The following is a 106750-nucleotide window of genomic DNA, read 5'->3' as shown; positions in this document are numbered from 1 at the left end:
TATATCCCACAGTCCTCACTGTAACTTTCTGATATATCCCTGTTCCTTACTGTGACACCACATCCCTCATTGCGACAATGATATCCTCCAATCCTCTCACTGTGATGCTCTGATCCATTTCACCTCACTATTACACATGGGTATATCACATACTCCTCACTATAACCCTTTGATATACCCTACACCATTTCTCCAACTCAACCTGGTGAAGGTAGGAAACAGGACTACTTGCATGCGAAATAGCATAAGCGGCCTGTGACAAACAGAGCTAAGTGATCCCACAGCAAATGGATCAGATCTGAGCTCTGCAGCCCTGCCACACCCAGTCTTGAATCATGGTGGCAGTTAAAAAACTCATTGGAGAAGGAGGTTCCACAAATATCCCCACCTTCAATATGGAAAAACCCAGCACATCAGTGCAATAGATAAGGCTGAAACATTTGCAACAATCTTTATCCAAAAGTGCCAAGTGGATGATCCATCCCAGCATCCTCCAGTGGTCCCCAGCATTACAGATACCAGTCAACAGTCAATTCAGTTCACTTTGCATGGTATTAAGAAATGGTTGAAGAACACCGGATGCCGCAAAGGATACAAGTCCTGACAACATTCCAGCAATAGTACTTTAGACCCGCACTCTAGAACTTGCTGCTCCCCTAGCCAAGCTGTTCCAGTGCAGTTACAACACTGATATTTACCCAACAACATGGAAAATTGCCCAGGGATGTCCTGTGTACAAAAAGCAGGACAAATCCAAACCCGGCCAGTTACTGTCCCCATCAGTTTCCTCTCAAACATCAGTAAAGTGATGGAAGGTGTCACTAACAGGGCTATCGAGCAGCACCTGCTCGGCAGTAACCTGCTCAGTGACGCCCAGTTTGGGTTCCCCCAGGGCCACTCAGCTCCTGATCTCATTACAGCCTCGGTTCAAACATGGACAAAACAGCTGAATTGCAGAGGGGAACCAAGAGTGACAGTCCTCAACATGCTGGCTGCTTTTGACCGAGTGTGGCATCAAGGAGCTCTAGCAAAACTGGAATCAATGTGTATCGGGGCAAATGTTCTGGTGGTTGGAGTCATACCTGACACATAGGAAGGTGGTTGTGGGAGGTCAGTCATCTCAGCTCCAGGACATCTCTGCAGGAGTCTCTCAGGGTAATGTCCTGGGCCCAAACATTTACACTGCTTCATCAATGACCTTCCCTCCATCATAAGATCACTGATGATTACACGATGTTCAGCACCATTCACAAATCCTCAGAAACTGTAGCAGTCCATGTTCAAATAAAACAAGATGTGGTCGATATCAGGGCTTGGACTAAAATGTGGCAAGTAACATTCACGCCACACAAATGCCTGGCATTGCCCATCACCAATAAGAGACAATCTAACCATGGCTCCTTGACATTCAATGGTGTTACCATCACTGATTCCCCATTATCAACATTCTGAGGGTTACCATTGACCAGACACTCAACCGGACATGCCTTGTAGAGTGGTTACAAGAACTAGTCAGAGGCTAGGAAAACTACAGTGAGTAACTCACCTCCTGACACTATCCACTAGGCAAAAGCCAGGAATGAGATGGAATACTCCCCATTTGCTTAGATTAGGGCTGCTCCAACAGAATACAAGAATGTTTGACAACATCCAGGATAAGGCAGTTTGCATGATGGGCACCATATCCACCACCTTCAATATTCACTCAGTGCACCACTGATGTTCAGCAGCTGCAATATGTACTGTTCACAAGATGCACTACAGAAATTCACCAAAGATCCTGAGACTGTGCCTTCCAAACCCGTAATCACTTCTTTCTAGAAGAAAAGGCAGACTACTATATGCAAGTTCCCCTCCAAGCCACTCACTATTCTGTCTTGGAAATATCACCCTTCCTTTACGATGGCTGGGTCAAGATCCTGGAATTCCCTCCCTAAGGGCATTACAGATCAATGTATAGCATGTGGACTGCAGGCGTTCAAGAATGCAGCTCACTCCCACCTTTTCAAAGGTAATTATGGACAGGCAATGAACGCTGGCCAGCCAGCAATGCCCATGACCCACAGGTAAATAAAAAAACGCTGAGATACCCATAGCCCTCAGTGTACTACTCTCCTATGACCATCACTGTACAATCTGAGATAACCTACACCGCTAATTATACACAAAGATGTACCCCACATCCCTCACAGTCCTGTATGTCCTCTACCACTTTGGTACCGAGGAGTAGCAGGTGTTACTGAGGACTATTCTTCCTCTGTGCTGTTTAGGGCTTGTTTTCAGAGACACTGAAATTTTGTAATTTTCCTATCGCATCCTATTGGCTCCTGAATGCAGAGATTCCTCAGACTGAAGATTGTTGATTTTCAGCCAACCCATTCCCTGGGCTTCAACTGATGTTCATTTTTAAGCATTCCAAAACACAATGTTTAAAGCAACGTCAGCCTGTCTCTTCTCTGTAATTTTGTTTCCCTGTCCTGAACAATTCAGCTTTTATGATTTGGCCACATAGAATCCTGGTTGAATCATTCCTCATTGGCCCTTCTAAACTCAATTTACTTGAAGTTGCTTCAATGTCAAAATGGGAGCAGGAAATAATGAAAATTAACACAAAACAGCATAATAAATTGGAAAAGGAGGAGCATGATCATAAAAAGCAAGAAGATAGGCAGAACAGGAGTTTTAGAGAATATAGACGAGGAATATTAGGCTACGTATCTCTCAAATTAAAAAATGGACCATCATGAGAGACTGAAAGGCCTAATTCTGTAAATGTAAAGTTCTAATTATAGAATAGATTGATAGCGAGTTTTGAGAAGATTTGTAGCTCAGGTTGAGTTTCTGGACGTGAGTTTGCTCGCTGAGCTGGAAGGTTAGTTTTCAGACATTTCGTCACCATTCTAGGTAACATCATCAGTGAGCCTCCGACGAAGCGCTGGTGTTATGTCCCGCTTTCTAACCTAAACAGATAAATAGAAAGCGGGACATAACACCAGCGCTTCGTCAGAGGCTCACTGATGATGTTACCTAGAATGGTGACGAAATGTCTGGGAACAAACCTTCAAGCTCAGTGAACCAGCTTACATCCAGAACAAAATAAAGACCCACTCTCTTGTGGACCGAGAGGAGGGGAGTGCTGTGTTGGAGGTGGAAGGAAGACGTCGGGTTGGCTGTGCACCCTTGCGACCGATGGATCTTAATGCTGGCTTCGGCCTAACGCTGGTTCGGGGGAGCAGCCAACCTGCAACGATGGCTGCAGCAAGTGCTCGTGCCCCAGGTCAGGGGGTCCAGAACACCATCCGTGTTTCCGTGAAGAAGGTGGATGAAGGTGCACCTGTGAACCGCACCTTCTTCGTGAAGAGGGTCCTGTTGGACTGTTGCGAGTTCGCTGATGCAGACATTTACTGCCTGCAGGATTTCCCCGGAGGAGGTTTTTACGATGTAACCTTCAGGAGTGCCAAGCTTTGCGAGCGCTTCCTGGAGGTTTTCAAGGAGAAAGGAGGTGAGGGCCCCCTCTCTGTGTTGACGGCTGTCCCGCTGTTTGTGATGCCAGCGCAGAGGAGCCGTATGGTGACTGTACACATGTACAACCCACATGTGCCAGCAGTTGATGTCCTGATCTTCCTTGGAAGGTACGTGAAGGTGGAAAGGGACCTAACTGACATCATGGACCCCTTTGGCATCTGGACCAGTAAGAGTCAAATCAAGGTGACGCTGAGGATGAGCGCGGACGGGAACATCGTACACCCACCGTCCAGCTTCGCGATCGGCGGGAGCAGGGGCTACTTGACCTATGCAGGGCAACCTAAAGTCTGCCAAGCCTGTGGTAGGTCAGGTCACGTGGCAGCCGACTGCAAAGCCACCATCTGCAGGAACTGCAGGGAGGAGGGGCACCTTGCAAAGGATTGCCCACAAGAGAAAAGCTGCAACCTTTGCGGGGAAGCGGGCCACCTCTATAGGGCATGCCCGCAGCGGGGGACCACCTACTCCCAGGTCGCCGGCAGGGGCAATGCGGGGCCAGCCCCCCGGAGGAGAGGAAGGCACCAGGACCCAGCAAGGACCCCACTAGTGTGCAGGAGGGCCAGGTCATGCAGGAGGGCCCAGCCCCGCAGGATGGGCCCGAGGCCAGCAAAGCGCCCCTGCAGGCTCCGATCCCCCCCGACAACCCGGAGTCGATGAAGGCGGCGACAGGCGACCCAGGGGAGTGGACGATGGTCCGGAAAGCGAGGAGGAAGGCGCGTCGGTGGGCCCCGGAACCGCAACCATCAGGTGGGAAGAGGCAGCTACGGGGGGCTATAAGAGCTCCTCTGACGAGGGAGATTCAGAGGGGGCCTGCCCAAAGCAGAAGCTAAAGATCTCAAGGGAGAAGGAAATCAGCACCCCGCTTCCAGGTGACAGGAGGCGTCCTGAGGCTTCCTCCGACACCCAGTCACGTGCCGCTGGGACCCTGGATGGCCCCCCGGAACTTCCAGGCGGGAAGGAGGAAACAGCGTGTCCCCAGCCTGACCCAGAGCCGGACTCTCCTGCCTCCGTACCCCCGACGGGGGGATGCCACCCGGAAGGCAGCACGGAGAGTTTCCTGAGCCCGGAGAGCGTCCAGCAGTTAGCCCGGGCAATGGGCATGAAGGGACAGATGGAGGGGCTGGACCTTGGACTTGGGGAGGGTACTGCGGTCACTGCCCACAATGGGGGTACGAGTGGCAAGCATTAATGTGCGCAGTGTCAAGTCCACCGCAAGATGTGTGTCCAAGTTGGCCTACCTGACCACCATCAAGGCGGACCTCCTGTTTCTGCAGGAGTGTGGGATACCGCACCTCGGCAGGTACGGGAAATGGACTGCGCCTGGACCTGTGGGCCTTCGATCTGGTCAGGGGGTAACGACTGTCGCTCCTCGGGCCTGGCTATTCTGCTGCGGGGGCGCAACTTCACCATCTCTCAAGTTCAGGAGGTGGTGGGGGGGCGCCTCCTAGTGGCTGACGTCACCTACAGGAACGCTCCCCTGAGGCTGATCAACGTGTACGCCCCAGCGGTACAGAGTGAGCAGTTGGCCGTCCTGCAGCTGCTTCCACCTCTGCTGGCTACGTCCAGGCCGGTCATCCTAGGCGGAGACTTCAACTGCATCATCGATGCAGATGGAAGATCCAGCGTGGGGACAGCAGGTGGGGGGAGTCAACTGGACGTCATGTCCAGATTCCTGCTGGGCACGGTGAAGGACGCCAAGCTGCTCGACGTCTTCAGCACCCCTGCAGATGGAGCGCAGCGGAGATACACCTGGTCGCGGCCAGACGGGTCTATTCGCTCAAGGATAGACTTCCTGTTTGTGTCACGGACGTTCTCGGTCAGGTCCACCGGCGTCGAGCCGGTGTTCTTCTCTGACCACTGCCTCCTGCTGGCCGACTGTCACTTACAGGACGACCAGCCGGCCGGCAAGGGGACGTGGAAGCTCAACACGACTCTGTTGACCCCAGAGGACGTCGAGGAGCTTAAGAGGGAGTACGCCGGTTGGAGAACCGTGAAACCCCTGTTTGAGTCTCCGGGCGACTGGTGGGAGACGGTGAAGGAGAACATAAAGAGATTCTTTGTCCTCAAGGGTGTTCGGAAGGCGAGAGAGAGGCAGGGAAAGCTGTCGCGACTCCAGAAAAGGGTGCAGAACCTGCTCCTTCTGCAGTTGATGGGGGTCGAAGTCACAGAGGACCTCCGCGAGGTGAGGGGCCAGCAAGCCTCGCTCTTCGCCGCGGAGGCCTCCAGGATAATCTTCCGGTCCAGGGTCCGCTCCGTGGAGCAGGACGAGACGTGCTCGCGTTTCTTCTTTCAGAAGGTGCACAATGAGAGCTCTGTGCTTAGCCGGCTGAAGGAGGACGACGGCTCGGTGACGTCGTCTCGGCCCGACATTTTGAGGATCAGCAGATCCTTCTATGCCGGACTGTACGACACGAAGCCCACGGACAGCATGGCCTCCGAGTCGTTCCTGCCGTCTATCACGGAGGTCTTAGACGACGGCACAAGGGAGTGGCTGGACCGGCCGATATCCCTGGACGAGCTGACCAGAGCCCTCAAGTCCTTGGAGATTAATAAGACTCCCTGGAGCGACGGCTTACCGGTCGAGCTGTATTCCGCTCTGTGGGACCTGGTCAGCCAGGACCTGCTGGAGGTGTATGATAGTGCGCTTCGGGCAGGAGAAATGTGCAAGTCCATGAGGAAGGGCATCATCACCCTCATTTACAAGAGGAAGGGGGAGAGGGAAGAAATTAAGAATTGGCGTCCCATTTCACTATTGAACGTGGACTACAAAATCCTGGCCAAGGTCATAGCCAACCGGGTCAGGTCTGTCCTGGAGTCGGTGATTCACCCTGACCAAACCTGTGCTGTGCCGGGCAGAAAGATCGCTGAGAGCCTCGCGCTCATCAGGGATACGATCGCCTACGTACAGGACAGGCGGGTGGACACCTGCCTCGTCAGCCTGGACCAGGAGAAGGCCTTCGACAGGGTCTCGTGCTTACATGAGGGACGTCCTCTCCAAATTGGGGTTCGGGGAGGGCATCCACAATTGGATCCGGCTGCTCTACGCCAACATCGTTAGCGCAGTCTCGATCAACGGGTGGGAATTGGACAGTTTTCCTGTCAGATCTGGAGTCAGGCAGGGCTGCCCGCTCTCTCCTGCCTTGTTTGTGTGCTGTGTGGAGCCCTTTGCCGCATCCATCAGGAAGGACGTGAGCCTGAAGGACGTGACTATCCCAGGCAGCGGAGGCCTTCAGGTCAAAACCTCCCTGTACATGGATGACGTTGCTGTCTTCTGCACCGATCGTCGGTCGGTGAGTAGGCTGTTGGACATCTGCGGCCAGTTTGAACTGGCCTCGGGTGCCAAAGTCAATAGGGGTAAGAGCAAGGTCATGTTCTTTGGGAACTGGGACGACCGCTCCTTCATCCCCTTCACCATCAGGACAGACTACCTGAAGGTGCTGGGTGTTTGGTTCGGTGGAGCTGGGGCATGCACTAAGACTTGGGAGGAGCGTATCACCAAACTGAAGCAGAAGCTGGGCAGGTGGACGCTCCGGTCCCTCTCCATCGAGGGTAAGAACCTGGTTTTCAGGTGCGAGGGGCTTTCGGTACTGTTGTATGTGGCGCAGGCCTGGCCTATTCCCTGGACCTGCGCCGCTGCAGTCACCCGGGCCATCTTCCACTTCATTTGGGGGTCGAGGATGGACCGGGTCCACATGGACACCCTGTACAAAGACCTGGAAAATGGGGGAAAGGGCGTACCGAACGCCACCCTCGCCCTGATGGCTACCTTTGTGTGCGGCTGCATCAAGCTGTGCGTAGATCCTCAGTACGCAAACACCAAGTGTCACTACTTACTGAGGTTCTACCTGTCCCCGGTGTTGTGAAGGAGGGAGAGAACGAGAATGTCTCTATCACCTCCTTCTGGAGTGTGCCTATGCACAGGAGGTCTGGAGGGGGATGCAGTGGTATTTGTTGAGGTTCGTCCTGAGCAGCTCCGTGACGTGGGACTCCGTGCTCTATGGGCTGTTTCTGGGGACGCACACCGAGACCAACATCAACTGCGCCTGGAGGACCATCAATGCGGTGAAAGACGCTCTTTGGTCTGCCCGCAACTTGCTGGTCTGCCAGCTGAAAGAACCGACCCCGACCGAGTGTTGCAGACTGGCGCACTCCAAGGTCCAGGACTACGTGCTGAGGGACGCGCTAAAGTTTGGGGCAGCCGCCGCCAAGGCACGGTGGGGAAAGACCACGGTATGAACCCCTCGTCCAGAATAGGAAAAAGGGCCCTATCTGGTAACTGGGCCCAGCTGGCGCCTTCTCCAATTGGTCAGGGGGCCAACGGGGACTGTGCGGGGTGACGACTGCCGGGGTGGTTTCTTTGTTTTGTTTTTTTTCCTTTAGTTGGTGTACGTACCCCCTGGGTAACCCAGAGCGGCTTGCATGACTGGGTAGGTGTGTAAATATGTTTTATTTTTTGTACATCTTATGAATATATTTTTTAAAATAAAAAAAAAGGTGACGAAACGTCTGAAAACTAACCTTCCAGCTCAGCGAGCAAACTCACATCCAGAATAGATTGATATTTTCACCCCTGGGGTTAATCTACATGAACAACATAGTTTGTATTCTCAGGAGTTGGAAAGGCTAAGAGGTGATTTGATTATAGTTTTAAGGATATTAAAGGGTGCAGACAAAGGAATGATTGAGGAAGATATTTTCTCCAGCTGAGGAGTATAGTGTGCACTGGAAAATTTAAAAATGAGGGACAGGTTTTTCAGGAGTGACATTAAGAAATGTTTCTAAGCACATGGGTTGCTGAGGTTTTGGACCCTTGTCTGCAAATGATGACTAATGCCAAGTCGATGGTTAATGTTAAAATTAGCATTCACAACATTTCGTTACCAAGGATATGGGATGAAGATAGACATATGGACTAGGTTGCATATCAGCCTAATCTTATTAAATGATGGAACTGACTTGAGACCTGAAATTGCCTCCTCCTGCTCCTAAGATGAGTTTGTTGAGGGTAAAATGGTCATCCACCTCTTCACCAGAAAGTGAATCAATTTGGATATTAGATGAAGATTGTTTAAGGCTGGACGATGATTGAAAAACAGGGCATTGCTCTGCTTATATGTGGCAAATAAACTCCTGGGTAAGAAGCTGGGCCTCAAAAATTCCAAAACTCGGCATGAGACCTTTGGGAGAAGGGGGAAAAGTCGACACAATAAATTGATAGCAATCTGAGAAACACAACATGAAGCCAATTGTTATTCACTCAAATACAGCAACTCCCACAAGGAAAACCATATCCAAATGTCTAGGTTCTATTCTAGCTAAATAATATCGTCATTGATTTAGAAGAACTATTTTTCCAAAACAAGAACTTAATATTCTTTCCCTGACTGCAGCAGCTTCATACCAGACATTTCAACATGAAATACATGGGAGACTGGACTCCAGTCATGATATTGGAAACATTTCCCGCTAAGAATAGAAAAAAGCACAGAAAGTGAAGAAACTTTAGCATCTGAAAACACCCATCTTAAAGCCCCATATATATACTCATCATTTTAATCCCCTCACATAGCCTAAGTATACTCATCTCAACACTGACTCTACCCCTGATTTTAAGCACCCAATTGAAATTTCTAGGTAAGTAGATCTAGATCTCTTGACATAATTAGGGATAACTCTGAAACAATGTACTATACACCCAGCTGCTTGCTTACTACCTCTCGCATGTTGCTTGCTGTAACTATGCAGTGGTGTCCCTCAGAGCACTTCATAATTTAAAAAACCGTTTGTTGACAGGATGTGGGGTGTGGCCGGCCTGGCCAGTGCTTATTGCCCATATCCCTATTTACTCAGAAGGAGTTAAGAGTCAATCACATTGCTGTGGCTCTAGAGACACACGTAGGTCAGACCAGGTAAGGACATGGGTAAACCAGATGGGTCCTGAAGAATTAACAATGGCCACCATTTGACTGGTCTTTTGAAAAAAACTTTTCAGGTATTAATGAATTCAAACTTCAGGATCTGCCACAGTGGGGTTCAAACCCATGCCCCCAGAACACTGACTTGGGGGTCTGGATTACTAAACCACTACGCCACCACATCCCATCTATCTAATGAACCTCTACAGGTTACACCACATTTAACATAATAAAATATACCTTTTCTGAGGTGGGGGGTTGGCTGGGCGAGGAGTGCAGCATGATACTGGGAATAGACAAAGGTGAAATGTAAGAAGTGGATTTTAGAATCTGTTTGGATGATGGATAACATCAAGAGGGTAAGAGGTTTAAGGATGGAACTGAACAGTAGGGACCACAAACAGTGTAAAGACATAAGTGACAGGAGATCTGCAAGTGAGGGGAGAGCGAAAGCAGAATAAAGAACTGAACAAAGGTGCTAAGGACATGTGAAGCGAAGCCATGCAGAGAGTTACAGGTGTGAAGTACTATTCCAGTTCATAGGCTGAGAGATGGTTTGATGCACCATGTGACCCACGTCCAGTGCTACTGTATCACATGACCATGTGTCTTGTCTATATGCTCCACTGACACTTTGAGGTTTATAAACTTGTAAGAAAAACAAATTGCTGCAGAAATTCAGCAGGTCTGACAAGTGGAGAGACGGCAGAATCAATGTTTTGAGTCCAGTGACCCGTCTTCAGAAATTTATAAACATGTATATTGTATTTGTTGCTGCATGTTTTCAGGAGGAGAGGCATGGATGTTTGTGATATTGTTTTGAATTTGAGGGGAAGCTCATGAGTTGGACCAGATCCCAGCACGGTTTCGGGAATATCAATTCTCTGGAATCTTTTATTTTCAGTAGGCAGTTTCCTGCACACTAACCCCACCCCCAGCCCTATCCTTCACTTCAGCATGGAATCACCTTAAAAACATCCGGGTTAGCTGCGCTTCTGCCAGGATCACAGGAATTTGCAAAGCTTCCCTAATGCCAGAATATCTGGCTCATTTCAAATGGGTCACATCCCAAGGGGTTGTGGAATTTGGAACCTGGAATGAGATTCCTATTTGAATCTATTTCTCTGCCAAATCAATGCTGCTTGGATTATTAGGCAGAGTTCAACGGGAGCCAGCATTACAAAACTATGTTGTAAATAAACTTCAAACCTTGACTGGCAACAGGAAATGCAAACAACTTCTTTATGTCATCACATCCAGTACATCAAGATATTTGCATCATTGTGAAAGTCTTAAGCTTTAGAAGTTCCAACAAGATGATCACAATGTCAGCTGTGACTCAGGAATCAAACAGCCTTAAGTTAAAAGCTCATGGTGTCAAGTCCCCTTCGAGACGGTCAATGCAGAGGAAGTGGTACACTGTCAGAGGGTCAGTACTGACGGAGCGCCGCATTGTCGGAGGGTCAGTACTGAGGGAGGGCCGCACTGTTGGAGGGTCAGTGTTGAGGGGGCGCCACACTGTTGGAGATCAGTACTGAGGGAGGGCCACACTGTTGGAGGGGCAGTGCTAAAGGAGTGCCGCACTGTCGCAGGGTCAATGCTGAAGGAGTGCCACACTGTCGGAAAGTCAGTGCTGAAAGAGTGCCACACTGCTGGAGGGTCAGTGCTGAGGGAGTGCTGCACTATCAGACCATCAGTAATGAGGGATTGCCACACTGCTGGAGGTTCAGTGCTGAGTGAGTGCCGCACTATCAGACCGTCAGTAATGAGGGATTGCCACACTGCTTGAGGTTCAGTGCTGAGTGAGTGCCGCACTATCAGACCGTCAGTAATGAGGGATTGCCACACTGCTGGAGGTTCAGTGCTGAGTGAGTGCCGCACTATCAGACCGTCAGTAATGAGGGATTGCCACACTGCTGGAGGTTCAGTGCTGAGTGAGTGCCGCACTATCAGACCGTCAGTAATGAGGGATTGCCACACTGCTGGAGGTTCAGTGCTGAGTGAGTGCCGCACTATCAGACCGTCAGTAATGAGGGATTGCCACACTGCTCGAGGTTCAGTGCTGAGTGAGTGCCGCACTATCAGACCGTCAGTAATGAGGGATTGCCACACTGCTCGAGGTTCAGTGCTGAGTGAGTGCCGCACTATCAGACCGTCAGTAATGAGGGATTGCCACACTGCTGGAGGGTCAGTGCTGAGGGAGCGCCACATCGTTGCAGAGTCAGTACTGAAGTAATATCGCATTATTGAAGGTCACAGCATTTGTACTAAGGAATGCACTAGCAAAGTATCAGTCTGAGGGAATGCTACACAGTTGGAGGTTATTGTTCTGCAGGAAATATTGCATCTTTGGAGGGTCTGTATTGAGAAGAACCTTACTGTCGGAGTGTCTGTACTGAGGTAAAGCTGGCACTGTTACAGCATCAATACTGAAAGACAGCTACACTGTTGGACATTAGTCCTGAGCAGCAGTTCAAGAAGACAGCTCATTCTCACCTTCTCAAGGACAACTAGGGACGGGCAAGAACTTCTGGGCCCAGCCAGCGATGCCCACATTCCATGAATGAATAAAAAATAACACTAGACTGTTTGGAAGTCAGTGCTGAGGGTTGGCTGCAATGTCAGACTGCCAGCTATATGTCTCTGATGCTCACTAAAGATCCCAAAGAAATATTCAAAGATTGGTTAATGTTTTAAACTCAGAACCAAACAGTGCTAAAACTGATTATCTAGTCATTTATTTAATTCTTGAATATTATCTGAACCCACACGCTATCAACATTGCAATTCAAATCCTAACCACTCATCACTTAAAGAAGGTATTGTAAATGACCCCCCTCCACCCCTGTTCTTTTGCCAACTACCTAACATTTGGTGCTGATTGACCTTTCAGGCATTGGAAACAGTTTATCTTTATTTTCTCTTTCCAAACCCTTCATAAATTCTAAATGCCTCAATCAAGCCTCCTCTTCACCCTCTTTATTCTAAGAAAAACACTAGAACAGTGATTACATTTAAAAAGGTAACATACACACAACCTGCACACACACAATGACACACCCCACTGTGCACACAAACATACACACTCACAGACACACCTCACTGTCACACACACTAATTCATACGCACTAGGCAACTACACATTCACAAACACAGCTGTCCGCACATATTCACAAACACACCCAACTGCTCACACTCACAGACACAGCTCACAATACTTGGTCAAAATCATTGGATTGAAGGAACACCTTGAAGAAAGAGAATTAGAGAGGGACTTCCAGAGGATAGTGACCAAGCAGCTGAAAACCTGACCAGGAATGGTGGAGCAATGGTTACAATGATAGGAAGGGGCGATATCATTGATGACTTTGAAAACTGAGGATCAGAATCATAAAAACAGACACAGTGCTTTACTGAAAGCTAATGCAGCTCAGCAAGTACAGGAGGTAAGAGGAGTTAACAGGGTTTTGCGAGAGTTAAGAACAGTAGAGTTTTAGATGACCTCAAGTTAACGGAGGGTAGAACAGGAGAGGAGTCTGCAGTGCAATGGAATCCATCACGTCTGGAGATGTCAATGTATGAATGAGGGTTTCAGCAGTAAATGAGCTGAGACAGGGGGAGAGTCAGGTGAACTTGTGGCAATGGTAAAAGACAATCTTAATCAATAATCTCAAAAGCGATAGCCATTGGGGAATGTCTCCTGAGCTCACATCTCATTGTCAGGTATTCTGTAGGGAGGTATGGATGGTTAAGTTGTGACTCAGTGGTCAGCACCCAAAACAGAGGTCTTTGGGTATATAACTATCACTCTTCTGATGAATTAGACTGAGATAGTGTTTGGACAATACCATCTGCACTGAGTATATCATGTTGAGAGTAACCTTACTTCAACTTGTTACTGACAGCTGGGCTCCTCTGTCTGGGGGATTCCCACATGGTTTAGGACAAGATGATCACTCTACACTGAAAGAATAAAATAAACTCTTTGTCCCTTTCTGGATTTAAGCAACAGTGAAGAATTAACTCTGTATTTACCATAATGCAGCTCCTGAAGTGTCCTGTTATATGCAGGGGAACTCACTGAGGCCCATTGCTTCCTGTCCTTAGGACTGTCCTCATTTTGGGCATAATTGTGTTTTCAGGGTAACAGGAGGAACTGGAACTGGCAGTAAAAGAGCCTGGAGGCTGTGAAAGTTAATTTTATGATTAAATTTGTGATATGAACTGAACCTACAATAGAAGGACACTCCTGTTTGGCCATAATTCCTGTTTTGTCAGTCGATTGCGTAATTGCTGTTTGCTCTTAGCTTCATTGCAGATTTCTGGCATCTATGGTTTCTGTTTTATAAGAAGCTGAATATCTAGTCATTTCTTGGTCTGGTGAAAAGAGATTTATTTCAGGGGATTGTATTGATTCTTTGGGGCATCCAGTTCGATTAAAATCCCCTTTAGCTTTGCTAATCTTGGATGAACACAACTCTACCTCCCAGCCCACTGGTCAATTTTGCTTACTTGAAAGGAAAAAGGAGCTTTTGAATTGCACTGATCAGAATTAGGATACAAGAAACAGCCTTGAAAAGAATATTGGGTCCTAGTCCTGATGAGTGCAAAATGAAACACTTCAACTTCTCATCTTCTTTTAGCAATGTTTAAGTTCTCTACTTCCAAGCAATTAATTACATACCTGATTGATAAATCCTTGATAACCTTACCTAACAAAAAATCTGTCCATTTGATTCAAAACCCCAGTTTCCAGAGCTCTTTAGGGAGAGAATTCCTGAATCCGTGACCCTTTGTGTGGAGATGTTTTTCCATATTTCACTGCGAAATCCCTGGCTCTAACTTTAAGATTTTATCTTGTTCTGATTTACCCAAAAAGAGGAAGTATTTTTGTTATGTCTATTGTTTTGAATATTATTATCATTTTAACTATCTTGATTAACGATCTCCCCTCTCCCAACTTCTAAAGTTAAGGGAGTATGAGTCAATCCTTCTACAAACTTTCCACAACTTCCTTTTTCTCATGGAAGAGGCAATAGGCTAGTGATTTAATTGCCAGACTATTAATCCAGAGATCCAGATAATGTTCTGGGGACCTTGGTTTGAATCCCACTATGACAGATGTTGGAATATTAATCCAATTAAAAAATCTGGTCCAATGATGCTCATTAAAACCACCATCAGAAAAACAAACACAGTGGCTCATTAATACCTCTTAGGGAAGGAAATTGCCATCCCTACCTGGTCTGGCCTACATATGACTCCAGACCCACAGCAATGTGGTTGATTCTTAACTACTCTCTGAAAAGATCGAGCAGACTTGTATAAACTACTAGAAAGGAATGAAAGCAGCCTGGCATTGGCAAAGATATCAGAAATGACAACAGCAAATCCTGCCCTGTCACTATTGCCATTCATTCAATGTCACTTGGTCAAAATCTTGGAACTCCCTCCCTATTGGCATCATGGGCCTGAGATAATGGGAACTGCAGGTGCTGGAGAATCCAAGATAATAAAATGTGAGGCTGGATGAACACAGCAGGCCCAGCAGCATCTCAGGAGCACAAAAGCTGACGTTTTGGGTCTAGACCCTTCATCAGAGAGGTCTAGGCCCGAAACGTCAGCTTTTGTGCTCCTGAGATGCTGCTGGGCCTGCTGTGTTCATCCAGCCTCACATTTTATTATCTTGGCATTATGGGCCTACTTGGAGCAAATGCACTGCAGCAGTTCAAGAAAGCAGCTCACCACCACCTTCTCAAGGGCAACTCAGGATAGGCAATAAATCCTGGCCCAACAAGTAATATCTCTGTCCCACAAGTGGAAAAAAAATTCAACCCTCTCAGACTTAGTATTTTTTTGATGTATTTTACTGCCAGGAATTCACTCACTTCTTCAGACTCCATTCTGAAGAAAGCAGACAGTGAGTCAGAACATTACAGACTGCAATGTCCTCACACTCTGACCTGCTTGCCAAGCCCTATAAACATAGGCAGCTATAACACAAACACATCTTCTGGAGCACTGATTCCACGATAAAGGGGTCAACAGTGTTCTGCTACTGATTGTGCCCATCAACCAGCAAAATGCTGTTTCCTGGAATGAACGCTTTTACCATTGCCCCTCAGTTTCCTACAGCTTCCTATTCCAGGAAAAGTGGAAAATGTGTAACAAGAGAATTCCATCCAGTTTTCTTGATGCATATCACTGTCAGATGGGCAAATATTGATGCAGCCCTTTTTAAGAACAAGTTTTAAGCTTGTATCATGTTCATGCTTTGAAAGAAGAGCTAAAAGCTGCTGTAAATGAGTAAACTGCTTTCCCTCTTTGTAGTTACAGCTGTGTTTCCAAAAGCACTGGCCCCATTTCTGCAGTAGGCAATAGTGAAAGCATGTCGACACTCTCAGTAATGTATCCCAGCTGGAATCATTCTTACATCGGAAACCTGTGGACAATTAAAGTTCCTGGGTATGTAAGAAATTAAGTGGAACATCACCACCCATGTGGGGGAAGAATGTTGTGCTACAGTTTCAGATTCACAACAGCAGCTGTACAGAATTCAGACAGGAGGCAGCCTGTGTGCTCAAACCTGGTTTGATAACACGGCAGAACTGAACAGGGCATTTCATGCCATGAAGGATATTTGTTCCTCCCTAACCTGATGTGGGTGTGCCTGAATGTACACAACTGATATCTGGTTTGACTGCTGTATAGTTGTTTTAGTTCATCCTGCATTTGGAGTTACTCAAAACTGATTTAATGTCAAGTTTAAAAAACAGCTTGATGTTAGTTTCAAAAGATGGCCAGCGTGCTATGAAATTTTGAATCAATCTTTGAAGTCTTTGCCTCTGTCATTCAGTGGATAGCACCCTTGCCCCTGACACGGGGAAGTTGTAGGTTCAAGACCCACTACAGACACTTTATAGGCCTAACATTTCAGAGCAGCATTGAGGAAGCACTACAGTGAAATATCAGAAGTGTTACCTTTCAGATGAGATGTTAATTTGAGGCTGCATTTGCCCTCTTTGGTGAATGAAAATGATCCAAAGCAGAATTTTGAGAAGAGCAACGGTCGTACTCATGTCCTGGTCAATATCAATTCCTAATTCAATATCACAAAGTTGGTCAGCTGTTCACATTGCTGATTGTGGAATCTTGCTATGCACCCGAAATTTCCAAATTTCAAACGTATTTCATTGGCTGTGAAAAACTCTGGGATATCCAGAGGTTGTTACAGTAACATTACCGTCGGTGATATGTGTAAAAGATACAGAAGAAAATGAGAAGGGAATGATAAGTTTGTGGGTAATACTAAGATTGGCCAGGTGGTTGAGAATGAGGAAGGAGGTCTTAGGTTACAAAAGGATACAGACAGATTAGTCAGATGGACAGATCAGAGGTGGATGGAATTTAACCTTCAAAAGTGTGAGGTGATGCAGTTTGGAAGAAGTAATAGGCAAGAGAACACTCAATGATTGGAAGGACACTAGGAAGCTCAGAGGTATAGAGCAATCCAGAGATGTAGAGGAAAGGATAGCAAAGATGACTCTCGATAGGAGTGAGACAGACAGGGTAGTTGTCATGGGGGACTTCAACTTTCCAAATATTGACTGGGAACATGACAGTTCGAGCGCTATAGATGGGTCAGTTTTTGTCCAGTGTGTGCAGGAGGGCTTCCTGACAGTATGTAGATAGGCCAACAAGGGGCAAAGCCACATTAGATTTGGTACTGGGTAATGAGCCTCGCCAGGTGTTAGATTTGGAAGTAGGTGAGCACTTTGGTGATAGCGATCACAATTCTGTTATGTTTACTTCAGTGATGGAAAGGGATAGGTGTATACCACTGGGCAAGAGTTATAGCTGGGGGAAAGGCAATTACGATGGGATTAGGCAAGATTTAGGGAGCATAGGATGGGGAAGGAAACTGCAGGGGATGGGCACATTAGAAATGTGGAGCTTATTCAAGGAAAAGCTCCTGTGTGTCCTAGATAAGTATGTACCTGTCAGGCAGGGAGGAAGCTGTAGAGTGCGGGAGCCGTGGTTTACGAAGGAGGTGGAATCTCTGGTCAAGAGGAAGAAAAAGGTTTACGTTAGGATGAGATGTGAAGGCTCAGTTAGGGCGCTCGAGGGCTACAAGGTAGCCAGGAAAGACCGAAAGAGAGAGCTCAGAAGAGCCAGGAGGAGACATGAGAAGTTGTTGGCGGATAGGATCAGGGTAAACCCTAAGGCTTTCTATAGGTATTTAAGGAATAAAAGAATGACAAAAGCAAGATTAGGCCCAATCAAGGATAGTAGTGGTATGTTGTGTGTGGAGTCAGAGGAGATAGGGGAAGCGCTAAATGAATATTTTTCAACAGTATTCACTCTAGAAAACAACAATGTTGTCGAGGAGAATACTGAGATACAGGCTACTAGACTAGGTGGGATTGAGGTTCACAAGGAAGAGGTATTAGAAATCCTTCAGAGGGTGAAGATAGATAAGTCCCCTGGGCCGGATGGGATTTATCCTCGGATCCTCTGGGAAGCCAGGGAGAAGATTGTCAAGCCTTTGGCATTGATCTTTAACTCGTCATTGTCTACAGGAATAGTGCCAGATGACTGGAGGATAGCAAATATGATTCCCCTGTTCAAGAAGGGGAGTAGAGGCAACCCTGGTAATTATAGACCAGTGAGCCTTACCTCAGTTGTTGGTAAAGGGTTGGAAAAGGTTATAAGGGATAGGATTTATAATCATCTAGAAAAGATGAAATTTGATTAGGGAGAGTCAGCACGGTTTTGTGAAGGGAAGGTCGTGCCTCACAAACCTTATTGAGTTCTTTGAGAAGGTGACCAAACAGGTAAATGAGAGTAAACGGGTTGATGTGGTGTATATGGATTTCAGTAAGGCGTTCGATCAGGTTCTCCACAGTAGGCTATTGTACAAAATGTGGAGGAATGGAATTAGAGAACATAGAAGAGTACAGCACAGAACAGGCCCTTCAGCCCACAATGTTGTGCCGACCATTGATCCTCATGTATGCACCCTCAAATTTCTGTGACATGTCCAGTGTTTTGCACTACAAGAGAGGCCATTGACAATAAAACACACATTGCTATAAAACCTAAGCAAGTTTGCCAGCATCTGTGGAGAGACAGGGCAGTTAACATTTCAGGTCCAGTTTCCTACCTTCAGAAAATACACTGTCAGACTTTTTTTTCTGCTCTAGTTCTGCAATAGAACAGTCGCAAGTCAGGAATCTAGAAATTGCGAGACCACCGTCTGTACGGTTTGCAATCATTTAAGTAGTGAGGAACTGTGGTGAGGTGAAGGCGTAGTGGTATTGTCACTAGACTATTAATCCAGAAACTTATTTAATGTCAAATCCCACTATGGCAAATGGTGGAATTTGAATTTAATGAGCAAAGTCTGGAATTAAGAATCTACTGCTGACCACAAATCTATTGTCAATTGGTTTATCTGGTTCACTAATGCCCTCCAGGCAAAGAAATCTGCCATTCTCACCAGTTCTGGCCTACATGTGAGCCCTGACCCACAGCAATGTTGCTGGCTCTCAAGTGCCCTTTGAAATGGCCTAGCAAACCATTCAGTTATACTAGTTGCTATAAAGTCTCAGAGAAGGTGGCTCAGTGGTCAGCACTGCTTTCTCACAGTACAAGGGACCGGAGTTTGATTCCAGCCTCAGGCTACTGTCTGTGTGGGTTTCCTCTGGGTACTCTGATTTCTTTCCACAATCTATACATGTGCAGGTTGGGGGCATTGACCAACTAAATTGCCCATAGTGTCCAGCAATGTGTAAGTTAGCTGCATTAGCCATGGGAAATGCAGGGTTTCAAGGATATGGTAGTATGGTGAATCTAGGTGGGATACTCAGTTGGTATAGATTTGTTGGGCCAAACGGTCTAGTTACACACTGCAGGGATTCTATCTAAATGAAAATGGATGTATAATCTGGTGTTGACCTAGACACTGAAAAAGGTAACAACAGAAACAACTCTGTAGACTCTAAAAAGTCCTCCTTACTAACATCTGGGGGTAGTGCCAAAATTGAGAGAGCTGATTCGCATACTAGTCAATTAACAGCCCGACATAGTCACACTCAGAATATTACCTTACAGACAATATCCCAGATACCAGCACCACTATCGCTGGATGTGTGCTGTCCCACTGGCAGGACAGCGCCAGCACAGGTGGCAGCATAGTGGAATACAGTCAGTAGAAAGTTCCCCTGGGAGTCCTCAATATTGATTCCAGACGCCATGAAGTCTCATTCCTTCAGGTTAAACATGGTCAAGGATACCTTCTGCTGGTTACCATGTCCTCTATCTGCTCATGAATCAGTACACCCCTATGCTGAACAATGCTTGGAGGAAGCACTGAGGATGCAAGGGCGCAAAATGTACTCTGGGTGGGGCATTTCAATGAAGGAAGTGGAATAGCAGAGTTGGGGAGTAGGGGGCAGTGAAGCCATCTATTGAGGGACTGTGGTAGAAGTGATGGACATTCTGGGAGTTGGGGAGGTCAGGGATGAGGGGAGTGGCTAGAAGGCTCTGTCACAGTAGTACTGGCATCTGTATATATAATATAACTGAACTGTGACAGATACACACTCAACTTTTAACACACGTCCTATCGATGGAGCGTCAACTGACTGAGTGGTGGTATTTACATTCACAGCTGTGGGACTTTACACCCAAATTACCAATACCACTGGCAGCAAACAATATTGTAAATTAAATAATATCACCTTTTCGTGCACAGGGATTCATGCCCTCTGCACAAAAGCACCATTGTACCAACGATAATTTATTTTCTTCAAATGATGTCCAATCCAAAAGAAGGCTGATATTGCTCTGCGCTTTAAATCAGCAAGTGTGAAACTGGTGGATGGCACAGTGATTCAATAGTTCCCATTATCAACGGTTAGCACTGTAATTGTGGGGTGATATAGCAGCTTGGATCGGAAATTGGCTTGCTGAAAGAAGACAGAGGATGGTAGTTGATGGGAAATGTTCATCCTGGAGACCAGTTACTAGTGGTGTACCGCAAGGGTCGGTGTTGGGTCCACTGCTGTTTGTCATTTTTATAAATGACCTGGATGAGGGCGTAGAAGGATGCGTTAGTAAGTTTGCAGACGACACTAAGGTCAGTGGAGTTGTGGATAGTGATAAAGGATGCTGTAGGTTGCAGAGAGACATAGATAAGCTGCAGAGCTGGGCTAAGAGGTGGCAAATGGAGTTTAACGCAGACAAGTGTGAGGTGATGCACTTTGGTAGGAATAACCAGAAGGCAAAGTACAGGGCTAATGGTAAGATTCTTAGTAGTGTAGACGAGCAGAGAGATCTCGGTGTCCATGTACACAGATCCTTGAAAGTTGCCACCCGGGTTAACAGGGCTGTTAAGAAGGCATACAGTGATTTAACTTTTATTAATAGAGGGATTGAGTTCCGGAACCAACAGGTTATGGTGAAGCTGTACAAAACTCTGGTGCGGCCACACTTGGAGTATTGCGTACAGTTCTGGTCACCGCATTATAAGAAGGATGTGGAAGCTTTGGAAAGGGTGCAGAGGAGATTTACTGGGATGTTGCCTGGTATGGAGGAATGGTCTTACGAGGAAAGGCTGAGGGACTTGAGGCTGTTTTCATTAGAGAGAAGAAGGTTGAGAGGTGACTTAATTGAAACATATAAAATAATCAGAGGGTTAGACAGGGTGGATAGGGAGAGCCTTTTTCCTAGGATGGTGATGGCGAGCACAAGGGGGCATAGCTTTAAATTGAGGGGTGAAAGATATAGGACAGATGTCAGAGGTAGTTTCTTTACTCAGAGGGTAGTAAGGGAATGGAACGCTTTGCCTGCAACGGTAGTAGATTCGCCAACTTTAGGTACACTTAAGTCGTCATTGGATAAGCATATGGACGTACATGGAATAGTGTAGGTTAGATGGGCTTCAGACCGGTATGACAGGTTGGCACAACATCGACGGCCGAAGGGCCTGTACTGTGCTGTAATGTTCTATGTTCTATGCTTATCCATAGATGTCTGAAGGCACAGGAGAAGTTAATAAGATTGGTAAAGTAGCCAATGGGACATTTGCCTTTATCACTTGAGGCACAGATTATAAGAACGGGGAGGTCAGGTTGAGCTGTACAAACCTTTGGTGAAGCCACAGCTGGAGTACTGAGTCCAGTTCTGGTCACCACATTATAGCAAGGATATGACTGCATTGGAGGGGATGCAAAAGAGATTTACCAGGGTGCTGCCAGGTGTGCAGCAATTTTGCCATGAAGAGAGGCTGGACAAGCTTGGGAGCAGAGAAGGCTGAGAAGGGACTTGATAAAGGTGTATAAGAATACAAGGTACTTGGATAGAGTGGAAGACAAAACAATTGTTCCCCTCAGTTGAAGGGCCATTAACAAGAGGTATAATCTTAACATGAAAAGCAGGAAGTTTAGAACGGATTTGAAAGGAAGTCTTTTCGACCAGAGTGTAATGAAGGTCTGAAATGCACTGCCTGGGAAGGTAGTTAAGCGGGGGAACCTCTTAACCTTTAAAAGCTACATGGGTGAGCACTGAAATATTATTAAATGGGCCAAATATATGGGGTCAGTCGGCTGCTTTGAAATGCAGAGTAACGCCCACAACATGGGTTCATTTCCTGCACTGGTTTAAGTTACCTTGAACAACTTTCCTTGTCAACCTTTTCCCTTGCCTGAGATGTGGTGACCCTCAGGTAAAGCCACCACTAGCCATGTCTCTTTAATGAGGAAGCAGTCCTTTGGGCTGATAGGACAAGACTGACTTTACTTCAGGGGTTTGTTTAGCTTAACTGGCCAGGCCAGCTGGCTTACAATGCAGAGAGATGCCAACAGCATGGGTTTCATTCCGGCACTGGCTAAGGTTATCATTAAGGACCTTCATTTTCAGTACCCCCCTTTACCTGATGTGCAGTGACCCTTAAAACACCACCAGTTCTCTCGCTGTAACGCGAGTGCAACCCTATGATCTGGTAAGACTACAGTGACTTCATAAAGCAAGTGCTGAAAAGTGCAACTGACATTGATTCAGAGTAGCTTTTATTGGTACGGACTTGATGGGCCAAAGGGCCTCTTCTGTGCTAAATGATTCTGTGCAGGTGATGCACAAATCTATTCTTGGATTATTTTATTATCCTCAATCTCTGTTTTCTCTGAAAATGTGCCTGAATTCACCTCCTCTCTAACCCTGTGATTAGTTAGGTGAGCTCAGCTGGTTGTTGGGACTGTGGATTTGGCTTCAATGCCCAGTTGGGGTTCTCCCTCCACTTATTTGTAATCCAGTGAGATCCTTTTTGGAGTATGCCCATTCAAGGAACAAGAAAAAGATCAAGCTCCACTGTGATAACCTTTAATCTCCCTGAGTGAGCTATTTCGCACTGTAGGCATTGTATTGCTGTTCGTCACTTCCTATATAAGATGTGCCTCAAAGCTGGAAAGGAAGATTGAGATAAGCAGGAAAATCAGAGGGATATTGATGGGGGGGGGGGGGCACAAAACAAGGGATTACATTTATCTTGGCATCATTAAAGCTCTATGTTTGTGGGCATCTTGTAAGTACACTTTACCTTTTCTAGGACAAGATTCTTTCTTGCAATTCCCTTTACTGAAAAATCATTGTAAACTTTAAGAACACAGAATTTGAGATCCTCAAGAATAAAGAAGTGAACTTCATAAGTTAGACATTTTGGGCATTGAAAGATTTCAAACAAAAAAAAATCAACTGTCCAATCAAGAACTGATTTGATGTCTGCCTCAGGGAAACTGAACAAGGAAAGGGGAATGAAAAGATTGATTGAGTGTATGGAATGAGGTGAAACTCGTCTTCTGTTGGGGAGGAATCTATTCCATGGTAACAGCTGAATAAGCCTCAGGTTACATTCAGGTTTGACCTCAGTAACACGATCACTGCAAGCACCATCCTGTCTCCCAGCTACGGTCATACCTGCCTGACAACGGCTTAGGAATTGTATATATGATCGCTACACAGAACAAACACAGCTCTCCACCTCAGAATTGTGTTTGTTCATGACTCCTGTCCTTGTTTAGATGGAGGAGTGCTGGTGTTTATTTTTTGCCTGGGTTTGGTCTAGTCATCTGGAAATTGGACTAAAGATCCAGAGGTATGACCTCAAATTCCATCATGGTATCTAGAAAATTTAACTTTAATACTGTAAATAAGTCAGGAATAATGCAGTCATGGTAGTAACAGTGATTATGAAACTACAGGATTGATGTAAAAATCCACCTGATTCATTCATGTCCTTTAGGGAAGGAAATCTGCCATCCTTATCTGTTCTGGCCTATATATGGCTCCAAATCCACAGCAACATGGTTGATTCTTAAGTGCAATTTGAAATGGCCCAGCAAGACGCTCAGCCATGTACTAAAAATAAATACTGGAACTAGTGGGTGTAGTTTCACAACAAAGACTGTAGCAGTGCAAGAGAGTGGATCACACCCCACCTTCTCAATGGCAATTAGTCATAAGTAATAAATACCAGTCTAGCCAGCAACACCTAAATCCCATGAACAGTTAAAGAACTAAGCTGGGAGAGGTCAGCACTGAAATATGAACACTGTTACTGAAACACACATCAGCTCCAAATTTCAACTGGCCCTTGCAACAAACCACAAGTCAACATTATGTGCTCACACATAGTCAAGATTGCCTTCGATCTTTTTGTATTTGGTAAAATCTTCTTTGCATGTATGCATCTACTGTTGACCTTTATGGTCCCAAAAGAGAGAACTGAAAAGGTATTGAGACAAATTAATATTACAGAATCTCTAAAGCCCTCTTTTTTAGGTGTTAATTCTAAACTTTCACTACAGTTCTAATCCCTTCACTGTTTCCAGCTGAACCAGAATGTTCACAATCTTGATGTCCAACTTATTAACTGCAGAGCCCCACAATGTCTTTGTCACCTTCATATTTTATTACCCTAAAGGACCCCTACCAAGAGTTTCCTGTCTTACACTCTATTTGTCAATTCCAGCTCAACCAAAACTCTGTTGCCCAAATCCTATCATATACCAAGTCCTACCCACACATTACTCCTAAATGGCTTCTCTCCAGCAGTTCAAATCTTCAATCCTACCTTCCCCTGGCTCAATTTGTGCTTTGTCTACCCTTTTCACCATTTTTGGCACCTATCCCTTCATCTCTTAAAAACGTACCAGATTAATCCAGCTGTGAGTCACAGACCCAGTTTAATATTTAATACTTTTGTCAAATACCAGTTCTCTTTTTTATTACAACAGTAGCACCATGGGAAACATTTTCCTACACTCCTTACATTGGTGCTGTTGTTTATCTTCTATTAATCCTTCCCCTTCTAAATGTTTCTCATGAGCAGTGAAAGATGCCAGAAAGTGCAATGAAGGGTAGGTTTCGTGCTGGCCATTATGTGTTTGGAGTATTTCTAACATTTCCACAGGGTCATGGATTCACTGTGACATGTCAAACAGGAATTCTCTAAGTGGACAATTGGACCAGCCTCAAGGGAGATGATTCGTGTTGTGATAAGCAGATGCAGTGACTCACTTACAATCACAACAGAGACAGAAAAAGAGAAAGAAAAAGCAATATACTTACATTCATGAACTTGTTTTCAGGACATTATCTAAAAGTCCGATGTCCTACAATACCTAGACAGCTGTTTAGAGAATAGACAAACAAGATCATCACAAGAAGTACAAAACTACTTTCTATTTTCTCATTTTATTTTCTATTCTTGATGTCAAGATGATGTTTAAGGGTTTCAATATTGGGGTGTTATGGAACATCTTCACTCTAATTGCAAATAAATGTTGTTCAAATGTGCTCAATGTTCATCTGCTAATATAGGCTGAAATCTGGGTCGATGTCCTTCATTATCCATTGTAAACACAGTAAAATGGTTTGTGTTTGTTGTTACCTATTGTAAACACAATAATATGGTTTGTGCCATTGTAGTCGGTAATATGGGGTCTGCCATTTCCTGCTGAAGACACATAGTACAGTCAGTTCCTGTTGTTCTTCACTTTTGACGCAGTAATGAGTTTTATGCCTGTTGGCACTAATTGTAGACACAGCCATAGGGTTTGTGCTTTCTGGAACTAATTGTAGACAGTGTAAAGAGGTTTGTGCATGTTAGTACTAACTGTAGAGAAAGTAATGGGTTTTTTTTCTGTTGGTACTAACTGAAGACACAGTAATTGGGGGATTTGTACCTGTTGGTACTAATGGAGAGACAGTAATGGGGTTTGTACCTGTTGGTACTAATGGAGACACAGTAATGGGGTTTGTACCTGTGGATACTAATTGGAGAAACAGTAATGGGGTTTGTACCTGTTGGTACTAATTGGAGACACAGTAATGGGGTTTGTACCTGTTGGTACTAATGGAGACACAGTAATGGGGTTTGTACCTGTTGGTACTAATTGGAGACACAGTAATGGGGTTTGTACCTGTTGGTACTAATGGAGACACAGTAATGGGGTTTTTACTCGTTGGTACTAATGGAGACACAGTAATGGAGTTTGTACCTGTGGATACTAATTGGAGACACAGTAATGGGGTTTGTACCTGTTGGTACTAATTGGAGACACAGTAATGGGGTTTGTACCTGTGGATACTAATTGGAGGTGTCGTATTGGGGTTTTGCCTGTTAGTACTGACTGTAAACATCCTTAGATTCTGGAAAAATCCAACAGGATTAGTGAACTGCCAGTGTAACACCCCTATTCAAAAATGGAAGGAGTGAAAACTGTAGGTAATTTTAGGCCAGTTAACTTAATATCTGTCATTAGGAAAGATTTCTAGTCTATAATGAAGGATGAAATAACAGAGAATATAGCAACCCATAATATAATCAAGCAGAGTCAACATGGATTCATAGTTTCATGACGGGGAAATCATGCCTGACAAATTTATTACAGCTTTTTGAGGAGGCAACAAGCAGGGTAGTTAAAAGTGAACCAGTGGATGCAATACATTTGGAGTTGCAAACAATATTTGCTAAGGTACCACATTTAAAACAGCTAAATATGAGAGTCCACGGCATTGGAGGTATCATGTTAGAATGGACAGAGGACAGGTTAACTAATAGCAGACTGAGAGTTGAGATAAGGGAGCATTTTCAGGATGGCAACCTGTAATTAGTGGAGTGCAAGAGCCAAAATTATTTACACTATATATTAATGACATGGCTGAGGGATGTACTAGAATCAAGTTTGCACATGACCTAAAAATAGGTGGGAAGAAGTGAGGATGATACAAGGAGTCTGGAGAGGGATATAGAAAGGTGAATGAGCAAAAATGTGACAAGGCAACTTGGTGAGATTATGAGATAACGAACTTTAACGGGAAAACAGAGAAGCTGAATATTATTTAAATCAGGAAAGACTGTGGAAAGCTGCAGCACAGACCAATTTGGGAATCCTAGTGCTGGAAGCACAAAATTCCAGCATCTAAATTCAGCAGGTATCAGGGAAGGCAAATGCAATGCTGGCTTTTATTTGAAAGGGAAGGGAATACAAAGAGAGGGGTGGTCTTGCCAAATTATACAATGCACTAGTCAGATCACAACTAAAATTCTGTGAACATTTTTGGAAGAATATACTGGCAATGGATGCAATCCAGAGAAGGTTCACTCAGTTGGTTTAGACATGGAGGGATTTTCTCAGTGAGAAGACACTGAATAGGTTGGACTTGTATTAACTGGGGCTTACAAGAATGAGAGGAGACCTTTTAAAAAACATGCAAGCTTCTTAGTGGGCTTGTCAGGGTAAATGCAAAGAAGTTGTTTCCATTGTGGAGGTCTGTGTGGAGTACTACCCATTAATACAGTCTATACACTAATACAGTCTGTGTCTGTTCATACCCATTGGAGACCTGTGTCTGTTGTTAGACAAGGAGACATACAAATAGGCACCAATTGTTACCTAGTCTCTGAGTTTCTGTCTCAGTTGTATCATGAGGGATGAATCATTGAGTTTTAACGAGTAATGGTGAGTGGGCCTTCTTCTGAAGCTGTGTCCTGTTTCTGGATGATTTGTTTAATTCACTGTCTGACACCACTCCCTTGCATTAGCCGAAGCACTGAGATCCAAAACGTGCACAGTCTCAGTGGACTGAACACCTCGGAGTTGCTGCTTAAGTTGCTGCCTGAATCTCACTGGGTATAATATTTTCACACGCATCTTTGGACTAATAGACTCCTGGGTTAGTTTGGGAGAATGGTAGTGCAACAATGTAGTTCATCCCAGCTACTGCAAAGTGGGTTTACAGCACAAGCTGATGGAGGTAAAGATTTATTCCAAATCCAATCCCAAAGGCTCCAAAAGCCCTCCAAAACTAGGAAGGAGACACTAGGACTGATTCAAATAACATGAACTGTAAAATTAGGAAGTCCAGGTTTTATGATTTGTGATGTCATGCAATGGTATTTACATTACTGTCCAACTCCCATTGGGATCAGCAACAGTTGTAAGACACTGGCACCATCTTTTTAACATTTAGCTGCTGCTAATTGTGTGCTGCTTTGATGTCACCATTTCTTCTTAAATAGGGTATGTGGATATTCTCTGATGAGGACACATTACATCTTAACTAGATACAGTGCCTAGTACCTGTTCAAACAGCAGCTTGCCCCATGTTAAATATCTGTACTAACATTAATCCACCCAGTTATATCATACTCACTAAATACAGGCCCAGTATATGTTCTAATAGCAGCCTGCCCCTCTGAGTCACATTGACTAGTTACAGTGCCCATTATCAGTTCTAAAAATAGCCTCCCCCTCTGGGTCACACTGACTAGTTACAGTGTCTGCTCCCTGTTCTAAAAGTAGTGTGCCCTTCTGGATCATGCTGACTAGATACAGTGCCCAATACCTGTTCTAATAGTAGTCTGCCACTCCATATTACATTGACTATTACAGTACCCTGTACCTGTACTTTATAGCAGCTTGTCCCTTTGAGTCATGCTGACTGGATAAAATGCCCAGCATCAGGGTGGCATGGTAGCTCAGTGGCTAGCACTGCTGTCTCAGTGCCAGGGTCCTGGGTTTGATTCCAGCCTTGGGCAACTGTCTGTGTGGAGTTTGCACATTCTCCCTGTCTCTGTGTGGGTTTCCACTGTTTCTCCCACAGTCCAAAAATATGCAGGCTGGGTGAATTAGCCATGCTAATTTACCCTTAGGGTTCAGAGATGCGTTGGTTAGGTGCATTAGCCATGAGAAATACAGGGTTACACGGATGGGGTAGGAGGATGGGTCTGCGTGGCATACTGTTCAGAGGATCGTGGTGGACTTGTTGGGCCAAAAGGCCTGTTTCCACACTGTATCAGAGATAACGGGAACTGCAGATGCTGGAGAATCCAAGATAATAAAGTGTGGAGCTGGATGAACACAGCAGGCCAAGCAGCATCTCAGGAGCACAAAAGCTGACGGTTCGGGTCTACATCCTTCATCAGACAGCCTCTCTGATGAAAGGTTGAGGCCCGAAACGTCAGCTTTTGTGCTCCTGAGATGCTGCTTGGGCCTGCTGTGTTCATCCAGCTTCACACTTTATTATTTCTGTTTCCACACTGTCGGGATTCTATGCATCTGTACACAACAGTAGCCTACACCTTTGAATCACACCAATGTTGTTCTCAGTCTCTCTGGAACATTCTACTCATATTGATCATGTATGGTTATCGTTATGCATTTTTATATTGAGAATATTAAATATTGCCGATATAGCACTGTTATATAACCAGCCCTGATTATCAGTGTACAATTAAAAAAATGATATACAGCTCTGAATAACATTGTAGTGAAAGAGTTTGACAGAATACAATCTAAAGTGCAGTGTACTCCTTGAACTGTCCAGCACACCAGGAGCTAGGATATTGGCACATCGTAACTATAGGCTAAACCACAATGAGTCAACTTTCTCTGGGTACTTGCACACCTGTTTGGAAGAGTGTAAAGATGTCCTTTGTCTAGCGTAGCCTCTCATTCCTCTGTCTCCATCGCCACTCCTTCTCACACATCCTGCAGTGGCCTCTAATCCTCCCTCATGTTCTCACTTTTTTTTTGTTTTTAGTTCTGTTAATATTTTCCATTTTAAAAGTCCAATTCCTTAATCTCAGCAAAACATACCCAACATTATAGAAAACAAATCTGCCAACCCAATAGTCATGGTATCTAGCTTAGCAAATTTTAACAAATTACTCTGCTACAGTTTACACCCTACCTGTAATACTAAAGATTTGTACTTGAAGATGTCCTGTATGTCCCTGTATAGAAAATGATTAACTATCACAACAGTTCAAATATCTTGTGGCGACATTCTACAACTGCCACAGTCTGAGACTGAGAGCAAATTCTGGTGGTGGTTATCATGTGAAGCCATATCATCCGTCAGGAAATGAATGTAAACCTTGGGAGCTGGAAGAAGTGAACTGCTTCTGAAATAATGCCATTTCCCTCATTTTTCTCAAATCAACCTTGTTGAAGTGTCAAAGATAGAAACATCCACAGTTAAGATGGCGGTTTCTGCTTGAATGTCTTCCAGAAAATCTAAGCCTGGTAGAAGTGGATGTAATTTAGCAGAATCTTGCCACTTGCCCTGCCTTGGTAATGTAATCCAAAACAATGACAGAATACCCAGAAACATACAAAGAAGTTGGTACTGGTGAACAACACACTCTGAACTTGTTCGTAAAGCACAATGTAAACAGCTCCGAATTATCCAGACTTGCAGTGATGATGGAGAGGGACAAGTGAACTTGTAGTACATCAGAAACCAGCTCACAATGAACTGGCTCCCGGTGCTAAAATTCCATCTGAATAATAGACTTATCTGTACTGTGAAGGAATCAGGGAGGAGGTAACGGGACTAGGGGAAAGTCAGAGGGATTGGAGGAGAGTTTGGGGGTATTTGAGAGGATTGGGGAAGGAGTTGAGGTGGGTTGAGAGGACTGGGGGAGATTGGAGGAGGACTTCAAAGATGGGAGGGATCAAGACAATCATGAGCAGCATCAAGGGAGAGTTAAGGAGATCAGAGTTGGTCAAGGGAAATGGGAGAGAGTCGAGGAGACTGAAGGAGAATCATGGAGACAAGGGAAGGCTCGAGGGGCTCAGGGAAATGTCAAGGGGAGTGGGGGGGATTGGGGATAGATTCAACAGAATTGAGGAGAGTGGAGGGGATTGGGGCTGGAGGCAAGGGGATCAAGGAAGCAGTTGACAGGTTTTGGGGAGAGGCAGTGAGATTATGAAAAAGAGTCAAAAGGATTGTGGAAGGAGTCAAAAGAAATGAAACAACTGGGAGGAACTGTCAAGGAATGTGGGGTAGAACTGAGGGGATTGGGTTGGGAGACTTGAGGGAATAGGGAATGAGTTAGCGAAATCAGGAGAAGAATCGAGGTGACTGAGGGAGAGCTGGGGATTCAGGTGAGTTAAAGACATTGGGAAGGAATTGAGGGGATGGGGAGGAGTTGAGGAAATTGGGAAATGAGTCAAGGGGATTGGGGAAAGAGCTGAAAGGGTTGGGGAGGAGTTGCAAAGATGCTGGAGAGTTTAGAGAGGAGTTGTGGAATTGGGGGAACAGTTAAAGAATCGGGGGTGGAGTTGAAGGGAACGGAGGGAATTTGTAAAAGTGTTGACGGATCAGGGTGTAGTCAAGAGATTGGGGAGGAGTTATGGAAGTGTCATGGGGATTGGGGAGAAGTCAGAGGATTGAGGGGACTAGGGAGGAGTTGAAGGGATTGGCTAGAGTTAAGGGAATTTGGAGGAGTTAAATGAACTAGGAACAGTCAAATCTATTGGAGAAGAGTCAGGGATTGGGGAGGAGTTAAAGGGTTTGGGATGGAGTTAAAGAAATTAGGGAGGAGTCAAGGGGTCTGGGGGGGTCATGGGGTCTGGGGAGAAATCAGGAGATCAGGGAGGAGTTGAGGATTGGGCAGAAGTCAACTGAAGTTGGAGAGGATTCAAAAGGATTTAGGGAAAAGTTAGAGAGATTGTCGACAAGTCGAGTGGATCATGGAGGAGCCTCAGTATCTTTGTCCTGTATAATCTCCCAGAGTCTCAGGGAGTAGGGGCATTCTATTACAATGAGTCATACAAATGTAGACTCTGCTCCAGCTGCTGGCTGATTCTCTGATAGAAGACGATTTGCTGCTGGAGATAAGACTGCATCATGCGCTTGAAATCTACGATCCTGCGCTTGTGGAAGTGGTTCATCTCAGCTTGTAGAGCAAATCCTACCACTCGACATCGTCTCTTTATCCCATCCACCTGCTCCTGATCCATCTTTCCTTCATCGCTCATCCTCTGGCTATCTTTCACCTTGGCAAAGGCACCTGTTACCAATACAGAGACACATCTATCAGTCAGAATTTAGCACCCATTTTAAACACTACTAGAATTGTTTGAATTCTTCATTTTGACATTTTACCCAGCATCAAAACCCTAAAGGAAAATTACTGTTTTAAACATATTGCAGGACAGAAACATGTGGGTGTCTGAGCAGGGATAGCACGACAGCACTAATGAAAAATGCTTTTGAAGTGGAAGCTTTATTTGTACCATGTGCTCCTTTTGCTTTCGCTGAAATTGTGATATTTAAGGTTCAGTGATTAGTCCTTTTGCCTCTGAATCTTGCGGTTATAGGTTCAAGTCTCACTTTAGAAACTTGAGATCAAAATCCAGGATTAAAACAAGCCCCAGCCCCTTTCATTGATAGACATAAAAGATCCACTGGAATTATTTTAAGATGATCAGGGGAGTTTGACCTCGATGTCCTGAAGTCAATATCTATTTCTCAACCAACATCCTACCACAATTTGTGACAGGTAAGTTGGCTATACTTTATATATGTTTCTGTTGTTGCAGAATTCTTTGGAACATTTTGAAGTGACCACCAAAGCTTTATGATGACAATTCCTTAAACACCACAATCCATTCTGTATCTCAGGCAAGGAACCATTTCTGGTTGGCTGTTTGACTTTTGTCAACAACTGAGCTGAGCCTTCGCCGGACATTAATGTACATCCACTGCACAGTAACAGAGTAAAAAGCAAGAACAAGTACAGAAAACACTGGAGTAACTCAGCAAGTCTGGAAGGGCGTATGGAGAAAGAAAGAGAGTTAATGTGTGAAGTTTGCTGCAACTTTTCTTTAGGAATTTCTCTTTTAAAGAAGAGTCATACCAGATTCAAAACATTAACTCTGTTTCTCTCTCCACAGATACTGCCAGACCTGCTGAGTTTCTCCAGTGTTCTCTGTGGTTATTTTAGATTTCTAGTATATGTAGGATTTTACCTTTTATAAACAGCAAAAACCTTGGTTAATTTCAGGCCCAGCATCACAAGGTTGAACGTGACCTGATTACTGTAGCCTCTACATGTCTCAACTACACACTGAACTCTGCAGAAGCCTCTTGAATTGGAGTTAAAATCAAAATGAACTGCAAACACAGCATTTCCCATGAGGTTAATCCATTGCTTTGGTAACGTGAAGAGTCTGAACCAGGCTTTTTCAGAAGCCTGATGTGGAGACAGCGTATTAAATACCTGCATCATTTACCAGCTGTGATCCATCATCGTACCAACAAGTCACACAAACAATAAAAACAGTTTCAATGTTTTGAATCGTTTACTGCAGTAATTTTAATTTTTGACTCTAAATTTTTTTGGTGCTTTGTTATACAGTTAGTTACTAGTAAAGGTATTTGCTACACTGGTTAACTGGAGCTGTTTGACTCTATAGTTGAAAAGTTCTTGTTTTGAAGCAGAATGAAATTGAACTAAACTTGCACACTTTATCATTTTCTTTACTCACTCACGGGATGTGGAGTTCGTTGGCTGGGCCACCAATTATTGCCCATCCCTATTTACTTGAGACGGTCAGCTGCCTTCTCAACTGCTGTAGTCCATGTGCTGTAGGTAGGCCCATAATGCTGTTTGGGAGGGAACTCTAGGATTACAATTGTTTAAAGATTTAATAAATGTACCAGTCATGTCTGAAGGCTTATTTTCAATTCTGTTTAACTGATAGTTTAAGGGGCTTGGTTAATGAATCTCAACATTTAAGCATGGTCATTGAGCTCAGAAGAATGGAAGAAAAGATTAGCACTGTACTTTTTCATTAATTTACGGGAGGCAGGCGCTGCACAGAATTTAATGCCAATCCCCGAGTGCCCTTGAGAAGATGGTGGTGAGTTGCCTTTTTGAACAGCTGCACTCCTTACGGTGTAGTTACAGTCGCAGTGCTATTAGGAAGGGTGTTCCAGAATTCTGACCCAGCAACAGTGAAGGAATAGCAATATAGATTCAAGTCAGGATGGCGTGAAAAAGAAAACTTGCAGATGGTGCTGTTTCCACGAATCTGCTGACCTTGTCCTAGGAGGAGATCATGAATTTGGGACGTGCTGTCGAAGGAGGCTCACTGAGTTGCTGCACTGCATCATATAGTGACAATACTGCATATATCTGCATGTCAGTGATGAAGGGAGTGAAATTTGAAGGGGGTGGAGAGAGTGCCAATCAAGAAGGTTGCTTAGTACTGGATGGTGTCAAGCTTCTTGAGTATTGAAGAAGCTGTACTCATGCAGGGTTTCGCATGGCCAGTCCACCTAACTTACACATCCCTTGCCACTATGGGATAATTTAGCTTGGCCAATCCACCGAATAACCTGCACATCCCTGGACAGGGCAGGCAATTTGGCATGACCAATCTACCTAACCTGCATATCTTCGGGATGTGGGAGAAAACCGGAGCACCCGCAGGAAACCCACGCAGACAACAGAAAGAATGTGCAAACTCCATACAGACAGTTGCCTGAGGGTGGAACTGAATCCAGGTGCCTGGCACTAGGGCAGCAGTGCTAACCACTAAGGCACACTGTCATGCGTTAATAGTTATCCAAAGAACACCAGCAAGATTCTGAAACAAACTAACTGACAGAATAGAGATATTAAGAAGTGCCGATGCTGGAGTCAGAGATAACACAGTGTGAAGAAATAGTAGGAACTGCAGATGCTGGAGAATCTGGATAAACACAGCAGGCCAAGCAGCATCGGAGGAGCAGGAAGGTTGACGTTTCAGGCCGAGACCCTTCTTCAGTAATGTGAAGAATTCTGAAGAACGGTCTAGGCCCGAAACGTCAGTTTTCCTGTTCCTCTGTGCTGCCCGGCCTGACAGAATAGAGACTTCTTTATCATGAGACTTCTTTCTACCTACGCTAGACTAAAATTTCTGTCAGCACGATTCCATAATGGCTGAACGAGCTCCGCTTACCTATTGCACTTCCACACGAAACTTAGATCAATGTAACTGTGGAAACATCGCTGGTTAGTATGGCACAGCTAGATTTAGTTTAGAGTTGTAGTTGTGTTTTAGGTTGTCATGCTCAGCGAGGCCTCTGCTTACTGCTTTTTAATCAGGCTCCTATTATCAACATTTTAATAGTTACATTAGATTAGGTTTGTCAGTGATGTTTAACAGTTGCAGTTGGCTAGATCCTTCAGTGATGCTTCTATCAACACACAGATTAGAAAATGATTTGTCCTTGAACCAATCTTAAAACACCACTCCCACAATCAGAATGATTCAGGACTAGGATGTATGTTTTAAGTCCTCCCAAACCTGTTAACCTATGACTGAGAAGTAAGGGAACATAGTCAACATAAAAGTTAATAACTGGAGTCATGTGATTCAGCTTCTGAAACTGGATTCCTGTACACAAACGGCTGAAGGAGCTCATGGGAGTGATTTCAGAAAATGATATCATACCCCAAGCAAACATTTATTTTACAGAGGAATTTAATAGAGGTCACATGCGGACAAAAATTGCAAACAAACCCAAGTTACACCAAATCAAAAATTATATTTAAAACCCTTAGAAAGTTATCGTTAGGGGTTTTGATACAGTAGCTATCAAGAAGTTGTTTCCAGTAGGAGGGGTTTCAGGAACTAGAGGCACATAAATCCAAGGTAATAGACAAAGGAATACACTGGAATTGACAAAGTTATTTTCATGTGGTAAGCTTTGATTAGTTAGAATTTACTGCCTGAAAAGATGATGGCAGCAAATTCCATAGGAACTTTCACAAGGGAGTTTGAATTGAAAACTTTAGAGGACTGTGGGAAATATTTGAACTAATTAGAAGAACTTTTATAGAGTCAGCAAATGCATGATGGGCTGAATACCCTCCAGCTGTGCCATAAGATTGTACAAAACTACAGCACTACAACAGATGTAGACACCAATAACAAGGTGACCTTTCAATCAGGCTGATTCAAGCCAGAGCATTAAGTATAAATGAGGTGACAGTAATAACAGCACGCTTAATACCTGCATTGACTGCAAATTTCAAATACAGCATTGATCCAGAAGCCAACATGGGGCCCTTATTGTCTGCATGTTCACATATATTAGCAGTCACTCAGTTTTAACCACAGCATCTTCAGGAAACCAGTTCACAGAATGTTTGCAGCTTTCTTTCAAATCTGGGAGTGTCTGATCTTTCTATTTTCACCAATACTCCACTATGTGAAAAGAAAACAAAACACATAGAAATAAGAGAGGAATATGAAAACTTAGGTTGGAAAAGAGAGACATTGGGCAACAGGAGAAATGAATGAATGGGTAAGAGACCTGCAATCAAATTTGATGTAAATAATCTTTCCTTCTCCTATGATGTTACCAGGCAAACAGAAACATCAGTATTACTGCAGTGAGAATGAGCACTTCCAAGGAAAAAAGAACAAGGCTAAAGCTTCGAAAAAATGCACTCCTGGACGACAGCCATTCCCTACGAAGCAGCTGAGAGTAAACAGTGAGACCGGAAACTGATAAAAAAAGCTTCTTTCGGCTTCTGGAAAAGGACAGTCTGGTCTTCCAAACATTAAACATGGTAGCTGACTGTAATTACACAACCCTCTCTCTAAGTTGCTACCCTTAATGCAGGGTACCCCTTTTCTATTGCCTCAATTGCCTGAATGAACAGGACTAATGAGTTGTATTAATGAACGTTAGTACTAGAATAACATTTTAATAGTCACGTTAGAACTAAAAATATCCTCAGCCACCCCTTTGATCTCCTGAAATTTCTTCACATTGAGAGAAACATTGGAAGTTATCAGCTGGTCTGAGAGAAACTGCATTAGAATCCAAACTTGGTCACTGCCTCGCTAGATCCCTCATCCCCAGATCTTCCTGTGTCTCTCAAGCCCAGTTCTCCACTTGTTCTTCAACCTCACCCCAACCACCAAGGAACGCAATGGCTGAATTTCTACTGCATCATGTGGGAAGTGCTATATAACTGCAACTGGGTGAAAAAAGTTTAATCTGTTCTTCATTCTGACTGTGAGAGATAATGGGAACTGCAGATGCTGGAGAATCCAAGATAATAAAAATGTGAGGCTGGATGAACACAGCAGGCCAAGCAGCATCTCAGGAGCACAAAAGCTGACGTTTCGGGCCTAGATGAGAGCCTCTGATGAAGTGTCTAGGCCCGAAACGTCAGCTTTTGTGCTCCTGAGATGCTGCTTGGCCTGCTGTGTTCATCCAGCCTCACATTTTATTATCTTCATTCTGACTGCATTCACTTTTCTTCCCTTGGAAATTGAAAGTCATTTGTGAAGATGAAAGATTTACTACTTTGCTGACACATGACACCCAGAGACACAAAAGTAGTGACTCAGTGATATTTCAGGAACAGTAGAACACACACACACACACACACACACACACACACACACACACACACACACACATTATACAATTCCTGATTAGTGTGCAACCAGGCTGCACTATTAATGACACCTTCCATCACTTCACTGGTCATTGACAGTAGAGGGATGAGATGGTAACTGGCCAGTTTAGATTTGACCTGTTTGTGTGTCAGGGCAATTTTGCAAATTGTCAGGTCGATGCCAGTGTTTCAACGGGACTAAAACAGCTTGGGTGGGGGAGCGGCAAGTTTTGCAGCACATGTCTTCAATATTATTGCTGGAATGTTGTCAGGACCCATAGCTTATGTGATATACAGCCTCTAACCATTTCTTGATATCACATGGAGTGAATTAAATCAGCTGAAGCCTGGCATCTGTGATACTGGGGATGTCCGGAGGAGGCAAAATGGATTGTTCTGGCTAAAGATTATTGCGAATGCTTCAGCCTTAGTTTTTGACACGGATGTGCTGGGCTGCCCCATTGTTAAGGTTGGGGATATCTGTGGAGTCTCCTCTTCTATTGACTTGTTTGTTTGTCCATCACCATTTATGACTAGATCTGAAAGGTCTGCAGAGCCTAAATCTGATGATCTATTGGCTGTGGGATCACTTAGCTCTATTTATCACTTGCTGCTTTTGCTGGTTGTCATGCAAGTATTGTGTAGCTTCACTTCATGTTCAGGTATGCCTAATGGTGGTCCTGGCAAGTTCACCTGCACACTTCCTTAGGTTTATCCTGTGGCTTGATCCCATGGTAGAGTGGGGATAAGGTGATGCCAAAGTGTTGCAGATTGTATTGCTGTAAAATTTTACTGGCTCCTGATGACCCACAATGCATCATAGATGCTCAATCTTGAGTTGCTAGGTCTGTTTGAATGTTGTCCCATTTTGTACAGTGAACAACATGATGCAGGATATTCTCAATGTGAAGGTTAGACGTCATCTCCATAAAGACTGTGCGTTGGTCACTTGTACTGATACTGTCATGGACAGTTTTATCTGCAGCTGGCAGACTGTTAAGAATGAGGTCAAGTACGTTTTTCCTTCTTGGTTGTTCCCTCCCCACCTGCCACAGGCCCAGAATAGCAGGAGCATCCTTTAGGATCTAACTAGCTCGATCAGTAGTGCTGCTGCTGAGCATTAAAATCACCCACCCAAAGTACTTTCTGTGCCCTTGCTACCAAGTATTTCTACCAAGTGTTGTTCAATATGAAGGAGCACAGAGTCATCAGCGGAGGGAGGACCATATGTGGTAACCAGGAGGAGATTTTCTTGTCTATGTTTGACTTGATGCCAGGAGACTTCATGGTGTCTGAAGTCAATGTTAAAGACTTCAAGGACCATTCCTTCCCAAAAGTATATCATTATGCTGCCACCTCTGCTGGGCCTGTCCTGTCGATAGGACAGGACATGTAGACCACGCCAAGTAACGAGGGAATATTTCCTTTGCTGCAGGGACATTGGTGAACCAGATGGATTTTTTCAACAACTGGCAATGGTTTCAGATATTCTCAGATCACAAGGAAGTGCTAGGAGTATTCGAGTTCCATTTTAGTTTTCAATTGGGGAAATATTCCCAGGCAGATAAATTGCTTGAAAAATCATATAATGGTTATAGAATTAGAAGGCAGTCATTCAGTCCCTCACATCTTTGCTGAGCCTCAGTAACAGCTGCTCAGTAGTTCCAACAAATCCTCCCCTTTAATCACCTTACGGGCTGGTTGTTTTTCATTTACTGTGTTTCACAATGTGAGTAAAGCAGAGTGTGTATATGCATGTGAACACATGCTGCAACATGCATGAGAGAGAGAAAGCAGGTCGTTCTTCCACAAACCCTCTCAGCTACATGCACACCCCCACACACGCACCCACACCCCCACATGGCCACACATACTGTTACCCACAATCCCACATACATTCACCCATACCCACAGCCCCAAACCCACGCTGCAACCACCACAATCTCACGCATACTCACCCAAACACTCACCCCCCACCCGTACAGGCTCATACCCATACCCACATTCCCAACCCCACAAACCCTCACCCACACCCCACCCCACAAGCTCGGACCAACACCACCAAACCCACAAACCCTCACCCCCAATCTCACTCCCACACTCCCCCATACCCATGCCCCCAGCTCCCAATCCCACACTCTCACCGACATCCCCACCGCCACACACTCTCAATGACACCCCCATATATTGACCCACACCCCAACTGTGCACACTCTCACGCACACACTCACCCCCAACCCCAACCCCTCACTTGCATGCCCACACCGTCATCCACACTCCACACACTAAGCACACCCCCACCCTCACACACACTCAACCACACCTATAGCCCGATGAGCACCCACCCACAACCCCCACCCCAGGCACTCTCAACCACACCCCATTCCACCCCCATGTACTCTATCCCCCACCCCCACACCACTGCCCCCCCCCAAACACATACTCACCCAAACCCACAGACATTAACCTACACTGCACCCGCACAATCTCATGCACTCACCACACCCACAATCCACACACTCATCCACACCCACACTTCCACACACCACCATGCTGTCTTAACCACACCACCATAGTGTCACCAATGCACACCCAACTGCATCCCCACACTCTCACTCACACAACCAGCCCCACACGCTCTCACTCACATCCCCACCCCTTCTCACCCACACCCTCAGCCCCATACAATCACACCCACAACCCACACCCCCAACCACATCTGACACACTTACCCACATGGCAACACATCCTCATCCAAGTTTCTACCATCCCCCATAACCCACACTCTTAACCATTAGCCCCACACTCTGACCCACACCTGGATGTGCATTCACCCAAACATCCACACTCATGCACTCTCACCCTCACCCTACACACTCTCACCCACACCTCTAACCCCACACGCATTTCTCCAGCTGGACTCTCCCTCACTCTCCTTAATCACATAGTCTCAGCCATCCACACATGATCTCACACATCTCACCACCTCTCCCCCACCCACCTATAAGCACATACCCATATGCACACTCACTCCATTACACTCAAAACAAAGCAGGTACACTCTTAGCATTTGCAGACTCTGACACTTCCTGTCTGTACAAACATACACATTCTCTCACACAGACAGAAGCATGTATTTTTACATTTGGCAAAAGCATACGAGCACACCCAGCCTCACTCAGTCAGTAACAGAGATAAGACAATAGCTCACCCTTTGTGATCTGAGACAAGAGAACTAGTAACTGGGTTGAAATTTAAAGCCAATCATGCATGCTTCACTGGTTTAAGAGAAGTAAGACAATCTGTCTCAGGTTCAAGATAACAAAGTGTGGAGCTGGATGAACACAGCAGGCCAAGCAGCATCTCAGGAGCACAAAAGCTGACGTTTCGGGCCTAGACCCTTCATCAGAGAGAGGGATGGGGAGAGGGTTCTGAAATAAATAGGGAGAGAGGGGGAGACGGACCGAAGATGGAGAGAAAAGAAGATAGGTAGAGAGGAGAGTATAGGTGGGAGGTAGGGAGGGGATAGGTCAGTCCAGCGAGGCGGGATGAGGTTAGTAGGTAGGAAATGGAGGTACGGCTTGAGGTGGGACGAGGGGATAGGTGAGAGGAAGAACAGGTTAGGGAGGCGGGGACGAGCTGGGCTGGTTTTGGGATGCAGCGGGGGAAGGGGGAGATTTTGAAGCTTTTGAAGTCCACATTGATACCATTGGGCTGCAGGGTTCCCAAGCGGAATATGAGTTGCTGTTCCTGCAACCTTCGGGTGGCATCATTGTGGCACTGCAGGAGGCCCACGATCGACATGTCATCTAAGGAATGGGAGGGGGAGTTAAAATGGTTTGCGACTGGGAGGTGCAGTTGTTCATTGCGAACCGAGCGGAGGTGTTCTGCAAAGCGGTCCCCAAGCCTCTGCTTGGTTTCTCCGGTGTAGAGGAAGCCACACTGGGTACAACAGATACAGTATACCACATTGGCAGATGTGCAGGTGAACATCTGCTTAATATGGAAAGTCATCTTGGGGCCTGGGATGGAGGTGAGGGAGGAGGTGTGGGGGCAAGTGTAGCACTTCCTGTGGTTGCAGGGGAAGGTGCTGGGTGTGGTGGGGTTGGAGGGGAGTGTGGAATGGAAACCAGCCCAGCTTGTCCCCTCCCCCCACTGCATCCCAAAACCAGCCCAGATCTTCCCCGCCTCCCTAACCTGTCCCCTCCTCCCACCTCAAGCCGCACCTCCATTTCCCACCTACTAACCTCATCCCCCCTCCTTGACCTGTCCGTCCTCCCTGGACTGACCTATCCCCTCCCCACCTATACTCTCCTCTCCACCCATCTTCTTTTCTCTCCATCTTCGGTCCGCCTCCCCCTCTCTCCCTATTTATTTCAGAACCCTCTCCCCATCCCTCTCTCTGATGAAGGGTCTAGGCCCGAAACGTCAGCTTTTGTTCTCCTGAGATGCTGCTTGGCCTGCTGTGTTCATCCAGCTCCACACTTTGTTATATTGGATTCTCCAGCATCTGCAGTTCCCATTATCTCTGTCTCAGGTTCATTTTGATCAGAACTCCTTGTACTGTGCTGCGCTCTCAATGATTCGATCTCCAGTCCAAGGACTCTTGTTCAATTTGTCTCTTCCATTTCCCTACTTCACATCAAATATGGCATGGATGTAGTTTTGAAGACTGGTGTACCAGTGAAAGGACTCACATTCCTGACTCATGCTTCCTTCCTGTTTCTTTATGGAACCTTCTCTATAATTTATCTATCTCTTTGCTTGCAATAATATTATCAATTTTTTAAGTGCTGTTGAAATACTGTGCCCAGTTCTGGTCTCCATTTGATAAAAGACAGTTCACTCTGAAGTTTCAAACAATGTTTTAGATTGATACCAAGACTATAACACTACACCTGTCAGAAAACCTGTCTAATTTGGAGCTATTTTCCATCAGAAAGAGAAGACAGAGGGTGACCTGATCAAAAACCTTAAAGTTATGAAAGGTTTGACTGAGTTTAAACAAAGTGGATGCTTCCACATAGGGAACAGGCCAGAATTAGGGCCACAACCTTTAGTTAATAGAGCCACAACAGCTTGTGAAGGCCATTGTGTCAAGGCTGGCTATCTGTAGAACATTCCAATCAGTTCCATGCACATGATCTGTAGCCCAAGTTCAATTCCCTCAAGTGCCTTTTGAAATAAAAACTGAAAGAACAGAGGATGCTGTAAATCAGAAATAGAATTTGCTGGAAAAGTTCAGCAGATTTGGCAGTATCTGTGGAGAGAAATCAGAGTTAATGTTTCTGGTCCAGTGACCCTTTCTCAGAATCTTCAGAAATGTTACCTGATTTCTCTCCACAGATGTTGCCAGATCTGCTAAGCTTTTTCAGCAATGTCTGTTTTTGTGTTTTTTGAAATGTTTATCTCTACTTCCATCCACCTCATGGACAGCCAGGACATTTGTTGCATAACGAAGTTCTTCCTTCCATCCCCTTGCATTTTTTAAATCCAAAACCTTAGATCGATGTCTCTTAGATTTACAAGATCAGCCAATGTGAACAATTGGGACGCAATAGGGAATTCTGGAGAAACAGAGAATCCTGGGCAGTATAAGCAGGCTACTCACCACTGAGTACACACGGACTCTCCAAAGACCATCCCACCCAAACACACCCCCTTGCCCTATCCCTGCAGTGCTGCATAATAGTGGAAACTGTTATGATCCCAGGTGATTTTGTAGTTGATTAATATGCTTGTTAGTGATGGTAACTTAAACACGTGAGGTTTCTGATGTTCTTTAACAAGGGAACATTAAATTTATTACACAAAAGAAGGCAATTTTACATATGGAAGTATTATATACAGAAGACAGTTAGAAAGATCTTAACACAAATATCAAAACAGAGTTTCAACCTGTTTCCCAATATTATCCCTTACAGAGCCTCAGTGCCAGAGAAATATTATTCAAATCTCAGGTTTTAAAATCTTAACTGGTGCTTTTCAATTTCTTTCTCCTGGACTGTTTAGAGTTATCTTTTGGAATTCCTCTTCTGTGTTTAATGGCATGACCTCACAATTTTGATGGCTTAAACTTCTTTCAGTTCTAAAAACTTGGAGGTTTCAATCTGAGCTGTTCTGGCTTGTCAGCCTTAAAAATTAGAAACCACTTCTACTGTGAATGAAAATGGCCTTCAAGGCGCTTGACTACTTTGGAACTGATGCATTTTGGTCATTGTCCAAGAGACTTTTTGAACTGTTTATAAAACAACCTTCACAGGATTGATTCACAAACCACTGTCGCTATTTTAAAATCCAAAATGTCAAAATATGTCATACAGCTTTCATCACAAAACCACCATTATGTTTTCAGATGAAGTAGCCAAAGAGTAGCATGTAAACTGAAAACAGGATGTGGCTAAGGAATGATCTGTGTCTATACTTCACCCTGTCTGTCTCTGAAGCTGTTGTTAGGTTAACAGGTAGAACACTGGACAGCATCTCGAACTGAGACTCAAATGTTGCACTCCTGGTGCTTCTTTACCAGAATGCCACCACAGAATTAATAAGAAGCTTTGCCAAACCTGCACTCCCCCAGTCCTCCCAAAGTTTTTGGCATACACACAATGCTGCAGAGTTCATCCCTTTTATAGTAATCATAGTAATCACAAAGCATCTGTTCTGCACATCTCTCTCTGATGGGCTACTATCAAAACTGAACTGATCTCATTTTGAGGAAAGATGGGAAGATTTTTGTGATCTTATACACCCATATTCTACCCAGTTCCAAGCACTGCTGAGACTTCAAGGTGTTGGAGATACCTTAGTGAGGTCAGAAGAAAATTTGATTCTAGATACCTCTGGGCAAAATTCCAGTGCACAGCTGTGACAACTGGGCGAGTTTAATGAAGTCCACAAGAGTGCTAAACATGACATGGAGTTACTTAATCAGGTAGGATGGGAAATTTTGATAACTGACAGTGGGTTGAGATGCAGCAATAAATCTGCAGTGTGTCAAGCATTACAATGGCTGGTAATGAAATCATATTTATAATGCATTTGCATGTCACAAACATGCAGTAACATTCATTCATGAGAGTTTTCAAAGAAGTCCTTCAAAGCAAAGTCAGTTGTGCATGAGAATCTTTTGACATCTGTTTAAAAGGGATGTGCAATAGTCATTTATGTATAGTTGTGTAACACCGGTGGTTTTCTTTGTTTAACTCTGGCGCACAAAGGAGGAGAGCAGGGGAACAGATTCTTGCATAGCAGTTCAGGACAAGGGCGAGTCAGTGGTGAGAGCAGTTGTGGAGTAGGGTTGGGGGGCCTGAAGAATTAGAGGGCACTTTTGAGGACAGAGTCTTGTGATTCAGAGCCTCCCTGTTTGACCTGATTCTGCCTATATATACACAACCTTGTCAGCTGACAGCAGGTTTCATTAATGAGAACCTTTCTCAACTGCTAAACCAAATGTATTTTGCTTGCCCACCACTGAAACTTGGAATTATAATTATAAACATGTGAAGGAAAGGTAAGATGACAGAGTGTGAAAGAGATGCACAGTTCTAGTTATGACATTGGGAATTGCCCATTGTTGACAAAATCCAGACCAAAGTATACCTAATCTGTACATTCCACACTGCCCAGTGCATTTTGTTACATTTTCATCTGTGTCAGTGAATAACCAACACTGCTTCTGATGCGGGGCTGGATGAACACAGCAGGCCCAGCAGCATCTCAGGAGCACAAAAGCTGACGTTTCGGGCCTAGACCCTTCATCAGAATCTGATGAAGGGTCTAGGCCCGAAACATCAGCTTTTGTGCTCCCGAGATGTTGCTGGGCCTGCTGTGTTCATCCAGCCTCGCATTTTATTATCTTGGATTCTCCAGCATCTGCAGTTCCCATTATCACTGCTTCTGATGCATAGCTTTCCAGGCAGTGAACTGCAAGAATACCACAAACAGAGGGCTAATCAAAGAGAAAAGAAAGAGCTTGTATTTCTACAGTGTCTTTCATTATCTCAAGCAAAGCTTACAGTTACTTAAATACTTTTTAAAAATAGTCACTGTCATAGTGTAGGAAATACAGCAATTAATTTGCACACCATTAGATTCAACAAACAAAATGGGATGCTGACCAGATCATATGTTTTTTTCAGTGATTTTGATCGAGGGATAAACAGATGTAGATACTAAACACAGCTCCCTGCCATTCTTAAAAATAATGTTGCAGGGTGAATGAGAAAGGAATTGGGGCCTTGGTTTAACATCTCACCCAAGGTACGGCAAGTCAGACAGTGCAGAACTTGAGAAGAAAGAATGTCAGCCTGGACTTGTCTTCAGGTCTCTGTAGTGAACTTTTTCACAGTCATGGAGAAAATGCTACCCAGTGAACAACAGTTAATACCATTTAAAAGGGAAATCTAACATGGTTTCATATACTTTGGTTGAAAATGAAACTGGTTATCTGTCTCTAATCAGCTTGGGCGTTACCCATTGTGATCAACGTCAACAGTTGCTGCCCTCCCTTTTTATTAGTTCTAGTTGAATTGGTGAATAAGTTACCTAGAAATGTCCTGCCTTGCAGAGGATGCCAGTTGCATCAGCAACAACCCCAAGGAGAGCGTGAGAGAGAGAGAGACATGGATGGGGACTTTAACTTCCATCTTTGATGCCATGGGGTCAAAACTGATGTAACCATATTCATACATGAACTATGGGACTGCTGATAATTTGCTGTTTCTTTTTCTGAAAGTAGCTGCTTTTCTGTTCATTTTTAAATCAGACCAATGGGTTACACACAGAAATTGCTGGAAAAGCACAACAGGTCTGGCAGCAAAAAGTAAAGTGGTCACTACTTATCTAGGTCCAAAAATATATTATCCAATCCTAATTTAAACTAACAGTCACACTCAGTTCCTCTTTGTGTACCAGAGATAATGGGAACTGCAGATGCTGGAGATTCCAAGATAATAAAATGTGAGGCTGGATGAACACAGCAGGCCAAGCAGCATCTCAGGAGCACAAAAGCTGACTTTTCGGGCCTAGACCCTTCATCAGAGAGGGGGGTTCATCATCCAGCCTCACATTTTATTATCCTCTTTGTGTACATTGTGTTCATGTTCCAGTCCTCCCCAATTCACTTTGGAAGATGAGGCGCTGCTTCCAGCTCCTGTTGCTGGGGAGGATGGGTGAGTTAGAGAGGACAGAAGGAGCCAATCATAGAGAGTACAATCTGTTCACATTGAAATATATTTTAACCTAATCTGGGAACAGGCAAGATCAAACATAATCCTGGTTTGACAATCCCACCCGAGTCTACTCTATACTGATGTTAGTGGAGATTAATACCGGGTAGTGCGTAAAGATAGAATTGCACCTGATCCCATGGGTCAGGTTACCAATACAGTAACAGCACAGGCTGAATTCAAGTAAACTTGAAAATGCGATTAGATCGTCCTAAGGAGGCCAATCCATTATGCCAATTGGCTTCAGCACCTGGTACAGTTCCCCATCAAAAGATTGTTTGGCCAAGTTGCCAGCAATGAATTTCTTTTGGTTAGGTATGGTACTCCCACACTAATTCCTTTATAGAACCATGAAATATTTATCAAACAGCATATGCACCTTACGGTAACGTCCCTTTGACTGGCCCAGTCACTTTAACATCCCCTTCAATATAGCTACACTTTTAATACTCCTTCAATATGTTCTGGCCCTTGACTCAAAGCCACTCAGGATTGCAAGTTGTGAACAAAACCTCTCAGGCGAGCATTGTTGTCCTTAGATGTCAGTCTTCAGCAGGTTTTATATTGGTTTCAGTCCCTCCAAATTTCATCCTGTGTCTGAAATATAATTTTTCTCTTGGATTGGAAAAACTTGTCCTATAGTCCCACAGGACAGATATGGACCTGCCCCCCAGTTGATAGGTACAAAAACTCACTCGACAGGTACACAATACCACATGACAGATACACAAACCCTCTCAACAGCTATGTAGGCCCATTCGATAGGTACAAGACCCATTTGATGTATGCATTTGAAACTTCCACATTAAAGAATGGAGACAAGTTTGCATTTCTGTAGCACCTTTCATAGACTCATTTGATCCCAAACACTTTACACTCAGTTAAATGCTTTTGAAGTGTAGTCACTACAGTAAAACGGGAAAATTGTCAGTCAGTTTATGCACAGAAGATCTGCTGTGTTCAGCCAGCTCTCCACCTTGCTGTCTCGGATTCTCCAGCATCTGCATCCTATTAACTCTGTTTTAGTTAGTTTTGGTGTAGGGGTAAAATACTGGTGAGAAAGTAGGGAAAACTTTCCTTCTGTTTTCTGAAATTCTGCCATGGAGTCCTTCATGTGCGCTTGAAAGGGCCGACAGGGTGTCAGTTCAAAGTCTCATCTAAATGAGGGTACTTCTGACAATACAGCATTCCCACAGTACGGCAGTGGCATGTCAGCCTGGATTACATGCTACTAAATAGGAGTGAGACTTGAATTCATAAATTTCTGATTCCCTCTCCACTACATAAATGCATCCAGTACTCGATTTCTCCAGATTAGGCCTCACACTACGTTAATATTGTGTTCTTTACCTTCTTTCCTTTCTAAACTATTTACAAAGAGCCCAGTGGTTATGCTTATACTCAAATACAGTATCCCCCCCTTGCATACTGGAGTTGGGGTTCTTTGAGTGTTTGCTGTTCCAAGAGGTCAGTTAACCGAAGAGGGATCAAACCTCAATCCTTATAGTCTCAGCAGCTTAGCCATTTTTTGTCAAGGTCAGATGTGTAATTCAGAGAATTCATAAGATCATCTGTGGCAAACAAACAATCTCTTATGAAGTAGGTCTGTTTATATTAAACAATGCAATCCACTTCTGGTGGGTCCTAGTTTTATATTGTCTCACACTGGGGTCCAGTACTAATGGAGACAGATCTTTACAACACAGGGGTATGGTATTGGAGGGGGCAGGTCTGTCACTGTATTACACTGGGTAGAGTACTGGTGGAGACAAATTTATCACTGTAGAACACAACAGTTCAATTCCAGTAGATATATATCCATTGCTTTATAACATTGGATAAAGTACAACTGGTTACAGGTTCATCATGGTATAACACTAGAATCCAATTCTGGGGATACAGCTTCACTGCTGTATAACACTGGGGGTACATTATGGCTGGGTAGAGGTCTTCAGTGGAATACAGCACTCATCGAGACAGGTCCGCTGCGTTATAACAAGTGGCTTCGCTATCTGGGTCAGCATCTATTGTCCCACTCTAATCGTACCGAAGGTGGTAGTGGTGAGCTGCCTTCTCGAATCACTGAAGACCACTTGCTGTCGGTAAACCCGCGATGTTGTTAGGAGTGGACTTCCAGGATTTTGACTCAGTGACATTGAACAAATATCAACACTGTTTCAAGGCAGAATGATAAGTGACACGGAGAGTAACTTGCAAGAGGTGGTGTTGCATGCGTCTGCTGCCTTTGGCCGTCTAACTCATGGTTGTTGTAGATTTGGAAGGTGCTGCCGAAGGAGCCTTGGTGAATTTCTGCGATGCATCTGGTAGATGACGGACACTACTGACTGTGGAGCATCAGTGGTGTCGGAAATGAATGTTTCTAGATGTAATGCCAATCAAGCAGTCTATTTTGTCCTGGATGGTGCTAAGCTTCTAGAGTGTTTTTGAAGCTGCCCTCATCCAGTCAAGCGAGGAGAATTCCATCACACTCCTGACTTGTGCCTTTGCTGGGGGATGGCTTTGAGGAGTCAGGAGGTGAGCTACTCATTGCAGGACTTCCAGCCTCTAACCCACTCTTGTAGCCAGTCTTTATATATCCGGTTCAGTCCAGTCCAGTTTCTGGTTGATACTGAGGGAATCAATAGTAGTAATGTCTTTGAATATCAAGGAATGTTTGGTTTGATTCTCTCTTGTTGGCAGATTATTTGTCACCTGTGTGGCACTTATGTTACTTGTCACTTTTCAGCCCAAGTCAGGATATACGTCCAAGTCCTGCTGCATCTGGACATGGACTGCTTCAGTATCTGAGAACATACGCGTGGTGACGATCATTGTGCAATCATCAGCGAACTTCCCCATTTCCAACCTTATGTTGGATGGAAAGTCATTGATGAAGCAGCTGAGATGGGTGGTCCAAAGACACAACCCTAACGAAGTCCTGCAGTAAATCTGGAGCTGAGTTGACTGACTTCATCACTCACAACCATCTTCCTTTCTGCTAAGACTCTATGATAATCTCCGTGGAACCAGGGGAGCAGAGCCACATCCAGCCAGACAGAATTGAAGAGATTCTGGAGGTGGATGCTATGTTTATCCTGTCAAAGGGTGCTGACAGCTCAGGTGGAATGGGGACGAACAGCTCTTCTTTGTGATGCTGATGCCATTGTCACTGCTCCATTTTTATCTGTTGAAAGTTTATCATTAAACCATTCTAACCAGTCTGTCCAGAAGTGAAAAGTGGTGATAGGCTCATTGCAAAGATGAGTCTGTGACACATATATGATAGATTATTCTCTGAGCACTCAAAAATGCAAATTCCTCAGAGGCTGAGACAAATATCACTCCCCAACTCAAACACGATACCGCTCGGCTTCTACTGAAACAATTACAGACCGTCATGATACAGAACAACTATTTCTATTGCTTGTGACTTTAGAGCTGTACACACTTAATAACATTCTGCTTTCCCAGGTACAAGTGGGTAGTCATTTACAGGGTGAGGGAATTATGTACATTTCCTGCTAAGCCTTTTCCATTAATTCAAAATCCACGAGAGGAACACCTCAGGACATCCTAAACTATTCACAGCCAGTGATGCACTTTTATAAGCTTTGTCACTGTCGTAGTGACATAGCTGCAAACTTGTGCACAGCAAACCTATCACAAACAGCAATATGAAAATCTCCAGTGTTTTTGTTTTAGTGATGTTGGTTCACATAAAGGAGAATTCCCCTGCTTTTCCCCTTATCCACTGTCTCATCAAGAAAGACAGCACTTCACCAGTGTGGCACTACCTTACTACTGGCTGGCAGCAGATGTCCCAGTGCACTGGAACAGTACCACCAACACACTCTGCATAAGATCCTGCAAATCCACAGGGAAGAAAGATCGACACTAGTCCTCAAACAGGCCAACATCCTCAGCATGAAGGCACTGGCTACCTTTGATCGGCCACACTGAGCTGGGCATGTCGTTCACAAGACCGGCATGAGACTCCCCATCAGATGCTCTACTCCTGAAACAGCAGGCACGCCCTAGGTGGACAGAGGAAGTGCTTCTGCGATAGCCTCAAGACCTCAGTGGCAAAGTGCATCATTGCCACAGACACCAGCAAATCACTGGCTCAAGACCATACAAGGTGGAGGAGAAACATCCAAGAAGTTATCATGCACACAGACTTGCCATCAGGAAAAAAATGGAAGACAGGTGAAAACAGCATGCTGCCACACCAATACTCCACCCACCCCTTCCCATGATCACCACATGCCCCATGTATATCAGAGCTCGTAACTGTCACATCAGTCCATTCAACCATCTACACACTCATCCTGACAGTGAAAGAGAGACATCCTCATCTGCAAAGGACTGCCAATGATGAGGAGTACTTGCTGAAATGCTTGTAGTCTCAGGAGTGGGGCTTGAACTCACAACATTCTGAATCAGAAGCAACATCGACCCACTGAGCCACAGATGAGCCAGTACAATGATGGTATATACCCAGGCTTGGAATGAGATGGTTTTGAACCAGCCATCTAGGCTGCCAAGGAGCATGAGCCCCTAGTCTCAGCTATATTGCCATGCAAAGTTGTGTCAGATCCACCCCTCCCTCAACCAGCTTCAAAATCTCCCCACCCCCGATCTCATCCCAAGACCAGCTCCCCCATTCTCATTGCTGCCTCCTTGACCTATCTGTCTTCTCTCCCACATAACCACTCCTTCCACCTCACTGGCCAATCCCCACCACCACTTCCTACCTATGCTCACCTTTACTAGCTTCATCCTCGCGTCCTTCACCTGTCTGTCTTCTCTCCCACCTATCCACTCCACTATTCACTTCTATCATCGTCTCCCCCACCTCTCTATTTATTTCAGAGCCCCCTTCGCCTCCCCCATTTCTGAAGAAGGGTCCCAAACCGAAGTGTCAGCTTTCCTGCTCTTCTGATGCTGCCTGGCCTGCTGTGTTCCCCCAGCTCCACACCTTGTTATCTCAGACTCCAGCATCGGCAGTTCTTACTTCATATCAGCACTGCCTGCCCGTGTCACTGGAGGACACAGACAAGAAAAAGGGTTAGAAAATACTACAAAATGGGAGAGGCTAAAGCTCAATTTAACACTCAAGACCAAATACTCCAAATTTTTCCAATATCAATTGTTAGAGAGACTTGCTTCCCTTGAAGGTGAAGGCACAAATAAATATAAATATATTATCATTTCAAACTCTGTTGAAATCCTTTTCAATATATTCTACAGTAAATCAAAACCAATTTGGATGTCTCAATGAACTAGCTTCTAAGTCACAGTCTTCATTTTGGCCAATAGATATGGAGTAACAAGTACAATGAACATAGATTGCACACATCTTAATAATCTGTGCATCTACCTGGGGACCACACAGATCCCATGTGATACACGACAACCTCCCACAGCCCAAACCTTGGCTCTGGAGCAGCAAACCCATACAGTTCCTCCTGTAAGTTCAGTCCATTAAGTCCCCTTGTTTAATGTAATGAGCTATGCAGTCCACACATAGTTTGCACAGTTCTCATAGTGTGATACACTTCTCCTTCTGTAACATACCGAGTGGTTTTCAGTGCATACAGATTCTCATGCAACACTGCTTATCTTTATGGCCTATCTGATATAATCCTAGGTTCACTCTGTACAGATATTTTGCTTGTCCACTATCAATAATATCTTTCCCTTGAGCAGGACAAGATCATCACAGATTATTAATACAATGAATGTCCTTGGACATTGAGTTGAACAAATAACAGATATACACCAACAGAGCTAGGAAGATAAAATTGAGGTTTAAAGCAGTTTATTTTCTGTACCTAGCAATTATGAATGGGCACAAACTCATTAATAGTGAGTTGTTATCATACCAAGGAGAACTTCAACATTTCAGAGATCTGCTATAATTGAGAGATGAGCTTACCTTTCTGAACATGAATGATGTCTGGGAAATTGGACAGTAGGCCTTGATACAGAGAAAGTGTGTCCAACATATGGAACAGATCATTCTTGGGCTGTTCTGCAAACAACTCTCCAATGGCTTCATATGTTTTGCCCGTGTTGGAAATGGCCTTGTTCAGAGGCACTGCAAGGTGTGGTTGATCCAATTCAAAAGCCTGACTTATTGAATTAAAAGCATTGCCTAATTTCTGAAATTCCTTCCTGAAGCCTCCAACATGTTTGCGGCAGAGGTCTGTGGCCACATTGGTCAGTTGCAGCACACTGTCATCCATCCTCTTAGAGAAGGTTTTGAACGTGTCCACCCTCTCCTCCACATCCTGAAGATCCTGATGTTCCTGTGGGATTTGGATGGTCAGGAAAGAATTGGCACCAACTAATTCATCTTTCTCCATCCGTCTTTTTCCCTGTTTCCAGGCCCGGTCGTCTGTGCAAGTCAGGAAGTGTTGAAACCCCTCGTACTGGGAAAGCACTGGATGGCTTGTCATGTGGTCCATCCACAGAATCAAACGCCTCTTGCGTTTCTCAATGAAATCATCTTCAAATCGGCCAGTGGCCTGTTTCTCTGGCAGATGTGGCACAGAGATGACAGAGAACTTGTGCAGCAGCCTATTGTGTAGCCAGTCAAAGTGTTTGTAGCGACGATAAACGGGGTTGTTGGTTTGACTAGGTGTCAACTTATAGGAGATGTAACTCTTGATGCCTTTAAACTTGGTTTGCTTCGTGGGTTCCTCAATGGTACAGGTGAAGGGATGAGGGCTCTCACTCCACTGAGGCCCATCAGGGCTCATCACTACACTATAGGTTTCTGAAGTCTTAAAGATAGCAGGCACTTCACCCAGGATGAATGCTTCCCCACCAGATCTAACAAAACTTGAGAAGCGGTTGAAGTTCTTGCCCACAGCACTGCTTTTAGTGCTGAGCCTGCTGGCAGTGCTGTCCTGCCTTTCCACTGATGGTTTTTGCCTGTACATCACATTAGGATACGGGGAGACTGTGTATGGATGGAGATGATTGTGGCCATTGGTGTTACTGGATACACCAGGTTCATCAAACACAGTGGAAGAGTCATCCCAATCATCCCAATCATCATCATCATCTTCCTCATAGCTGCCCTGTTGGTAGGAAGAGGCTGAAATGGGGGAGTAAATTGCAGAGTAATTCCCTGGTGAGTGGTGAGTGAAAGCAGAATTGGAAGTACAGGGTAAGGGTGTACTGGGTTTGAGAATTTCCACATAAGAAGCTGGAAAGAGCCCTTTGTCCCCTCGGCTGTTCTGGCCTTCCAGCCAACCATCCAAAGACTTCTCGTTAAAAACCAGCAGCTGTTCGTTCTCTTGGATGCTGATCTCCTCGGGGTTCTCACTCTGGAAGCTGTAAAGAGCTTTGGCTTTGATGGAAGCCATGGTCCAGGGATGGGGAAGAAGGGGGTGCTGTACCTCCTCGGGGATCCGGCAGCTGGAGGTGGGTGCGGATTATCGTTCCAACTCTCTCTAATGCTCGGCTTTCTCCAGCGGGGAGAAGAAAGGCGGACGGCTGGTTCGCAGCTCCTACCGACTCCTCTGCTCCCGGTACATCGTTCAGCTCGGCAATTTGTTCCTTCCGTCCAAGACCCAGCTACAAACTGTGTCCCGGGATACTGTAACCTTCCCAGCGATGGCCGCGGCCAAACTCCTCTTTGTTGTGATAAGCTCCCGTACTTTGACGCGCAGCAAAACTTTTGCAGCTTGCAAAAGGAAGTTCGCGACTGCCCTCTAGGTATTGGATCTTGCGCACTTCAAGGAAACACATCCCACTGATCCTTCAAAACTGCCGGGATCAAGCCAGGAACTGACTGCTGGGACCAAAAAAAACCCGAAAAAACTGCGCACGCTGTAACTCACAAAAAACCCAGAAATTGCTGGAAAAGCACAGCAGGTCTAGCAGCATCTGTAAAGAAAATATTAAAGTTGACGTTTCGGGTCCAGTGACCCTCCCTCAGAACTGACTGCTGGGGTTTGTTCCAGTCAACACTCCCTCCCTCCGTCCTCAGTAACTAACCAACCAATATAGGGTTTTGGTGGGTTATTTGACCATTTTAGCCGTGGCCAAATCAGAGCACAGGGACAAGAGGGAGCCAGTCAGCTCCTCAAGATTATAAACTATGATCATGGTTGATCTAATATCTGGAGGCTAACAGGGAATAGTGAAAAGAGATTCTGGAATTTGGCGCATTTTATCTTTCCAAATAACCTGCACAGATTTTATGCAAACACAGGTGTACTGGAGAGCACAGCGAGTGTTTGAGACCTTAAAATGAAACAAATAACTGCGGGTGTTGGAAATCTAAAACAAAAATATAAATTGCTGGAGAAACTTAACAAATCTAGCAGCATCTGTAACTACGTTACTCTCTCTACAGATGCTGCCAGGCCTGTAATGTTTCTCTAGCAAGATTTTTTTTCAGATTTCCAACCTCTGCCGATATTTATTTTGTTTTAACGTTTTCAAACAAAAGCAGAAATTGGAGAAACTGCTAAGATGCTTTGGCTTTATTGAAGCGATTTTAGTGCTGTATGAGCAATTACATTACCTCCATCAAATGTGCCTTATGTCATGGAACTGGTGTCCAAGTTTAGACAAAATGTGAGAATAAAACTATTCGCAGTCCCCATTTCCGGGAGAAACAAGACTTTGCGGTGAAACTAAAAACAAGCATCCCTCGCGTGAGCTTTTTACCATGCAGGGCCATCCAATCATTTCCAAGCACATTCCAAATTATTTTCATCACAAAGAATTGACTGCTTCAAACATAGTCTCACTGAAGTTCCACACTGTTAAACTTATACACATTGATGTGCAGCTATCTGAAAAAAAAAGAACTTGTGCAGTGAAAAAGAGAACCTGAAATCCAATTGTATCAGTGATAATGGGAACTGAAATCCAATTGGTTTGGTTTTCAGAAGTGTGATAAATCTGCAAGTTGTCAGTTTATAGCTTTGAACAGGTAATCGTTCTTCATTAATGGTTTTTAACTAATTTACTCATTCTAAAGAAAGCGTAAAGAAAATATTCACTTTTTTAAACAATTAAGTTCATGCAAGGAAACTGAATTGACGGCAAATAACAACTTGGATCAATCAAACTTTACATTACAGAGTGCACCTGGATTAATAGGAATCTGGAAACTTATCATTTTCATCCACTGAACTCTTGAGCTTTCATTAGTAATTAGGAGAATCTGGATGACATAAATGCCTCAAATCATTTGCAAATGGGATCAATATTTTGCCACAGGAAAAATGAAAATAACAAAATTGTGATAGATTAGAGAAAAAGTAATATGAAATGAAACAGGAAAATAGTGTTGATGCTTGAGATTTGAAATAGAAAATGCTAAAAATACACAGCAGGATAAGTATCATGTGCGGAAAGAGAAATAGGTAACATTTTTGGTCAAGATGACCTTTCATCAGAAGTATATCTCCCCACAGATGCTGCCTGACTTGCTGAGTGTTTGCAACATTTTCTGTTTTTAATGAAAACTATATATGGAATAATTCTCACAAATATAAGTGTTATAGAAAGGGAAGGGGTTTTGGGTCAATTGAACTTTCCAAATACTGGATCTTTCACTATTTCATTGTGATTTTGATGGGGGCAAATCTGGAGATCATGCAGAACCTGTTGACCTGCACTTTAGTCTTCAGTACTCAAACTTCATCAAGAATCACAGGCGACAGCAGAACATGCCACTCCAAAGTAGGTGGTGACTTTTTCAAAAAGTAAACAGATGTACTGGACTCTTGATTTCAAATCTCAGGATGCCATAGTAAACAAGATTGCGGATTTCGCAGGGAACTGACAGGATCCTGGTCAAAGCACTTTCCCCTCTCCTTATTCCTTGTGCTATAAATACACCCTCGTAGGAGTTGGACAAAATAATGGGACAAGTCTGTATTTAAACTGCAGGAGCTCAGACTTAACACAGCCTGGCCATGGGCACTAATTACAACTCTTTAATTTCACTCTAAAATGTTAGGACTTATGCTTTTCCAACCCATCCTGTCTCCATTTAATTGGATGCTGGCATTCCCAGTGACTGTTTAAATGCTTTGGAACTGTTTTTCAGATGTGTGGCTGTGGACATTTCTGGCAGAAAATAGTGAACTATATTCTCTCGACCATGAAGGAATCAAAGCCCCATCTACTGGTAGAGTGTGGCAACTCAGCAAAACCAGGAAAGTCAGCAGCGAGAGTTCCAGCGGATAAAGGGAGTGTGAGGCTAATCTCTTTCTGGAAACTGTTGGTGAGTAACAGGTAAGTTTTGTGACATCGATATCAGAGCAGAGAGCATCAGAAGCTTCAATTTAGTATTAAGAATATTTAACATTGTAAGGATTAATTAACATAAAGGAATAAGACACGGCAGGAGATCTCCAAATCACAGTCTGCTCTTCTTGCTCGATGTGGGAAGCCAGGCACACTTTCAGTGCCCGGGAGCTGCATGTGTGCAAGAAGTGTTTCCAGCTGCAGCTCCTGGAAGCCTGAATTTCCGAGTTTGAGCGAAGTCTGGGGACACTGAAGAGCATTTGCAAGACGGAGAGTGTTGTGGATTGCACGTATAGGGAGATGGTCACACTGCAAACTCAGAATCCACAGGCAGGAAGGGTTTGGATAACCAGCAGGCAGAGCAGCAAGGCTAAGCAGTCAATGCGGGAATCTCCTGTGGCTACTCCCCTGCAAAACAAATATACATTTTTGGATACTGTTGAGGGGAATAGCCTCTCGTGGATAACAGCAGCAGCCAAATTCATGGCAGGATGGTTGGCTCTGCTGCAGAGGGAGGTAGAGATAGACAGAAAAATGTTATAGTTATTGGAGATTCATTTGTAAGGGGAATAGAAGGCATTGCTGTGACTGTAAACAAGAGTCTCGGATGGTATGTTGTCTCCCTGGTGCTAAGTTAGGGTCTGGTTATCTCGAGGTAGTTGCAGGACATTCTGGAGGGGGAGGGCGAACAGCCAGTGGTTGTTACACGTTAGTACAAACGACATCAATGAAAAAAGTATGAGGTCCTAAAAGCAGAATACTGAGAACTAGGTAGAAAGTTGAAATGTAGGATCTTAAAGGTAGTTATCTCAGAATTACTACCAGTGCCACAAGCTAGTCAGAGCAGAAACAGTAGGATATATAGGATGAACACGTGGCAGGAAAGATATTGTGAGGGGGAGGGTTTTAGAGGGGGAGGGTTTCAGATTTGTGGTGAACTAGGACTGGTTCTAGTGAGGCTGGAACCTGTACAAACTGGACGGGTTACACTTGGCAGGACCAGGACTGATGTCCTTGGAGGAGATACTTGGTAGAATGGTTAGGGAGGGTTTAATGTGGCGGGGGAATGGGAACCAGAGGAGTAGGGTAGTGAGGCAGCAATTGAGGGAGAGGTAGAAACCAAGGAAAACAAAAAGAACAAGAACAGGGAGGGAAGTACTGCTGAAAAGACCAGGAGAGGTAATCTGAAATGCCTGTATTTCAATGTGAGAAATACAATAGGCAAAGTAGATGAACTTAGAGCTTTGGTTAGTACATGGAATTATGAAGTTATTGCAATTACGACGACTTGGCTGAAAGACAGACAGGACTGGCAGCTGAATGTCCCAGGTTTTAAATGTTTCAGGAGCGATAGAAGGGGAGGTAAAAGGGGTGGGCGAGTTGCGTTACTGGTAAAGGAGTATCTCACAGCTATGCAGTGAGACAATATGGGTAGAACTCAGGAATAGGAAAGGTGAACTCACAATGCTGGGGGCATACTACAGGTCTCCTAGCAGCCAGCAGGAGAAAGAGGAGAGAATACGTTGGCAGATTTTGGAAAGATGTAAGAACAGCAGCGTTGTTGTGGTGGTGATTTTAACTTCCCCTCTGGACTGGACTGGGACTCACTTTGTGCTAGGGACTTGGATTGGGCACAGTTTGTAAGGCCCATTCAGTGGGAATTCTTGACACAATATGTAAACAGTCCAACCAAGGAAAAGGTTATACTGGACTTGGTTTTGGGAAATGAGCTTGGCCGGGTAAGTGAAGTTTCAGCGGGAGAGCATTTTGGGAGTAGTGACCAAAATACAGTGAATTTTAAGATATTCATGGATGGCGATAACAAAACTGTCCTCAGGTGAAGGTGCTAAATTGGGGGAAGACAAACTACAACAATATTAGGCAAGATCTGGAAAATATTTATTGGAGGTGGCTGTTTGAGGGTAAATCTACATCAGACATGTGGGAGTATTTCAAATTGCATTTGATAAGAGTTCAGGAGTGGCATGTTCCTGTGACAATGAAGGATAGGTGTGGGAAATTACATGAACCTGGGATTACCAGGAACGTGATGACCTTCATCAGAAGGAGAAAGGAAGGAAGCATATGTAAGATCCAGGAGGATAGGAATTGATGAAGCCCTTGAAGTATATAAGGAAAGTAGGAAAGAACTTAAACATGGAATTAGAAGTGCTAAAAGGGGTCATGAAAATGAGCAAACAGGATTAAGGGGAATCCACCAAGTTGCTATTAAAAAGAAAGAGGTGTTCTTCCTTTTAATACATCTTAAAAAGTATTAAGGTAGTCAAGTCCTGATGGGATCTATCCCAGATTATTGAGGGAGGTGAGAGAGCAAATTGCCGGAGTAGTGACTAACATCTTTGTATCCTCTTTGACCATAGGTGAGATCCCAGAAGACTGAAGATTAGACAATGTTGTCCACCTGTTTAAGAAGGGTAGCAGGAAAAATCCCGGAAATTCTAGGCCAGCAAGTCTCACGCAGTGGTAGAGGAATTATTGGAAAAGATTTTCAGGGACAAGATCGATATACATTTAGAACCAAATGGATGTATTAGCGATAGACAGCATGGTTTTGTGTAGGGGAGGTCATGCCTCACTAATTTGATCAAGTTTTTTTGAGGAGGTGGTGAAGATGATTGAAGAGGGGAAAGCAATTGTTGTCTACATGATCTTCAATAAAGCGTCTGACCACGCTCAAAAGGTGAAGTCACATGGTATTGGGGTGAGTTGGCAAGACGGATATAGAACTGGCTTAGTCATGGGGGACAAAGCGTAGAAGTGGAAGGATGCTTTTTGGAATGGAGAGCTGTGACTAGTGATGTTCCACAGGGATTAGTGCTGGGACCTCTGCTGTTCGTGTTCTACATAAATGAAATGGAGGAAAACGTTACTGGTCTAATTAGTAATAGATACAAAGACTGGTGGAGTTATGGATATTGAGGAAGATTGTCAGAGGAAACAGCAGGATATGGATCAGCTGGAGGCATGGGCAGAAAAGTGGCAGATAGGGTTTAATTTGGACAAATGTGAGGTGATGCATTTTGGAATATCAAGTACAGGTGGAAATTATACAGTGAATGGCAGAACTTAGGAGTATTGATATGCAGAGGGATCTGGGTGTAAAAGTCCAAGATCGCTAAAGGTGGCAACGTAGGTAGGTAAGGTAGTAAAAAAGGCTTATGGCATGCTTGCCTTCATTGGAGGGTGCATTGAGTATAAGGATAGACAAGTTATGCTGCAGCTTTACAGAACATTTAGGTACATTACAGGTACATTTAAGGCGTCATTGGATAAGCATATGGACGCACATGGAATAGTGTAGGTTAGATGGGCTTGAGATCGATATGACAGGTCGGCACAACATCGAGGGCCGAAGGGCCTGTACTGTGCTGTAATGTTCTATGTTCTATGTAACTTTGGTTAGGCCACACTTGGAATATTACATATAGTTCTGGCCACCACACTACCAGAAGGATGTAAATGCTTTGGACAGGGTGCAGAAAAGGTTGACCAAGATGTTGCCTGGTATATGGGGGATTTTAGTTTTGAAGAAAGGTTGGATAGACTGGGGTCAGAGATAATGGGAACTGCAGATGCTGGAGAATCCAAGATAACAAAGTGTGAAGCTGGATGAACACATCCGATGAAGGGTCTAGGCCCAAAACGTCAGCTTTTGTGCTCCTGAGGTGCTGCTTGGCCTGCTGTGTTCGTCCAGCTCCACACTTTATTATCTTGGATAGACTGGGTTTGTTTTAACTGGAACACAGGAGGTTGAGGGGCAACCTAATTGAAGTTTATAAGATTGTAAATGGCATGGATAGAGTGGAAAGCAAGAGGCTTTCTCCCAGGGTGGAGAGATCAATTACTAGGGGACACAGGTTCAAGGTGCAAGGGGGAGAGTTTAAAAGACAGTGCATGGCAAGTTTTTCACACAAAGGGTGGTGAGTGTTGCCAGTAGAGGTGGTGGAAGCAGACACAATCGCAGCATTCAAGAAGCACCTGGATAGCACATGAATCAGAAGGACGTAGAGGGATACGGATCTGTAAGTGAAGACAGTTTTAGTGTGGAAGGGCAAAATGTGGCAGCACAGGCTTGGAGGGCCGAAGGGCCTGTTCCTGTGCTGTATTATTCTTTGTTCTTCTTTGTTCCTAACCCACGAATTAGTCAAGCCAATGTCAGCAGCATCTATACTTAAACAAGTTGTATTTGTATATACCATTTAATGAAATAAAACATCAATAACTGTTTCACGACAGCATCATAAAAACAATGACACTACGGTGATTCATGAACAGGAAGAGTTAGGGCATAGACAACATTGGGATGTAGAGTTTTAGAGGGTACAAGCAGGACTGAGTTGGAGTCATCTAGTTTGGAGGTAAACTGCAGAGATAACTGTGTTTGTCTCCCTGCACAACTGCTGTTTGATCTCTTGAGTGTTTCCATCAATTTCTATGTTTTCCTTACAAGGATGGAATTGCCATGCCACTATATTCAGTTTCCCTATTTACAAAGCCAAGTATCCCATATGCTTTCTTAACTGTCTTATTACTGGCTCGAAGGTGGGAGACAGGTAGAGAGTTGCTTTCAGACTGGAGGCCTGTGACCAATGGTGTGCCACAATGATAGGCACTGGGTCCACTGCTTTTTGTCATTTACATAAATGATTTGGATGTGAACATAGGAGGTATGGTCAGTTAGTTTGCAGATGACACCAAAATTGAGTGGACAGCGAAGAAGGTTACCTCAGAGTATGACAGACCCAATAGGCTGACGAGTGGCAGATAGAATTTAATTTAGATAAGTATGAGGTGCTGCATTTTGAAAGGTAAAGCACGCAGGGCTTATACACTTAATGGTAAGGTCCTGGGGAGTGTTGCTGAACAAAGAGACCTTGGAGTGCAGGTTCATAGTTCCTTGAAAGTGGAATCCCAGGTAGACAGGATAGCAAGGAAAGCATTTGGTATGTTTGCCTTTATTGGCATTGAGTATAGGACTTGGGAGATCATGTCGCAGCTGTATAGGACACTGGTTAACACACATTTGGAATACTGCATGAGATTCTGGTATCCCTGCTCTCGGATGTTGGGAAACTTAAAAAGGTTCAGAAAAGATTTGCAAGAATGTTGCCAGGGTTGGAGGGTTTGAGCTACTGAGAGAGGCTGAACAGGCTGAGCTATTTTCCCTGGAGCGTCGGAAGCTGAGGGGTGACCTTTTAGTGGTTTATAAAATCATGAAGGGCATGAATAGAAGAAATAAACAAGGTCTTTTCACTGGCGTGAGGGAGTCCAAAACTAGAGGGCATAGGTTTAAGCTGAGAGGGGAAAGATTTACAAAGGACCTAAGTAACAACTTTTTCATGCAGAGGGTGACATGTTTATGGAATGAGCTGCCAGAGAAGGTGGTAGAGGCTGGTTCACTTACAACATATAAAAAGCATCTGGACGGATATATGAATGGGAAGGGTTTAGTGGGAGTACTAAATAAAAACTGAAAGAACATCAGATGCTGTAAGTCAGGAACAAAACCAAAGTTGCTGGAAAAGCTCAGCAGGTCTGGCAGCATCTGTGAAGGCAAAAACAGAGTTAACATTTTGAGTCCGGTGATCCTTCCTCAGAACTGTTTTGTGGGATATGGGCCAAGTGCTGGCAAATGGGACTTCATTTATTTAGGATATCTGGTTGGCATGGCTGAGTTGGATCGAAAGGTCTGTTTCCATGCTGTACATCTCTATTGCTCTATGACTCTAATTTTTCTTGCCACCATTAAGAATTTGAGAGAATGCATCTCCAGGTACCTCTCCTCTTGTATCTCCTCAAAATACTGCAATGTTTACATTACACTGCTTCTCTATGATTTTCCTGCTAAAGTGCACCATCATATACTTAGCCACATTTCATTGCATCTGCCATAATCTATTTCACCAGTCTGTATTCTTCTACCTGTAGTCTTCTATCTTAGTCAAGATTTACTTTGCCACTATGTTGTGTCATCAACAAGCTTCAAAAGGATGCCCTTGTATAATAGTCCAGGTTATTTATGTAAAGCAAGAAAAGCATTGGTGCAAATACCAACCACTGGGAAACTTGACTTTATACTTCTCTCTAGTAAATCAGGCTTCTTTCACTATTTGGTAAAATAACTGGTGCAATTAAGGATCTCAGAATGTGAACCTCTTCCCAAAGCTTATCTCTAGAAGCCATGATCCATGTGCATGGCTCATGTCCATAGTTTCAAACTAGGTACAGACTCCCATTGAATACAAAATCCTGGTTTTCTCTACATCAGAATTGGCAAATAATGGATACACTATAACTGCTCTAGACCAGAAATCCATTGTTTGGGAATCGCTTTGAGTGGACCCAAGTATTTCCTTGGCAGTATTTTGGAAGTGGAAGTGTGGAAGATACAGATTTGTATAAATAAAAACTTACTTCTTATCACTTCATTATAATGTTTCATCACTGTTTATATTTATGGTAAATATTTATATATATACACTGAATCATAAACTTGTGGCTAGGCATTCTAACTCCATTTTATAATCTACAAAATTTGAAATTTCAAGAAATGACTTGCTCCGAGGCATTCAGGATTGGAGGGGTTTCACTTGTAAGCACACTTCTATTATCCTTTCAGGCAGCAAACATTAAAAATGTGTTAGTCGTCTTTCTGTGCTTTCATCCTCTTTCTCCTTCATTAGATAATCTTCCTACACTTGTATTTTCTTACAACAGTTGACCGCACATCACAATACTTTGTAGGCAATTCTGAATGTTCTGAAGGCTTTTCCTCCTTACATAATCCTTAAGATTTAATTACTTTATTCACAAATTCACTAATTCATAAATAATGAACAACAATTAAGTTTTCAAAAGAAAATAAAGTAACTGAGCTAGATTTAGAAAAGTTGTACTTAATTGGAACCTTGTCTTTCCCTAAGGGCAAACATTGTCAAGCATGAGATTTACAAAAAAAAACTAATTCTAAAGATGTAAGGCCACCTTTTGCTGTCTATCTTTATTTGCCCAGACTATATGGCTTGATCGTATAAAGTGGATTGTTAAGAGACAATGCTTTTAGCCTGGAGTCACCAAGAGTTTTTTAAGGATTGCAGATGTCATATCCTCAAGGATATTAGTGAATCTGAAGGATTTTTAAAAAATGACAATCTGATAGCTTCCAGGCCAATTTTAGTGCATTTTCCAGTTTTAAGTCACCAAATAAGAACGTAAGAACAGGGACAGGAGACGGCAATTCAGCCCCTCAAGCCTGCTCTACCATTTCATGTGAGGGTGATCTCATTTCAGCCTCAACTCCACTTTCCTGCCCTCTCCATATAACCCATTACTAATTAAAAATCTATCTCATCCTTAAATTTATACAATGTGCCAACATCCACTGGACTGAGGTAGTGAATTCTATAGATTCAGGACCCTTTGAAAGAAGTAGTTCCTCCTCATCTCTGTTTTAAATTTGCCACCCTTTATCCTAAAACTACGATCTGTCATTCTAGATTTATCCACGAGGAAACATCCTCTCTACACCTTTTCGTCAATTTCTTTTAACATTGTTTGATCTCAATGAGATCTTCTCTCATTCTTCCAAATTGCAGAAAGTATAGACCTAAACTGTGCAATCTCTCCTCATAAAGCAAATCCCTCATCTCTGGAATCAATTGCGTGAATATCCTCTGAACTGGAACTACATCCTTAATCAAGAAAGAGGACTAAATTACATAAATTTAAACTCAAATTGTGATGGGAAAAAAATACAACTCTCTGTATTAGAAGTCCAGTACTTGGAAAACACAGTATCACTATCTCTAACATTTTAAAAACGTGCATTACCTTGGGGATTGTTTGGTTAGTGTAATTGACTATAAGTCAGTGCAAATAGGATTTCTAATGAGGCCACATTATTAAAATCTTTATAAAGTAAGTAAATTTCATGAAAATACGGATGAACGAGGATTAACGACAGTGAGGTTGGCTCAGCGGTTAGCACTGCTACCTGACAGCCCCAGGATGACTGTCTGTGTGGAGTTTGCACATTTTCCCCGTGTCCGTGTGTGGGTTGCTCCCACAGTCTTAAACATGTGCAGGTTAGGTGGATTAGCCATGGAAATTAGGGGGATGGGGTGGACTTGGGCCGAATGGCCTGTTTCCACACTGTGGTATAAAACAGGATTTTTTCGACTGTAAACGTTATTCGATGCGAATAAGGTAGTGAATCCAAATTTTAAAGAAATTCCCAGTTAGGGTCCATTCCCTGGGGCTCTTGCAGATAACAATTTACCTCGGAGGCAATAAAATGTGAGGTTGGATGCTGTGTTCATCCAGCCTCACATTTTATTATCTTGGAATTCTCCAGCATCTGCAGTTCCCGTTATCTCTGATACTATTTTTACCTCGGAGGCAGTTAGTTCGAGAATATTCTGAGGTGTACACACAGCCTATCCCGCCTGATCGTTAACCCCCAATGGGAACAATAAAGCGTTGTTGTTGAGGGGCGTGGAACAATGAAGTGTTGTTGTTGAGGGGCGTGGAACAATAAAGTCCCGCGGTTGAGGGGCGTGGCGGCCAGCCCGCGGGGAACAATAAAGATTTGTTGTGGTTGTCAGGCTCAAGATGGCGGCGGAGTTGCGGCCGCCGCTGATTTTTGATCCCGAATCTGAGGGAGACAGCGCCGAAGGGGAGGATATCTTCACCGGCAGCGTGAGTCTGCCCAGCTGTCGTGACTTCCCACGAGCTGAGGGGAAAGAGGGATAGGGGTCCCGGGCTGCGACCTGTGAACTGAGAGAAACAGAGGAACAAATAGAGAGGAGGTAGAGGGTAGAAGGTAGAAGTGGGCGTGGGAGAGGGTGGATGGAGTGTAAAAGAGAGGTGGCTTTAACGTACAAGGAGGAGGTACGAGGGGGAGTGGGGCAAGAGATGGTGGGGTTAGATGTGGGAAGGACGAGGAGAAAGTGAGGAACTTGGAGGAGTGTGGAAAGTTGGGGAGATAAGTGTTGGGACAGAGGAGGTGGCTTGAAGTGGGTCAACAAACGAGGATTAGAGTGGAATGAATGAAAGAGAGAATAGAGGAGTTCTCTGGTTGTTGGGGATGGTGGGGAACAAGGCCCTTGTTTTTTGGGGGAATTGATGAGTGGAGGGTGTTTGTAGGCTTCCTTGGGTGAGGGATTTTTTTTCTTCTGTGTTATTAGTTTATGGAGGTATGTTTGGAGCTGTGTAGTTGTCAGTATGTTGTGACTCCCACTTTGTAGGAAAGTTTGGTGAAGGTAATATCAAAATTCTGGAACTCATTGTTCCCCAGCATTTAGTATTGCTGCTGCTTCCCAGAGTGAAGAGGAAAATACTGTTGAATAAATATGACATTAAAGGGTGTAATTTGGTCCATGAGGTTTCTGTGTGAAACTAACCAACTGGAGGCATCTTTCTCCTTTTCTATCCTTGTACCCCTGAAAGTTTGTCATGTGTCTATTTGAATTTGTTTTGAAATAATTCATTCTCTGCTTCCAACCCTACACGGTTCTCATAACCCTGTACACTATTGATAATCAGCAATCTATCAATCTCTACTTGAAATAATCTTAAAGGATAGAGAATTCCAAAGATTCACGACTTTCAGTTTTTAGAAATAATTCTTATCCAGGTCTTAACTAGCATTTCTATGTAGCACCTTTTGGTTCTAGACTTTCCAGCTAGGGGAAACATTTTGACTACATCTGCCCTGTCTTGCAGGTTTTAGTTAGATTACCCCTTATGCTTAAACTTGAGAGAAAGCTTGGGTAAACTTATTTACCCAATTTCTGTCCCTATACCTGTTGCACATGCATTGTTGTTAATTCCTTATTGACAGGGACCCCCATGACCCTTTTCACCCACTCATCACTTAAGGAACTAGTTGGCCAGTCAGTTCACTGGCCCAAAGTTTTGCTGTTGATTCCATTCTCACTGAATGAGATGCTTAGCACCCTTCAGAGTGGAATCAGTAGCAAGTGATGCTCTGCTAAAATACTACTCCATGCTGCATGCATGTTTGGTATAATTGCTTACAGCCTTATAGCATACCTGCCTGCTGTACAACTCAAACATTAGCTTGTCTTTTGTCAAGCCCAGATGTGCTTGGGCCAGGTTTGTCCTCTGGTGCAAATCTTTGCTGATATCCAGGTATCTGTGCAGGTGATGACCAGTGCAATGTGACTGTGAAATTTACAAATTTGGACTCGTGCATGAATGGTATGGCAACTCATTGCAAGATCTCACAGAAAACAAAAAGCAAAATATTCACGTTCCGGTCAGGGTACACTTTTGGCCAAATTGTAACTTCCCACCATATTGCTTTTAAATTGGTTACTAAATTACATGCTTAAAGCATTCACAGTGAAGTATGGGTCAGTTTAAAAATACCAAATTATCCACAGCTGTAACAGGAAGATCAAGTTGTTGCTATAGCAGTGCTGTTTTGACCCTGGCTTCTGCCAGTATTCCTCACATCTTAATCTATCTTCATGGCTACCTGGAAGAAGACTTCAAGTATGCTTGTTATGGACTAGACCAGACCCCCTCAATATATATACTAAGGTAGCCTAAGCCCCCTCTTTCTTTAAAGGTAAATGTGAGGTGCTGTGCTCCAGGTGCAATTTGAAATGTAAAATTCTATTTTATTCTGGTCACTCATCAGGTAAAGGATTTTTACAATTAAGTATTAATTAGCCATTTTGCTTTTGTATAATGCTACATCCAAAATAGCCTGTCCTGTAGCTTTGTCTCAATATGCCTTTCTAGAAGACCAGTGCTAAAATAGTTCAGAAAATTATCTTCCACAATTTGTGTTCAGTTGGTTCTTTTTCCTAGTCTATGTGTAGATTGAATTTATCTGACGTAGGTGTGTTGCATGTGCTGCAAGCTTCTCTCATCTTCTAACTTGTATCTCATATTATGCTACCACTGCTATGTGGCCTATCAAACACTCAAAGGTCTATCAAAAAATTGTCAAAGGTCTGCTGACCTTTGTTTTCTACCCAAATTGATTCCCTTACTAATATACAGATCTCACTTTATGCTATCAGTGCAACTCCATGTCCTTCTGTCCTTCCTAAATTTCAAATATCTGGAATATTTAGTGTCCAGTCTTCATTATGCAGCCATATTTCTGTAATGGCAATTATATTGCAACCATTTACCTCATTTTTGCATTTTAGATTTCTATCTTGTCGCAAATGCTACAAGAATTTGAATCTTCATTTGAAGAAAGTGGAGTATATTTAGGTCTTTCAGGTGATTGTGAAGAAAGATTTAAGGTGATTGAGGAATATCTGTGAAACCTGAGACTTAACATTGTCTTTTTCATTGTTCTGGGTTTGAGGCATACTTGGTTCTTGGCTTTTCCCCCCCCCCCCCTCCTGTCGGAGTCTCCCTCAAGCTTTTCTACTTCATCAGCTCGACTCCCTTACCCCTCCAGGTTTTTTCGATCAAATCAAAGATTATTTTGTCTATTGTCAGTCATCAATAGCTGGTGGATTTGCAAAGTTCTGGAATAAATGAACTTTGCATTTTGTTCTAATTTCTGTAATAATCTTCCTTCAGTTTGTTCCAAGGTGAATGCTTTTTTCTTTTAAAAAATGTTTATATCATTCTGAGTTGAGGGTGTGGTTGGCTAGGCCAGCACTTATTGCCTATCCTTAACTGCCCAGTGTGAACCACACTGTGGTTCTGGAACCACTTGTAGGCCAGACCAGGTAAGGATGGCAGTTTTTTCCTTAAAAGACAGTGGTGAATCAGATGGATTTTTCTGACAATGGCTTAATTAGACTCCAAATTCAATAAAAATTTTCAATTAAAATTACTTCATCTGCTATGGTGGGATTTGGAGCCAGGTCTTAGAATGTTACCTGGGTCTCTGAATTAACAGTGCAGCAGTAATATAATTAGGTGTCCCATCCCCTCAACATCTGCTGTTAATCTGCAGGTAACAATCAGGATAAAAATGCATGATAAGCAACTAAATGAATTGATGTTGAGTTTTAAGCTTTTAATGATGACTGCACAAAGGTTCATTGTAAAGACTGCTAGGTCAGAATTCTGAAACTCCCCCTTACCTGTATTGTTGTTGGCCCTATGTTCCAAGGAGAGTTCATCACACCACCTTCAGGACAATTGGGGTGGGCAAAGATGGCTGGCCCAACCAGTGACTCCCACAGCCAGTAACACTTTTTTTCTAAGAATGCTTTGATTCACCTGAAGTTGAAAGGTTTTGTATATTGTTCTAGAAAAAAATGCCATCCTTTTGATGTGACAGCACAAATGAACAATGTCACTATGGTCAATTTCAAAGCATCAAGGTGCCTTGCCAAGTCCCAGTCCCTCAATTCCTGTCTGTTCTAGTCATTCAGGTAGATATTAAAGATCACAAGGCATTACTTCAAAGAGATGAATAAGAAGGGTTTAGAGGGATATGGGCCATTTGCTGGTAAATGGGTCTGAGTCAGATTAGGATGTCTAGTCTGCATGGGCAAGTTGGACCAAAGGGTGTTTCTGTGCTGTATATATCTCTGATTCATTTGTGAACCTTGAGCCAGAAGCCTTCAGCCCCTGTGCCATTTGTTTCCTTTCAAGTTGGTTCTAGCAGCTCCTAGCAGGTAAATGACCAGTGGTGAAACATGCACTTCTTTTGAAACAAGGTCACGGTGAATGTTTCTAATTGTGGGGGAATAAGATGTATGTCAACAACTAACTTGGTGGAGGTGACTTGTGACCTTCCTTCCCTTCTTCCTTGTTCTGATTTCGGGTAGTGGCACTTCTGTTTTGCTGATAATTCATGACATCTTGGTATGAAGTGAGGCAATTTGTTTCAGTTGGGCATCTTTATCTGACTTCAGCAATCGGACCGGTGTTGCATGCTGAGAGCCAATTATTTTGGGACTGGTTTCAAACTACTTGGTGCATCAATTTGAATATGCCAGTCTCCTGTTTTCTTTTAATTTGTTTGTGGATGCTGGGCTAGCATTTATTGCACATTCGTAGTCACCCTTGAAGGTAGTGAGCTGTTCCTTTAATCCACTGCAGCCCATTTACTATGGATTGACCCACAATACTTTGGGTCAAATTCCTTGAATTCCCTCCCTAGCGACACGGGGAATGGTGATATATTTCCAAGTCAGGATTGCAAATGCCTTGATGGGAACTTGTAGGTGGTGTTGTTCCCAAGTATCTGCTGCCATTGCCCTTCTATTGGAAGTGGCCCCTGGTTTGTAATGTGCTGTCTGAGGAGCCTTGGTGAACTTCTGCAGTGCATCTTGTGGATGGTACACACTGCTGCTGAGTGTCAGTAATTGAAGGAAGGGATGTTTGTGGATGTGGCACAAAGCAAGAGGGCTGTTCTTATCCTGGATAGTGTAATGCTGCTTGTGTTATTGGGGCTGCATCCATCCAGGCAAGGGGGGTGTACTGTATCTCACTGCTGGCTTGTGCCTTGTAGATGTGGACAGATTTTTCGGGAGTCGGGAGGTGAGTTACTTGCTGCAGTATTCCTAGCCTCTGACCTGCTGTTGGAGCCACCATTTGTGGTGAGTCCGGTTGAGCTTCTGGTCAGTGGTAACCCCCGGGATGTTGAAAGTGGTTCAGTGATGGTAACACCATTTAATGTCAAGGGACAGTGGTTAGATTATTTCCTATTTGTGATTGTCATTGTCTGTCATTTTGTGTGGCATGAATTTGTAATGTTGATAATAAGGAATCATGAAATTGGGCGGAGCTATCATTGAACATGACTATGTTAATGAATATGGCTGCACCCATGGGTTTTAAATGTTCAGCTCTGGTGGTTCCTCAGAGTTTAGCTATTTGTGAGAGGGAATCAGAACAAGGCTTTCTTGTATTTGCCTTTGACTCCTACCCGAGGTCTTCTGCCTCAATGTTGAGGACTCCAGTATCATTCGCTCCTGACGGTGTACTAATTGAGCTATGAAATGAGCAAAAGTGAGGTGGGGACAGAGTTGGAGAAACCTGTTTTCCTGCAACAAGTAGTTTGCCTTTGCCATGCATTGCTTTTATCCCACACACTCTCTAAGGTTAATCAGCACATTCAGTAGTTAACTTTTATTTTTCCCCAAATGACTGTGTGGTTTTGGTGAATGTGGATAATTGCCATTACCCTACTCCTGAGCAAGTGAATTTATCAGACACTGAGAAGGATGAGATTCTCTCCGATCATAGCCCAGTGTTCTGTACTGACAGTAAACCCCTGTGCTACAGCTGTACTTCATGGTGAATCTGTCCCTGCTTGTATCCATAATGCACATTTCCCATTGTAGGAATTGTATGAATTATGATACATGCATTCTGTTTTGTATCAAACTCTATAGGAGAGCAGATTTCCGAGCTTGGGTGTGTCTAGTAGAGTGGGGGAGGAATTCGACTAGTTGGAGCCTGCTACTGCATGCAGTCATTTTAAGTAGATCTATTTGGAGGTTTTACTTCACAAGACTTGAATAAACTTACTCAAGCCTTGAAGTTTAATCTTGATTGTTGGGATCCCAGTCTTGCTAATGGATAGAGCTGTGCTATGTACTTCATTCTTTAGAAGAGTGATCACTTCGTGTGTTATACTTTAAATGGTTATAAGAACATCTTTGTAACAGGAACCTTGACTTGGTCTTCGTTCAAAGTAAATTAGCAACTGGAAATTGCTGCTGTGCTGAAGGGCTTCAGCACTAAGGCAGGGGGAATTGTACAGTGTTCTATGCTGTACAAATCATGTTAGACAGCCAGATGTTTTTGGTTTTACTTGTACTGGAAGTAAATGAATCATTGTGATATAGAGGAAGCTGTTGAGTGTAATATGCACAGTTGACTACTTTTTAAAAATTCCCTCTTGCTGGAGTTAGTGACAAGGGCAGTAACCACACTCTGCTAAATTACTGAAGTAATCTTAACTTGTGAACAGTTTATTGACAGTGCCCATGTAGACATCCCAGAAGATCAAATCATGTCTTCAATTCTGATTGCACTTCAAATTGTGTCCCACAGGGACTGCAACTAGTTGCAATACATATTAAATAGTTTGGAAGAGGAAAGTGATGTACTCAGTAATTTGGCAAAAGGTTAGCAAATTGAGTATAATGTGGGAGAATTGTGAAATTCTCCATTTTAGAACAGGGAATGAAAGAAGTCTTAAGATGCAGAAAACTGCAACACATAGGGACTTGGAGGTACTTTTCCATGAAACACAAAGCTAACACACAGTTGCAGCAGGTAATCGGGAAGGCTCATGGACCGTGGCCCTTTATTCCAAAAGAGTTATAGTAAAGTACATCAGGAGTTCTGAGCGGCTTTGGGCCCCTTCTTTAAGGTAAGATAACGTTTTTCCACTGGAGGTGGTTCAGAAGGATGATCCCTGGTATGGAGGGATCATCTTATCCCCAATGACTAAACAGGTTGAATGTGCTGATTTATAGATTCTGTTACCAACCTCCAGCTTCAAATTTTTTTATCACTTTCACATTTGGACGCTTATTTTGAGGATGATTTACTCTGGCAGCTCTGTTTGTGAAACAGAATCATCTTTTCTAATGAATTTAGTTAAGCAAATAAAGTGGGCATATGTTTATAGAAATGAGTTCATATGATTTGACTTGAATGACTTTTTAAGTTGAGTCAACTGTTAAATATCAGTAGGGAACTGTTCCATTGCAACTGATGTAAAATTCAAGGGATGGAGGTTAGTATTCTGCAGTTAACTCTGGCAGTATTTGAGTGAAGATATTTTATTCAAGGCTTCTGTTTTTTGAACCAGTTTAGTTGTGCTTTTTATTCTGCCACCTCTGTAGAAGTATACTTGGATTAGAAATGAAGAGAAGCCTAAATGTTTCCTCTAATGAGTGCCTATAACAGGATTACTCTCATTTTTAAGGTGGGTCAGTTGAAGATCCCAGGTAAGGGTTACATTGGTAATTGAGTCATTTGAATGACTGCAACAGTTCAAACTCCTGCAGTGTCATGTCTCGTTCTGGTTGTTGTGCCTTCCCATAACTGTCCCTTACCTGTTTGATCATTTCCCCCCCCCCCCCTTGTCAACCTGTTTGTGTTCTGATAACTTTCTGACCACCACACCCCAAGTTGGGACTTAAACCATGATGTTTTGACCCAATGGTAAGGCCAATACCATTGTGACCATAAGACCCTTTCAAATTATAGAAATCCCAGCGTGTGGAAGCAGGCCATTAATCTCATGGGGTCTACATTGACTCTCTCTAAAGTGCATCCAACCCTAGCCCTGTAACCCTGTGTTTGTCATATCCAATTCACCTCTCCTGCACTTTCCTAGGCACTATAGGTAATTTAGTGTGGCCATTCCACCTAATGTACACATCTTTGGGCTGTGGGAGGAAACTGGCAGAAGCTCATCCAGACATGGGGAGAATGTGAAAACTCACCACAGGCAGTGTCCCAACCTGCAGTTGAACTCCAGTCTTTGACATCTTTTATTTAACTTTTTTAAGCACTGTGCAGTGCGCACACTACTTGTCTTTTACTTCATTCTCACCACTTGTCCTCTTCTCCCTCCCTGCTGTCTAGGCCACCTTTTGGTGGGGGAGAAAAAAGCTTCTGTTTGGATTACAATAGTAAACCTTTCCCAGGAAGTTTGTTTTGCTTTGAACAAGGTAGTTAATTGCTCACCAGGAGCTCCAGGTCCTTATAGTGAGCTAGCTTGTTCTGTGAGAAGTTGAACTTGAGCTGAATTGAGGAATAATGTGGTTTCTCTGTATTTCCTGAGTTGCATAATTCCTTTGAGATGTACAGTAAGGATACTACCAGGTGCCCAGTTACAGATATATGGGCAATTTGTAGGTCTTTACCATCAATTCATGATCCTGCAATTTAAACCTTAACCTTGTGAATAAGTGCTTCTACTAAATTTTTACTTCACAAAATTAAGTGGTTTATTTTGCTTTTATATTCAGTGAGTTTTGCTGTCTTGCTTTTTAGACCAGTCCCTCAGAAATGGATTCCACAAAGATTTCTGGCAATAGCTCCAAGACAAATGGTATACACTCTGACGAAGAGCAAGATATTTTTGCAGGTAATAAGTTTAAACTTTCAGGAATTTATTTATTCTTCCTCATGTAATGGTTTTCTGCTGGCAATACTGCAAGGCATAGCTACAGCATCTTTTCAAGATAAAGTCAGGTTTTATTACGCAGCCATATATCCCCTCTTGTAGCCCCTGTTTTCAGATGTCGGTCCAGTTCAATTTCTAGTCAATGGTTGGTAGATTTGATATTGATAATGCCATTGAGTGTTATGGGACAGTAGTTCTAGCATTTCTTGACAAATAAATCTTTACCCGGCGTGACTGTTACTTGTCATATCTTGCATGTGGACACAGCTGCTTTATTATCTGAACTGTAAACTGGCCAAATGCTGATCTCCAGATGGTGGAGAGAAAACAATTGAAAGTAGTCACCTTTTTAAGATCTTTAAGTTTTTCTAATCTTCAAGGGAGATCTAGCCCTAACCTCTTTTTCTCAACTACCTTTTGAGAATAATGTTTATGCTTTGATAAATCATCTTTGAGCTTGCCGTCCAATGTTTCTTGACAGGTCTGGTAAGAAATGTTAACATGCTGTAATATGTTGCTGAGGGAGCATGGACCTGTTGATGTGACCCACTCGTTATGCCACCATGAGAGAGCTAGCGCATTGGCCTAAGGTTGGGTGGTGGAGAGCAGAGTTGTGCAGTTACGCAGTTGGGATCTATTTTAAAAACTAGCTAGTGACTAGTGAGCCAGTTCGGATAGCATCTGGCTAATGAATTAAAGCACAGGTATAGAGAGCAGTGCATCTGGAGTCACAAGGTGTGCATGTTGTCTAGCTCAGGAAAGATAAATGATCTATGTAGCTGGAGCACATAATTGTATCAAATATTGTCTTATTTGCAGAAGCCACTGTGGAGTTATCTCTGGACAGTCCTCAAAACGACAATCAAACTAAACCATTGACTGCTGGTCTGACAGTAACAGTTCCATCTGGATCTGCTATACAATCCCAGACAAAAATATACCAAGAGGTAAGGATAGTTTTAAGCCTTCAGTGTTATGAGCTCCAGACCTTGGTACATGAAGCAAACCTTTAACTTGCATTTTGAGGAAAAAGTAGCTTTCAAGTTTCGTTCCACTCCAGTCGTGCTTTCTGAAACCTCCCAATATTGTCTATATCTTTTTTGCTCTGCTAGTAAACATTGACTTCACAAAAAGGTGAGTTGCCTAATGAAGAAATCAAATCTGTTGCTTATCAGTACAAGACGTTGCATTTCAATCTCTGGCCTTTGACCCAGTCTCCAGCAGCACTAAGTAAATAGGTGATCACCCTGAATTATCATTCCCTCAATGGCATGAGGTGTTCGTAAACCTATACCAGCCACATGGGCTTGTTTGCTCAAGCTCTTGCATTGCCTTTGCTTATTGCTGGTTTTTACAGTTCTAGTAACGGACTTTGTAGCTAGATAATGCAGTGCTATTTGAGAGATTGCTGCAGCCAGCTGTTATCCTGCATTGGGTGAGAACTAAAACCATTTTAATCATGCACTTCATTACTGTATGTTGAAACCAACAACAATTCATCTATCAATAGTTAATTTGGTACAGGCCAGTATTAAATGGCTTTCTGGTGTGTACAGTTCAACTTTCCATGAGCTAGACATTGCAGTCAGACTGTTTGTTTGTTTTTGTTTCTTTGAGTTTACATTAGAGCTGCTGATGGTGTTCTTTAATTAATCAGACAGTCATCAGAACATAGGCAAGATTTTAAAAAGACCCTCAGTTGTGCCTTCCCATGAAATTTAAATGGATGGTTGAAGTGTTTGTTCCTTTTAAGCTGTTTTTTCTGGGATAATCATGGTGATGCACCTGTTTGATTCCACTAACAGTTTGAGGAAGAGGTGGAAGAGGAAGAGGATCAGTTTGATGTGAATGTTACAGTTACTGAGCCAGAGAAAGTGGGTAAGTCTGATTCATCTCCTATCCTAGTGCCCAAAAATAAGTTTTTTGTTCTAAAAAAATATTTGGGGAAAGTGATGTCTCTAGTCAATAAAGGGGCAGCATGGTGGCCGCTACCTCAACGCAAAGAATGCAGGTATGATTCCATCCTCTGCAAACTCAACACAGACCGTTGACATTCTACCTGTGTCTGCATGGGTTTCCTCTCACAGGTCAAAGATGTGTGGGTTGGTTGGATGGATTGGCCATGCTAAATTGCCCATAGTGTCCAGGTTGGTTAGCCATGGGAAACTCTGGGTTACAGGGATGGGGTGGGTGAATATGTGTGGGTTGCTGTGGACTCGATGGCCAAATGGCCTGCTTCCGTGCTGTGAGATCAATGATTGAGATTTCAGCTTAAATGTTCATGTGGTTAACATTGGTTACTGTGTGCAGCTTTCTCATTTTAAATGGCATCTGTAAATGACTGAGTGCATTCTCCATTGGCTGTCTATTATTTCACTCTTTTTAATTCAACACAAATCTCCAATCCTGACAATATTGACTCTGGTGCTTCTGCAGATTGAGGGCTCTTGTCTTCGCTTTTCAAATTGAGGGTGGTGGTTTAGTGGAGCTTTGAATAGACGAGACCATGATGCTGACGTAACGTAGGGTGAGTTTCTCTGTTGCGTTCTTAATCAGAGCTGCAGCTCTGCAGAAGCCAGGCTCTTAAGAAATAGAGCCAGGAGCAAATTCTCTTTTACCCAAATGGGAGCAAGAAGTCTCTAGTGAGAATGGTACTACAGTCCCTTGAACAGTAGTAAAACATTAGACAGAGTATGCAAGAAATATTCAATGTGATAAAGGGACAGCGATAATCATAGGTGACAATCGCAAGATAAACTGGAATAACCAAATTGGAAGTTGAACCCTGGATATAGAACTCTGTTTTTTGAGAATCTTTTGAGTAGCACATGCTGCACCCAACCAGAGGGCAGATTATGTTCAACTTGTTACTGTGTGATGTAATGGTATTAATTAATGACTTCACCCTTTGGTAGAAGTGAGCACAACATGATTGAATTTTGTCTGGTTTGAAAGGGAGAAACTTGGGTCCCAGACTAGAATTTACTTTATGGGCATGATAGCTGATCTAATTCTAGTAAACTAATGTACTGGACTGGAGATCAATCAGAGATGCAGTGGCAGAGGATATTTTAAGAATATTTCTGAATATTCCTATTACAAAGGGGGGAAAGAAATCTAATATGCTAACCCACTGTCTGTAGTTAACTGTGGTTAGGGAAAAGCATCAAATTTGAGGGAAGCACGTTGTGACAAAAAAATGCCAAGTTGGTGGTTGACAATTAGGAAATGGCAGGTGTAATGAATGAATATTTTTGCTTGAGTCTTTGCTGTAGAGAATACAAAATAATTCCAATAATAGCTGTAAATCAGGAGATGGTGGGTGTGGGTGTGAAGAAAACAGCTTAGTGAACTTACAATTCCCAGGAAAGTGGTACTATGCAAATAAGCAGTACTCCAGGTCTAGATGGATCTCCTTTTTAGGGTCTTTAAAAGTTGTGGTGAATGAGGTAAAAAAACCTTAATTTTCTAAAATTCTCTGGATGCAGGAAATGTTCTACCTGACAGGAAAGTAGCAAATATAATCTTTTGGGTGGTACTTGGGAATATGGAAAAGTTCCTTTTTTTCTGTTTGGTTGAAAGGTGATAAATCCTCTTGCTGAGGCAAAGTAGCTAATGACCCTCAGTGCTGAAAATTGAGGAATGGTGATTTCAGTAGCTTTGTCAAATACCAACATCCCAGCACCTAATTTGAGAACTAATTAAGAATAAGTGATCTAGTGATGAGTGAAGCGAGCACTTCCTGGATTTCACTCCGGAGTCCAAGATCTGTACAAAGATTTTTGTTTTTGTCTTTGGCAATGATAACCACTTTGCTTTATAGATTATGGTTCATCGTGTTTATACTGAGCTGATGAATGGAAACCTAACATTCAGTGAATGAACACCAACCAAACTAGGACAAGGCATTTTTTTAATTCACTCACTGGATGTGGGTGTCACTTGCTGACCATCGTTTATTACCCATTCCTAAATGCCCTGTAAGGTGCTAATGAGCTGTTTGGGTAGACCTCCAATGCTGTTAGGGAGCTTTGACCCAGTAATTACAATTCAACATTTTCACATTGTAATGATTTGAAATGATCCTTATGGGACCATTTTACTGTGGCAAATTTGTTTCCCCCACTAGGACTTTGAAACAGGTAGTCAATACCCCAATTGCCAAATTCATCCAGATTTTTAAAACAAAACGCACCCACCTCATTAAGTCACTGTTTTGTCATCTCATCTATTGCCTTTTTGAAGAATATCTGAATTCTTTTGACCCTTCCAAGTTTGAGCTTTGCTAATTAGCCCTTCAATCTCAGTGCTTACTGAGAAATGACTAGTTTTAAGCTGGGGCTGATCATGAAATGGGGTGTTGCTAGTCTACAGCCCTGTTTGACCTGATTGTACTCTCCATCACCCTGATGGCTCTGAAACCCCTGGTCCCTTGCAGAATCTGGTGGAAAGAAAGCAAGCCATCTGCTTGAAAAAAGCTCAGGCCAGTGGCAATGTAGTTTTACTCCAATCATGGATTCTGACCCTCTGGTTAAATGTAAATCTAGGAGCATTTTGTAATTTATTGGCAAGTAGACTCTAGTTGATAAGAGTCATTGAAATCGAAAATATAGTTAATGCTGACTGCTGGGCTATTAAATTTTAAACCAGACAGACTGGCTGATTTTCTCCGGGCAGTACTCTGACCAACAGACCAGGTGCTGTCACGAATCAACACTTTTTTGTGTAGTTCAAATGTTGGCTTCCCCTACATTTGTCATATTGAAAAATGTCCTGATTGCAAGATGTAAGGTTTTTTCCAGAGAAAAGACACTTTGTCTGATTTAAATTGCTTGTTCAGTGTCTGGGAGAGAATCAACCCAAGGGTTTGTGCGTTTTGATTCTTCCCAAGAGGGCTACCATCTTGATGTAGGGAGCTGGCTTTGCTTCTGTGTGGAGCTGTATCTTGCTGATCTGCAGTTCAGTCAGGATGCAGACTAAGCTTACCTAAGGTGTCTCCACACATCTAAACTACCTTGGTCAAAACACGTTCAGCTTCCAAATGGCTGAGTTAAATGCAGGTTGCAAATGATCAGCCTAAACATGTTGGCCAAATAAAAATAATTACTCTTAAAATCAGTAGATTTGATACCCAGCTTGCAGGATCCTGCTGCTGTTGTCTAACCCTGCTGGCATTATTGTATACTTATTTATTTGATATTTGGAGGTAACACAGCAGCAATGTACCTGGGATAATTTTTATTTTTGATTTCACTAGGTGATGGGATGGCTGCATACATGGCCTATAAAGTGTCTACTTTGGTATGTATCAGCAGAGTTTGGGTATCTTGCAGTATTGGATGACGTTTCGTAATATATCTATATGACTCACTATTTCAGTGGATCAAAAGAGCTACATGATTCAAAGGTTCAAAGTTCAGTTATTTAGGGTATATGGCTCGGTGAATATTTCAAATGTTGTTTAAATGAACATGTAAATAGTCTGAAATATAAAATGGGCAACGAACGAGAGAATTTTCAACTATCTGCCATTTTACCTTTTTAAGGTAAGGGCATGGGTTCTTAATGTGGTGGATCTTGGGTCAGTGGGTGTGCGCACACGTATGAGTTTGTGATGTTTATACTTTTTTGCTTTACAGACCAGCTTATCAATATTCAAGAGGAAGGACTTCAGTGTGAAACGAAGATTTAGTGACTTTCTTGGATTGTATGATAGACTGTCAGAAAAACATTCTCAAAATGGTTTCATAGTTCCTCCTCCTCCTGAGAAGAGCTTAATAGGTATGTCCATAATTAGGATTCATGTTTCATTTTCAGTCTTTTGACTGTCCAGATCTCTGTACTCAGGTCAATATTTACGGAGTTTCAAATTACTTTTAAGAATCATTGTTATGAAAGGAGGACTTGAAGATTGCTTCTTTGTTTAAAGGAACATTTCATTCTGTTTGAAGCTGTCCCAGCATTTCATTTCACAGCCTTCCGCTTTTAGTGGATATTTTCTTTGAACACCTGGATTGTTAGTGCCTTGCTGCTCCTCTTTCATCATGCTCCCCTGCCATTCCATTAATCCTAAATATTTATCTCAAGATCAAGCACTGACTCACGAGTGATTTGGATGCTACTTTATTTCCCTCGCTTGCAGCGAAGCAGCTGCTCACCCCACAGTGTTCTATAGCCTTTCTCTGTGTCCCTTCCAGAGAAGAGAAATGCTCCTACCTGGCCTTGGCTTTTGTGTATGTTCTAGATCAGGATTACATGAATAAATTTTAGCAGGAAATATTAATCCCAAGCTTATTTTCTTATGGGGTATGGACCTTCTTGAATTTTAGACCTTAACCCTGCCAATTTTCATGTTATTCTTGGTAACGATCAACTTCTAATAGTGCTTTGGATTTTTTTTTCAGTACAATCCTTTTACCTTGATGTTTTTTAAAATAAAAAATGCCAACGTAACCAACAAACTAAGCAATTTCTCCTCTTGTCTGAATGTGTGTAATATTCACGTAGGTGCACAAACACAGCTTTGCAGTACCATGTTATGCCTGGAACAAGATGGTACCATCCAAATAGTGTACTGCAGTCAGTAGGTAAATTCCTGACCTGGTATAAACTCTACAATTAGTCAAAATGGAACTGCGCATGCTGTAAATCAAACAAAAACAGATGCTGGAAAGCTCAGCAGGGCTTCCAGCATCTGAAGAAAAGTTAGTTAATGTTTTGGGTCCAGTGTATCTTCCTTATAACCAGACCTGAAACGTTAACGCTAACATTTATTCATGGCCTTTGGAATATTTGCTGAGTTTCCAACAGCTTCTGTTTTTGTTCCACAATTAATCTGTTTCTCACCATAATAAAAACAGGTGGACTAACCAGTTTCACTTGCTGTACATTGAACAGTAAGCTCTGAGTATGTCTCTGTGCTGACCAGAAGATGAGCCTTGCAGACTTAACTTTGTGTTGAACTTTGGTGTATGAAATCTTAGACAGAGTAAAGAGTGTTGTTGCCCAAGCTAAAGTTCTGGCTGGCCTCCCAGTTACACAAATGACTTGGATCAGTTATTGTTTTGGAGGTGAGAAGGACAACAACAATGAATTGGTTCAAATAGGCCAAATCTGCTCTAGTCCCCACTGCTTCATAATTGCTGGCAAAGTAATGCAAGTGGAGCTACAGTCCACTGAGCTGTCAAAGCATTTTGGAGAGATTAGCAGATAACACCCAATGTTGAGCAGATTGTGGTAGAGGTCACCTTGGTGTTGGCAAGGCATGTGCTGCTCTGTTTCTCCCCTCAATACAAATTTATAAAATGGATTCTCTTTTGGGTAAGGTATGACCAAAGTGAAAGTTGGGAAAGAAGATTCTTCCTCCACTGAGTTCCTGGAACGGAGGCGGGCTGCATTAGAACGGTGAGTACCAAAAGAAGTTGGAGGCAGCCAAAATGATGTAGTAAACCTTCAATCTGCATCTTAATACATACGTTGATGGATGTTTGGACAAGACAAGGGTAATGGGGAGCAGACAAAAATAAGGCCACAATCATACCAGCCTCTTATTAGCGGAGCAGGCTTGTTGGGCTTATCTCTTCTGAAAGTTGTTAGTTGACTGACCTTGACGCGAGGTGCAAGGAAAAGTTGATGCAGAGTCTGTGCAAGTGACTAAAAAAAAGACTTGGACAGGTGCTTGAGCTATAAAGGTGCCTTTTGGGGGTGCAGATGCCATGGTTGGAGTGGGGAAAAATTTAGTTCAGGCATGGGTTGTAAAACTTCAGGGAAGAGATTTAAGCAAATGACACTTTTGAAAGTGGATCTAAAGAACCAATGTGTCTTGTCAAAGGAGCTTCTGGTAGGTGGCTTTTGGTGTGAAATCGGTTACAAGCAGCATGTAAGATCATGTCAGGCATTGGAATATTTGAGACTAGCAAGTGGACTGAATTGGTGGTTGGGAATTAGTATTCTTGATTGTACATGTGTTGCTGGATGTACAGGTCCAGAGAGCAGAAGCCTGTTCTGGACATCTCAACTGAAGGGAGACTGGAAACAGCAAAAAAATGTGTAAGTGCTTTGGTCTCTAAGATTGCAGGCTAGTAAATTCTATCCATGGAAGCTAACTTACCTGCAACTTCCCAAATGTCAAGTTTTGGTGCTATTTTCAGCTGCTTTTGAGTTTGATCTTTCTCTAAAGCAGTTTACACATTCAGCTACCCTTTTTTAAAAAGTGCTCAACCATAAAATGAGGAACTGAATAAATGTACAGCTACTGTTGTCAAACTTTACTAGTTTCTTCATGCATGCTGACCACCCCCAAGGCACCTCAGTATATAATCCTACAATCTTTAAACTTCAGCTCAATAGTTGACTAAGACCAGAGTCAAGCCTGGGATATAATTGTAACCTGTTATGGCCTAGTATCACTTGCCTTTTGTAGTATCTTATCCAGTCTAGAAAATAACTTTGATTGTGAGTGCATGCCCCACCTGTTCCTGCAGTTCTGTTCCTTGAAAGATTAGTCATAGTAAATTGCCCCATTTTTCAGTGTTACACAGCCATGTTGGCAATTCAGCTAATAAAGAACAAGTCTCCGTGGTTTACTGGCTGAATGGCAGCTAGGTGTCCATTACAACTGTTGGGGTTCTGCCCAAAATATCCTTTGTAAAACCACTGTAGAGAAACAGTTTGTTACTTCCTCTGCCTCCCCTAGTGTGAGAGGAGGATGAAAAGAGGGAGAGGGAAGTGACTTGTTGAACAAAATGATGAGTGTCACAACTCCCTTGGAAAGTGCCCTGATACCCAAGCCCCTCTACTCACAACAGAAGTTAATCAAATTACTCAGTCTTCAGTTGTCCAGTTTGAACTCTGGTTAACAAAACCCTGACCAAGATTCTGTCCTTAACAAGAAAATGCTATTACAAAGAAATCCATTCTAATGACAGGCAAGCAAAACAAGTGAGTTTTATATATTGATAATGTAGCTGAAACTCTGACCATCTTAAGTCCCTACATGTGCATGCACGCAAACAAGCGTGTATGTTGGAGGGAGAAGTACCAAGAGCAACAGCCCCCAGGATTTGAGGTGTCCCTTTTGTCTCCTCCAACACTGTTCTTTGGTCTCTTAACAGATTATTTCTTTCTTCAAAGAACTGAATGTTACACTAACTGAACGGTCCTTCAGTCTCTTAAACCATGACAACAGCTTGTAGTAGCTGATGAGAATAGCTCGATGTCTTCTAGGTTTTAGAACATCGAACATTGCAGCACAGTACAGGCCCTTCAGCCCTAGATGTTGTGCCGACTTGTCGTACCAATCTGAAGCCCATCTAACCTACAATATTGCATGTACGTCCATATGCTTGTCAAATGATGACTTAAATGTACTTAACGTTGGTGAATCTACTACTGTTGCAGGCAAAGCTTTCCATACCCTTACTACTGAGTAAAGAAACTACCTCTGACATCTGTCCTATATCTTTCACCCCTCAATTTAAAGCTATGCCCCCTTGTGCTCGCCATCACCATCCTAGGAAAAAGGTTCTTCCTATCCACCTTATCTAACCCTCTGATTATTTTATATGTTTCAATTAAGTCACCTCTCAACCTTCTCCCTAATGAAAACAGCCTCAAGTCCCTCAGCCTTTCCTCGTAAGACCTTCCCTCCATACCAGGCAACATCCTAGTAAATCTCCTCTGCACCCTTTCCAAAGCTTCCACATCCTCCTTGTAATGCGGTGACCAGAACTGTACGCAATACTCCAAGTGCGGCCGCACCAGAGTTTTGTACAGCTGCAGCATAACCTCATGGTTCCGGAACTCGATCCCTCCATTAATAAGAAGGCATACAGTGTTTTAGCTTTTAACAGCCCTGTCAACCTGGGTGGCAACTTTCAAGGATCTGTGTACATGGACACCGAGATCTCTCTGCTCATCTACACTGCTAAGAATCTGACGTTAGCCCAGTTGTTTGCATTCTGGTTACTCCTACCAAAGTGCTTCACCTCACACTTGTCCGCATTAAACTCCATTTGCCACCCCTCAGCCCAGCTCTGCAGCTTATCTATGTCTCTCTGTAACCTACAACATCCTTCGTCACTATCCACAACTCCACCGACCTTAGTGTCGTCTGCAAATTTATGAACCCATCCTTCTATGCCCTCATCCAGGTCATTTATAAAATTGACAAACAGCAGTGGACCCAACACCGACCCTTGCAGTACACCACTAGTAACTGGTCTCCAGGATGAACATTTCCCATCAACCACCACCCTCTGTCTTCTTTCAGCAAGTCAATTTCTGATCCAAACTGCTATATCTCCCACAATTCCATTCCTCCGCATTTTGTACAATAGCCTATTGTGGGGAACCTTATCGAACGCCTTGCTGAAATCCATCTACACCACATCAACCGGTTTACTCTCATATGCCTGTTTGTTCACCTTCTCAAAGAACTCAAGGTTTGTGAGGCGTGACCTACCCTTCACAAAACCGTGCTGACTATCCCTAATCAAATTTCATCTTTTCTAGATTATAAATCCTATCTCTTTTATAACCTTTTCTAGCGCTTTACCAACAACTGAGGTAAGGCTCACTGGTCTATAATTCCCAGGGTTGCCTCTACTCCCCTTCTTGAACAGGGGAACCACATTTGCTATCCTCCAGTCGTCTGGCACTATTCCTGTAGACAATGACGAGTTAAAGATCAATGCCAAAGGCTCGGCAATCTCCTCCCTGGCTCCCCAGAGGATCCGAGGATAAATCCCTTCCAGCCCAGGGGACTTATCTATCTTCACCCTCTGAAGGATTTCTAATACCTCTTCTTTGTGAACCTCAATCCCACCTAGTCTAGTAGCCTGTATCTCAGTATTCTCCTCGACAAAATTGTCGTTTTCTAGAGTGAATACCGTTGAAAAATATTCATTTAGTGCTTCCCCCTATCTCATCTGACTCCACACACAACTTACCACTACTATCCTTGATTGGGCCTAATCTTACTTTTGTCATTCTTTTTATTCCTTAAATACCTATAGAAAGTCTTAAGGTTTACCCTGATCCTATCCACCAACAACTTCTCATGTCTCCTCCTGGCTCTTCTGAGCTCTCTTTTCTTTTTTAGGTCCTTCCTGGCTACCTTGTAGCCCTCGAGTGCCCTAACTGAGCCTTCACATCTCATCCTAACATAAGCCGCTGCCTTCTTGACCAGAGATTCCATCTCCTTCATAAACCATAGCTCCCGCGCTCTACATCTGCCTGCCTTCCTGACAGGTACATACTTATCTAGGACACACAGGAGCTTTTCCTTGAATAAGCTCCACATTTGTAATGTGCCCATCCTATGCTCCCTAAATCTTGCCTAACCCCATCATAATTGCCTTCCCCCACCTGTAACTCTTGCCCAGTGGTATACACCTATCCCTTTCCATCACTGAAGTAAACATAACAGAATTGTGATCGCTATCACCAAAGTGCTCACCTACTTCCAAATCTAACACCTGGCTGGGCTCATTACCCAGTACCAAATCTAATGTGGCTTTGCCCCTTGTTGGCCTATCTACATACTGTCAGGAAGCCCTCCTGCACACACTGGACAAAAACTGACCCATCTATAGTACTCGCACTGTCATGTTCCCAGTCAGTATTTGGAAAGCTGAAGCCCCTCATGACAACTACCCTGTCTCTCTCACTCCTATCGAATCATCATTGCTATCCTTTCCTCTACATATCTGGAACTGTTTGGAGGTCTATAGAAAACTCCCAACAGGGTGACCTCTCCTTTGTTCTTTCTAACCTCAGTTGATGAGTCCCCAAACATCCTTTCTGCAACTGTAATACTGTCCTTGACCAACAATGCCACGTTGCCTCTCTTTCCGTGCCCCCCCCCCCAAAAAAAAAACCATCTTCTTGTTCTTACTGAAACGTCTAAATCCTGGAACCTGCAACAACCATTTCTGTCCCTGCTCTATCCTTGTCTCCGAATTAATGATGTGTAATGGTGACCATTTACCATCTTGTATGAAGAAATTCGCCATCAGTCTGAAGTAGCCCGCCTTTAGTGTGGTGACTGTCCTTGCTATGACACACACCCTGTCCTGTGTTATCTTCCTTAGTTTTACCATGCCTCCCGTGAAATAGAAAGCCATAATCTTAATCCCCCTGCTCTTTCTATATCGTAGGGCCCTTGTTAGTTTGAGCCCTCTGTACCTGCCATAACTTTTTCCCTCTTTTCTCTTCTCTTTCCCACCTCCACCTCCTATCCAGTGTGTTCATTGGACATCCGTGTTCATGTTTCCCCTAAATGCCTTAGATCTTGGATCTATGGTTACTGGCACCAAACTGTGTTTCTCCCTTTCTTCCCTCTTTCTCTCACCACCACCCACCGCGCCCGCGCATCCCCCCCCGCCCCCCGACAATTCTACTGGTTGCTCAAATCTAGATCTCTCTCTCTTACGCACTACCTAAATATTTATCCTTCTCAACATAGTGCTAATTAGAATGAGGGATCAGTGGTTTAGACTGAAATGAGGAATTCCTTCATTGTAGGGTGTCCCCAAACTCTAGATCATTTTTAAAGCATATTGAAGATGTTTTTGGGTGTCATGGGAATAGTGCAGGAAAGTGAAAAGTGTTTTGCTTGCTACTTGGGCAGATTCTACCGTACAAAGTGCAATAGCAGAGCAGAGTGCAGAATAGTGTTACAGCTGCAAAGAAAGTGCAGAGATATCAGAATTAACGTTTGAGTTTGAAGGGCAGTCATGATCTCTTTGAAAATGGAATGGTTTGGAAGGACCAAATGGACAACTTGAATTTCCTATATATCACTGAAGGCCTGGTGTTCCTGACCAGTTTGGTATCTTGTGCACTAGGTGGTATCTGACCTGCAATCTACACAGGAATGAGAAGGTTGGTTTTAGCTGCATTCTAGCTTGTGTATGGAGTTTGAGGGTTTTTAAATTTAGTGTGCATTTCTGCAAAAGTACAGGCAGCTGTCCATTATGATGTGTTAACACTGCATAATGGACAGCTGCCTGTACTTTTGCAGAAATGCACACTAAATTCTGTGTACAATTTCTGTGTAAGATAATTCTGTGTACAATTAGTCGTAAATATCTATCTAGAAAGTATAATTGGGTGTATGCAGAAATGATATTTGGTTGATATTTCAGAACTTAACCCCAAAGAAAACTGCCAACCCTCTGGTTATCATTCCAGATATCTACAGAGAATCATCAAGCACCCAACACTCTTGCAGGATCCTGATGTGAGAGAGTTCTTGGAAAAAGATGAGGTAATCTCCTCCATTGTGGGAAGAGAGGGTTTGCTTTACCATTTTTCCTCTGCTAGTACCCCATCAACCCTTCCCCTTTCAAAATATCATGTTTTCTGTTTATTTGACTATCTGGCCTTTCTCCAGTCATGTGTTCATGATGCTGTGTCTTGTGTTATGCAGTGACATCTTGTCTGTATGCACTTCATTTGTTTTTTGTGTTGCCCTCATGAGTTCTGCATCTAACAATTTTCTGGTGATTCATCCCACTTTAATTTCCTTTCCATTTGGAATATTGTTTCCCCTTCTATTTTCAGATTTTTATTGCAACCCCTGTCAGATTGATCTGTTCTAAAATGTCATTCTTTCATTGACCAATGCTAGTCCATTGGTTGTACTTTTCCGGTACTTGTCCTTTTTTCCTCTTGTCAGTAAAGAACAGGAATATTCAACTTAGTTTCCAGCCAACTGGCCCTTTCTTCCTCCATCCCTGTTTTCCACCATACATTCATGTAGCTTATCCATTCTGTTGCCCTTGTGACTAGCTGAATCGAAAGAATCCATACAGTGGTGAATACCCAATTTTACAGAAAGCTTTGAGGCTGCATGTCCTGAGGTTTCCTAATCTGTCAAGCCCGATATACAAATTGACTTGTGCATTGCAAACTCACTCAAAACCAATGATTTTCCTCTTGGCTTCTAATACTTAAAAAGTTGGCTAGAAAGATGTCTGGTCACTGAGTGTTTGTTTTTTTTTGGTCCAATCAAACCCTGCACTTTAGATTCCCTACAGTGTGGAAACAACAGGCCGTTCGGCCCAACAAGTCATGCCGCCTCTTGGATCATCCCACCCACACCCATCCCCCTATAACCCACACACCCCTGAACACTATGGGCAACTTCGCATAGCCAATCCACCTAGCCTGCACGTCTTTGGACTGTGGGAGGAAGCCGGAGCACAGACAGTTACCCGAGGTTGGAATTGAACCCGGGTCCCTGGCGCTGTGAGGCTACAGTGCTAACCACTGAGCCACTGTGCTGCCCCTAGGCTTTGTAGAACCCTTACATTTTGTCTACAAAAGTACCTCAAGCTTCCAGTTGCCTGTCACCTCAACATAACACTTTTGCTACAGGCATGCTGCAGTACTCCGAGGCTCAGTGCAAAACGGATGGACACGTCTCATTTTCCCTTGGAGACCATGCAGCCTTCAGGGCTCTATATCAAGTTCAATAATTTTAGAACCCAAGCACCACTTTGTCCTGTGCATGACCCCATTTATTACTCTCTTCTGGAGAAGAGTCATTGGACTCAATGTTAACTCTTTCCTCCCACAGATGTTGCCAGACCTTTCGTGGTTCTACCCCCCCCCCCCGCCCCCCGTAATTTTTCTGGTTCAGATTTCCAGCATCTGTGGTTTTTTCTTATCCTCCTGCTCTTTACCTGTCACTAAATGTAGTAAACTAGTGGATAAGCTGTCCTAGCGGTCAACAGCTTTTGCTTGGGTGCAAGGTGGTGTGAACTTAGCATGCGTGGGAGTCATTCATAGGATGAGGGCTTTGCTGGCCAGGTAGCATTTATTATCCACCCATAATTTCCAAGATGGTAAGGATGGCATTTTCCTTCTCTAAAGCATGTTAGTGAACCAGATGGGTTTGTCCTGACAATCAGCAATGGATACTTCCAGTTTTGTTGAATTCAAATTCTACCATCTGCCGTGGTGGGATTTGAATCCAGGCCCCTAAATTATCTGGGTCTCTGGATTAGCAACCCGGTGATAATACCACTAGGCCATTGCCTTCCCTGCTTGTTAATGTGCTAAAATGTTCTAATTGTTCATTTTGGCTAGTGTTTTTTTACATTTTATTGACTTTTAACATGTCTATCAAGAAGTTGCTCTAACATTTGTTCACGCATGCCATGGGTTAACTTTCAGAGTTAGAAATCTATTGGAAACTGTCTCGGACAAATTGTTTGTGTGGGTAGGAAATGGCTTTTTGGTGAGCAGTGTGCTATATTGCATTGACGTTTCGATCTGATTTACAGTTGCCACGAGCAGTAAACACTCAGGCTTTAAGTGGTGCTAGTCTCCTTCGGATGGTGAACAAGGCTGCTGATGCAGTCAGCAAGATGACCATCAAGATGAATGAGTCTGACATTGTAAGTGTTTGTGCTACTGTGGAATGAGCAATAGGCTTCAATTTGTTGCTAATGTTCCCCACACCCAAGTGATTTGACAGTAGACAATAGGTGCAGGAATAGGCCATTCAGCCCTTCGAGCCAGCACCACCATTCATTATGATCATGGCTGATCATCCACAATCAGTATCCTGTTCCTGCCTAATCCCCATAACCCTTGATTCCACTATCTTTAAGAGCTCTGTCCATCTTTCTTGGAAGTTAACTGTACATGCATCTGCAACTTCCTCTGGTAGTTCATTCCATTTACACACCACCCTCTCTGAAGATGAGCTGAAAGATGACTTGTCTAATTAAAAAAAAGTATTTAAATAATGGCCAGAATGAGAGCTGCAGGTAATAGTTGAGCAGCTAAGTTCAGATGATGGTCAGAAAGACCCATGTCCTGCCATGTGGCTTCTGTTGAGCTGGCTGTTTTCCAGGTATAGCAATGGGAGTGGGAAGGATAGAGCTTGTTCCTTTGCTGAACCTGTCAGCCAAGCAGAGGAAATCCTATTCCTGATCTCCATACACATTCTCATCCTCTGGGTTTGGTCTGTGTGCCTGTTTCTGACCTGATGCACTGTTTTGAAGGGAATATGTTTGTTACTTTTGTTTCTCTAATCTTTGCTACTTGATTCTAAAAGTTGCAAAATTATCTGCTTATGATTAAAGTGGCCCTTATCATGTCATGACTGGTTACTTTAATTTTGTGTTTCAATAACCAACTGGAAAGCCTCAGAGTATGGGCTGAGACAGCTCCATCTCCATCTATACACATCATTGTGTGATATTTCTCTTTCTTCTCCAGTGGTTTGAAGAGAAGTTTCAGGAGATTGAGAATGAAGACCAACAATTACGCAAGCTTCATGCTGTTGTTGAAACACTAGTCAATCATAGAAAAGGTGAGGCCAGAAGGCTTGAACATTTGGTAAAGGAAGATTTTGGTGTACACTTCAGTTAACTAATCTGCTTTTATAAACTGTCAGTTTTGCATTTTGAGAGATAATGGGAACTGCAGATGCTGGAGAATTCCAAGATAATCAAATGTGAGGCTGGATGAACACAGCAGGCCAAGCAGCATCTCAGGAGCACAAAAGCTGACGTTTCGGGCCTAGACCCTTCATCAGAGAGGGGGATGGGTAGAGGGAGCTGGAATAAATAGGGAGAGAGGGGGAGGTGGACCGAAGATGGAGAGTAGAGTTGCAATGGGAGAGAGATTCCCTGAGGAGGGTAACTTCTTCAGGTTAGGCTATGCAGCGCAAAACTCCCGGCTCAGGAAGCGTGTGACAATTTGCCGTTGAATCTGTGCTTGTTGGGGATAAGGGACCGTGAGGGGCCCAATGGTCCCAACAGCAAACAGCACCGGCAGAGTTGGAGTGGTCGTAGTGAAGGTCTCGTTAAGGAGGCAAACAGACTCTCGTTTTTCTTGATAGCTATGCCAGGAGGACTGACCCTTATATGGATGGAAATTTGCGGAGTTAAATGGAAATGACCCATTATCTGTTTCGACATAAGTGCCATTGCAATCCCCACAAGTCCACTGTATGCCCGGGGTCACAGTTATGGGCTTAGATTCTAAGCAGGGGCAGTTCAACAATCCTCCTATAGTGGTGCAATTTCTCTTTATGCACCGATGGGGCCAGGAAACATTTTGGGGGTGATTACTAACTAGAGCAGGCACACAACAAGTCCCAGTTCCATTAAAGCAAAACAGATAGCTGTTGGGATTTGTACAGCTAGCCCGTTCCTTCCCATGCCCAGGTCTAGTGTCCCCACAACCAGAGAGACCACTAACTACCAGTTTCTCACACGTACCCTGCACACCCCTCGTCCATGTTCCCCTCTCCCCTCCACAAGGCTTACCAGAATACTCTATTTCATAAAGCTGACTAGGGTTGGAGGCGGGTGTCGCCACAAATAACGCTTCTACAGACCATGCTGGTGGGTAACATGCTGTCCGATTCCCGTGCAGCCAGATGTGTGTTTTATAAAACAGATTTTGCTGCTGGCCATGCATGGGCAGAATAACACTCGGTCCAATGGTCAACTGCATGCCGATGAGGAAATCCATCGCTTGCAGTCACTTAAGTGGATCCAGTGATTCTGTCCTTTAACGTTAAGAGCTTTCGGAGTCTGAAGAAGCACTTGGTACGGTCCTTTCCACCTTGGTCCAAGCTTGGGGCGATCCCAGTCCCAGACAAGTACAAAATCTCCAATCTGCGGCCATGAAGATCGACCCCGAGTCTCTGCGGAGGTGGTCCGAAGGCGCATTTCCCTTTGCATTTTCCCTTTTTTGATTGAAGATGAATAATTGTACGGAGAGAACTGGGTAATGCCCTGGGTCACCATGAAGAAATCACTTCTGTGAAAGCAGTGGAGTCTGTGGTTTTTAAGGCTCTTAGATTACTTTAAGCAAAGCAGTTTATGGTTTGCAAATAATATGCTACTTCAGATCAGAGAGGCAGGATTAACGATATTACTGTGTTCATCCAGTAATTGCTTTGCTTTGTGTTAGTTGAGACTGGATGAAGTTGTTAGAACAAGTTGGCTGATTAACACCAGTAAGCTAATCAAAAACATCAAATGCACAATACTAAACGAGAGCTCAATGTTCACTTTCAGTTGCAGCCATAAGTGTAGAATGCTTTTTTGTTTTCTTCTCTTCTGGAACACTGAAGCCTAAAGGAGAACTGGAAGCATGTGCTTATGACAAGATTTTTGTGATTTATCTTCTACCATTTCAGTTCAGTGCAACTTGGAAGAGTCCCAGGAATATCAAGGGCTGAGGTTTATCAACCAGTCAAACTGCAGCCTCCAATCAGTCTGGAATTTTGAAAGTAGAATAGTAGTATACACATTATATTGAAACCTTTTTTCTGAGAAGGGAACTGAAGTTCACCTTTTCAGGTATTCTAAGCAATAAACTAGTTTGTCCAGTTTTAAATAACTAACCTAACAGCAACTAGCTGTGGAGTGCTGAATTATGGGCAAGTGCACTATGACACTGGGACAGTTGATTCCTGTTGTACCCCGAGTGCTGGGGACAGTCACAGCTTCTCTCTACTTAACTCTTGATGTATCCACCTCAGGAGTGTTTGATGAGGATGGTGTTGAGAGAACTTTACTTTTGGTTTACTTTTTTAAGAGTAGGAAGTGTTACTCTACCATACTCGTCCTTGTTTCTTCCCCCCCCCCAGCCATTCTCTACACCACAGGAGTAGAAGTGCATTTTACTTAGTTGCCCCAGGGCACAGCATGCAATGCCTTCATCAAATTAGGAGGAAGGAATTCTGACTTTGGTGTAGCAGAATGGGGTGGTGATATTAGTGTACACATCTCTCAACCTGTCAGTTGAGTGGCTGCAAGTAATCTCCTGTCCAACATTTCTCCTAGTTTGTTTTCTTTGCTGTTTTGTATCAGGCCATGCAAAAATAAACTCAATCTCTTCTCTCTGTGAGATACCCAAATGGGAACGTTCCCTTTCTTTCAATGCAAATATTCCTAATTGAGATCAGAGTACTCATGTGGCCCTTGAAATAGCAGATACCTTAGTCATCTTTCAAGATTCTATAGATTGGAAGGCAGCAAATGTAACCCCTCTATTTTTAAAAATAGGGGTGGGGACCTGGGAATTGCAGTTATCAATAGTAGGGAAAATGCCAAGCTTTTTTAAAGATTTAATAGTTGGAAAACAATGGCGACAGGATCGGACAGACAGCATAGATTTACAAAGCAGAAAACCTTTTTGGCGCATCTGTTGGAATTTTTGAGGATGAAACCAGTAGTGTGGATAAGGAGGAACCTTATCTGTGGCTTGGTTTACTTGGGTTTTTCAGAAGGCTTTTGATGTCTTGCATGACAGATTAGTGTGTAAAATTTAGAGGGTGGGATTGGAGGTAGTGTGCTGACATGGATGGGGAACTGGCTGGCAGATGGGAAACAGTAGGAATAGACAGGTCAATTTGGCTGCCAATGACTAGTGAGTGCTGCACAGATCAGTGCTTGGGCTGAACTATTTGCAATATGTATGAATGATTTTAGATGAGGGGGACAAAGTGCAATATCTCCAAGTTTGAAAATGATCCAGTTGGGTGGGAGTGAACCATGTGGAGGATGCTAAGATGCTTCAGTGTGGATTTGTTTTTTGCATAGGTGAGTGAATAGGCAAGTGCATAGTAGATAAAATGATTTTCTTTATCCATTCATGGAATGAGGGCATCACTGATCAGGCAGCGTATATTGCCCATCCCTAATTGTAGTTTCAGTCAACCACATTACTGTGCATCTGAGTCACATGTCAGCCAGACCAGGTCAGATTGGCAGTTTCCCTCCCTAAATGATGTTAGTGAACCAGATGGCTTTCCTGATGATTGACAATGGGTCCATGGTCATTAATTCTTAATTCCAGATTTTTTTTGTTATGGCACTTAAATTCCACCATCTGCCATGGTGGGATTTGAACCTGGGGCCCCAGAGCATTATCTGAGTCACTGGAGTAACAGTCCAGCTATGAAAACACTAGGCCATTGCCTCTCCTGAGTGAATAAATGAGAGTTAACTATTTTTGGTAGCAAAGGCAGCAAAGTGGATTATCTGAATGATGATCCCTCGGGAAAGGAGGAATGGCAGTGCAATCTGAATGTCCTTGTTCACCAGTTGCTGAAAGTAAACATGCAGGGGCAGCAAATGGTGAAGAATGCAAATGGGATGTTGGTCTTCATTGCACAAAGATTTGAGTATGAGAGCAGGGCTGTCTTGCTGCAATTGTACAGGATCTTGGTGAGACCATGTGTGGAGTACTGTGCAGACTTTTGGCCTCCTTTATCTGAGGAATGTAGGGAGTGAAATGAAGGCATTACCAAACTCTTCCTGGACTGGAAGGTGAATGAAAATTCTTGGATAGGTTGACTGTATTTGCTGGAGTTTATAAGAATGAGGGGCAATATCATAGAGATTGTTAACATTCTAACCCAACTAAAACTGGGTAAACACAGGAGGGATGTTTCTGGTGACTGGGGAGTCCAGAACCAGGGTCAGGTCAAAGAGTATGGGATAGGCCATTTAGGACAGAGGAGAAATTTCTTGCCGTGATAAGCTGATGGAGTTTTTTTGCCAAAACTTAGTTGAAGGCAAATAGTGAACACTTTCTGGGAGATGGATGTGTTTAAAACTATATAAAGGGATCAAAGGGTATGGGGCAAAACCAGGGACTGAGTAGATTATCAACCATGATCATCATGGCAGAGGAGGCTTGAGGGACTAGCCTACTGCTGCTCCTATTGTATGTTTCAGATAAATTACATTTTGTCAGGGGGTTGGGGAGGAAACATGAGGAACTTGGAATTTTTTTGAGACAAACTGAACTGAAATTGAGATATTAGTAAAGTTTTGGATACTTGTCATGCTGGCAGAAATTCATTAGGTCTCTAGTGGGTGTATTTAAATAAACATCAGTTCTGAAGATACTAAATTGGCCTTTTTTTAAACTGTTTGATCTTCAGAGCTTGCAATGAACACCGCCATCTTTGCGAAGAGTGCCGCCATGCTGGGGAGCTCCGAAGATCATACGGCATTATCTCGGGCACTCTCACAGCTTGCAGAGGTCGAGGAGAAGATTGAGCAGCTTTACCATGAGCAAGCCAACAACGACTTCTTCCTGTTTGCTGAGTTGTTGAGTGACTATATCCGTCTGATTTCTGCAGTGCGGGTATCAGCCGTTGCTAATGGTGCTACTTTGGTTCTTGCTTCTCAAATGTCGAGTGCATTTTCTGATAGTGGTTATTACTCAGTAGTTTTCTGTTTTAGGTCATTTGTGAGCAAAGTACTTCAGCTGAAAAGTGAATTGTTGTACTTAGGGATGTGTGAACCCCTCATGGTTAAAAACTGGGCTACGAGGAGATTACCAAGCCATTTGCTGGAGGAATATTACTTTTGGAGTCTATTGCAGAAAGAAAGAAGATGCAGCCATGTCCCCCTAAAAGAAATGATTCCATACTTTGAAGATACTTCTGGTAATTTGCTCAAAGGGCCATGCTTCTGCCTACACAGGGAGCATTAGCCAGTTCCTTCAGGATAAGGGCACTTCTGGCTGGTCCTTGAACTGGTCTGACCTCAGCATCATTGGGTAGAGTTCAGGATCAAAGCCACGGGCCAGTCATTGACTCTGGCACCTCCTGTGGTGACCCCAGTTATGAGTTTGCTTTGCTAATTGGTACATTGTAATGGCATGTGTTGGTTTAAACTGGATGCTGAGTACTGTGGTCTGGTTTTCTTGATGCAGGGAGTCTTTGACCAACGGATGAAAGCGTGGCAGCGTTGGCAAGATGCTCAGACCACACTGCAAAAAAAGCGAGAGAATGAAGCTCGGCTCATTTGGGCCAATAAACCTGACAAACTGCAACAAGCTAAAGATGAGATATCGGAGGTATGAGGCTCAGAAGTGGGTACAAGCACCTGCTTAAATCAGTTGAACAAATGGGTTTTGAGCATTAATTGTTCTGTGCTTTTTACTGACTCATTTGCAGGCATGGTTTGTTAGCAGCAAAACTATATTGCTGGCTATTCACTGTACAACCAGGTTTTGTTTTTGGAGTTCTCAGTTAGCTCAGTTGGCTAAATGGCTGATTGTGATGCTAAGTATGAGGTCACTTGCAGCTGAGGTCTTGCCTTCTCAACCTTTCTCCTTGCCTGCATCATGGTCACACAGCATGGAAACATACCCTTGGGTCTAATCAGCCCATGCTAATGATTCCAAATGAACTAGTCCCACTTGCCTGCATTTGGCCCATATCGCTCCAAACTGTCTTATTCATCAACTTATCCAAATGCCTTTTAGACGCTATAACTGTACCTGCATCCTACCACTTCCTCTGGCAGTTCTTTCCATGCCAACCATTTTGTTTAACAAAAAAAGTTACCCCTTGCCTTTGTTTTAAATCATCCTCTTCTCCTCTTTTTAAAAATATGCTCCCTAGTTTTGAATTGGACCTCCCCCAACACTAGAGAAAAGGCCCCCTGCTATTCACCCTATCTTTGCCCCCTTGTGACATTTATAAACTTCAACCTTTTTAATTGCTCCAGTGAAAAGAGTTCCAGCCTATTTTTCTCACTCAACCTCTGTTCCTGGCAATGTCCTGATAAATCTTTTCCCATTTAGTATACATTTTTCCTTTTTGTCTAGTTCTGGTTGCCTTATTACAGTACACCAGAAACAGTACTCTGCCAACTTTTTGTACAACCTCAACATAATGTCCCAACTCCTATACGCTGAGGACTGTGCAATGAAAGCAAGCATACAAACTGCCTTAACTACTGTCTACCTGTGATTCAAAGTTCAAGGAAATTATGGACCTGAACCCCAAGGTGTCTCTGTTCAACAATACTCAGGGCCCTAACATAAATTGTATAAGCCCTATCTTCCTTTATTTACCAAAATGCAATAGCTTGTATGTATCCAAATTATACTCCACCCACTACCCCTCAGCTCATTGATTCAGTTGATCAAGATCTCTTTGTAATCTTAGATAACCTCCTTCACTGTCCACGATACCATCAATTTTAGAGTAATCTGCAAGCTTACTAACCATGCTTCTTAAATGCTCATTCAGATCGTTTCATACGAAAGATGAGCAAGAGTGGGCCCAAAACCGATGACCCTTGATTGAACCACAACCAGTTGCTGTCTCTTCTGTCCCTGTACCCGTCAAACTGTTGTGAAGTTACCCCCCTTTACAATGAGTGAAACTCTTAATGCATTGATAATGTTTGTGCAGCATTCTAAATGTCAGTACAGCTTGCTTGGGTTCAGGTCTTTCCCTCTCCATTGTTTCTCACTCTACTTGGTCAGTCTATAATGGATTAGCTCCAATCTGTAAATGTACACAACTTGGGCTAGGTGGGAGGATATTGAATTGCTTGGTTTCCATTGCCTTCCATAGGCAGCATGAGTTGCAAAGACCAGAAAGGTCTTGTGTTTCTTCATTGATTTGGTTTACACTGTGAGCTGACCACAGTTGGTGTGCTGCTAAAATTGGTGTCTGTATGTTAGTGAAACTGTCTCCCCCACAATGATGCAGTAACTGATCTGGAATGTGTGAAATATTTGAGCTCTTGAGTGAGAGATTAGTTGAGTTTAGCTTGTGACAGCTTCCCACCCTGTAATAAATTGCCAGTGACTGACGTCCAAGCTCTCATGAGTGCTCAGTGACTGGACAGAGAATGCCAAAGGGCACCCTGGATCAGTGGGGGTTGTGCAGGAGTAGGAGTTTGCCCTCAGTTGAAAAATTAATGACCTATGACTGTAGTGGACTAATTCCATTATGAAAGAGGCTAACTTGTTAGAGGTAACTTCTGCCTCCTGTTCTCTATCCTCTAATTTCAGCTCACAAACTTTTGCTAACTATTATCTAACTACAACCAAGTCTCAATTACCAGTGACCCCTCTGCTCTTTTGAATCACTGTTTAACTGACATCCAAATTTCCCCAGCAGTGTGGGTTCAATTCTGGCTGAGGTCACCATAAAGATCTTGCTGCTTTAACCTCTCCCTTTGCATGAGACTCGTGCTCTCCGCACGCGCACGCACCCACCCACCCCCCGGACTATGGCAACATTAACTAGTGAAACTCTTGATAGATAATATTCATGCAATGCACTTTGTTTTCAAATCCCCTCATCATCCCTATGTCTGTTCTCTCCTCTCAGCCTTCCACTTTGTGTGCTCCTCTAATTTTGAGTATCCCCACTTTTCATCACTTCAGATTTGTATTCTTACTTTCAGTTGTTGTGCTCAAGTTATGGAATCTCCTTCCTGACCCCTCCTGCTTGGTTGGTTGTTTTTTGTTTTAAAGTGTTCCATAAAGCCTGTCTATCTCCTCTGGTAGCTTAGCTCACTTTTTTTTGTTTTGCCTTGTGAAGTGCTTTGGGATGCTTTACTCTGTTAAAGGTGCTACATAAATGCATGTTTTATCTGCAGTAGATGAATGTAGACTTCTCAAGCACTGGGATTGGGGCCTCCCCAGCTCCCAATAAGATGGTGCTAATGCCAATCCCACTGCTCTACCATCATGGCTAAATCTGCATCAAAAGGTAAAGCTACACAGCTGACTGAGAAGAAAGGAAATGCTGGAGAAACTTGGGTTTAGCAGCAGCAACGGAAAGTCATACAGCACAGAAACAGCTTGTTTGACATGTCAGTGCTGACCAGACATCCCAATCTGACCTAGTCCCACTTGTCAGCATTTCCCTCTAATCCTTCCTATTCATATACCTATCCAAATGCCTTCTAAATGTTGTAATTATACCAGTCTGCACCACTTCCTCTGGCAGTTGTTCCATACACACACCACCCTCTGCATGAAAGTTACCCCTCTAGTCTCTCTTTAAATCTTTTCCCTTTTAACTGTAAATCTATGCCCTCTAGTTTTGGCCACCCCTACCCTGGGGAAAAGATCATGGATATCCACCCTATCCATGCCCCTCATGATTTTATAAAACCTCTATAAGGTTACCCTTCAGTCCCTGTTCCAGTGGAAAGAGAACTCCAGCCTATTCAGCCTCTCCCTTAACTCAACCCTCCAGTCCCAGCAGCAGCCTCGTAAATCTTTTCTGAACCCGCAAGTTTAACAACGTCCTTCCTACCAGAAGTGACTAGAATTGTACGCAGTATTCCAAAAGTGGTTTCACCAGTGTCATATTGCAGCTGTACAGGATGTACCCAACTCCTATACTCTATGCGCTGACCAATTTAGGGGCAAGCATACCAAATGCCACCTCCACTATCCTGTCTACTTTCCGACTCCACTTTTCAAGGAGCAGTGCACCTGCACCTCCTAGGTCTTTGATCAGCCACACATGCAGGGCCCTACTGTGTACTGTATAAGTCCTCGCCTCCTTTGCCTTAACAAAAATGTAAGACCTCACGTTTATCTAAATTAAACTCCATCTGACTATGGTCCTGTTGTACTCCGATAATCTTCACTGACCACTGCACCACCTATTTTGGTGTCACTTGCAAATTTACTAACCATACCTCCTATATTCCTATCCAAATCATTTATGTAAACAACTCCATTCTCTCAGGTTTTCATTTTGACTCTAATATAACTGTTCAGTTAGATCTGAAATACTCAGCCATTGAGGCAGGACAAACTTTGAAAAATCTATAATCTTGTCTTGGTGAGTACAGGAAAAGCTGCTTGCTAGTTTTTGCATCTAGACTCAGGATGCACCTTGAGTTTAACATCTGTCTATGAATGTTACATTCAGGGAGAGCTATTCAATGAACAGTGAGATCTAGTGCATGATTGATTTGAAGTGATGTTAACTGGTTCCTCCATATTTTTTTTTTAGTGGGAACCCAAAGTTCTACAATGTGAGAGAGATTTTGAGCGGATCTCCGTAACCATTCGGAAGGAAGTTGCTCGATTTGAGGTAAGCTGTGCCACATGCTTGGAGTCTGCTAAACCTGGCTGTGGCTGTTCTAGATGACACTAGTCAGCTGGGGATATTGGGGCATTACCTTGTTGCAGTTGCACCCCTCTTAATATGTTTTAATTCTCTGTGTACACTTTCAGAAAGAGCAAATCAAGGACTTTAAAAGTCGAATTATTGTGTATTTGGAAACACTGCAGAACTCTCAGCAACAAGTGAGTTAATGCACTGAGAATTTCATCAATCTTAAATCAGCTTGATGCTTCCAGATCTTGTTTAATAGAGAAGCTAGAATCTTGTTACTCTAGAACACTTAAGTGATAAGAGGGACTTAAAGGGCTGGAGAGGGATAGTTGCCAGATTTTCAGAACGTTAAGTTGTCTGACTCAATGCTAATTAACGCATTGAGTGCAGCTCCTTGGTCCACACTTGCCCATCGAAGGACAAGGGCAGCGGATACATAGGAACACTGTTACCTGCAAGTTCCCCTCCAAGTTGCTCACCATTCTGACTTGGAAATATGTCACTGCTTCTTCCATGTAACTGGGTCAAAATCTTGCAAATCTCCCAAAACAGCACTATAAATTTACCCACGCCGCATCTACTATGTAGCAGATTACCAACTTCACTAGAGAAATTAAGGATGGATAAGTAACACTGGCCCAGCCGGTGAAGTACCCATCCTGGTTCGATGTGATATTCCCATTCAATACTTTTAAGTCTGCTGTTTGTCCCTCCAAGTGTCTATTCATCCTAACATTACAAAATATCACCATTCCTACATTGTTGCTGGGTCAAAATCTTGGAGCTCCCTTCCTTCCTTCCTAACAGATGTGTGGTGGCCCTATGGCGCCCCCCCCCTCCCCCAACCAAAAAAGTATTACTACAGTTTTGAGGTCAGCTCTTCGTCACCTCCTTCAGGTCAATTAGGAATGGCAGGAAACACATACCCAGCCAGTAACCCCATGAATTAACCAGTTTGGGGAATAGAGTTGAAAGATTTGAAGAGGCAATTAGATATTGAACATGGGTAAGTAGTAACACTGTAAGCTTGTGGCTTGAATATGTAGTCCAGACCTTCATAATAGTTAAAGGTGAAAGTCTGCAGAAAATTCACCCCACTTCTAGCAGTCAGTTCATAGAACAGTACAGCACAGTACAGGTCCTTTATGGCCCATGTGGTGCTGACCTATTACCTACTAAGATCAATCTGCCCTGCATACCCTACATTTTACTATACAAGTGCCTATCCAAGAGTCGCTTAAATGCCCCTAATGTATCTGATTCCACTACCACTGCTGGCAGCGCATTCCACATGCCCACCACTCTGAAGAATCGACCTCTGATATCTTCCCCTATAGCTTCCTCCAAGAGCCTTAAAATTTTGCACCCTCGTAATAGTCATTTCTGCCCTTTTTGTTCACGAATGGTGACTTAGTGTCTTTGTGAATGGGCTGTGTGTGAAGCCTTGTGTTGCAGGCAGCTTAGTGAATACCAAACTACAGATCAAAGAAATATTAATGCATTTAAAAGCTAGGCTTCGCTTCCTAGCAGCCCTCGGGTTTGTTTTTCTTGCAAATCGATTTGTTTCAATTTACCGTACCTCCTAACAAATACTTTCTGTTGACAGCTCATCAAATACTGGGAAGCTTTCCTGCCAGAGGCAAAAGCCATTGCATAGTGGGATTGAAAATTGAGTGGACACTTGCTGCCTTTTATATTGTACCTCCAGCCTAAGTGAATCTGCAATTTCACCTGTGAAAGGGGACACTCCTTTAATGGTTGCAGTTCTTCCTTGCTCCTGCTATGATAAATCTTGAATTGTCTTTAGTTTTCATATATTTTCTTATGAATTGATCAGTGGGGGAAAACCCCATTGTGATGGAATTTGATTCGTTTTTATGCTCATTGCAGATATGGGTTTGGGAGGGGGAGAGGAGGGAGGTGAGTGGAAATAGTATCAGAACTTGTTACCACAGCATCTACCTCTCTCTCTCCTCATGACAAACTCCTGCTACCTAACAAGTGCTACTTTTTTGACATTTAATTTTTTTTAAAAAAGAAAATCTGTTTTTTCTTCGCCAACCTGAGTTCCACAGACCCGAGAGGACCGATGAGATTTTGGGGAATCGAGTGGTGAGCGCACCATGGTCAAGACTAGGCAGTACAGGCAGTGATGGAACATTAGACCAGCACCTTTCAGAACTCTGAGCTTTCAAAGCAAAGTACTAACAGTTGGCCTGGGATCTCCAAGCTGCCAGTACTCGTGGCCAAATCATGATTGCCAGTACATGAATAGGGATCAATGTTTATGCATGTCCTAGTTTTTTGAACCTGTATCCATGCTGTTTGTATCTGTTTCCTGCTTGAATGTTGCACTAGTACTGCAGGTACATAGCTGCTGCACTAGGATGTGGAACAAGAGGTGGAGAGGGTCTCTAAGAAATAGATTTGCAGGGCAAGTTCATATTGAATACAGTTGAACATAGGAAGGGTCATGTGAAATGTGAGCTGTGGCATAGTTTGATTAAGGAATTCCACCTTGTATGTGAACATCCAATGACTCAGCTAGTCCTGGTTAAAGGAATTGTGACAGTTGTCTCTGGCTAAGATGACTACCCATGTATTCCTTATCAGAGTTGACTAACTAGCCCTGTGTTCCCTCTTATTTTCCACCTTGCTGTGGTTTCCAAGACCATATTTTTATACAAGTGTCAAGGCAGTAAATTACATGCCATAACTGAATGAATGGCTCTATCCAAACATAATCTGTGTACCGTGGCTTGATTTAGCTGACCAACGCTAGTGTCTATGCACATGCTAGTAGTTTCACTTCACCTTTTCCTGTCTCATGAACTGTTTGTGAAGTCTAAATACATGGCATTTTTTTGGGGGCAGGGTGGAGTTTAAGGTTTGAGATTTGAGCTTCCATTTTGTCTTTTCCAATGAGATTGATCTACACCACTGTTGTAAACCATTTATTATAAACACTGGTGTATTTGACTCTAACTGGTTTATGATACCACAACAAAACCCTTGACACTTCCCCCTCCATTGTCAGAATTTCCATAGGTAACCACCCAGTTGTACGAGTGAGACACTTCCCTGAATCTAACAAAGCCAAGTATCCTTGTCTGCTTTCCTGATTTGACAGCCAAAACTGGAAGGCAACAAAAACCTTCTGTTTACATTCCTGTCACTATGTTTATCGCCTGCTCTCCTGTATTACTGTAGTATTTGAGAATATTACTGGTGTCCCTGCACACAATTGATCATCTTTACTCATTATGCACCAAATCAACTTTTTGAGCTTTCAGTTTAATGTACTTTCAGAGGAACTGAGAATTCCCTTTCACCATTTCTTCTTGAGTAGAAAAAAAATCAGTTCCTCGTCTATTTCTGTGACCTCCACTTTCAAATAAAGTTCGTAAATGATTTACCAAACCCATTCTAGTTTCTTTGTCAAAGTAATGAGTTTTGTAAGAACCAATATAAGCATTCAGTGTAATGTAACAGAGCAGAAAATCCCATGTCTCAGCCAGTCCTGTGTTCACTGCGGTGCAACAATCTTGTTTTAATTCTGGATCAGAAAGGAAATCAGCCAAGGTTCTTGCTTCCAGTATGAGGTTTGTATGTGAAGATTGCAAATGGGAGTTTGACTGCACTCCTTTAATATATCCCTTTTAAACTAAGGAAGTACCATGAGAGATTTATCTTGTCCAATTTTTGAAGTAATTCTGTTTGGCAGTCCATCCCACACTGTGCACACTCTTGAGTTCGGTGTGTACTGTCTACAAGATGTTATCGGATCCTCCCAAGCCCGTGACCACCTCCAGCTGGGAGGATGAGGGTAGCAGGTGACACGGCAATGTGTCTTCCAATCTCTTGCCTTTCTGACACTTTTTTTTTGGTGTAAACTGGAGGTGGCACACCACTATTCAAAGGGCATCTGGCTAAGCAATGGACATTCTAGTTTTGCTGGTGATGCCTGTTACCTAAGAATGAATAATAAAAATACACTAGGCTTTGTTTTGCAGGCAGTTACCTGACCCACAAGGAAAGAATGTTTCAGGGATTTTCCTTCTGGACAGATAAAGGAAGAGTATAGGTGAAGAATAAATTTTGTCACCACACCTGTTACCATTGACTACTTTTATGCACTAATCAAATTAAACTCTAGCAAATCCAATTCTTTTCCTAATTGAAATGTTTGTGTACTGACTAGATGTCCCTGTTGCAGAGGTTGCCATATCCTGCATTACAAGCTGCAAGCAAAGTAAATTGGCTATCAAAAAACATGTTCTAATAGATACAGTTGGATTTCCAGTGAGCTTTTGTTTGTTACAAGTTTATTTTGAGGAGTTCTGGCTTCGAAATGTCCTTGTCTGAAAAGCCCTTTTGATTGTTTTATATGCAGTGTTTTCCATCCTTCTTTCTCTGCATTAATATAAAAGCTTTCATTGCAGCCAGAGTTGAAAGGGGCTGGTGCAGCTTGCAGCTGCAGATGCTTCCTGGGACACGCTGTCCCTGTTCCCACGAAGGAAATGCATTCAAGAACTGCTTCAATCCTCCTGGCACCCAAGCCAGTATTGATCTCCTTGAGTCTGTCTGTGGATTGAGATGCTAGATATTAGTCATTGAATCTGATTGCCCTTTCTCTTCTTGAAGGATCAAACAATTAGATGAACAAAGTTCCCAATGATTACAGGGTAGAGTAGGAATGCAGGAGGGGGGAGTCAGGAGTGCTGTGTGTACAGTATCATTGAGTGTCAGTAGCGTTTTTCATACAGCTGCCTTTGTTAGTGACTGGAAAAGAGAAGTGGAGTTTGTCACATCAGCAATCTGGTTAGCTGCTGTAGTAATTTGTGTAATCATCAGGCACCTAACTTCCCTGTGCCTGAGAAAATTAGAGGTTTTTAAATTTCCCTCTAGAAGTCATTGTCAGCTGAGTAGACTTGCTGTGTGTTGAATAATCTTTTCAACTCGTGCATGTTTACTCTGATGTACGGTGTTTGTTTTATTAATAGTATCTGACCAGCTCACTGAATGGGAGCTAGATTTGGTTTCAGGGTACAACCTTGCATTGAACACCACTGGCAGTTCCCACTTGAAGAAAGTTTTGCAGATATTTTTCTTCTACAGAGCTTTACTGTCACTCAGAATTCTAATATCTATGTATTAACAGTCAAATGGTTTATGCCTCTACCTTTTGTAGGTATGTAATTGTTATTTAGAGAAAGTGGCCATATGTGAGGCAAATCACCATTCTCTGGGTCCTTGGACCACTGGGTGTGCCACTGATAAGCCATGAACATTTCACACCAGAATTGGAAGTTGCAAGCAAATTAAATAAAACAAATGCATCTGCTGGAAAAACTCAGCATTGTGGAGGGAAAGTCCAGTGGTCCTCCTGAAGAATTTATGCAAGATAATTTAAAATTTGTTTCTTTTGCTATCAAAGAGAAGCTACTTAGTTATATAGCTATGTTCCTTGTTTCCCATGATTGACAGCTGCTTGTTTACCGCCACAAACAATTCACTAAAATTATTGTCTGGTGCAGATTTGAAATGAAAACAAAAACTCTGCAGATCTGGCAGTATTTGCTCCTTCATAACTGCTGTCTAGTTAGTGCTGAGTGCTTTGCTTCTGATTCATTAGTTACCCTGATGTCACCATACCTTGTGACCTCGATCACAATTAATTTAATCAGTAAATTGATGAACTATTTCTAAAATAGTTTGCTCTCTCCAAATTGCAGTGAGATCTGCTTCCTTGGATTTGCCAGTTCCTAATACTTCCCTTCGTTTATTTAAACTTTCTAAATTTGTAGACTGTTGGATATGGTGGAGTGGCATCACCCCACTCCTCCAGCCTACATTCACTGGATGTGGGTCGCCCCTGCACTTGCCATATATGGACTGGAGCTTTGGGCAAATTTCTGACACTCTCATTTCCTAATCAATCTGTTCACATGTAATTACTCACGTGCTGGGTATGCAGGAGTTGGGTCACCTAGCTCAGAGGTAGGGACAATGCCATTATGCACCACCCCCCCCCCCCCCCAAAACCCCACATAGAGGGACAGGGACGGAGCCCCCCAGGGATGTGTCTGCTCCAGGTACATGCTAACAGGAAAACTGGGTGGATCACCAGTACATTAAGAAATACCGTAAAAGGTGCACTGAAATAGGACTTTGGTTTGGTCAGTCAGGTGTTAACTCTCCACAATAACCATTCTTTTGCATCCTCTTTACCTACCCTGTTTGCATATCTATTAATTACACTTCAGCCACCTTTCCAATCTAATCTTAAATGACCTTTGTGCTATTTGAAGATCTACCTCTCATAACTTCATTGCTAGCTAATAAAAAGTCAACTGGTGTTTACTATTTCCAGAAATCCCCATTTATTTGTTGGTGCTGTTTGATGTCTGCTCTTTTCCTAAATAACCTTTAAGAGTGGTCTGGAACGATTATATGTAGTTTCCACCGAACTCAAGTGAAATAGATCCTGAATAGGTGTTTCCCCTCGACCTAAACCCTTTGCATGGTTGGCTATTCGGCTTGTTATAACCCCGGTCCCTTTCCATCTGCTTTCTGAATGTATTTCCCCTTCTGTAACTTTGATCAAGGTTTAGTCTGCCCAGTTCAGGATTAACCCAGATCCACTCTGTTTAGACCTGGCTCAGTCTGGCATTAGTGATAATGGGAACTGCAGATGCTGGAGAATCCAAGATAACAAAGTGTCGGGCTGGATGAACACAGCAGGCCAAGCAGAACTCTGATGAAGGGTCTAGGCCCGAAACATCAGCTTTTGTGCTCCTGAGATGCTGCTTGACCTGCTGTGTTCATCCAGCTCCACACTTTGTTATCTTCAGTCTGGCATTAGTCCGCTCCAGTCCGGGTCTGGTCCCGGAACAGTGCTGTTTGGGTTTAATCCGGATGAGTCCACTCCAGTCTGGGTTTAATCTGGGATGCATCTACTGCACTCCGGGTTTAATCTGGGATGAGTCCGGTCCAATCCAGGTCCGGTCTGGGATTGTACACTCCAGCCTGGGT

The 106750-nt window shown here is 43.4% G+C and overlaps 2 protein-coding genes across 2 annotated transcripts; one reads left to right on the top strand and one right to left on the bottom strand.

Annotated features, from left to right (window-relative positions):
- Positions 1–28982: 28982 nt before the first annotated feature.
- Positions 28983–54154, bottom strand: snx33 (sorting nexin 33). The gene is made up of 2 exons (XM_048520948.1): positions 52366–54154; positions 28983–31800 (listed from the first exon to the last, which is right to left on the bottom strand). The coding sequence occupies exons 1-2, from the start codon at positions 53801–53803 to the stop codon at positions 31547–31549; spliced, it is 1692 nt and encodes a 563-aa protein (XP_048376905.1). The 5' UTR covers positions 53804–54154; the 3' UTR covers positions 28983–31546.
- Positions 54155–65294: 11140 nt separating this feature from the next.
- LOC125446855 (sorting nexin-1-like) lies at positions 65295–103135 on the top strand. The gene is made up of 15 exons (XM_048520780.2): positions 65295–65426; positions 73701–73794; positions 74653–74780; positions 75639–75711; positions 79091–79134; positions 79473–79614; positions 81159–81237; positions 87028–87103; positions 89127–89240; positions 90070–90163; positions 94763–94968; positions 95542–95685; positions 99611–99691; positions 99835–99906; positions 101322–103135. The coding sequence occupies exons 1-15, from the start codon at positions 65340–65342 to the stop codon at positions 101370–101372; spliced, it is 1485 nt and encodes a 494-aa protein (XP_048376737.1). The 5' UTR covers positions 65295–65339; the 3' UTR covers positions 101373–103135.
- The last annotated feature ends 3615 nt before the right edge of the window (positions 103136–106750 follow it).

The sequence above is a fragment of the Stegostoma tigrinum genome, chromosome 36, assembly GCF_030684315.1.
Source record: "Stegostoma tigrinum isolate sSteTig4 chromosome 36, sSteTig4.hap1, whole genome shotgun sequence".
Lineage (NCBI taxonomy): Eukaryota > Metazoa > Chordata > Chondrichthyes > Orectolobiformes > Stegostomatidae > Stegostoma > Stegostoma tigrinum.
This window is presented reverse-complemented; position numbering and strand designations above follow the sequence as displayed.

Coding starts and splice junctions, on each gene's coding strand:
- snx33 (XM_048520948.1), bottom strand. CDS start 53,803: ATGGCTTCCATCAAAGCCAAAGCTCTTTACAGCTTCCAGAGTGAGAAC. Junction 31,801..52,365: donor CATCATTCATGTTCAGAAAG/GTAAGCTCATCT, acceptor TATTGGTAACAG/GTGCCTTTGCCAAGGTGAAA.
- LOC125446855 (XM_048520780.2), top strand. CDS start 65,340: ATGGCGGCGGAGTTGCGGCCGCCGCTGATTTTTGATCCCGAATCTGAG. Junction 90,164..94,762: donor ACTAGTCAATCATAGAAAAG/GTGAGGCCAGAA, acceptor TTTGATCTTCAG/AGCTTGCAATGAACACCGCC. Junction 94,969..95,541: donor GTCTGATTTCTGCAGTGCGG/GTATCAGCCGTT, acceptor TTCTTGATGCAG/GGAGTCTTTGACCAACGGAT.